At 40.4% G+C, this 144,179-nt stretch overlaps 2 protein-coding genes and 1 pseudogene across 25 annotated transcripts in view; 1 reads left to right on the forward strand and 2 right to left on the reverse strand.

Moving 5' to 3' along the window:
• Window positions 1-12,176: 12,176 nt before the first annotated feature.
• ACSS3 (acyl-CoA synthetase short chain family member 3) lies at window positions 12,177-81,375 on the forward strand. Of its 9 annotated transcripts, none has more exons than XM_077338937.1 (16): window positions 12,177-12,519; window positions 27,904-28,048; window positions 30,628-30,816; window positions 37,366-37,500; window positions 39,132-39,272; window positions 40,891-40,971; window positions 41,052-41,147; window positions 45,233-45,384; window positions 46,247-46,350; window positions 58,960-59,055; window positions 61,359-61,422; window positions 72,289-72,370; window positions 75,036-75,158; window positions 79,108-79,207; window positions 79,368-79,543; window positions 80,712-81,375. In XM_077338937.1, exons 1-16 carry the CDS (start codon window positions 12,467-12,469, stop codon window positions 80,781-80,783), a joined length of 1,809 nt encoding a protein of 602 aa, XP_077195052.1. In that variant the 5' UTR covers window positions 12,177-12,466; the 3' UTR covers window positions 80,784-81,375. The 9 variants fall into 9 exon arrangements, 8 of the variants coding, with proteins under 8 accessions (XP_077195052.1, XP_077195050.1, XP_077195051.1 ...); XM_077338935.1 differs by lacking the exon at window positions 12,177-12,519 and adding an exon at window positions 22,693-23,315; XR_013231229.1 differs by lacking the exons at window positions 12,177-12,519; window positions 79,368-79,543; window positions 80,712-81,375 and adding exons at window positions 22,693-23,315; window positions 71,196-71,379 and having other exon boundaries at window positions 79,108-79,181.
• Window positions 81,376-83,991: 2,616 nt separating this feature from the next.
• PPFIA2 (PPFI scaffold protein A2) overlaps window positions 83,992-144,179 on the reverse strand; it is a 230,818-nt gene continuing 170,630 nt past the window's right edge. For 10 of the 16 annotated variants that reach the window (XM_077338920.1, XM_077338917.1, XM_077338918.1 and 7 more), the window contains 23 exons: window positions 140,553-140,639; window positions 140,021-140,104; window positions 139,012-139,143; window positions 135,632-135,694; window positions 131,842-131,933; window positions 130,462-130,597; window positions 128,348-128,568; window positions 127,448-127,685; window positions 126,065-126,094; window positions 124,808-124,938; window positions 122,409-122,563; window positions 119,493-119,586; window positions 107,559-107,640; window positions 104,264-104,464; window positions 100,993-101,055; window positions 98,027-98,056; window positions 94,597-94,772; window positions 94,098-94,195; window positions 92,463-92,638; window positions 92,308-92,376; window positions 90,138-90,297; window positions 87,752-87,849; window positions 83,992-85,519 (listed from right to left, as the gene is read on the reverse strand). In XM_077338920.1, coding sequence (XP_077195035.1) covers window positions 87,791-87,849; window positions 90,138-90,297; window positions 92,308-92,376; window positions 92,463-92,638; window positions 94,098-94,195; window positions 94,597-94,772; window positions 98,027-98,056; window positions 100,993-101,055; window positions 104,264-104,464; window positions 107,559-107,640; window positions 119,493-119,586; window positions 122,409-122,563; window positions 124,808-124,938; window positions 126,065-126,094; window positions 127,448-127,685; window positions 128,348-128,568; window positions 130,462-130,597; window positions 131,842-131,933; window positions 135,632-135,694; window positions 139,012-139,143; window positions 140,021-140,104; window positions 140,553-140,639 — 2,577 coding nt within the window. In that variant the 3' untranslated portion in view covers window positions 83,992-85,519; window positions 87,752-87,790. Of the gene's footprint in view, window positions 85,520-87,751; window positions 87,850-90,137; window positions 90,298-92,307; window positions 92,377-92,462; window positions 92,639-94,097; window positions 94,196-94,574; window positions 94,773-98,026; window positions 98,057-100,992; window positions 101,056-104,263; window positions 104,465-107,558; window positions 107,641-119,492; window positions 119,587-122,408; window positions 122,564-124,807; window positions 124,939-126,064; window positions 126,095-127,447; window positions 127,686-128,347; window positions 128,569-130,461; window positions 130,598-131,841; window positions 131,934-135,631; window positions 135,695-139,011; window positions 139,144-140,020; window positions 140,105-140,552; window positions 140,640-144,179 lie in introns of those variants that run through there. The other 6 variants (XM_077338923.1, XM_077338921.1, XM_077338927.1 and 3 more) reach the window with 4 other exon arrangements.
• On the reverse strand, window positions 118,196-118,265 carry LOC143839189 (U5 spliceosomal RNA; annotated as a pseudogene).

A 144,179-nucleotide genomic window follows, 5' to 3' on the forward strand; every position in this document is an offset into this window, starting at 1 on the left:
TAGATCAGCCCTATAAATCTGCTTTGGCAGTTGTAGTTTTAACAGTGGTCAGAAGCTAAATGGGAATCTTGTGCTTGACAAGATAGTAAGTCTTCCAAATATGTCTTGCTTTCTGAAAGACACCAGACTGGGAGGAGTAGCAAACACCCCAGAAAACAGAGTTCAATGAGATCTGAATACGCTGGAAAAGTGACAAATGAGAACAAAATGAAATTCAATAAGGATAAGTTCTACATCTGGGTGACAAACCTGAGAAGGGTGCATACTGGATGGTGGTTCAGACGCTTACTGCCCTTGAAGAAGGGTGCCAAAATACTAGTGAATTGAAAGTTGGCTGTGAGGCTTTTGCAAGCTATCTTGTGGATAAAATCTTGTAACTCCGCCACAACCTTACTGCCATGTTTGATGCGGAATGTGAACTGGAAGCTCTGTGGCCGTCTTGTGTTTCTGGTAAGGAAGTTTAAAAAGCTGCTGCGGACCAGCTCTTGGCATTTTTGGAGGAAGCTTCATCCCTGGATCCATACCAGTCTGGTGTCTGTCCTGGCCATGGGGTGGAGACCGTGCTGGTCGTCTTAATGGATGACCTCTGGCACCAACAGGATCGGAGGAAGATTGGCCATTTTGATATTATTAGATCTATTGGCCATAGTTGATGTGGTCAGTCACAATATTTAGGCCCGCTGCCTCACTGACATGGGGATAGGAGGAGCGGCCCTTAAGTGGCTGACCTCCTTTCTTGAGAACAGGTCACAGAGGGTTGCGGTGCGGGATAAGTTTATCTGACTCCTTTGCACTTCCTTGCGGGGTGCCACAGGGAGCAGTACTTTCCCCTACACTTTTTAACGTTTACATGCGCCCTCTTGCTTAGTTGGTCTGGAGTTATGGGCTGGGTTGTCATCGATAGGCAGATGACACCAAGCTCTATCTCCTGATGGATGGATGGATGGATGGATGTTCCCCCAGAGTCATTTGTCAGCTGTTTGTAAACAGTGGCTGGATGGATCAGGAAGAATCACCTGAAACTCAACCCCTCCAAAATGGAGGTCCTGTAGCTGTGTCGAAGAGGACAGGACGGGGTGCAACTAGCTACTGCGCCTCTAGAACATGACTGCTTTTAATATTGGAAAGGTTGTCAGGCAGGGAGTGGTTCCTGGATAGGACCCATAGTAATGGATTTAAAGTATGTGTAGAACAGTACCGGATAGATATCAGGAATTTTTTTTTCACAGAGTAGTTCAGCAGTGGAATCAGCTGCCTAAGGAGGCGGTGAGCTCCCCCCCTCACTGGCAGGCTAAGCAGTGTCTGGACAGATACTTTATGCTGATCCTGCACTGAACACGGGGTTGGGCTAGATGGCCTGTATGGCCCCTTCCAACTCTATAATTCTGTGATTCTAGAACACACTGACATATGAGTAAACAATATAAAGTAGGCTACGCATATCTTATTAGTGAATGGTATTCCTTGGTTTTGGATGATAGCCTTTGTTTCTTGACATTTATTTTCATTTATACCCAACTTTTCTCCTCACTGGGAACCAAAACTGCTTATAGCATTGTCCCAGATCGTAGTCTGAAACTCTAACCAGTATATACACTGACTTAAGAAATGAAGGAAACCTACATTTTCTTCTTTCAACCATGTTTATTTTAACATATTTTCTCTCTCTTTAATCTCATATTAGCTTGTCATTTCCAGGCTCAGTTTTCTAGCCCAGCGTGTATGCAAGCCAAAGTGTTGGACAGAACAAGAGACTACAGTCCCTTCAGTTACTTTTCCCACATAGCTTGTTTTTAAATTGGAACAAACAGTTTTGTTGTTATTAAAGAAATAACATGCCATGCTCTAAAGTCAGCTATTCAAGGTTCCCAAAATGGCACCATCCCAATTAGCTCAAAGTTCATTTGAGAAGTTGTCATATTTGCCTTCCAGCTGACCCACATTCTGTGCTCGAAAATAAAAATTCTAGTGACTGCTGTACTGGCAATGTTGTTACCATCAAAGGCCTTCCTCAGCTGAAGTAAACAGTTATAGGCCTAAAAGGCACTTTTGATGGAAATAAATGAATCTTTTCAACCAGTGCTGGGGAAAATGAGCTAACAGGCTCATAAGTTGCATCAGCTTTAATCAAACACTACAATATCTTGTTTGACTATTTTTGCTGCAGCTTTTATAGAACGGATCATTTAGCATGCTGAAGGACTAAGAGGTTACTGGATATATAAAAATGTCTTTGTCACAAACTATATTAAGATTTCCACAAAACTATGACAGGCTGATTTTGCAGACGAAGGTAACCTAGTCATGATCTTATGTTGCCTCCACTGGCAAAATCAAAAACACTAGAAGACTATAGCTAAAGCATTACCAATAGTATTCCAGGTAACTGTTCCACCCACCATTTAGGATGATGTTTACTGGCAACACTTAATGGATTCATGCACTACAGCATATGAAAAGAACATACATTGGAGCATGCAGGATGTTTTCATTGCAGTTGCTGTCATAAACTATTACAATCTTTGAACAAGCAGTGGGGTGATGGGAATGATAAGATGGCCTGACGTCTAGAGGCCATACCCTAGGGAGAGAGCCCCTAGATAATAATTCTAGCTGTTGATGCCCGTTACCAGTACATGAAAATCACTGCAAATGCCATGATTAAATTAGATGAAACTAAGCAGATGAATTCAGAGAAGGGCATGTGCTTTTTAGTTTCCAAGAGAGACAAATCACCAATCCTGAGCTTGCCACTCTCGAAATGAAACTTGTCAGTCACTGAGAATCATTTATTTATTTGTTGCAAATTTTCCATTCACATTCCCACCCCACCCCCCAAAACAGAGATATAAGGAAGTCCATTTATTTCTCATCAGTCATTCAAGCACAATTCCTTTGCAACTTCCACGGATACCACATAAGTTTTTAAAATTTCACATCTTGCTTTAAAACTCCTATTCAGGTCTCCTTCCAAATATAGAAGAAACCCACCAGGAACAATTTGCATTTTGATCTCAGCTGGTTAAGTTCCTGCCAGTTCTTTTGTTTGGTTTCAGGTTGTGCCACTTGCCTCCATGTTGTGTCTCATCCTCCAGTCATCAGGAGAGTTTGAGAAGACCAGAGAAAAACAAAATTAAAGCCTATCTGGCCTGAAAGCTGGAAATTCTTTGGATTAAAACTTTCATCCTTCCAATACGTAACACTTCACATATATCACTGGAGAGTGTCCTAAAGCTTATAATTAACATCAGTTAAGGAAATATCTTAATGAGGTGAGTAACTATTTTAAACCGCTGAAACCTTGTCTCCATATCTTTGATTTTTAAAAGTTTAGTTTTAAAACTCTGGAAAAAATCTTTTTGAACATTAGTTGTTTCCTTTAGTAATTATTTCCATACATCTTCAAACCAAAGAATCAAAGGGGCTCTCTGCTATCTAGATAGGGGTCCAAAGGCTAGAAGCATCAAGCTTCACAATAAAGCTGGCACCTCTTGAGAGAAAGAAATATCTAAAGAATATCAAAGCGGGTTTGCTGTATTCAGATAGTGAATTAACAGTTTTTTGAACTCATTGGTTGAATTTCCAATATGTGCAACAAACCAGTTCAACACAGTTTTTGTCACAGTGTCTGAATCCTGAATATAATTTGTTTTTATTGTATTTATTTCTCACTGAGACTCAAGGTGGATTACACCACCTCATTGATGGGCAACCAATGAAATTATTCTACATTGGAAGTAATATGCACACCCAGCCTGACTCAGCCAAGCTGTAGCATTCTGCAACAACTGGAGTCTCGGGACTGAATTTGAGGGAAGACTTATGTAGAGTGCATTTTGCAGTAATCTAGCTATGATGTCACCATGGTGTAGATCCAGGTGGGCAGATCAGTTCTAACTATGTCAGTTTCCTGTAGCCCCCTGATGGTGTATATCTGTAGTGTCATCATGAATTTTTTTGTAAATTTATCCTGTATAGTATAAATATAAAATAAAACAAAACCCCAGGGCATTAGAATACATTTATTTTCTCTTTATGCTAAAAACGATCTCTAAAATGTATTAGAAATGTATTAAAGCAACATCTTGAATTTATTTAAATTATGGTCTCAAAAATAGGAATATAAATATTTCTCATCAATGCAATATATTTTGTAGCCATTACTAGGGGGCATTAATTCATGATTCAGTGTGAAACACAAGATGAAAGGTGAAAGGTTTCATTCTAAATGTAAAGGTGATTATTTTACTAATATTATGCTGTATTGTGACAAATGTAGGGAATGGATTTGATTCATTCATACAATTAAATTTTATTGTTTGGGCTGAGCACATACCACAAATATGTAACTGGAGAACAGATGGCATGATATTTTATTTGTAATAAACAGCCTTTTTGATATTACTGGGCCATCCAGGATGTAGGCCAGCTGTATTATTCTTTTTGTCAGCGTTTGTGTGTGTAAAAACTACCGCCATTAACATAAAATAATTTGTTTCTAAAGCTCCTGCGAAAACTTTTCTCCATAGTTGTGTATCCTGAGAACAGTAAAAATGAGTATGAATGGCCAGGGAATCCAAACTCTTCCAAATTATTAATAGCATAAGAGACTATGGCTTTTCTTTGTTGTTCCACTATAACAGCCAAACATTTTGGCAGGCCCCTCCAGTGTAGCTGACTTGGTTGTGGAACCACTGTAAAAACACCAGTGAGGATGGCATTCATCAATGGTGACAAGCTGCTATAAAATACTTGGGAAAGGGAGGAAATGGGATTTCCCCCCCAAATGTTCTTGAAGGTTCCTGCTAGTTTCACTTAAATCAAGTAACATTTGCCAAAGAAATGTCTTTTCTGTGTAATCAGGATGCCACCCAAGCTGACTGCTGCTATTCTTAGTGACTGGCAGGGCAATCTGCAAGGCTGGCTGGGGGCAAAATGACACCAATTATCCCAGCTCTCTTTCTTCAAGCTTCCTTATTCTTTCGTTACTAATTTTTAAATTTAATTCTAGGTCAGATGTTTTTCTTCCTCCTGTTTCTAAAACCAGAAATGTCTAGGTTAGGCATTTATTTTAATCCTTGAGGCAATGTCTCTCCAATTATTGTTTATCAAGTCTCCTTTGGGCAAAGGAAAGTTCCATGATACTGCAATCCTGCCGTGTACGGAAGAGGACCATAGGTGGTGATCAGCTTGTAACCTAAGCAAGGAAGTATATAAGCATTGCACAGAGACATTAGGCAGTCAAGTGCTGTGTACAGAGAATCATCAGTCCTGAGGTGAACTTGCATGCAGCAACAATGCTAAAGACTGGCTTCACATGTCCTAGTAAGCAGACACTGAGCATGAAAGTGCATGGACATGGTTTGTTGCTGGGTCTGCTTGTGTGGCCCACTTCTCCTTCCTAATGGAGAGTTTATAATCCCCCACTTACAAACCAGGGTTCTAAACATATATGTAGGTCATAGGTAATCAGGGCTAGGGTTCAATCTGGATTCTTTCTACATGCTCTGTGAGAAAGGAAGAGAAAGGTACCCATGTGAGCCCAGCAACAATCCCAGTTGGGCACATTCAGGCTTACTGCTGCCTTCACATGGTGTCTGAGGATATGTCAGTGACTTGCCTGAGAAGACTACCTGTGAAGTTTGGAGAATGTGATGTCACTTCTGGGGGATCCTCTAGGACAGGGGTAGTCAAACTGCGGCCCTCCAGATGTCCATGGATTACAATTCCCAGGAGCCCCTGCCAGCATTCGCTGGCAGGGGCTCCTGGGAATTGTAGTCCATGGACATCTGGAAGGCCGCAGTTTGACTACCCCTGCTCTAGGAATTCCTGCAATCTCTATGGCCTTTACCATTAAGATTTGGGACATTTCTAGATTGCCACCCTTGGCACTATTCCCTCCTTTTTTTAACTCCTCCTCAAATAATCAAATATGGGAGATTGGGGTCAAGGACAGGGTTTGCCCACCACAGCAAACATACAGCCTTTGTGTTATTTCAATGCTTCGTACATAATTAGCCCATGTCACTAAGTTATTGTAAATCCATTAATTTGAAGAACCTCAGAAGAGAGAACTGTTACAATACTTTACCATATTTAAAACGATTATTTTGTTTACATCATAAATGCAAAGATTTTAGAAATATGGGAAGGAAATTTCCAAATAAGAAATATTTACTGAATGTAAATGTATTAGTTCTTGGATTCCTGAGATCAATTTGTTTGTCGAGATTTGCCTGTTTTTGGCATCTTAAATAAAATTTATAAACTGGGAATAAATTTTATTTGGGAATCAATTAGTTATAGCAACGTCTGAGTAGCTTATTCTGCTCTGAATTTTAGTGCACGATAACATTTGATAGATTGTAGTTTTTCATCTAACATAATAATGCAGGTGGTACATCTGCCAGATGTCATACGTTTTCTATTATGTGTTGTTTTTAACTCAGCCTATCCGACCAGAAGGATTCAGTTACATTTTACTATTGCATATGCTGTTAGCAGGTCTGCCATGCAGGCAGCCAGTCCCCAAAGACATGTAAATTCACTTGTATGCTCCTGTCGTTTAGGATGTCACCATAATATCTCCCATGCTGTATAGCATCTGAAAGGCACATGAGATACTGTTAAAAAGGCCCTACACAATTAATTGCTGCATTTCATAACCACCCCCTGCTCCAGCTTCTTCTAAGAGACCCAGATTACCTTACCTAAAGTAGATAATTGCACTAAGTTTTCTACAGTCTAGATAATATTCAAAATTGTAAATAAGAAGTATTTGCATTATTTCCAATGCAACATTTTGGACACAGGTGTATTTTATATACCTGTGTTTTCAAATCTTGCCCAATGTAAAGTAGGACTCTTTTATATTACATTAGGGAAGATGAAAATCTCCAGACTGGCATTTGAAGGTTCTGGGAAAAATTATGTGTTACTTCTGGAATAACTGTTTGCCTATTAAAATCTGATATATAATGACAGTTAGCAGCATTCTTAAAGACATTTCACCAGGTGGTTAGATTGCTTATTTTAAAAACCCTATTAAATTTTAGTAGTGTTTGAACACCTGAAATAGCTTGGACTAACTTGAGCTCATCAGAGTTTGGAAGCTAAGTGGGGTCAGCCATAGTCAGTACTTTGATGAGAGACCACCAAGGAAGAGCAGGGTTGCTATGCAGAGAAGAGCAATGGCAAAACACCTTTGCTCATCTCTTGCCTTGAAATCCACATGGCCTGGGGTCTCCATGAGTTAGTTGCATCGTGATGGCACACAATTACTAAAATATACAAAGGGATCATTAGGAAGATAATATTTATTGTACTGATGATGCACTAGGGTTAGGTTATAGGTAATAGAATAGATATGTAGGTAACAAAAGTGTAAAGAATGATTAGAGCAATTCAGAATTATTTCTGAGGGGGTGAATTTCTGAGGAGCTGGGTGTGTCATTTGAATATTAAGGTCCATGTATTAGGAGCTCACACATAGGAGGATACCATTACGTATCTCAGTATTTGAAACTGTATTATTAACTACTGGAATTATAATGAAGTTATTCAACCAATAAAGCACAAAACAATTACAGAAAATATCTACTCCCCACTGTTGAAGGACAAACTACTCGTGTAGTCATATGTAGCTATATCTGTGGAACTTTCCATAAGGTAAATTCATTCCCAAATTCTGTTCCTGTTGTTTAATTTGGAGGGAGGCAGAGTTAGGGAGCAACAGAACAGAAACTGCAGTAAAAAGTATCAATTAATACCAGTTTAAATGTTTTGTTACTTTGGGTCAGTTTCCCAGTTTATGACCTATGCTTTAATTAATGAACAGTGAGTTACATAGGGAGTATTTCACATTTTGTGTTTTTGTGACACCTTCCTTCATAGTTCTGCTTTCTCATCATCTAAGATCATTTCCAGGTAGCGTATTTTGTATGCCCAGGGTGTTTGCACTTGGTGCCATCTGATTACCAACAGCTGTTCCTCATGCTGATGGCTACTACTCAAGAAGAACTGGAAAACTAAGTGCAGATTAGCTAGTACCTCTTTGCTGAGGCACTTTCATCACTTTTGGTTTAGGACCCTCTGCATGCAGGTTAGCTAAACTGCAACAGGAAGAAGATGGGGATTTGCTTATGGGGATTGCTTATCTTCCTTTCAGGAGGTTAATATTAGATTAACTACTTTTAGATGTTTACTTGTCAGATATCACTTAAATTAATCCAATACTTTGTTAATGTAAGGACTACTGTGTTTTTTCTTAGTGTATTTCGGATATGCTGAGAAAACATTAGATTAATGGCTAGAGTTTATCTTGTCAAAAGAAGTGTGACCATTTTTTCCACTTCTGTCCCAGCAGCTCAATGATGCTTGAAATCTCTTTAAGTAATCCCATGAAGGCTATTTTAAGGCTTTGGAAGCTGCAGATATAGGGATGGCTCCATCATACTGTGAGCCATGGTGCGCTCTGAACCACTATACAACGATATAGGCTAGATATCAGGAAGTACAACGATGTAGGCTACATATCAGGAAAAATTTTTTTCACAGTCAGAGTAGTTCAGCAGTGGAATAGGCTGCCTAAGGAGGTGGTGAGCTCCCCCTCACTGGCAGTCTTCAAGCAAAGGTTGGATACACAGTTTTCTTGGATGCTTTAGGATACTCTGGGCTGATCCTGCGTTGAGCAGGGGGTTAGACTAGATGGCCTGTGTGGCCCCTTCCAACTCTATGATTTTTTGATTCTATATGTCTCCACCTTGACTCCATTTTGTGGTATTGACCATCAGTAGGGAACTCAACAATTTGCACTGTTTTGTGATGTCATGGTGGGTGCTAATAAAAAGTATGATGCAACAAGAGGTTCTGGAATTTTTCTCTGGACAATACTACCAGATGACTACAATATCCCGCTGTACTGCAATGCCTCCTAATTTGCTAGGAAAATAGGAGAGTTGGATAAAGCTGTAAACATTTTCAATTGAAATCCTGAGAAGCAAGCATTAGAACTTTAAAAAATAAGCTTTATGGATATTCAATGACTACATGTCAGGGAGAAAAGGCTTGATTTTATAGTTTAAAAATGTGTGGGTGTCATTTCTGGTCAATATCTTTTTCTTGATGTTTAGTTAATACTGCAGTCTATTTCCTTCAGGGGAAATTGTTGAGATATTCTTTGGCAGACATTCTGTTTCGTTTTCTGTTTTAAATAAAAGGATGTGCTTTTTCCATATATGTTATCTCCTTTGCATTCTGTTGGCATAATCTCTTAGTAAAAGATCAAAGCTCTGCTATCAGTACTCTAAGAACGACAAGCTTTTAAATTCTGCATTGATACACCATGAAATTTAAAATAGGCTATGACAAGAACTAACATTTACCAGAAGATACATATAGTGTTGCAGCAGGAAAAGTAGAGAAAAGAAAAGAAAGAAGTTTGAATCATGAGCCATAATTCTGGAACTGCTCTCTGATCTGCAGCCTTATTCAATTGGAGGCAGCTAGATTGTTCAGAAGCTTCTTGTCAGGCTGCTTCCCTGTTGCTCTATAAATACACATGGCATGCCAACTGACACAGCCAAAAAAGACCAAACAAACCCACTACTCAACAAATAAGACTTAAAAATACAACCCACATTAAAAAAAACCCTACTGGCATCTGTTTCTCATGTTTAAAGGATGTGTACATAGTTGTGCAATCACATATATGGCAAACTTTAATCTTCCCATGAACACTATTGACACTGACATAACTTGCCATGATGCCTGTCTTCATTACCATCTGGGACATATTTTAGGATACCCACTCATTCCATATTAGGTATCTGCTTGCTGAGCCTTCCTCCTGCATCCTAGAATGTTGCAGAAAAAGATGCAAAATCATTTTTTCTCTCTCCAAAAAAGCTTATATGCCATTATCAAATGTTTAAATCTGAACCAGGCCACAGATTATCTAATTGTTAAATCTGGAAAATGGAATAAGGGACAGAAGGGAAAAGTCTGAATATGACCAATATAAAGAAAAACATTCATGGATGGATTCTGAATACTGATAGCTCACTGTTATTTCTAATGCTACACTTCAAAGACACTAAATACCACCCTGTGAAAATTTTCTTGTGAGTAAAGCCCACTGAATAGACCTGAATAGTAAGTCACAACAAGGTATGAAAATGCAAGGCAATGTGTCATGAGAATCAGCTGGGAAATTTAAACATACTGTATCATTCTATGTATTAAGCACATAAAACTGGACTGATAAGTTTCTAATATGTTTGTTAATGGACGCTATTTCCAAGCTAGAAACATGTTTTAACAAAACATTTGCATGTATATCCAGCAAGAAGAGTCCTGCAGCAGTTAATGGCAGGACCAGATATAATGGCATAGGTCTTCAGAAGATTGACGTGATATAATGACTCTCTGCGGCTAAACACAAGTTCATCTTTGAGTAGAATTTGAAAAGTCTGGGAGGAAGGCTGGAAGTATCTTTTCTAGTTGAATGAAATCTGAGCTTCTGTTCTTCTCATTTCCATGTATGCAGCCTGGGAATGGCCATTTGCTTTTATTCTGTAAAGAGCCTTGAATACCCATGTGTGTAAAAAATCTGGAGTATAAATGCTTAAATAAGTCATAGACAACTTGCTATTTCTCAATGTGGGTGTTGTGAGGTGCCAGGGGTGCCTGGGGGCTCTTCGGCTTCGCCCTCGCCCTCCTGAGGCAATGGCTCCTGCCAACAGAGCTTAGGGAAGCCAGCCTGTGTCTTTTCTGAGGGGAAGCACCGCCCCACACTCCTTTTAAATGTTTGCTCCAGCCTGTGAAGTTAGGGGAAGTATTGAAAGGGCTTGTGCAGCCACATAAATGCTGAGAATGACAGCCATGCTGCCATTATTAGCAGCTGTTATGTGGCCCTGCTCCCTTTAAATGCTCCCCTACCTCCTCAGGCAGCTTTCCTTGTGATGATGGGGAGAGGGATTTAAAGGGAGCAGGCAGCCGCCTACCAGAGGAGAATGACACCGCACCACCCACTCCCTTTAAATGCCCCCCACCTTCACAAGCAAAGCTGCCTACGAAGGTAAAGGGGAGCATTTTAAGGGAGTGGCTGGCCAACTGTCATTCTTAGTTGGTAGTTGGCTACCCACTCCCTTTAAATTCCTCCTCCCCAAACTCTCATCTCATGCCCATTGCATTCCAGCATGCAATGGGCTTTACTGCTAGTTGTCTGATATTCCATTTCCATAAGAAATGTGCTGGTGTTTTTTTCCTAGCTGAAATTCTTATTGAGTCTCTAAAACAGAAATCCTCTTGCTATGATATCTGCTGTGATCCAAATCTTTGTCAAATAACATGCTTTGTCCAGAGCTGAAGAACCTGGCAAGCATGGACTGAGATGGAGCTGTAACCTTTCAAGGTTTCCTTTAACAAGTTAGCTAAGGTGTGCTGAAAGATTATATTGTGTTCACACTGACTACTAAGTCCCAACCTTCTATGTTCATGTCTGCCCACTCTTTGCATGAAATTCTATGTAAGAACAACATCTTACAGTTGCATACACACGGTTAACAATTTTGACAGCTTTATTGTTTCTTGAAGGAACAATAACCTTTTCCCCTATTAACTCAAGGCATGGAGACTGAAGCTCTCTCAATTCATCTCTTAATGCAGGTTCAGTTTCTCAGATCTAAACTTCATTAAATTTCCAACAAAACAGTCACTTAATACTAAGCTCTGAAACACTGAAGTTAGTTAGCTCCATTGTATTTGTTCATTTAGGCTTACTATGAGTCATTGCACTAGTAGAATTTGAGGATGGAAAAGAAAGCTGCATGTATTATCAAGAGGAAAGGCTTTGGTTTGTGCTTTTATCTAACAGGCTCAGTGGAAAGATGCATTAATCTTTGGTGAGGCAGATTTACAGTGGCTTGTCTGGGAACTCTCATCTATCATGATAACCTCTAGATTCTACTGATAGTTTCCCAGAGCCTATTCTGTCCCCAGAGCCTGCTGGCCATTGTGAACCTATACCAGCAGGATGCTGGTTCAGTGCAGAGGCCACTAGCTGACATCTTATGACCATTGTGCAGAGACATCACAGAGACATCACAAATGATCCTTTGTGAAGTGAGGATACTGGAGTCCCCAGCAACATTGACCATATCCACCGGTCAAGAAGCAGTGAGCAGCAGAGGTCCATGAGTGGTACATATGAGTGCAGCCAACCTCCAACTGACAATCAGGTCATGTCCTCATGATATCACTCAGATTCACCAGCGGAATGCCTGAAGTGAGAAAAGAGCTACCAGCTCTACAACTCCCAACAAAGCTAATGGCACAAGTGACAGGAGCCTGCTGAGAGTGGTCATATGAAGAGAAGTCAGAAAATGTGGGTTCATGTCCTCACCTGCAGCTCAGTTCTCTTTGGACAGGCAAGGAAATGTAGACACTGGACCACAGTAAGGGGAGCATGCAACAGCACCTTCAGCAAAAGCTGACACATCCCCTCTCATGCCTCATTGGGTAAGTACAGCCGCATGGCAAATGGGAAGCATGGGTTTCATTCCCAGGAAGAGAGATGTTGGCCAAAAGGCAAAGTAGCCTACCTTTTTTTCTAGGAATAGGCTGAATGCGAGCAAAAGAAGGTGGAGGCTGGGTTTCCACCTACTCCTCCTGAACAAGGAACTAGATCCCTAATTAGTCAGTCAACACAAATGAGATATGTATAGGGAACAATGCATTCTCTAGGAGCTGTATGATTCTAGGCAGAGAAATGCCGCAAACCTAGGCATGGTCCAGCAGAAGAAGACTTAGATAGTATACCAAAAGCCTTAGGTTCCATTCCCAAATAGAACATGAACCTGGCTGGTTCCATACAGGCACGGCTAAGATTTTGTCCCCTCAAAGTATTGTCATGGGGTGGGGGATGGTGACCATGCTGATTTGCTATCCTACATATCTATCAGTTTGGCACAATCTGCCTGCAGCACTCAGTGGTGGTGTAGTTAAGAGCAGTGGCTAATGATCTGGTGAGCTGGGTTTGATTTCCCACTCCTCCACATGCAACGAGTTGGGTGACTTGGGCTCATCACAGCCCTGTTAGAGCTGTTCTCAGAGAGCAGTTTCTCTCAGAGCTCTCTCAGCCTTATCTACCTCACAGGGTGTCTTTGTAGGCAGAGGAAGGGAAGGCGATTGTAAGCCACTTTGAGACACTTTCGGCAGTGAAAAGTGGGGTATAAAAACCAACTCTTTTTCACAGAGTCCATCACTACTATCAGCTCCTGTTCACCCCAGTAATAGTTCCACTCCAAACATTCCTGCTACCTCCACAGGCAAACTTTATGACTTAGATGACAGCAGGGACGTGAAGGAATGTGTGACTTGGATAGCTTCCCCCTTTTCAAGAGCATAGTGTGCTCCCCCCACAGCTCCTGCCCAGGTCTTTCCCTGTACAACCTGGAACTGCAGACAGATGGTCAGAAATGTCAGGGGGTAGGGATGAAGTCTCATCTGTCAAAACCTGTTGCACAGTGATACAGCTTTAGAGCACCCCTGACATGTATTAAATAGCAGCAGGAAAACTATGATGAAGTCCATGAATGAAGTTGTCTTCATTCTAGTTAAGCTCTCATGCCTTTTCTGAGTTGTACTAGGGAGAGATGGGCAGCAGCACCATCCCAAGCACTGCATGTTAGAAACCTACCTTATATGCCTAATTTTCTGTGTTATTTTGGGTTCCCAAAAAGCAGGCACCATGAACATAAACGTGTAAAATTCACCGACTTGCCCAAAAAGGAATCTTCTTCATAAGTGGCCTGAATACCATGTAACAATAAATTTGTCACAAAAGACCGTGTAATGATAAATTTGTTAATCTTTGAAAAGCCACAAGACTATTCCTTTGTTTTTCTCAGAAAGCATTCCTAAAGCTTCCTGGAAATTATTCCCGCCTAGGGCCCATTCTGCACATATAGGATAATGTACTTTCAGTGTGCACTTCTAAAGTGCACTGAAAGTGCATTATCTATTGTGTGTAGAATAAGGCCAGGAAAGACTAATGGGGAAAGGAGACAGTGCCAGAAATAATGGTTTTAAACGAGTGGACAGATTTGAACTGCATTCAGAAGGCTGTCTCAGGTTCAGTTCAAGGTATTGACATACAGAACCCTTCATGGGCCTTGATCGCTTTTATCTGCAGGACCGCCTCTCTCCCTATGCTCCACCATGACAACTTTGATCATTCCAGCAGGGCATTCTGTAGGTAGTTCCAATTTCCTTGGATCTTCAGCACATTCTCCAATGTATAGGTAGGCTTAGGTATAGGATAGTTTTATTTAACAATTCTGCTGTTGGTAAGCATGACAGGGACTGGGATATGATCAAAGAAGGATTTTTGAGAATTTGTATTATACTGTCTTTATAGTATGGAAATTTGTTTTATGCTTTATAGAAAGTTTGTTTTATGCTGTCTTTATAGGCTTTTGTCTTGTAGCTTATATGGCAGTCAAATATAAAAAAGCAGATGTTAAAACAAATGCTTTGATTGTATTCATGAAAGTTTCTTTTGTATCCCATTTTTAAAAATTTGTAAAACACGTGTGTTAATACTTTATTTTATTTTAAATTTTCCAGATGTAAAAATAATATCACAGAAACAAGAGCAGTATCATATACTAAAAATATAGTATATGAATTTAAAATTTCCAGATTTTACAGTTTTTAATATACAAATAAACCAACATCTCATTACTGGTGAACTGAAATCGAAGTAAGCATATTACATTTGACCCTTTTTGTTTATTGATTTACTTTATTTATAGCCAAACATTCTTACCGAGATTCAAAATGGATTACAAAAAATAGAAACCAAGACAACAAAAAATATCCAATAACAATACAATAAGACTAGGATTCAGAAATCAGTTTGAGTATAATTATTTTTTCCAGTTTACAAAATTATTTTGACGGCACTTCTTAGTTAAGGGCCAAATTAGAAGTGATCTGCCCCATAGATGCCACAATTAAAAAATATATATATTTTAAAGTACTGTGAGAGTCCTGATCATGCCTGCAATGTGGCAGGTTCGGGCATTCCCCCCACTTTTTCAAGTGCTGAAACCGCTGCAGTATATATGGATCACTATAGTGAAATTGTACCATTTAAAGAACAGCCATAGCTTGCATATAAGGTAAAATTGATGAAAAGTATTATATAAGTTTGCAGAGCACCCTTTCTCTGCTATACAACTATTATTTTACTGGCTAAGTCCACAGAAGGCATGTGGGGGGGGGGGAGGGAAACAAGAGTGCCTCAGCCCACTGTGCTGTGGGGATGGCATTAAAAAACTTTTTAAAAACAGTGCCTACATCCATGCGTCGGACCTGTGGGTGCTGTGACATTTAGTTTGACCTAGAGAGTATACTAACAAAATTATATAACCCATATAGCACCCATAAAAAGCAAAATAAACATCCAATAAAACTTTCAGTTAGCCATATGGGAATCAGGTACAGGAGTTTCTAAGACTGACATAGTTTTATTGGTGCAAAGCAAATAGAACCAGTTATCTTATTGCTAATGGCAAATAAAGTGCAGGTTTTCCCATTTATTGATTGCACTACAGATCTGGTGCCCCCAAATGGAGCACTATTTTTTGGATCTTGCTTCCTTAAAATGGAACAATAAATAGAATGGGAAATATAAATATAGTAGTTTCTGAACATAAGAAACATTCTTGTACCAGTTCTCTAGAACTGCAGATAGCATTATATCTAAGCTAAATAATAATAAGATTCGTCTTATCCAACATTTGGCAAATTCTGACAGTACTTCTCAAATGCATGTTTAAATCATTATGAAAGCAAATAAGTAATTTAAAATAAGCCACAAAGTCATACCACGTCGGATGAATAGATCTTTTAATCTGTTTTAAAAGTCTAATTTATCAGTTTTCACATTAGTGGTGGAAAAATAACTTAATGTAAAACATACATTTGAACAAAATTTGAAACCAGTGATACCTTTGAGACCAGCAAAGTCTCAGTCAAGGGGCCCCTGCCCTTTCTACCTCCTCTAGGTCCATCATTAACCATTTAGAGGGGTCAACATATATGGTCATATGACATTATCTTAACACAGCCGTAAGACTAAATAAAGCCGTAAGGGCTTAGAGGGAGGAGTTAGGGCGGGCTCTGTCCGGGATGAGGAAGGGTGCTGATTGGCCACTTCCTCCGGACAGACCATCGGCCAGGCCAATCGGCAGGCGCAAAGCGCCTGCCGATTGGCCCGGCTGATTCCCGCCCTGCCGACAAGGGAGCAATTGCGAGCTGTGTGGAGTGCGACTCGCAGTTGCCCCCTTGCCGTTGGCCTGATGCGGCGAGAGGCGCAAAGCGCCTCTCGCCGCATCAGGCTGCCGGCTAAGGGAGCCCCCGCCAGCCGCGCTGCGCACGACTGCCGGGGGCTCCCTTGCCTAGCGCCCGCTGTATTTTTATTACAGTGGGCTTGATTACTAGTTTATATTGATTACTAGTGTATATATACACACACACACACATACATTAATTAACTCCCACCCATTCAGGAGACCCTTCTAGGGCCGTCAACAAAAAAAACAGGGTTTCATGAAACCCTGGTTGTGAACGCATGCTCTTACTGAAGAGACATATTCTACTTGTGTTTGGAAATTTATTTGGCAACCTTCTTTCCATCACATGATTGTGTCAAGTCATTGGCCCTCTACCCCAGAAATACCTATGCTAACAGACATTTACTATCCAGAGGTATATACAGAGGTATATATAGAGTACTTTCCCAATCATGTTACCTTGTTAAAGGTAAAGGTATCCCCTGTGCAAGCACCGGGTCATGTCTGACCCTTGGGGTGATGCCCTCTAGCGTTTTCATGGCAGACTCAGTACGGGGTGGTTTGCCTGTTCCTTCCCCAGTCATTACCGTTTAATGTGTTTGCCCAACTCTAAATCACATTGCATACCTATTTTGTATTTTATGCACTCACATCAGAGAAAAGAAATTCCCCCAAAGTCCCAATACCAAGGAGTCAAAAGAACAGCAATTGCACTGGAGTCTATAAAAACATTGCTAGCATCCATCAGCTTGGTGCCAGCTTGGTGTAGTAGAGCCAGCTTGGTGTAGTGGTTAGGAGCACGGACTTCTAATCTGGCGAGCCAGGTTTGATTCTGTGCTCCGCCACATGCAACCAGCTGGGTGACCTTGATAAAGCTGTTCTGGCTGAGCAGTAATATCAGGAATCTCCCAGTTTCACCTACCTCACAGGGTGTCTGTTGTGGGGAGAGGAAAGGGAAGGGGATTGTAAGCTGCTTTGAGACTTCTTCTGGTAGGGAAAAGTGGCATATAAGAACCAACTCTTCTTTTTCTTCATCAGTTATTGGACATAATAATGACAATGTCAGCCATTTATGAAATCTTCCAATTAACACACCAACCTACGTGAACTCAGTCTGTCCCCAAACAGAACAGAACAAAGGAAGGAACAAATGCTACCCAGCATCCTTGACTTTATGGAGTACTATGGTGTACTCAGCAAGAACCCTGTGTCAGCCACTCTCCCAGGTCTTCTGCTAGGGAGGTTTTTTGTAGAATGCAATCAGACCACATTAGTTAGCTTAATAAGGACGGGGTGCCACTGTTGCTCGTAGTGCTTAACCATCACTCTCCCCCACCCTGAGAAGCCAAGAAATATGGTATGAGCTAAGAGTACACATGGTACTTTTCTGGGTCCCACTTGAGGGTCCCACAATGTAGGGTTCACTTGTTGGGGAAGTCAGTGTAGTTACTGGAACCTTTTCCACACCAGGAAGCCAGCCCAGCACAGTGCTTATGTGGTTGTGGGGCTAATTTCTGCTTCTGGACGATGTTGATATCAGTCCAAGGCAGTCCCAGGCCTGGCACAACACAGGCCCTCATTTGCCCCATCATGTATTTTAGCACTGATCTATGGATGACATGGCTAGAATTTGTATGCTATTTAGGAGAGAAGTAATTGGCCCAAGATGAGTGTGTGAGTCCCAACACATGCCATACGTAGGCAGAGTAGGGTGATCATCATTTTTATAATTCCTGCTGAATTTAATTGATCATTCATTCTTTAAATAAATACAGGTAAAGCTCTCTAAAGGGCCATCCAATCCAAATGAAGAATTTTTATGCTGACTGATTTCTATTATAATAATTACTAATGCAAATTGTTTACACCGCAAAATCATGATGTAGTATATAACTCATTAATACATAAAAGTGATTCACAATACAGTATTTAATGATAGAGCAATACCTGTATTTTCTGTTTGGGATTATTTAAAATATGTAAGAAATTATGGGCACAATTATCATAATAAGCTGGGAAATGGAGTTTTAGCAAGTAGACTGCAAGAGTGAGTTTGATACTTCTTAATGTTAATATTTTCTCCAATATATCCCCTTGAAACTCATTAAAATTTCTCTCTGCTTCAGAATATTTTCTCAGGCATGAATAATCTAAGCAGAATACTGGTATAAATATGCAACTAGCTATTATGAGGAGCAGTAAATTCAGAGCTAATTAAAAAGAATAAGAATAAATGTTCCTTGAATAATTGTTTCTACTGCTAATGTACAAGCTGCATTCATTCATCTTGTTGGGTGTTTCTTAAAATATAGCACCGAAGGTTTGAATAGAGATGAATACATTTTCAGAGCTGGTAGCAGGCTGGCAACAGCTTCTGTGTGCCTCCCAGCAATGATCAGTTCAGCTACAAGTTACTCAGTTTAAGAATCTGGGGTGCTTAACAGTTATAAAAGCCCAAATAAGACACTATACACACACACACCATGGGTTACCTGATACATGTTAGGCTGAAATTTAGGCACTGCGATTGCAGAATGCTTTGGTGGCACAGGAAGCAAATGGTTGGACCTTGTCTCTCCTCCTTTCCCAACCACTTGTCTCCAATGCCACTGCATCTGCCTGATGGGCTTACACAGTAGCAAGCAGCTGCTCCTGTCTCCAACTAGACATATCAGAATCTCCCATCTGTTTGGGGGGATGTGTAGGCAGTGGGGACATTATCAAAGAGGCTATCCACTGACGGAGCATGATGCAAGGAGGGTGACCACCATGTAGGTAACATTTAGAACCCCACAGCCCCCTCCACTAAGGATAATGGTTATAGTTATTGGGAATCAGTGATTCATACCAGGCTGTTGCTGGCTGACCTCATTTGTCAGGGGGTTCCTATTTTCTGCTTTCACTGCCAAACTGAGTGGTGCCTAATTATCTGAGTTCCAATCATATATAAGGGGCAGACGAAGGAGGTCAAGCTCACATGGGTCAAATTCCTGCCCTTCTCAGTGCTCCTTGGATGTGCCACTCTTTGTTTCCTCTAGGCCCCACACAATCTTATTGCCTCGCCTAGGGATTTAAGTCCTTGGATTTAAGTATTAGCTATATTGATATTGGTTTCTAAAACATAACAAGTAGAGGAGATGAGAATGAGGTAAATAATTTTTGGACCCCTGTTGGTGAGAAAGGCAGGGTATACATTTAATAAATAATAGCTTCCCTGTCTTTAATGGTGCTGTGATTTATCCTCTCACCCTCACCCTCACAAACACCCATGACTTGAAAAAGCTCCTCTCTGATCACATGTAGACATGTGATGCTTGCTTGAAAACAACGGTTTTCCCTCAACTGGTAATAGGCTAATCTGATCTCATCTGATCTCGGAAGCTAAGCAGCATTGGCCCCAGTTGGTATTCAGGTGGGAAACCACTAAGGAGGTCCAGGGTCGCTTCACAGAGATAGGCAACAGCAAACTACCTCTGAGTGTCTCTTGCCTTGAAACTCGGGAAAACTCTCTGCCCTGATTATGCCTTTTATTTCTACCCCAGGGATTAAGGAGACTTGTTGGCAGGTGCAGCCTGGTATGAGAAAGACTTGACATTTAGGTATGAGTGAAGTGTTTGGAATGGCATTAGAAGGCATATGTTAAACAGTGTGATGGTCAGGACTTTAGCTGTGAATGCTGCAATTAAGCAAAGAAAAAACAAGACTAATTTTCAAAACGACATTTTTATGCCCTTGAAAGTAGGATACCTGAGGCAGATGTCTAGAATGCCAGATCTTAACTGCATTTCCTCATGCCAATAATTATTGGAAATATTATACAAATTAGCTTTACATACAGCGCAGACTAAACTGCATAAATGTTCATTTGCATGCTGTTCTACAGCCTTGACTTTTTGAAAGTATTAAATATAGCATACTTGGGAACTGGCTTGCAACTTATAAGGTACATATTTAAATATTGCTCATCTATGACAGGTGGAAGTTTTATAGAGCAATCCTCAGAATCCTACACAGGTCTGCTCAGAGGGGTTTACTCTAAGAAAAGGGTTCTTAAGATTGCACTGTTAATGTACTAAGATCTTTCAATCTATTTTGTGGAGTGATATATATTTATTTTATTTATTTCTTAGAAGATTTATATACCGCCCTCCCCTGCAGCTTAGGTTGAGTTACATAAGACTATAAATAATCAAGCAGAGGGAAATTAAGTCATTTTTCTACAGAGACTGAAAAATACTGAATTAAACTCAATTCATTGTTGAGTCAGCACCTTAAGAGAAGCAATTTTTTTGTTTGTCTTAAGGTGCTAATGGACTCAAGTTTTGTTCTACTACAGAGTAACATCCCTACTGATCTGAAAATTAGTTCATTCTATAATCCAGTGCTGGAATACATAAAAGGACACCAGCTCTAGGTTGGGAAATTCATGGAGATTTGGAGGTGGATCCTGGTGAGTGACGTAAGCAGTGTGCAATGACAGGTCTATGGTATAATGTCACGGAGTCCATCCTCCAACACAGTCCATCTTTGAACGCAATTCAGTGATAAATGACTTCTGGGAGATTTACAGGTCCCACTGGGAAGTTGCCAATCCCAGATACAAAATGTATGGATAAAAGGAAAGAGAAAACACTGATAGGCAGTGATGTGTCCTTACCTCTGTTTAGCAAAGCATGTTCCATATGGCATGTGGGTTGACACATCATGCAACTCTTTGTAGTGACCATTGCTCATGTTATGGCTGCTGTTTAAAATAGTAGTTACCATGTAACAGTTTTTCAAACAGCTTCTCAACCAGAGAAAATATGGCAGCCTGCAGAGAGAAAGCATATTTGAACAGCAGTCTACAATGCAGTGTAAGGATTTCTAGTCAACAGCACAAATTCAAAATAGCTCAATTACTTTTCCTAGTTGATATATCCTTGTTGATACCTACCATACCCTGAATAATTTCAAATTTCTTATTATGATAGAAAAACAGTAGAATCAATTCTAGCATGTCAGGTTTCTCTACTAAACAAAGTAGAGGTGGACTATATTTAATGCATTTACTTTATAATTTAATGCATTTTAAAGTAAATCCAAAATGGCTTATATCCCTCTTCACTCTTCAATTTCTTTATCCCTGTGAGGTGTGATTATGCTGAGAATTAAAGATCTTCTATGGTAGAGTGTGGATTTGAACTTAGGTCTCCTAGTTTGTCATCCAACACTGACCACTACTCCACACTGGCTTCACTGGGTCAGATCTTACCAGTACGGTAGCAAAGTATCAATTCTTATCTGCTTTCTAGCATGTTTACAAATGTCAACATTTAAATTATTGTTAACATACTAATAAAGAACCAGATCTGAAAACCAGGCTATGCACAGATGCCACCGTATTATGTTGCCTATTCACCAGTTATATTAAACTCTTCGCTCCAGTTGATGCAGCAACATGGCTCTGAGGGTTAAGGTCGAACAGTAAGCCTGGCGGTTTTCTCTGAGGTAAGGCTCTTGTGTTCCCATAGTAACTTCTTCCCAGTTTGAAAAGTTTTCCTGACAACTCTCACAGTTGGAGACTTGTTATGAAAGACTTGTGCCTTCCATGAGTAGTCAATATTAGCTATACAGAAATATGATTTGTTCACAGACTGGTTCCACAATTGTTCTGCAAACAACCAATTTAAAGTATTATATAGCCTTGATAATTTCCCCTCTATTCTCTTATGAATTCTCTGTTCTCTGAAGGATGCACCCCTACTATAGGAAATATGGTAATGAAATCTTTCACCCTATAAAGAGATTTCTTTTCCCTCTCATACAACTAGCACATTACTTCCAGTCACTGCACCGTGAAAGCGGTGGCAAATTTAGTAGGAAGGGGCAACAGATGTTTTGCTTGAGAGTCGTCTTGTTTTTTTTTGAGAAGATATACGTTAAGAGTGTTCGCTGCATTCAAAAGCGGTTTAAGATTAGAAGGTGCGCGACCACAAGTGTGGCTTCCAGCACGACTCTTTCAGATCTGCCACTGGTTTACGATGAAAAACATGAGAGGGATGGCAACATTTCGAAAGGCACAGATTTAGTAAAATGCCCTGTACTCCGCGCACTTTTAATATGCTTTTGCCTCTTGAACCAGAAAGTCGGTTTGAGGGGACGTCTGAGGAGAGTGCAAAAGGAGAAAATGCGGAGACTGTTGAAAGAAGTTTAAACTGGAGCAGGTATTTCCAGGCCCTTCCTAAAGAAAGCGTCAAAAGAAAAACTCGGCCTGGGGACATGATTTTGCCTGACAGCAAAGCAGTAGTCGAACTGCACGGACAAAAGTTGCGAGGGCGAGTGAAAGACAGCACTGCCTTTCGCAATGGATGCAGTCCATTCGCAGTCGGCCTCCCACTCAAGAAAGGGGGAGGGTTTGCGCGCCAGGAGCAAAGCCCGGACTGGAGCCACCCTTGACTTAGTCTTTGCAACACAAAAGTGCCCTGGAGCAAGGGGCAGGGCCTATTCGCCACGCAATCCAGTTCGGCTCTTCCTAGTACCTTTGGTAAACCTTGAGGACGCGATTTTTCTCGGAACGAGGAGTCGGGCTGGAGTTCCACGTTCGTGCCCCCTCGTCCCCGCTGGACAGGGCCAGCCCGGGACGAGGTCGGAGAACATGAGCGCCCAGTGCGGGAGAGTTCTGCTGCTGCAGAAAGTTGTCTGCGGCGGAAGGTCAGCCTGCTGGGGCTCGGGGGTCTCACTCCGCCCAGTCGGCCGGCAGAGCAAGGTGCGTTTCGTGGCCCGCTGGGCTGGGGGTCCATCGCCAGCCTCCTTCTCTACTCGGGCAGCAGCTCCTGCGGGCGGCTATGAGGCCGTTTACAGGGCGTCGGTGGAGGAGCCTGGAAAACTGTGGGCAGAGGCGGCTCAGGGCATCGAGTGGCACAAGCCCTGGACCAAAACCATGGAGAGGAGGGATCCCTGTAGCACCTCTTGGTGAGTGGCCGACATAACGCCTGCTGAGCTCGTGCCTGGGCCAAGGCAATACAGCGATAATGATAAGAGATCGGCGCCGTCTAATTCTCTCTCCCGCTCCTGTTTCTGCTGCTGTACACAGTGGTCCCCAACCTTTTTATCACCGGGGACCACTCAACGCCTTTTACTGAGGCCCGGTGGAGGGGGGGGGTAGTTTACTCCTCTACTCTCAACCACTGCTCTAACGCGCTCTGGTCGCTATGGTAATGTTTAAACATTCCTTCAAAATAAGATACAGACACGCCACAACAATGAAGTGTGTTGTAAAGGGCTGGGGGGGATGAAGTAAAGGGCGGGGGGGGGAGAAGGCGTCCTTCGGGGCCCACCTCCAATTAGTCGAAGGACCACACGTGGTCCGCAGCCCACAGGTTGGGGATCGCTACATTAAAGCATGCCTGCCCCTTTCCGAGAGTGTAGTATTTCCTGATCTATGCAGACTCTTTGACCGTTAAGAGCGGGTTGGCAGGCAGATATTCAGCAGGTGGAAACGATTGCATCAATTTACCAGCAATTTGCGATTTCGCTGGTTGAATTTCTGCCTGTTTGGGGCACAGAAGCCTTGTCAGAAAAAAAGGTGGCTCGACTACTAAAGATAAGACAACTATTGGCCAGTAAGATTATTTGAGTGCTCTTGAAGCCTGCTTGCAGGTCAGGCGCACTGTCAAGAAGAGGGTGCCTGGATGACTGACTTCATTTAGTCCCTATTTGGGATTGAGCAAGGTGGCTTCCAGGCCAGCATGAGTCCCCCCCCCCCTAAGGTAATGCAGTTTAACAAAGGACAAGCTTGTGTCATCATGCTTTCAGCTACTTGAGTTCATTAACATGAAATACAATCTCTGCTAGATTCTTAATTAAGCATTGATGGGTTTACAAAATCCACCTTTAAACATTACTCTTCATCATGCTTCTGAGTACAAGCCATGTAACTGAATTTGTTTAGGAAGTAACTATGGTTACTAGTTATGAAGAGAAAGACCCTGTACATAAAAGAACACATGATATATCAACATACAAACTGACAGGGCTTGCTGAATCTTACAGATTTTTAAAAAAATCTTATTTCAGCTGTTTGTGCAGAGATAACATTTTCCATCTCTTGCTGCACAACCGTATTCAAATAAAGGTCACAACAATTTCAGGATAAAAATGTCTTTTTATTTGTTGAAAGATTCAGGCCTTGGTTATGAGTTTTTTACTAACTGCTGCCTTAATTAATTAATTAATTAATTAATAATTATATTTATATACCGCCCTCCCTGAGGGCTCAGGGCAGTTTACAGAAAACAGGAAAAGATACAGATAACAGATACTATTCACAAATAGAGAATACCATTATCTTCTCTTCTTTGTCTCTATCAACCTGGTAGAACTTGAAAACCTGGTTTGCTTCCAGCATGATCTAAACAGATTTAATCTGCAGTTAATCCTGTTTTTTCTTTTAAATTGACAACTATGGACTTTGGGCTGTGCCACTATCCTTAAAACAATTTATATCCCCCCACCGGGTATAGTCTACTGCTGAACAAAATCTAGATAACTGTAAAGCTTGCACTCTGTTTTGTGACTCTCATTATGTTGTGACATGCTGTTTTGTGATATTTGTTCGGTACCATGGGTTGTGGCTCAGTGCTACGAGGGACAGTTTAGCTCATTGGTACAGCCTCTTCTTGGCATACAGAAGGTCCCAGCGTCATTCTTTGGCATCTTCCATTAAGAGAATCAGATTTTAGGTGATGTGAAAAATCTCAAACTTTGATGTGCTACTTCAGACCAACTCTGTTGTCCACCTGAAGCGGTATTCCCAAAGGTGATGCTCTTCCACACAGCATTGGTATGAGTTAAGAATCTCCAATGCTCTCAGGGAAAGGACTGAGAATAGGAAATACAATGGTAGAATCAGATGTAAAAGTAAAATAGTTGAGGGATCTAAATTGATCCCTCTTGAGTCTTCTTCCTTTCAGGACTAGTGCTGAAGTGTTCAGAAACTCTGGATTGATTTTAACTAGGCACTGTGGAGCCTTTTCCTTGTAAAGCTTCATCACTATTTTCTTTAAATAGAGCAGTAGCCAGAGGTGTCTCTTCCCCTTTCGCTTCTACTTCAGCTCATTATAGCTGAAATTCTGGGAAAATGTTGCGAAATAAATGGCACAGGAGAACACTGCACTGACATTATTGCTCCAGTTGTATTGCTTGTTCCTACGGTGTCAGCTGGGTAAATGCTGCTTGCAGGTGGGATCTGTATAGTTTGAATGCAGGCACAAAGTGGGCCCCTAAACCTCATCTGTACAGATATGCCCAAGGTTAGGTCCCTCTATAGAGTAGCTCTTAATAAACAGATGTTTTTGGTAAATTAGTATTGATCTAACTAGCCACGGTCAAGGTTAGGACATTGATTAACTGGAACTAATAATCCAGCCAAATTCATCCTAATTGGGGCAACTTGGGAAGGACAGCTGTGCTTAGTAACTTGCAGGTATTTTGGTCTTGGAGCTAAGATACTGTTTAAAAGGTGCTAGCGAGAATTATGATAGTATCTAATATCACTAAAGTCCTTAGGCAGCCAACAAACCTTTAGAGCAGGGGTGACCAAAAAAGAATTGTCTGTAATTTAAAGAAGCACAATCTAATGACTATAGAACAAAACTTCAAAGTTTAACACGTTCTAAATGCAAGGAATCATGTTTTTTCTCATTTAACTCAATTCACATTTTCATAGCATTTTAAGGCCATTTGAAATGTGCGAGGTTGGGAGCCTCCAAGGTGATTTCAGTGCTGACAGTAAGATATCAGGAGTGGGGAACTTGTTTTTCAAACGCTTGTGCCTCCTGATTCAGCTCAAGACTATGGTGGGGATTTATTTGTTTATCCTATGGGATGTAGAAGAAGAAGAGTTGGTTCTTATATGCCGCTTTTCCCTACCCGAAGGAGGCTCAAAGCGGCTTACAGTCGCCTTCCCATTCCTCTCCCCACAACAGACACCCTGTGGGGTGGGTGAGGCTGAGAGAGCCCTGATATCACTGCCCGGTCAGAGCAGTTTTATCAGTGCCGTGGCGAGCCCAAGGTCACCCAGCTGGTTGCATGTGGGGGAGTGCAGAATCGAACCCGGCATGCCAGATTAGAAGTCGGCACTCCTAACCACTACACCAAACTGGCTCTCAGTGTGTTATCTTGCCAGGAGATCCTAAGATTGTATGGCTGCCAGGCAAGAGACATTTGGAGGTGGTTTCCCATTGCCTGGCCCCTTGGAGGACATCCTTCTAATACTAGCCAGGGCTGACTCTGCTTAGCTTCTGAGATCTTGGGCTTGCCTGGGCTATCCAGGGCTGAATCTGCACTTACTTTGTTTATTGTCAATCCTCTGCCTCTTCAAAATCCTGCCTGTACTTCTGGAAGTTCTCGGTCCACATATTGCTGGAGCCTAGCTTGTAGGATTTTGAGCATAACTTCGCTAGCATGAGAAATGAGTGCAATGGTGTGGTAGTTTGAACATTCTTTGGCATTGCCCTTCTTTGGGATTGGAATGTAAACTTTGGGATTGGAAGTTCTTGAACAGGTATGTTTCATGGATGTGCTCAACAAGCAAGTGCCAAATGAAATTGTAGGACCTTATCTTGTAAAATATATTAGTAAAATTCCAAATATAGGGAATACTTTTTTTCCTATCTGTAAAAGAAGGGTAGGTGAACCAAATCATGAGAAAAGAGAAGTAGATAAGTTAAGCAATATAGGCAACATCAGAGAGCAAAGGCTAAAGCAAGTTCTTGAATTTAAGGTCAGGAGAGAATTATGAATTCAGTTCTTTAGTTGGAAACATTAGCTGTACTGGTAGTTTAATTAGCAAATGATCTCCATGTCAAAGAAATTTTCGAGGCCCTTTTTTCCCCTTGCTGTTCAATGACTCTTACCTGTTTGGTGTGAGGAGGGAAGGCAGCATGGTCAAGAGAATGATGGATGCATTTAATCAGAAAGAGACAGCAATCCTGCTAGGGAGTAAATCCCACTGGGCCAATGGCACTTACTTATTGCAAACCCCATGACTGAGGGGTAGGTCCGTTATAAAGTGGACATACTTAAGATCCTGTGAAAGTAGGCACTGGTAGGTAACGGCCTGAAAAGCAAACATATGCCAGGCAACTATGAAGGGGAAAGAAAGGCAGATCCAGAGAGAAAGGAGGATTGGAGCTATGCAGTAGTGACAGGAAAAAAGTGGTCCGAGAGGGGTGGTAAATTTCCAGCATATGGGTTCATGTGGCTTCTGATGTTATTGACTCTTCATTAACTGGCAAACCTAAGGAGGCTAGAAAGGCCAAAATAGGCAACACTGATGGTAAGATAATAATTTCATCAGTTTCCAGTTCCATTCTAATAAGAGCTATACTCTTCTAAGTCCATTAATTTTAATTCACATAGAAAGGTGTAAAAATGTGATCATAATTTCACTAACCCATGTATTTTGAATCTGATTTAGACTGAGGGATTGCAGAAATTAGAATATAATTTTTTAGCAGTTGTCCAGCAAGAAGGGTCAGTGGCTTTTTTCTTCTTCTAGGTTTGTTGGAGGAGAGCTGAATATTTGCTATAATGCTGTAGATCGCCATGTTCTGAATGGACAAGGAGACCAGATTGCTATTATCCACGACAGTCCTGTGACAAATACTAAAGAGGTTATAACTTACAAAGAAGTTCTTGAACAGGTATGTTTCATGGATGCGCTCAACAAGCAAGTGCCAAATGAAATTATAGACCTTATCTTGTAATATATATTAGTAAAATTCCAGATATAGGGAAGCGAGAGTGCTTCCCAGGCTACAGAGAGAGGAAAGCTGGCGGTGCTGGCGACAGGGCTTTGCGGGACTGCAGGGAGGCTGCAAACTCTCACCCCTCAGCTCTCTCCCAGCAGGAGTATACCTGCAGGCCACAAAGTCCTGTTGCTGCCTCTCTCCTTGTGGGCGACAATGGAGGCCGCAGCCACAAGGCTTCTAGCAGGCAAAGAGGGAGGGTGGGAGCTGGAGGGGGAGGACCAATCAGGGTAGACCTGGATGGACAGGACCCTGGACAGTCTCGTCCCAGGAGGCTGTTTCCCAAATATGTAAGGGATAAGGGAGCAAAATAGTGTTAAGGATTCTTTCAGACATGCTTGCTGATATATTGTAATCTGAATAGTTTGCCACTAAGATCTGTAAGTATTATGGGGGATAGTATGTTGGACTAGATATGCATTGGTCTGATCCAGAAGGTCCCCTTTTGTATACTTTTGTGGTGGGAAGAACAGGTAGTTTCCACTCAAAGTCATTTAGGCTTTGAGGCCTGTTTTTAGCAAAGTGTTGGTGTCTATAGCGTCCCCCATCCTATATCGCAACTGCATGATTGGTTTCAGAAATGTTGCCATCTCATTTTGTTACTCATGTGCTATATCCACTTTTAACTACTCTAGAGGTGGTTTATTTGGGTGGAGAGAGTATGATGCTACTTAAGCCAAGATGTTCATGTGAAAGTGATAGAGTTTGTGCAATGAGCACATTTTTGTGAGATACTATGAATAAGCAGCAGCTTATTTGTATATTATCTGTATAGAGGACAAAGTGAAGAGGGTAAAACGTTCAAATGCACGCTGATAATTAAGGTGACATTTCAGTATCTTTCCTTTGAGGGCTTTATGGGGTATCCTGTTCAGTCCTGTGCAAAATATGTAGTACTACTAAATCACATTTGTGTGTATTGAATCGGTAGTCAAAGAAGAGGAGCAAAACCCACATGTCACTGCAAAATACACTTCTTTGTCTAACAAGCATTTTTTTCTCCAATTACAATAGCTCTCAAAATGTCTTGGCCTTCATCTTGTACTTGCTGCCTCATTCTTAGAATAAAGTTGTGATTATTCAGTAATGAAGAAATTATTGAGCTCTGAAAAGGGAGTACAATCCTCCATTTCTATTTTGTATTGGTTTAGTGTTACCTTATAAGCTTTTGATTTTAATGGCTACCTTGAATTCCAGTTTAATAAGACAATTATCGAAAGACTATTGCGACTTGTGTTGTGAGAAATACAGATTTGTTTTAGTGTGTGTGAATTTAACTCGCAAGGTTTCATTTCCATCAAATCTCTCAAACTGAACCCAACCTAGGTTGCTGCTGCTTATAATAGACTCTGGGTTATGTACAAATGAGCAGGGACCAGAATTAAATTTGCTAGGAAGTGGTATCCCATCCCCCTACCATCACTTTCTTCTCTCTCCTGTCTGACGGTTGATTGTGTGAAGGTTCAAGAGGGTGGCAGGTTATAGTGGATGATGTCATAAACTGCAGTAGATGATGTCATAAACTGCAGTGGATGATGTCATGGACTGCAGTGAGGCCACTGGAAGCTGTGCTAACCGCAGCCTTGTTGTCAGGAGCTGCGCTGACCATGATGAAGATATAGGAGACTGCCTGGTGGCCAGCAGCATTTGACAAGTTGCATAGATAATGTTATAATGGGGGAATTTAAAACCCCAGTGTATTTGCTAGTCAGATTTTACTGCAAATCTGAGGTTCCTCCAAAAGTGCAGAACTATCTGTTTCATTCAGTGTGGCCCTGATTTACAGATTTAAGGAGTTGCAGAGGGGCACACATGAGCACTACATTATATAGTTGAGGTTATTTTAAGTGCTTTTGTGCAGATGGTACTATATACTCCCAGAACTGTAATACAGATTTTGGGTGGTTGGTATAAGGAAGCACCATTCCCTGAAAAGGGGGCTGCAAGGAAGCTAGATACAGGGGGAAATAAAATGCTGGCTTTCTACTTGTTTTCAAATAAAATGGAGTACCTCACAAATTAAACTTTAATAAAGTTAATTGTATATTGTATATACACACATACTAGCAGGGTGAGTTTCCTGTTCATTTGTCCCCAGTCTCAGTAGCTAGTACTTTAGAACAGTTGCAGATCAGCATTCATTATTGGCAGGGGTTTATTTTTACAGAATGAAACACTACCAACTTGTAATATCTTGATTATTCCAAATGCACTGATACCTTTCTTTTTACCTTTTAATGTTAATTTAGCTCTATTAATTACTTGTGGATGGTTTGTATAATAATTTATTTTTATTAATTAAATATTACTGATTCCAGAGCATGTTTTAATTAAATGCCTTTACAGATTATTTTATTTTATTTATTTATAATTCAATTTGTAATCCGCCGCTCCCATGCTCCCCTTCCAATAACAAATGGCAATATCAATCATTAGAACTATTTCTAAGTAACTTTAAAATATTACATACACAGGTGTCCAAGCTGGCTGGAGTCATGGTGAAGCATGGTGTGAAGAAAGGAGATACTGTTGTCATCTACATGCCCATGATTCCACAAACAATGTACACTATGTTAGCATGTGCAAGAATTGGAGCTATACATAGCCTCATTTTTGGTGGGTTTGCTTCAAAAGAGCTCTCTACTCGCATTGATCATGCCAAGGTAAGAAGCATTTTTGTTCAAGTTTCCAAAGGGACAGATTTTATTCTGAAGTGTTATAAATAGCAACTTCAACTCTGTCACATGTGCCGGGATTTTATCTATATAATTTCATCCTGTTGATATGAGTCAAATAGCTATTTAATTCTCTAAAATACTTTCATTGGATATTTTTGTGGGTTAATAGCATGTGTAGACCTACATAAATATATGTTTAATTGCTTATCTGAGGGATTTATCCCTCTCTGAACTAACATTTTTTATGTTGGTTGTCATATAATTTGGGCAGTCCTACAGAGAGGAACAAGTTCTGATACATGCTGTGATGTAGAACAAGTTACACTCAAGCAAGCTTCCTTAGAAAATAAATGTATGGCAGTTCAGACCTCCCTAATTCATAGAGGATGCTTGTGGGAGGCTTCGGGTAGACATACACAGCTTTGCTTCCAAACCACATCCTGCATGATTGTGCCACTTCTGGGGTTTTTCGAAGCTTGAAGAATGTTTCAGGGGATTCTCAATGGTAAAAAAGTGGAGAAAGGCTGAGTAGCAGCTCTCTGAACTGCCACAAGGTAACTTTGAGTACCAGCCCTGTTTCCTGGACTGAGCTTTCGGCCAGCATTAGCATATATTCTGCTATGTCGACGTGAAACTGCCCTGTACCGAATTGGGTCACCGGTCCATCCAAGTCAGTATTGTCAGATCGGAAGCAGCTCTCTGGGATGTCAGGTGGAGGTCTCTCACATCACCTCCTTGAACTGGAGATGCTGGAGATTGACTGTGGGACCTTCTGCATACCAAGCTGATGCTCTGCCACCTCTCAGCATGGTGTCACTCCTGTGGTATTTCCCACAGGCCAGTTTTAATTAACAGCATAATGTCCCACCCATACACAATGGATAATGGAGAGAGAAAAGCTGGACTTCCATTCTGCTGCTGCTGTTGTTTTTAAAATTTATATTCTCATAATGGCGTCTCAAACAAGGAGTATAAACCAGAACGCACAACATCCTCTCATACATGCTACTCTGAAACAGCTCGTTCATGTGCAAGGTGCCTGAGGTTGGACGAGGTGACACATAGGTGCATTATCACAATGAACTTCCTGGCTTTTTAGTTGGTTGTCCCGTCGCCTCAGTATACGTAGAGGACTTGGAAAGCAAACTAGGGATATAAACCGTTTTGTGTAGAGTCATAGCATTCCGTTATTATGTGTTCACTTTGTTTGTGCTGTTGGTAACAGAGTTCCAGTCTTTGCACCAGAGAGATTCTTGTCACTTTTTCCTCTCTTTTCAAGTCTGAAAAGCATTTGTTTTTGAGCACCGCTGGTTGTCTTGGAGCAGAACCTTTTCCCAAATATAAGTTCTTGTTGCTTCTGGCTTCACATCACACAGGTGTGTAGCTACACAGCTGTTGATAAAGACTGCATATTCCTGCTTCTCTTTCCTTTTCAGATTTGTGCTTGGCATGATGTGCTCTGCTTTTGCCTGCCCAGGACAGCCCCTGACTTATGAACTGTGAAATACCTGGAATTCTTTGCTGCCTATGCACTTAGACTGGTGATGGTTCTGCATGGATCAGTAGCTAAGCTCATGTCTGCTTTTTCTTCTGGTTTGCCTTCGCTTCTCTTTAGTAGAATGACTTGCACAGTGTTTTGATGATTTAACTGATGGACATTGTACCATTGATATTTTTGACATTGTTTTGCTGGGCATTATTACTGCTTGAATTTGCTAGTACCCCATTCCAGATATTTGTAATATACTCCTTAGTATACTTCATCCCCCCCAAAAAACTTTATCTAAATTTCAGTGTTCTGTTTAATAGGCACCCTGCTAGTTAGTCAGAGATCCCTGCTGTTCTGTGTGAATCACTGTCTAGATTGGAGGTTGCTCAGTAAGACAGATATAGAGCCTAAGTCAGCAGCTCCTTTAGTCCACAATTGAGAGGCCATAATATGGAGGTAGTTTTAGGCATATATTTGGGGCAGGAATTAGAATGTTCACACTGACTTGTTCCTAGGGTCACATTTTAACAAGTGTAGTTCCCTGTCCGTAGTCTTACAATATGCATAAAAAGTGAGATCCAAGAGAAAAAATACTGTAATAAAATATCAAGAAAGCTTCACCAGAGGAAAATACGATTTTTAAAATAAAGGGCTGGATCCAGCAGTATGCTCATACAACGATGGCGAATCTTCCCCATTTTCCCCTTTCCCCAGCAGCCATTTCTGGCCTTAGGAAAATTGGTTCCTGGAATCATGTGATGAACGGGGTGAAATTGATCTTTCATTTCAATCAGCAGAACACGAATGGAAGAAGTAGGGGGGTTGATTTTGCCCCTTTATCTTTCTGTGCTGTAGTCCACTGACCCTGATGTTATTCTACAAAAAGCACAAAGATCAACTTTCCTGGGGTCAGAAATGGCTGCTGGGGGTGAAGGTAGATCTGCAATTGTTAGCACCTTCCACTGACAGATTATTGGTTCCAATCCAATATCTGTAAGCACCGCAGAGAAGAGGGTGGCTGAATATCTAAATGGAGCAAGTTCCACCCAGATACTTGTTACGGATAGCACAAGAGAGTAGAGGTTAAATAAGAAAATAAATGTATAATGATTGAGTGGAGTTGTGATGAGAAACCTATCAAAGTGTAACATTATTACAGTGTGATGAAAGAAAAATAATGATCAGAAATGCTGAGAACAAATATAATAGGTTTAACATGAGAAACAGGAGTAACGATCGAGCTGAATAACTTCTACATAGCATTTATACATGGTGAGCCTGAAGAAGCCAGATTTCTAAAAGGAATATGAAGAATACCAAAACCTGAGCCTTGAAGGACCTCAGCAGAAGGAGAGAGCAGTATCAGTTTTGCTGAGTAAGCAAACGTGCTATCAACATGGCCCATTATGCACGGAGTGGAAGGTCCGCATTCAGGGTGGAATAGCGGCGGCTAAAATCACCAATTTTGCACACTGCAGGCGGCAACCGGGCGCAGATTCAACGTATGCCGCCGAAAAAGCCGTGTTAGTGAGATGCAGAAGAAAGTGGAGCTTCCCGGGACAAGGCCGCAACCAGAAGCGGCTCCGGAGTAGCCGCGTACATAATCGGATACTCTGGGTTTTGCTGCCGTTGCTTTCCGTACCGTGCGTAAGCGGTTTGCTTCACTTCTTCCTCCTCTGCGTTCTCCATGCGGCCATTTCAGCGGCCGTGTATAATAGGCCCATGCGATGCTTTCTTACTAGTATGTCCACATGCTGTTTTAAGCAATTTTTCTTTAAGCATTCTTCCATCAAATAAATGTCTCCAGAGCAGTGAATACACCTTTTTGTTCTAATTCTCTCTTTATAAATATTCTGGGATTATATTGTTAACTTGAAAGGCCCTGCTTTTCAGTCAATGAAGATATGATTTTACTAACACCGTATCTTCAAGAGCTATCAGTGCAAACAGTTCTGAAAGGAAATTAACACTTTCAGATATTCTGGGAAGATTTTCATGGGTATTAGTTACCAGGTAAAATCTGTGTCAGATTCTTCACTGTTCTTTCTTCCTGCCTCTGTGCATATTGGAAATTCTTCAGATATGAACTTGTTTTAAAAGGTGATCACACTCCTAATCTTACCTAATGAAAAGAATTATTTCCCCATTTTGCTAACAGAATATCACATGCATTGTATCAGTGTGTTGTAGTTTATATCTTGAATTTTAAATAGTTCTGGGCATACTGCCTGCTACTTATAATTGTTAGTCTTGTCAGGTACTGGAAGTCTAAAAGGTGTTATAAAGTGAACAGTGATTAAAGACATAGTGTTGAAGCAAAGGTTTTTTCATTCTATCTGTTGCCTTAATGTGTCTTTAGTTTTTGCATGACTGTAGTTGAAAAATGCATCTCCTGATGCAGTTTTAATAATAGAATTAAAGCCCATTGTAGCTGATAAAACGGGCGCTAGCATGGAGGGGGGAGGAGGGGGAACATAGCAAAGAGAGATGGAGGTATTAAGGAAGATAGTGAATAAGAAACAGATATATATATAGAGAGAAAGGATGGAAAAGAGAAAGTAAGAAAGAGATAAGAAAAGAGCAATAGCAAGAAATGTCGGTAGAAGGAAAGAAAGAGATAGAAAGAAGAACAGAGACAAATATAGAGAGAGAGTGGGAAAGAAAGACAGAGAATTACAGAGAAAGAGATAATGAAAAGATAGAAATTAAGAGAGGGAGAGAAGTAAACCAAGAGGGAGAGGAAAAGAGAGAGATAGAGAGAAAGAAAAAGTGATAGAAAGAGATAAAGGGTGAGAGAGGGATAGAAAGAGAAAGAGAGGGAAAGACAGAGAAATATAAGGAGAGATGTATAAAGAGATTTAAAAAAAGAGAGAGGAGAGAGAGAGAAAATGGGGAAGGGCTGCTGCAGTGTCTTCCAGGCTAATGGTGCCTTTAAGACAAATAAAGTTGTACTCTGCATGAGCTTTCATGTACATGCATACTTTCTTAGATTCTTTATGTATTTGAAGACACCTGTGTGCACAAGACTTGACTGTGTTGTATGTTGATTCGTTTCATGAATCCCCCTATGATGTTGTATGTAAACCGCCCTGAGCCATAGTGAAGGGCGGTATAGAAATCAAATAAATAAATAATAAATTAATGAAGCTTATCCCCAGAATGAAACTTTGCTGGCCTTAGAGGTGCCACTGGACTCAAACATTGTTTTGTTGATTCAGTCCAACATGGCTACTCACCTGAATTTAAAATAGTAATTATTATTAATAATAATAGTAATAATTTTTATTTTTAACTCGCCTTTTGAAATGCTCAGGACAGGTGACAAGAGTAAATTCCTCATACAAGTTTTAAAAATTTTTAAAAATTACAATATACAAATGACCCTCTCTAAAATTTTCAGACAGGGGAGTCCCCTAGCAGGGTGCTGATCTGATGACCTCCTCCTCCTAACAGTGAGGCCAGTGGTTTCAGTGGATTTTATTGCGGGCCTCAAGTGTAAGCCTGGTGGAACATATTCTGATAACAAATTTACATAGCAACTACAAGTATGTTACCTTCCATGCTCTGGATTTAGGTGGCCAGTATTTTTTTTTCTGTTAAACACTTATTGCACCTTATATGGGAATCACCATGTCCTTTAAAATTACATGGAAGCCAGTTTGGTGTAGTGGTTAGGAGTGCAGACTTCTAATCTGGCGAGCTGGTTTCGATTCTGCACTCCCCCACATGCAGCCAGCTGGGTGACCTTGGACTCTCCACAGCATTGATAAAACTGTTCTGACTGAGCAGTAATATCAGGGCTCTCTCAGCCTCACCCACCTCACAGGGTGTCTGCTGTGGGGAGAGGAAAGGGAAGGCGAATGTAAGCCGCTTTGAGACTCCTTCGGGTAGAGAAAAGTAGCACATCATTAGGGGATAATTTGCGTGTTGTGTTTAGAGGTGAGATGGCAGCTGTCCTTATCCAGATCCACCACAATTCCAAAGAAAACAAGGAGGTGAATATAGTGGTTCCCTTCACATGATACAGATAATACATTTGTGGCGAGTGTTAGGTTGCATTCTTAGAAGTGCTGCTGGTTCCATACACAAGGCCATCTCACTAATGCATGGATGAGAAAGTGGTGCCAGGAGGAAGAGTTTAGACTTGGGAACTTTCTGGGGCAATGTAACTGTTGGGATGTAGGTTCAGGAGGGGCAAAAGGAAATACTACCGTACACAGATAATGATTAAAATGCGGAATTCACTGCCAGAGGATGTAGTGATGGCGACAGGTATGATGATGATAGCCATTCAGTCGTGTCCGACACTTGGTGATCCTATGGCTCAGCTGTCTCCATGTCTTCTGATCATAAGTATAAACAACTTTAAGCAGGGATTAGATAAGAGTCATGGAGGATAAGTCTATCAATAGCTACTAGCCATGGTGATTAAGGGGAACCTGCACATGGAGAGACACTAATTCTCTGAATCCCAGAGCCAGGAGGCAACATCAGGGTAAGGCCCCAGCCTCTCCCATGAGCCGCTGCCAGCATGGCTCTTCTTATGTTCTTATTAAGGGCTCTAATGAATTGATCACTGGCAAAAAAGAAGTACTGCTAAGTGTATATTAAGACTGCTAAGTACATACTAAAACAGGTGAGAAATATCTTCCTTCTCTCTACTCTTTATACATGATTTCATACTCCACCCACATAACTATATAAGGTATAATTTTTTAAAATGCTGAGTTGATAAGAAAAATCTGAGTAGAGGGAAAAAGTTATTTCTCACTTATTTTATGAATTCTGCATTATAGAAGGCAGGTGTGATTCCCCAAAATTAATAGGCTTTGTTTTACATGTGTTTATGTATGTGATTAGAAAGTGGGATACATTCATTATCCCAATCCAGAATTAAATTGAGAAACAGGACAGCTATATTGAATCTATGTTCTTGTATAGTATTACTTAAACATTTCACCAACATTGTCAGTTGCATCTTTACTATTCTCCCCCCCCCCCAGAAAATAATGTTTTAATGTATAATCCTTGTTTATGTCTTTCAGCCCAAACTCATTGTAACATCAACTTTTGGAGTAGAACCTGGGCGGAAAGTGGAATATGTACCACTTTTAGAAAAAGCATTGCAGATGATAGAACATCAGCCTGACAGAGTTCTGATTTACAGCCGCCCTAAAATGGTAGATTTACAGTTAATACTTTTCTCTTTGTTTTTGAATTTTAATTGGAATATTTCATTATATGACTTAAAAACATTTAATTTTTTTAGTTTTGGATTTGAATGCCTTTATTGGGGAGAAAGAAATAAGAATATAATTATATTATAATAAAGATATAAAATGGTACAGAAAAGAAAAGGGGGTTGTATAAGACAATATAATTAGTTGAAATGTTCTTTACACTATATAGTATATTAAACAAAGAAAAATGTTCTCCCCAGCATTTTCTTCCTCATAATCTTTGCAGCAATCCTTGCTTCGATTATTGTAAACGATCCATTTTACCACTGTTTTATTGTTAGATTAGATATTAACTATGTCAAAGTCCATAAAAATAAGAAAATCCATTAGATATTAAAGATACAAGTTAAAATCACAGATGTAATTCAGATTTGCTTCTGTATACATCTATGTTCAACTTGTATTCTCATTCTGCTCTAACAAAATATTACATTCACTATATAATAAGGCACTTATCCTTCTGTATTTATCCCCTGCTTTCATTGTAAAGTTTTCATTTCTCCTTAAACTTCAAAAGTGATCTATTTTTCAAGTATATCAGTTTCACCATTACTGTATACTCAGCCAATGTATTATTTCATTTTTCTAAACTTGTACAGACATCAAATTTGCAGTGTAAATAACTCTAGCTGCTGTCACCATGTTTTCAAATATTTCTTTGAAAACATTTGGTAGTTCAGTAGGCAATATATTCCTAATAAAAGATTCTTGGCTTCCTTAGGGAATTTAACTTTTAATATATTCTGCATTTCCCATATATTTCCTTCCAATTTTTTTTTGCTTTTTGCAGGTCCACCACATATGATAAAAAGTTCTGTCTATTTCTTGACATTTCCAACATTTTCCTTTTTAATTTTAATCTGTTTTTTTCAGTGTTCTTTGGGATAATTTTTTCACATTTTATCTTGGCTTCTGGCCAGCTGTGAATTTGATTTCTTCCCCCCATAATTGTTTTCACTGGTAAATGATTATTTATTCATTAAAATTCTGCATCCATTTAATGACAATTTTTAAACTTGTTCTTCTGTTTCAAATTGAAGCAATATCTTATATATCTACCATAATAAAGGATCTTTTGTTGTGTAATTATCTTGAAATATTTTAAAACTTATTTTTGTTTTCTTGCCATTTGATATAATTTTTTAATCTGCCTTTGACAATCTAGTAAAAAATTTCTTTTATATATATGGTTAACATTTGAAATACAAACATTATTTTTGGCAGTACATTCATTTTGATTGCTGAGATTCTTCTCAGACAGGAAATTTAAATTTTTTTCCATGTGGGTAAATCTGCTTGTATCAATTTCCAAGTCTTCTGATCATTATTTTTAAAAAACATTGCAGCAGCTATTGTGCATTGTATTCTTTGTGATATCTTCTAGTTGCAGCAAGATCCTTCTGGTTTGGTTATTTAAAGTATGGCATTTTGTAATGTTCAAAATAGCTGTTAAAACCCTTGTTATGACCCTTGATAGATTTGATGTCTCCATTTGGAAGATTAGTTGAATGTTTTTTTAGCCATTGTTTTCATAAAACTACAGTTGCAGTATCGTATCCTTCATTGCATAGGGAACTGTCCCTCTTACCCAAGGACGAGACATTGACTGGCAAGAAGAAATGGCAAACACAAAGTCATGTGACTGCGTCCCTGTTCTTTCAGATCACCCGCTTTATATTCTTTATACATCTGGAACAACTGGCACACCAAAGGTAGGCACTGTCTTTCAGTGTAAGTCTCTGTGACCAAATTATGTGTTATTCCACATGAGAGAACATTTAATTAAAAGGCTGAAAATGTTTTCCCAAAGCTTATTACTAATAGAAGATTAACATGGTTGGAACTGACATTAATGACATTAGGTCATATTTCATTACTCTTAATTTACTCTGAAATATTTTGTGAGTGAACATTTGAGGCATGAGTATTTCCTGTCTGTAAACTATTTCCAGCCTACAGTTTGATCTTGTATGGAACACCTTGAAGATTCCAGCTAGTCTAGTTTAGTTGTGATATTCAGATTTTATTCATTCCCCTAGACTAGACGACATCATATGACTATATATTGTGCTAGATGTGGGTAACATCAAGGATCTAAATTCCTGTGTGAAAATGGCATATGTATGACATTAAGTGTACTATAAATGGAAAATCTCACAAGTTATATGTATAACAAAAGAATCTCACAAGTTAATGATAAGAAAGATGAATGGTTAGGTTTAATGGTTAGTTCTTCCCCAGCTTGCTAAGAACTTGAGTAGGCTGAATAAGAATGAGAAGGAAAAGAGATAGTAAGCTATTCATGAAGAAAGACTGAGAATTCCTGTAGATGTTAATAGTAAGTGTAAGTTACTTGAAGTGCAATTTACTCATCTGTCTGATGAAGGTTTTTTGTGCTATTTGAAGGAGATCTTATTCAGGGGAGCTGATCAGATTTTAGATATGGAAATTGCTTGTGTGTATCCTTTGTATGAGTTTCATTTTTTGCTATTAGGGTGGTTTCCAAAATTGGCAGTTTATACCAGTTCCCTCTTCCCGCTGCTGCTGATCCTCACAGAAGTTCTCCTATCCCTCAGGGCTGGGGTGGGAAGGGAATAGACAGGCAAGTTCTGTACCCCTGATGGAAATTTAATCTGACTGGACTCAGTCCTTACAAAGAATCTATGTCTGTCAAATATGAAAGTTCCTCATTGATATATTTGGGTGGATATATTTAGGCAGGTCATAGACTACAAAGATTAAGGAATTATCTGAAGGAAAGGAAAGTAGGTTTTTTCCCGTGATGTAGTGATCTTGGCAGACCAGTAGTGTAGACTTCACAGTTCATGCTGCTTCCTTGAATGGATCTGTGGAAACCGAAAGTGTAGAAACAGTATTCCTGTTGCCTGGAATTCTGTCTTTCTGTGCGTATCTTCTGCACCATTTAGGCTGAGAAATACTGTTTTTCATTCAGTTACCTGAAGCATCAAATAGCTCCTGTAAGTATATTTTATGTATACAAAAGGGTCAGTGGCCTCAGTTTACTGCATTACTTTAGTTATGACAAAAAGGAATAAGATTTCATTTCAGCATATTTTCCAGGGCAAGAAATATCAAAACCTGTCAGCTTTTATTTTCATAGCAAAGGATTTTGGTTCTCAGAACTGCAGAAAATAAGCCCCACAGTGGAGTCTCTTATAGGCTCTGAGATTTCTCCCCTAGGTCCTAGGGGGAGAAGTAGTAATTGCCTTTGCAAATTAAATTATAATAACTGTAATTTCCACGATGAGAAGAGGTTTCAATGCATATTTATTCACAATTGATCTTAATTTCAAATTGCTTCTCACTTAGGGTGTTGTTAGACCAACAGGTGGCTATGCAGTTATGTTAAATTGGACCATGTCTGCTGTTTATGGACTTCGACCAAAAGAGGTAATTTGAATTTGTATGCTACTTTATCATAATGGGGATTTGATCTGGATGTTCTATTGCTAATTTTTTTTTAATTATAGGTTTGGTGGGCAGCTTCCGATTTAGGCTGGGTAGTTGGCCATTCTTACATTTGTTATGGACCTCTGCTACATGGGAATACAACTGTTTTATATGAGGTAAGTGCTTGTTTTAATACTTGGTCATCACTTTTTCAAGTTTTAGAGATAAGCTAGTGCTCTTAAAAGTGTGCATCATGTAACTTGCTAAACATATCTCAGTGTATAGTACAGTACTACATAACTGTATGATACTTTAGGAAAGAAGGCAAATAGATATAACGGCAATCATTGTATGGGTACATGTGTATAAACATAAACAGAAGATCAACTCCACTATCCTTGAAGAGGGCTACTTTGATTACTCCAGAAGCAGGGTTGAGGTACTTGTGTTCACTGTCCCCAAGACTCTCTATGAGAATCCAGTTTCATTTGGAATCCCTGGCTAAAAAACATAAGAGATATAAGTACAAGAAGAGAAAGGAGGTGGTACCCAAACTGACATGGAATTATCAAGCCATAACATCATTCTAGTCCTTATGCATACACTCTCACTTGGCCCCAGTTGTGGGTTCCTTTTTGGAGGCAAGCGACGATCCGGCTAATATCCTGGTGGGACAACAGCCACCGGATCCATGGCCTTCTTTGTTATGGCACCCTTAGGAACCACTGCGACATTCATATTATAGGTTCCCATCTTATTTAAATAGATGGACAGAAGATCAGCCACATATGTTAAAAGGCTACTTAGAATTCTATCTGGAGACGGTTCCTTTCTGATTTCCATATTGCGAACCAGAATAAGAGGTTTCTTCAGGTTCTCACTGCAACTCCAAGGCCACTTTGGAACCATCACCTGTCTATATCGTAGGGGATCCAACTCTGTTTTCACCCAGCGAGGACCTAGGGGAGCAGATGCTTCAAATAGCAAAAGCCCTAGTTATAGATGTGTCTGTGTCTGATAATCATCCAAAGGACAAGATCTTAACGCTGAAAGGTCTGTTAGATCTCATGGTTCTGGTCTGGCAAAAATCATCTTTCACTCAAGCAATGCCTCAAAAATTCAAGAACTTTTACAGAGAAAGACAGGACTTCTTATCACCCATCCTCCTCTGTCCTTGTTGATTATTGAGGAAATGCAAGTGTGCCCATGTCCAGACCAACCATCCTCGGTTGACAAAGACATCATTTAGACACCATAGCAGCAAATGTTATTCATCATCTGCTCTTAATTTTCACATAGACCATTATGGGGGTACATCAGCTTTTTCTTTAGGAGAGTCTTTCTCAATATTTAGAGAAACTCCCAGAAGAATCTAAGTCTTTTGACAAAGTTCATCCAATCCAAGGCAATTCAACTGTCAAAGCAAGAGATAAATGCTGGCAAACATTCTAAAGAGGTGGCAGTAAGGGCAATGACTTTTGATGTACTCAGAGGGCACTCTTGGTTGCGCAGTACTGCCCTAGCAAATGAGAAGTGAAGTAGAATGGAATATCTCCCTTTGAGGGGGGGTCTACATTCTCACAGTCTACTGATGAGTTTCTGACTAAGATAAAGAAGAATAGGCAGACATCCAGATCTCTGTCTTCCCCGCCGTTCTGTCTGGGAAACAGCACTTTTCACAAAGGTTTTGTGTCCCTCTTGTATAAGGACCAGAGGCAGTACCATCAACCATCGTTTTCATATCCTCAATATCAGTTCCAATCAGCAACTTTTCAGCAGAAAAAGAGTACACCACAACCAAGAGCCCCTCAACAGTTTCCCAAAAGAATAATTCTTTACAGGTCCCCAGAGCCAGCAACAGATGAAACTCTGATTATCCACCCCTGTTACTGATAAACCCAATGTTCCGATAGGTTAGTCCAATTCTTAGAGGCCTGGTCTTACATTACTTCTGATAGTTGGGTATTATCTATTGTTAAGGATGGTTATAGATTAGAGTTTCTTTTGCAACCCCATTGTTATGCAGCCTCAACTGCTGTGGATAACCTTTATTCTGAACTTAAGTTAGAGGAGCTCCTTAATAAGGGGGCAGTGGAGTAGGTTACTGAAGGACTTCATTCCAAGGGTTTCTTTTATAAGGTTTTGCTTAGTGGCTAAGAGGGATGGTGGGCATCGGCATATTTTTGACCTTAAAGGTAAAGGTATCCCCTGTGCAAGCACCAGGTCATGTCTGACCCTTGGGGTGATGCCCTCCAGCGTTTTAGAAAGTTAAAAGTTTCAAAATTCAGAATCATTTCACTTTCTTCTGTTATTGAATTCCTCCCCCCTGGTGTTTGGTTTGTGGTTCTTGATTTTAAAGACCCTTATTTCCACATTTCTGTCCACCAGACTCACAGGAAGTTCCTACATTTCAGGCAAGGTTCCCAAATGTTCCAGTATACTTCTCTCCTGCTTGGGCTTGCCACAGCACCTACTGCATGGCGGTGGAAGGAAGGGGAGGGAACTTAAGTGCATGGCAGTTGTGGCAGCATATTTATGTACATGTGACTGCTTTATATTCCTATATGGGGGTGTCTTGCCATTGGAGCACATATTGCAGTTGGTCAGAAAAACTGTGTGAGCAATGGTTCCATAGTGGGCAGTAGTGAATAGTGATTGGCCATGCTTTAAACTGATTGGACCATTTAAATGACCCAATAGCAGGATTGATCCTGTGTGCAAACCAATACAGTTACAAGTCCCTGATGTTTGAATCTCAGTTCCTGCTCTGCAGTTCTGCTAGGCCACATACACAACCAGTGGGGTGCTCCTTTTCTGGAGTTTTTAAGCTTGAAAGGAAATATCTACAGCCAGTCTGTGCAAGTGCAGTCCTCATGTGTCTCTGCACAGAAGATGCCAATGAATAGCAGTAACAGGTAAGTGCAATTCTGTTTTATTCTAGTTAAATAAATATTAAGTAAAGGTAAAGGTATCCCCTGTGCAAGCACCGAGTCATGTCTGACCCTTGGGGTGACGCCCTCTAGCGTTTTCATGGCAGACTCAATACGGGGTGGTTTGCCAGTGCCTTCCCCAGTCATGACCGTTTACCCCCCAGCAGCAAGCTGGGTACTCATTTTACCGACCTCGGAAGGATGGAAGGCTGAGTCAACCTTGAGCCGGCTGCTGGGATTGAACTCCCAACCTCATGGGCAAAGCTTTCAGACAGCTGCCTTACCACTCTGCGCCCCAAGAGGCTCATTAAATAAATATTACATCTGGTTAATTCTCTTTGTCATATTTGTGATATGGTTTTGAGGCACAGGAAGCCATAGCTTTTTAAGGAGATGCTGCTGTCTGACAGCCAAGCCCAGCGGTGAGACATTTTAATTCTTTATTCATTCCTCATTGTGTTGCCCTTGTTTGGTAAGAAACTCATAAATAGCCAAGTGGGATTTTTTTAATACTCTCCATGTAATAAACAAGTATTTTATTAGTTGTTCCTGCTCAGAATTCATGACTGAGAGAAGGGAAGCGTGCCCTTGAAGCTGGAGAGCTGAATAAGAGAACCAGTTCTTCTATTCTTTTATTATGTGAGAGGTATAACAAATTTCCCACTGGCTATTTATGCAGTCTGGCAGTGCAGGGTCTCACAATGAGGAAGTACAACAAACTCCAACTTGGATATTGATACAGTAACTTGCATGGAAAATGGTCACTGTGATCCATGTCAAGTATGTGGAGAAACAATAAATCCTTATTCCCTGTGAGATATGTGTCAAAACTCTGACCACCTGATGTTGTTAGAGCTTGGAAGGGTTGAGAATTGGATGGGAGACCACCAAGGAAGATGGGGTTGCCATATAGAGGAAGGCAATGACAAACTGCCTCTTCTGGTCTCTTGCCTTGAAAACCCCATGGTCTTAGGGTCACCACAAGTCAGTTGCAACTTGACAGAACACAATTGTTATTAATTATGGCACTGACTTTGGCATTCCTTGCTGAAGATATTGCCTATTTCTCAACAGCAGTGTCTTAAACCTTTGACACACACATTTGAAATATTGGGTTCTCTGTATATCAATGTGTTTTGCAGTGTACTGTGAGGCAGAGCTGAGGTGTTAAAGGTAGTGCAAAGAAGTAATGTTCTCATATTCATACAGAGGCATTGCTTGAACATGCTGCTCACAAGTCAGTATACCACTGTTACATTCATAGCTTGAAGTATGAGAGAATCGTGGAACATTTTTACCCAGTGACAGTTTTAAAACAAATCTTTCCATAGGGGAAGCCTGTGGGAACTCCGGATGCTGGTGCTTATTTCCGTGTGCTGGCAGAACATGGAGTCGCTGCCCTTTTTACGGCCCCAACTGCGATCAGAGCCATCCGTCAGCAGGACTCCGAGGCAACCTTGGGGAAGCAGTACAATCTGACAAAGTGAGCTTAAGTTGTAGCAGAAGTTTACTTGCTGTTTGAAACAAGGACAAAGATGATTATATAGTGAATTGAGCGAGCTACAAAGGTGCTAAAACACCTGATAACTTTCAGATTGGAGTACATGCATTCATATTAAGTCAGTTCGTTTGTTCATTCATTTGTTTGTTTGTTCATTTGTTCATTCATTCATTCTCTTAGATTTTTATACCGCTCAGGGCTGTTTACATGAAGTGTCTTGTGTACTGGTATTTCTTCAAATTTCTTGCTGGCGCAACTGCTGTTTCCAACTCCAGAATTGTTAAAGCCAACACAATGTAGTGGTCAAGAAGATGACCAAGTAAGATTGGGAAGACCCAGGTCTAATTATCTACTCAGCTGTGAAGCTTGCTATGTGGCCTTGGACCAGATGCTGCCATTTTAATCTCCCTCAAGGAATTTTGAGGATAAAAATGGGGGGGGGGGAGAATGACGAGTGCTGCCCTGAACATCCTGGAGGAAAGAAGGATAAACATTTTAAAATAAAGAGATAAAAAAAATTCTTTTGAAAAATCATGAATTCCAAGAAAACTAGGTGCTCCTAAATTTCCTTACCCTGACCATAGACAAACAACTGAACTGGGGGAACTAGTATTTTATTGATTATGATATATCTCTGACAAGACCAAACCCAATTTGCCACAGTTTCCACTCTACTGGCAGGCTCCATATTTGACAAAAATCTTTTATCAGATTTCTGATCCATTTTTCAGTCGTAATCAGCTCTGCTCTGCATTTATCTCCTTTATCTGAGAAAGATAAACTATAAATGCTATCAGTAAATAAATATTGAAGAATAATTTGAAAATAATCCTGTTTAATGTAGGTTTCGAACATTGTTTGTAGCTGGCGAGCGGTGCGATGTCGATACATTAGAATGGTGCAAAAAAATCTTCAAGGTGCCAGTTTTGGATCACTGGTGGCAAACAGGTAACTGCCATACAATTTCTTTTTTTATAAGATAAAGCAGTTGTTACCTTCTCCTTGATTGAACTTTGTTTCATAAGTAAGTTAACAGTTATGGCTCCTTAGGCTCATGTGAATGTATTCGACCGGTCTATGGCTATAATGAATAAATCATTCATTTTCAATATGTAGTTGGGACAGAGTATGGCGGGCAGGTTCTTGCCTTCCTGTAGTCCCTCCAACTTCATTTGTCTCATCAGCAGGCAGATGCTTTCAAAGAAGTGTTAATTTTTTATGGTTGTCAGGATTTATCATTTAAGGAAGCAATTTTTCTGTAAATAAACCAAAAGACGTTATCTGTCTATACCAGTGGTTCTTAACCTTTAATCCACTTTTACTCATCAAGTACACATTACTTCGAATGCTCCACAAGCTACATGTAAAAAACCAGGCAATTAGAACAGCACTCCAGACAAGGAAACTATATTTATACTAGTAATTAAGCCCGCTATAAAAAAATACAGTGGGTGCTAGCCGTTCCCAACGGCCCTGGCAGCGCTGCCTGGGCTGGCCCCCCCCGAACTCCCCACCTCCACGGAGAAAGCCTCCCCAGGGCCGGGGGAGGGTGATCGCGAGCTCTGCAGCGAGTCCTGGCTCTCCTGCTTGAGCCTTTCCTTGCCCTAGTATCTCAGGCCTGCTTGTCTCGCTCTGCTTGCTGTGGCCCATCATGACTCACCAGTCTCAACAAGATTGTAGTTGGTGGACATCTCTTGCCACTACCCTTCTATTTTGAGTCAGGAAGTGGCTTAACCATGCATGGAGACTCCATTAGGTTTATGGAGCTGGCTTTACCTATAGAACCACTGCTGAAGCTTACTATATCCTGGTGAGAGCTGAAGGGCAACTGAAACAGCAGCTGGTTTCATGACACTAGGACATGCCTGGTTAATAGAGGAAGTTCTTCTGCATCCCCTGTTACTTATCTTTACTCCTTTTTTCACAGAAACAGAGCTACAGTGGTAAATTCTGCAGACTGCTAGATAAACTCCTTAAGTAACTATACACACGTACATAAGTGCCTTTGAGTTGCAACTTACTTATGGCGACCCCAGCAAGGTTTTACAAGACAAGAAGAAGAGCTGGTTTGCCAATGTCTTCTGTAGAGTCTTTATTAGTGGTCTCCCAGTGAAATACCAACCCCATTTAGCTTCCAGTCTGACAAGATCAGGCTATGTCAAGCTGCCTTCCCTCCCTTGGCACTTTGAATAGCCTGATATGTGTTCTTTACGCATGCAGGCTCTGTCCTTCTCTCCAAATGAATTTTGTTGGCCACAAATAACAAGCATTGTCCCCTCAATGTTTCTTTGTAATTGTGTTTCTTCCTTATGCAGAGAAGTGTCCCATAGGAAAATCAGCATGGCTCAGTGAGAGTGAGCACAGAGTCTGTGATGTGAAGAAAATGTTTCAGAATTCTTTGGCTTTTATTTGAAAAGTGGTAGTAAAATTTGGTCCAGGTGTTATTATGTGGACATTGTAGCCACTTGCTCAGAGTGCAAAAAACACTTTGCAGTGCTTGCTTCATATCCTTATTATTGATCTGAAGAGCTCCTCTCACTAACTCCCATTCCTTGTGTTCTGTTTACTTCATGTCTGTTCCACTTTTCTCCCCCGTGGGGACCCAAAGTGGCTTACAGCATCCTCCCCTTTTGATCCTCACAACAACCCTTTGTGGTAGATTAGGCTAAGGGAGAGGGAGAGGGCCAAAGGCCCTCCAGAAAGCTTCCATGGCAAAGTGTGGCTTGAAATCTGGGTTTCCCAGATCCTGGTATCTGACCATTACACAGCTGGGGCATCTGATTTCCTACATCCACTGCATCTGCATCTAGGCAGATGTTTTATGTGTATTAAACATGCATCAGGCATCTTTCTCACTTCCTCTGTTTAATCTTGGAGCTGTGCCTTGACTGTTTCTCTTCATGCAGTTGTTCTGACTGAAGACACAGGAACTGCAAGTTCAGACATGGTGCTGATCACAAAGTTATTTTAGGATATGCTGGAAGAATTAGATGGGAAGGGAGGGGACTAAATTTCATTTATATAAGTGAGAGAAGCTGTGACTGCCTCTGGATTTATATTTCTCTATGAAAAAATGTTACAGGTTGGCTGATGTCATTCGTGTTGCTTAGCAACAGCCTTTTCTAGTTCAGAGACTAGAGCCCTCATTAGGGTAAAGTAGATGGCTTTACTGGTGATTTGAGAATAGGGAACTGAGAGTTAAGCCCCATGAATCTCTTTTATAGAATGAATAATCCTTTACAAGACTTAAGGCAGCCATGATGATGCTTTCGTTGGAGAAAGAGCAAAAACCGTTTATAAAACGCTAATCTCTGCTGTAAATCATTGTTACCTAAATAAAATGGTATCAGACTAATCAGTTGCTTCCATGTTTAAATTATTATGAGTACTAAAGCAAAGATAACATGTTTCTGAAATGTTTGAATTCTAAATGGTTAGCACTGAGATGTGTAATTCTTTTTGGTAACAATTTATGTCTGTTTCCTCAATTCTAAGATCTGGAGTTAAGCAGCAAATAAAATGCTTGGGCTAAATTTAAATAGGATGATGCACTTTTGTAAAGTGCATGTTTGCTTTAAAAAACTTTTTATTGTCTGTGGTTTCAGATGTGTTAGGAGTGATTTCCAAAGTGTTTTTCCCTCCTTAACCTCTGCATAAAGTAAAAGTTTGGCAAGTGTGGTTTCTCTTGCATGTGATGTGGAATAATCTGGCAGATTTTCATACCATGTGATTTGAAGTCTTGTATACTGTGGAACATGGGATGGGTCTGTTTGTGCTAGGAAAGTCAGGTGTCCATTTAGAAATGAAGGAAATAAAATTGCCATTTCAACTTTTTGAATTAATGCAGAATAATTCATGTCAACCTACTTTTGCAGCTTCTGTTTTGTGAAGGTTTGGCAGAATTTAAGATTGGAAGTGGAATGTAAACAGCTTTTTAAGATTTCCCTATAATCACAGATTGTATGCAGCATTTTTAACAGTAAATGATTCCACAAAATTAGACTGTAGTATTTGCTCAGATTAAATTTATTGTAAGGAACCAAAGTGCATCATTCTATTTAAATTTGCTACTGAGATTGGTGCTTAGAATTGAAGCAAAGACATAAATTGTTGTTACCAGAAATAATCACACAGAGGTCCAACTAACAGATATTGCACTGCTTTGCACTTGAAAGCAAGACCTCATTAGATGTAGCTCACTAATGCCCTGACAACTATTGCTTTACTTCTGATATCCCAAGGTGCTTATGTGGATTCTGTTGGGGCACATGGTTCATCTTTTGTTCTCATATGAGGTCACCTGTTCGTGCATGTTAAGATGGAAATTTTTTTTATTGGGGTAATACTTGTGAACATTTCATATTTAAAGACAATGCAGCACATACATCTCTTGCATTGTTTGAATTTTAAAAAAACCTTGGAAACTGTTGGCACACTATTTTTGGCACTCCAAAGAACTGTGCATAATATGCCTTGGATGTGGCTGTCCATTTGCAGGGGCGGGAGACATGGCCTGGGAAGAAGACATGGTTCTCTGGCTCAGACAGGGCTCTGCACGAACTTCTGGGCCGCATGAGGCTGCAGCTGCTTCCCACTGCATGGAGTGGCAGGCGGGGTGGTGGGAGGAGCGGGACCTGCCTCAGAGCCTGATATAAAAGTGAGTGCAGTGGCAAGCGGCCTCTCGCTCTTTGATTATGCTCATTGCATAGCAATAAAGCCGTGGCCTAATTTAATGCCAAGTATTGATGTCTGTGTCTTCAGTGCATGTTCCCCTGCCCTATGCAATATGGTTCCTGATTGGATGGATTGCATTGCGAGATTGCAGCAATCGTCATAGTCGACAATTAGTTCTTTGGTAGTTTCATAAGGTTTGATTAATTGAGCAAAGGATACAATTGGCTATTAATTTATTTTAAACAGAAAAAACCACATGCTTCATTCTATTGCAGACATTTACTTTGAGAAAAATATTTTGAAAATCTCTAATACATACTAAACATAAACACATTGTAAAGCCAGTTCTTTTTCATATTGTCTTGCTGGGGGGCCGGCTTACTTGCAGGGTCACAGTAGGCTCAGCAGCAGTCTGTCCTCAGCCAGGTACAATCACCACACCCAACTCCTGGAGGGTTCTTCTATGTCTGCTTTAATAGAAATTTCATGGCACAGTTGAAGTCAGCTTGTCATGTGAATGACACCTTCTGCCTCCACTGGCCACCTCCAGGCATGTTGAATCACCACCTTTAGGGTTCTGCCTAGTAATTGGCCCCTCCCACAGAGTCTCATTAATTTTCTTCTCCCAGCCCCATTGAGTTCATGGATGTCCAGTGATGCTCACTCGCCACCTAGGGAGACAGAGGCCATGGCCCAGCAGTACACTACAATGCATATCTGGCCGTATCCATCCCACTGACAAACTCTGTGTGGACACCCTGAAACTTGGCCATTCCACTGGGCCACTGCCCCAGCAATGTTCCCTCTAATTTTTCTCCCCTGCTGAGCAGAGCAGTTGACATCCTGGGCAGAATATAACTGATGTCATCTTAAAATGTGGCTCCAGATTGCCGCTGTAGGGCTTCCTGTGTTAATGAGCAGCTGCTCACACTTGCAGTTAGAGGGAAAACTGCACCCAGTGGTCCCTACCCACCCCATTCATGCTTGACCAGCCTGCCTGTCACACATACATAGGCATAAGTATGCAGCAGTACCACAGTATACTTGATGAAATTGGCATACTAGTGTGATTTCTGTGAGGGTTTTATCTGTCAAAACACCTCATCCAAAACATTTATCTCCTGGTACAGCAGGCCTTGACACTAGATTGAAAGTATGTCCCTATTATGAGGAATAACTACAGGGAGTTATTATTCGGTAACAAAATGGCCATCCAGTGAAACACTGCTTATTTAAACTGATTTGTGGGAAATTAGTTTTGGGAACTATGACCCCAGCAAAATTAGTACTTCAATTCAAGTGACTTACTATGAAATAATATCAGCTGTATAAAAGCCAAAGAGCAAAACTGTTTCCTGCATGTGAGACTTCCATTGATTTTCACTGAAGCCAGAACAGCTGTTCACAGAGTAAAAATTGGAGCTCCTGGACATGCTGAATACTAAAGATAGTTCGCTAGATTAGTAATAAAAAATAACCTTTTGTAGAAGTTTTATTTGGATATATTTACTATCTATAGCAGCTTTTCTCAGTTTTTTTTACTGTTGAGAAACTGCTGAAACATTCTTCAGGCTTCGAGAAACCACATAAGTGTCACAGTTGTACAGGATATGGTTGGGAAGCATAGCTGTGTACATGCCCCCCCCAAGTCCCCCCATCCCTTCCAGGTCCATCATTGGCCATTTGGTGGGGGGAGTAGATCAACATGACCATATACAGTCACATCACCTGATAAATGTTTAACAAATTTAAAATACATCTAAAAATTAATTAACTCCTACCTATTCAGGCAGCCCTTTCAGAGGTGTTGAGAAACCCCAGGGTTTAATGAAATCCTGGATGAGAAAGCCCAATCTAGAGAATGGCCTTTTTACTTCCTAGAAAGTTATAAAATAAAATTAGATAAGCACAGAGATTTAGGACTAAACCGGATGAGATGTCAGGTATGATTGGATCTGCATTCTCTTCAACATGTCACCAATATGCCGATGACACCCAGCTCTTCCTCCTGATGGATGGCTGCCCTGATTCTCCCCCAGAAGCATTAACCAGCTGTCTGGAAGCAGTTATGAGATGGCTCAAACAGAGTCATCTAAAGCTCAACCCTTCAAAGACGGAGGTCCTGTGGCTGGCCAGGAAGGGTCCAAGTGAGGAAATTTGCCTACCCAAGCTGGATGGAGTGAAGCTATCAATCAATACCTCGCTCTCAGTGGAGGTTCAGATCATGAGAGTAGTGCAGGTGACATTCTATCACCTTTGCCAAGCCAAACTACTAGCGCCCTGCTTAGTCCCAGAACACCTAGCCACAGTGATCCATGCAATGGTCACCTCTAGACTGGACTTCTGCATCTCGCTCTGCGCAGGCCTGCCCTTAACCTGGAAACTACAGCTGGTCCAGAATGCAGTTGCCAGAGTCCTCACAGCAACACCATGGAGGTCCCACATTCTAAGGGCCCTGCCGGAGTTAACAGCTTTCCGCAGGGCCTGCAAGACGGAGCTCTTCCGCCAGGCATATGGTTGAGGCCAGGGCGGGTGGTCCTGATATCTGATCTGGGCTCCCTGGGTCCATCTGAATGATCTTATTGCCTCACTCCCATATTACAGTAATTTATATTGCAGTGATACTAGAAGATAAGCAACTTGGTGTCCCTCAGCTAACGTGGGGGGGAGGGTTTAGTGGGGTTAGTTAGTGTTTCGCCTGTTGCCTAACAACGTTGATATTGTTGATTGATCAGTTTTAATAGGTTTTAACTATGGGTTTTATTGTAACATTTTTTACTATGTAAACCGCCGTGAACTTAAGGGAACGGCGGTATAAAAGTTAAACAAACAAACAAATAAATCCTGTCCTTTTCATGATCTTGGCAAGATATCTCAGTGGAATGCCTGTTTATTTTCCAGCACAGCAAGTACTTGGGATCACACAGCTATTCCATGTCACTTATAGAACAGATAGGTACCTTTTCCGTCCTTTACAGATGACCCATAAGAATTGCTACAGTCAGTAATTGTTATGGATTGAATTAATACTCCCATAGATGCTGGCTGTAGACAGTGCAGTTATAACAAGTTCAGCAGCCAGCAATATCCTTCTTTTGCACTGAAAAGTATTTTAATCTATATTACATCTCACTGTGTGTTAATTGGGAAAGAAAAAGCCTCCAGTAGTTTAGTTTCCAGGACACTTCCACTTTGGGAAACTGATATGTATCTCTTCAGCAGCTGAAAAACAGAATCTTGCATGTTATTTGCCTCCCTTTGCTCCATAAGAACTGAAATTCACCTGGTAAGGTAGAGTTTTTGTTTTTGTTTGAAGTGTAGCTAGATTAAGCTGCTGATTAAGTGAGTTAAAAATAAATGGAACACTGGATAGTTCTAGAGTACTCCTAATAAGAAACGATCTTCTCCTATGTCACTAGTTCAAGCAGGTACAGAATCCAGTGAAGTCTGCTGCTTTTTCTGAGTCTTATTCTTTATTGAAATTGCTTCTGTCCATTTAGCATCTCTTAGAATGGGATGATGGTTTTGTGGGTCTCCTTTTCACCCCCACTTATTTATTTATTATTACATTTGTATACTGCCCACTCCTGGACCAGCCGGCTCGTGGCGGTTCACAAAAAATAAAAACATAAGATGACAAGATACTCTCCTGCTGATAAATACAATACAAACCCCAATTATCCTAATTTAAAATAACAAGATGGCAGGCATCACAATCTCTAACTAGACCCTTATTTCTCAACTATTTTATTCTTGGCAGTGTTATAGAGCTGGGCAGTGGTAGGTCTGGGGGATCCAGATGCCTCAAGGGCAGGGAAGGACCTGATCTTATTGGCCTGGTGATCACATAGTCCTTGTTTACTTTGTAAATCAACCCTTCTGTCAGATTGTAAGTGGTTGGATAGGAAGGGATGTGCCAGTGTTTGTCTCTTGTGGCCCTTGCATACTCAGGGAATTGCTGATTTCCACTATGGGATGGTAGGTGAATTTCCTCCAGGCCAGGCTGGATTCTGGAGATTTTTGGTGGCAGTAGGGGTCACTTGGGCATGAAATTGGGGTCACTGTGGGTAAGCAGGTAGTTGTGAGTACCTGCATTGGGCAGGGGGTTGGACTAGATGATCCTGGAGGTACCTTCCAGTTCTGTGATTCTATTCTGTGATCTGTATTTGTTCAACATAACTAAAACCATACTACTATTTACCTTAGGACTTACCAAGGTGATGCCAGCAGTTAAAAATTAAATATTGAAAAGCCTTGTTGTATAACCAAACAATGGAACCAAAATTAAAGGGATTTTCTCATGAAAGAGAGCTCTATTAGGATTCTCCTTATCACCTCTTATCCTAGAGTTTTGGCTTGCACAGGAGTATTCCTGACCATTACTTGCTGTGGGTAGGTTCAACAATCCCACTTTCATGTATAGTAATTCATGCTCCAGGCATGCTCCATAATTAAGGCTCTGCTCTTAATTATTATAACAGTGATTGATTCTTTCTAAAAGCTGTCATTCATTCATGATTGCTTCCACAAGGAGGTTCCCTCCCATTTTGACTTCCAAGCTGCAGTACTTTTTGGGGAAGAGAAAACATCTATGGATATTTCCATAGTTGCCATCAAATATCCTCTGGCGGTGCCGTGGGGACAAAATGCAGGGTAAATGGTGGTAGACAGAGGAAAGAAAGTGTGTATAAGCGTCCCGGGTGGAAGCTGTGTTGCCATTGTGCATGCCTCTGCATTCATAGTGACAGCCTGCAGTGTGGGTAGAGCCCATCTTTAAACAGCCCGTGGCGCCACGGGCGCCACGGACTAAATAATTCGTTAAGCCCCCTAGAGGTGGGCTTTGTCCGTGATGAGGAAGGGTCCGGGTTGGACCCTTCCTCACGACAGACAATCGGAGGGACCAATCGGCAGGCGCTTCGCGCCTGCTGATTGGTCGCTCCGATTCGCAGTTGCTCCCGGACTGACGCGGCGAGAGGCGCGAAGCGCTTCTCGCCGCGTCAGACCACTGCCCGAGGGAACCCCCAGCAGTCGCGCGAAGCGCGGCTGCTGGGGGTTCCCTCCCTGCTGGACTCACGCGCCTTCTCCCCTTTCAAAACCCCTTTTTATAAAGGGGCTTTGAAACTAGTGTTAGTATAAATATCATCATCAAAGCAGAGAGACAGGAACAGATTTATGTTGAGGGATTTGTCATGGTGTGGTGAATATATTCATACACTTATAAAACAGCAGTAGTTTTCCCTTTTAAGACTTTTGTCCATTGAATATTTGGATCAAAAAGATATATGTTTGCCTAAACCTCATCACATGGCTTCTGCATATTGGAAAAGCGGTAAAATTGGTGAGCTGTGAGACACATTTTTATTTCTTTAGAAGTTGTTTTAGAAAGCAAATGGTGCATTAAGTCAGTCCATGCTTTTATTCAGTGAGTGCCTCATGCAATTTATATCCCATTTGAAAGAGAGGCTTGTGCTCTGCTGGCGAAACAGTATGCTCGACTGTTATATATTTGTGTCAGTGATTAGGGAAGCTCCACCGGGAACCTTCGTTGCACAAAGCCATAACAATATATGGTCTCATTCAGTTGTTATGTTTGACTGCATGAACAGGACAAACATGTTATATATAATCTTGTGGGTGCGCACAGTTGCCAGCATTCTGGAAGGTGCTGGGCATGTATATTGTAGGTTTGGGGTATGCAAGCCAGATCGCAGATTAATTTTTAATGAACCGTATTGCTTCTTTTCAGAAGAAATGGCAGTTGCGCATATTGGGAGGATTGTGTAGCTTGTTCATTCTGTACGCACGGTCATGGCGCCAGGAGTGTAATGTGTGGAAAGGGCTACTGTCTGTTCTTTTACTGGGTTCCACCGACTGGTTTACAAGCCATGAAAACCAATCCTAGCACTTTGACTTTTTGTTTTGTTTCACAATTCCTGTTGTTCCGTTTCACATTTGTCCTGTTTCTTAATTCACTGCACTTCCATATCCCTGTCTCAGTTCTTCCATTGCTTTATTCTGTATTACTGTTTCATCTCTTGCCACTGCCTCCTTGTTTTTTCATTTCTCCCCACCATTCTTTCATTTTTCTCCTTTGATCATTCATGTCCACAGTTTCCTTAGCATAACTCTTCCCACTTGAGAACTTTGAGTGGTGGCGTTAGCAGCTTCTGATTTTTTCTCCTGTTTAACTCTGTGACTGTATCAGCAGCTCATTGCTATTACCTGCTGCCTGAGGTGGCATTCAGCACAGACTGCCTAAAGGGGGAATTTATTTTTGGATTTCCAGCTCATCCTTGCTTTGTATTCAAGATTTTTAAAATTTCTTACTAAGATATCCTAAAACAGGGAAATTGAGGCGACTGTCAGATATGTGCAAATATGGCCTTGCAACCTAGTAGAGGTGAATTAAAATTTTCCCCAGAATATTTCACATGGCTTGGAAATTTGGAAGGGATATACTTATTGTCTTTGGAAAACTGCTTCCCTCGATAATTTCAGAATGCTGCTACCGAGAACTTTCAGTGTCATCTTGGACCATTCTGCTAGAAATTGCAGTATTTGACTGGCAAGTTTGGTGAACAGGTATATGGGAAAAGATATTTAATTTAAAAACAAAAACATGGAATATCCTGCACCCTCCCCAAAAGACTTATTAGCATACTGAAAAGTAACTAATGCCTGCACCATATACTACTACTACTACTACTACTACTACTACTAATAATAATCAAACATTTGTCATTGTTCAGCTTATATCTTACAAACTGTAAACTCCAATTTTTGACTCTGTATAGTCATTGTAGTTCTAATTACAGCATCTGCAAACAAACATCAAATGCTACATACATTCTGAAGTGATCATTAGGAACTTTAGAGGTTCAGTGAAGTCTTGCATCATATTCCTTCCTCATTTCCACTATGTGTGGTGGTGGTCCTAAGAAAAGTTCTTAATTGAAGGCACTTAAGCTATTTAGTCTCACAGTGATCAAGGAAGCATGTTGCACCTGTGAGCTAAAGCACCCCGATTCCTCTCATGGGTTAATGTGAACAGTGACAGGATTATTCCATCTTGCAGGTGTGGCTAATTCAGTCTCTCTGCCCACATAGCCCTTACCATCTTCAAGGCCAGACCTGGAAATGTGGTAATTAGCTTCTTATGAGAACCTGCTTGGGGTGGGGTGGGGTGGGGTGGAGTGGAGGAGGAATCAATGATAACTTTCTTAAGAGATTCACCAAGAACATGTCCTGATTGGATATCATCATCACCTGACACTGCTTATGCAAAAAAAAACTATAATTGAGCTAAGAGCTTGGAAAAAGGAGGCTAGTTTGAATTCCGACGGAATAAAGGCCTGCAATATGCTCATATTGCAATAGAGAATGCATAAGGTACAACCTTTGAGTCTTGAATTTTAAGTTGCACTGTCTAATGCAGGTCTTAGAAACATGTTAGGTAGTTAAACTAGCTTTTCTTTTTCTTGCTTTATGATTTTAGAGTGTTGTGTTGCCAATAGATTCAACATTTTGTTCTGAAAGATATATTAAATCAAATGTTACATATATTTCTAAAGTATTCGCTACTTCTCAGCCTCAGTCCTGGGAGCCCTTATGGTTCAGCCTTTGACTCCTTGACAGAACTTTTGATAAATTACTTGCACAGTAGCTGTGAAATTGGTACCATCATTACTGTTACCTGATGCCTGAGATATTTGGTTTTTACTGAAAAGAGATTAGTGGGAAGTGGAAGACAGGAAAGTTCTATTCTGCTGATGCAAAATTAAGACTGGATCCAACTCACTGGGAGGTCCGTCCCCCCCAATAATAGAAGAAACACCTGTTCCTTAAAGAAATGAATGCCCACCAACATCTCATGAAACTATGTTAGATCTTTTGTCCCTTTGCAGGGTGGTGGTGGTGGTGGGGAGGCGGTTAGACAGTCATATACAGCCATACATGGTTTGGGCCCTGCATATTTCAGAGTGTTTCTCTGAATACTTTACCCAGAGAGTACTTTGTTCTAGTAATACAAGCCATCTAAGGATCCTTGACTCTAAAGAAATATGCCTGGCCTCATCTAGAGCTATGGCCTTTTGTAGTGCATCTTTTTTGGCCCTGGCTCCTGCCTGGTGGAATGAGCTCCCTGTGGACATCAGGGCCCTGTTGGAACTTGCCCAGTTCTTCAGGGCCTGTAAGATGGAGCTCTTCCTTCAGGTTTATGGTTGAGGCCAATTGAAAAGTCATCTAACACCAACCATTTGGGCATCCCCCTTCCCCCTCCTCTACAACTTCTACCTCCTAGTGACATCTATGCTAGCAAAATTACCATCTAAGTAATGGCTGGTATTGACAGCTGTTTAATTCACTATTTATGGACATTATTTGTTTATGGACATAGTTCCATTGTTTTATTATTTTGCTGTTTACAGTATAAATTTTACTATTTTATGGCTGATGTATATGTGGACTGTTATTCACCGCCCTGAGACAGCCAGTCTGAGAGGGGTGGTATATAAATTTATATAATGAATTAATATGTAAGTAATACAATATTGCTGGGGCTTCCATGATTACTGTTGGTTGAGAGATGAAAAAAGGATTCATGAGAGAGAAGGTGAAACTGAAGGAAGGGGACAGGAAAAGCTAGATAAGGTGGGAGAAGAAAAAGTGAGCGATGCTGCAGGAACAACAAGGGTATGGGAAGAATAGAAAGCTGAAAATGAGGGAGGGACAAATGAATGTGCGTTGGTAGGAAGAGAGAAAAGTGAGAGGCTATGTGGTTAGGGGAAAGATAAAGAGGAAGTAATGTGAGGAATGGGGCGAGGGGGAACATGCTTCTCTTTCATATTGACTACAGCTTTTACAACAATGTTCTCTCTTCTGCAGAAACAGGTTCTGCTATAACTGCCACCTGCGTTGGCTTGGGAAACTCTCTAACACCTCCACCAGGACAGACTGGAAGATTGGTGCCAGGATATAATGGTACAGTTACGACTATATGATACAGTAAGATAGAATATGGGTCAGCCTCTATAAGGACCCTTTTGCTATTTGCAGAGGGAAACCAGAAATCTAGTGTTTGTGCTTAAAGCTGAATTGTGGCTGTATTTAACAACTGAGAACCCAAACACTACCTTTACCTGCCTTCCTGAGCTGCGTCAATATTTAGTTTCATAGTAAAATAGAAAACCTGTAAAAGGGATAATTGTTACATCCAATTTTCCCTGTAGTGTTCCAATTTAGAAAATAGGTCTCAGTAGTTACCCAAAACTGCAATGATTTTTAGTTGCCATTGCTAGAATGCATGCTTATTACAGCATCATAGATGCTGGTCCAATTTATGACTGTAATTCTTATGCAGGGGTGTGATTGGGATTGAGGGGGTTTAAGCCTTTTCCTGTCTCATTTTTCTGACCTGGTATGGCTCCAGAGAACTGCTGCCTGACACATCGGAGAAACTTAGTGTAACTTATCTGTGCACTTACATTTCCCAGATGCAGCAAATAGTGGCTCCTAGGGGTCCTCTCAGGTCAGGTCCAAACATAGAACTCCCAGCACTTCTGGCTAGATGGGTCTCAAGGCGGGCTTGGAAACAGTATGCCACATAGTAAGGCCCTAAGGAATATACCTCTTTCAAAACTGCCCTGTGTTCTATAAAGCCATTACTGTAAACATTGGAATATAGTTTAATATACAGAGTAGAATTAGCATGTTTTTCAAGTGCATAAAGATGCCACTGGATGTAAAGTTGGTTTCCTCTGCAAACATGTTGTTACACATCAACAAAGCTCAATGAACTTGGCAAGTATATAAATGCTTTTAATGAAAACCAGTCTGGGACTGGGTTTTGTCAATGAAACAGGCCTCTACAAGAGTTAATATTTGAAAGGAATGTTATAAACATCATCTCTCATATGCAGCATTTGTCTTTTAGCTGTAGGAAATGTAGGCTTTGAAGCAACATCAGGCATGAGAGGCAGTAGCTGCTGGTATGGATCTAGAAAACAAAATCAGATGAGAACATGTGCAATCATAAGATTTAAATTGGTACAGTGTTTTCATATCTTTGTACTACAGTTTGGTCTGAAATATTTCAGGAATTAAATCTGCTCGTGAAATAAAATTTCAATTAATTTTATGTAACTTATGAGATATGAGAAGTGCTCAGTCTGCCAGAAAATAGTCATCCATGTTTATACAACATACAATAAAAAGGTAGGAAAATGTAAATTTAAAACAATTAGCATTTTTCTTTCCCCTTTGGTTAATAGCCATAGCAGTTATTGAGAGGACAAGCCATGTGGCCTTCAGTTATGGCCAGAAATAAAGCGGAGAATAGTTACAAACCATCATGCATTTGCCTCTGCCCTTTCAGAGCACTCTATCAGGGAAGGCTGTTGGGGCTGCATCCGGAGTGAGAGCGTGACTCCTCAAAGTTGTGCGCTGCTGATCCGCTGCTCCTTTACTCACTCCTTTGTTCTCTCTCCTGTTCTGCTGTGAGTGGCCATAAAAGCACTTTGTACTACAGCAGGTAGAAAAGAAGGCTAGGTGAAGGGACTGGCTTGTAGGATTGCAAACTTTTAAACTAGTCCCTGCAGCTGTTCCATTAATATCAGTTTGATACACAAACATTTACTAGGTGATTCATTAGGTATCCATTTAATACACAGGCATAAATTTCACATTGTGAAAGTCTCAGCAGTCCCATTTCCAGACATCACACCTCTGCTCTCACCACCCCACACCCAGTTGGCAACCTTAGACTGATGGTAAAATAGGACAAAAGTAGTCCTGGCTATATGGTGCTTAATTTTAAAGAGACAGCGCCATCTCTAATAAAGGACTTATTTAGTTATCACCAACTGATGTTTGTGTTTCCTTTCTATCAATGCTAGGGGCTGTTTCATTGTCTTTGTGCATTAAGCAAGATTTTTAAAGAATTCCTTTAATCACTATACAGACTATAATAATTTCTTTATGGTTCTCCCTCTGAATATTTCTCATTCTGTTCTCTTCAGCTTTTTAAATATGCAATTTGCATTCCAGCATCGTGCAACCCTCCTCTTAGTCAGAGTTTTCTGCTTAAAACTAATTTTTCAATCTGTTCTGCCGACAATAGCACTGAGTTAATCTAATGGGACATTACAAATAGTTGTAATTGCTTTGTTCAATTGCATTTGCCATTGCAATTAAACATGAATTACACCTGTGTTCTGAAAAGTATTGCTCAGAGCAAAACAACCCCTTACTTTGGTAACCACTTGTTATGCTGTATCTTGTTGCAGTGGTGATTCTGGATGACAAGAAGCAACCAGTAAAAGCAAATACTTTAGGAAATATTGTGGTGAAGTAAGTAAAACAAAACTTTCCAAGGCATTTTAAACATTTGCTTGTTTAAAGTGTGTGTGCGTTTGTGCGTGTGTGTGTATATATATATACACACATATATATACATATATATATATATACACACACACACACACAACTTGTTCACATGTCTTTTTTTTATATAATGATTTTTTTATTTTCATAAAGATAGAAATATAATCATCATTTGAGAATATACGACTTGTTCACATGTCTTGTCTTGTCTTGTCTTATACATCGGACAAATATGTAATTGATAAACTGAATAATAGGTGTAGGGTGGTGAAGTGTGAGTTGTGTCCAAACATAATTGATAAATGGATGTTCAGTGCAGCTGTTGATGCTGACTACACACGTGACCTTTTTCTACTAATGCTCATGCTTCAGACCTCTTTTTAGAAGGATTAAAATATGAAATATGAGCCATCTTCCTTCTGTCCAGTTTTAATGATGGGATTTGAAATGGTCTGATCAGCCCATTAATAAGATAGAATGGCATCATTTATTACAGAATATTACAAAACCAAAAGGGAATAGAAACCCAACTTGGACGAAGTTATAATTAAGTCAGAGCTACTATCCAAAAGCATTGGCATCTTTTGTCAACTATCCCCAGATGCAGAGCTCCACCTTTATTTTCTTACAGAAGATCTTAAAATATTCGGAACATGTTGATTAAAGGCAAAATTAACAAAAGCAAACAACCACAATAGATAAAAAGGGCGTTCCTCATGGATTTTTCCCTTGCGGTCACTGCTCAGTTTATGCTCTGGCATGCAAGAGAAACATGCCAGAATCAGGTTGGTGATAAAACATACTACATAAGACAATTTATAAACTGTTCAAGCAATTGTACAATCTATGTAATTGAATGCCCGTGTAAAAAATGTACAGCGAGAGCCATCAGAACACAGATTTGTGAACACAGGAGCAATATAAAACGTAAAAGACTAATGGTTCCTCTGACTAAGCACTTTGTGTAAGCTGGACACACAGAGATACTGCTGAGATTCTGGGCCATCGAGCAGGTGTCTGCACCAGAAAACACATTATCCAAACTTCAGAGGAAAAGGGAGCTGTTCTGGATGTACCAGCTGGACTCTTTCAAATATGGCCTGAATGAGGAGATGGACTGGATGTCTGCATTCTAATGTCTGGAGAATTATATTGCAAACTGTATGTCTATAGGCTTTATATAGTGGTTTATCTTTGTTCCTTCTTCCCTCCTCTAGACACACATTCCTTCACTGGACTTCAACACTAGTACACAGAAAAATGCTGATGCAATAACAGCTGTATTGCATCAGTCTAACAGGTTAGCATAAAAAGTCCCCTCCCTTTTCTGACACACATGAAACACACTCTTGATACACAATTAGACTATAGCTGAGGTATGTATGGAGATATTCTGTTTGAAATATGGGCATTTTTACCTTTTAATTTTTGAATTGTAGATTTTTATCTCAGTTTTCTTTACAGAGTGGTGGCCCTAGACAATATATAAGAAGGTGGGCTCCAAAAAGAAATACTTTATAAACATTGGTTGGGGCTACACAAAACAGTAAGTCACCACCATTCTTATGAACAGCGAACACATAAAATAAATTACCCTATATACTTGCATATAAGCCGATGTGCATATAAGCAGAGGCACCTAATTTTACCCCAGAATCTGGGGAAACTTATTGACTCGCATGTAAGCCAAGGGTGGGAAATGCAGCAGCTACTGGTAAATGTACAGAGTGGCCTAAGCACTTAATCCATCACAGGCTCTCCCATCCAGCTTCCCCCCTCCCAACAAATACAGAAAACTCAAGAGGATGAATAGCTGCTGGTTTTTGAACCACTAACCAAAGCGGCTTACAATTACCTTCCCTTCATCTCTTGATGCCAGATACCCTGAGAGAGCACTGACAGAACTGCTCTGCGAGAACAGCTCTGGCAGGAGAACCAAACAGTGCCCCCAGGCCAGCAAACCAGAGCAGAACAACAGTACCCAAAATTGGCAACCTCCTACAGCAAGTACAACAGCTACCAAACTGGGAGAATGGACTACTCTAACTACAGCTACAGTGCCCCACCAGAACAAAACACTGAAAGAAAGAACTGTAAAAATCAACTTTTAAAAGAAACAACCTCAAGAAGAAAAGGCAAACAATGCTGCCCCTCAGATAAAAGAAGAAACACTAGGAGAAAGAAACAGTAAATCCCAAAGCACCCCCAAAACCCACTCCACCCACAGAAACCAAAAGAATAGTTTGGAAGAAGTGATTAGGAAAAGAAGGAAAAAAAGATCAGAATCCCTCAGTCAAACCATTGATGTCCTAACAAGCTGCCAGAGCAAGCTCAGAGCAAGCTCAGCAATGCAATGATTGGCTGGTTGGAGGCAACAAGCTCAGCTTGCCTTTGCAAAAGGTAATGCTATGATTGGCTGGCTGGGAGCAGGCTGTTATTTCAATTACCCGCATATAAGCCGAGGAGGGCCTTTTCAGTGTTAAAAACTGTGCTGAAAAACTCTGCTTATACAAGAGTATATATGGTAGACTTCCTTAAAAAAATAATATATGCTCACTCTAACATGTCTTTAACATTCACTTTTCTAGGATTTCTCTTGACCACCCAGCAAAACTTTAGAATTTGTTTTTAGACAAGAGAGCATTGTATAGTATATATTGACCACTGAGGAAGACCCCTGTGGGTCGAAATGAGTTTGGTCTATTCTTCATGTGCAGTTAGATATGTATTGTTTTCACTTTGTTTTTAATATAATATTGGCGCACTTTAATAAATATTTGTAATAATTCTTAATATTGTTTTAACATGTTTTGCTGCTCAACTTTATAGTTCCTTATTACAGAATATTGCAAATTCTGTTTCATTGATGATCTGTAGTTTGTAACTGTTCCACTGCCAATATCAACCCTCAGACAAGAAAAAATTCCTTCTGGGTTGAAAGGTGTTATTGTGAAGAAGGAACAATTTAGGTAAATAACTTGTACAGGAGATCATTTGCTTGTGAAAAGCCATTTATCATTATATGATATTAAAAATAAAATGCCCTGGCTAGCTCCAACAATGAGTATTAGGCATTCTCCTGTAGTACAAAACAGTGTTATTGTAAGATTTGCTTTTTTCTGAGAAACTTGATTTTTTCTTGGTTGTGTTCTCCATCCACACGTCTAGGAACCTGGAGGCTGCCATCTTGCTACATCCAGTTTTGTTCATTAATGAATTATCTGGTAAAATATTTGTACAAGATAGGATTTCAGATTTAATTCTGAATTAATGTTGTTTTCCTCTTGCTTTTTCAAACATCTAGTGCCAGCAAAAACTAGGGCTGATCCTCCTGATTGCCATATTAAGATGTTACATTCTGGCCATTTGATAGAAACTTTTGAGTCTTTCTCCTTCAGTCGGAAGTCTGCTTAAAGGGTAACATCTCACGTGAACTCCAGTTGTTGCCTATTGTGCTTTTGTGTCTTTTTCAACATCCATTACTTCTACTTAGGAGCTCATCCTGTTTCTGTTGTTAATGGGTGGATCAGACCATTTCAAATCCCATCATTAAAACTGGACAGAAGGAAGGATGGCTCATATTTCATACTAGCTTCAAAGCCCATTTATAAAAATGGGGTTTGAAAGGGGAGAAGGGGGAAGGGTAAGGCAGTGGTCCCCGCGCCGGGCCGCGGCTCCGTCTCCCCGCCCCCCCCCGCAGTAAAAAACTTCCCAGGCCGCAAGCTTGCGGCCCGGGAAGCTTCTTACTGCGGGAGGGCGGGCAGAGGGAATCAGGGCCGGGCCGCGCCCGTGCAGGCCGATCCGCGGGTGCGGCCTGCGGGTGCGGCCCGATCCGCAGGCGCGGCCCGCGGGTGCGGCCCGATCTGCGGGCGCGGCTCGCGGGTGCGGTTCGCGGGCGCGGCCCGATCCGCGGGCGCGGCCCGATGCCCTGCCGGTCCCCAGCCTAATAAAGGTTGGGGACCACTGGGGTAAGGGACACGCTGCCACCCGGCCACCCCGTGTCCCAGAGGCTCCTCTGAAACGCGGCCCCGCGCTCCTCCCCCCGGAGCTGAGACAGAACTGCAGGCCCACTCACCGGATTCGCGCTGTTCCTGTCTGTGAAGGGGCCGGGCGTGGGCAAGGAGGCCGGGTAGCACGGAGGAGAGGCGGCACCGGAGAGCCGGCTGCTGGCCAGCCCCCTCGCCGAGGCTTTTGTCTGTCTGCTGGCTGGCTCGGGGAACGGCGCAGCTGCTGCTGTTGGGGCTCGGGCGGGCGGCTGCAGGAAGGCAGCTCGGACTCCGGCTGTCCTGCAGCTGCCGGCTGGGTTCGCGGACGCCGCTTCTTGAAGGGAGGTCGAGGTCCGGCTGACCCGCGGCTGCTGGCTGGCTTGGGGGACGCGGCTGCTGCCGGCCAGCACGGAGGAAATGCGGCCTCGTAGACGCGGCTGCTGGCCAGGCCCTCCCCCAAGGCTTTGGGGCTGTTTTTCGTCGGCTGTTGGCCGCCTTGGGGGACGCGTTCGCCGGTGCTGCTGGGGCTTGAGGTTCCGGGCGCAGGAAGGTAGGGCGGATTCCGTTGGCGGCGGCTTGACGCGGACGTTTTCCTGCTGGTTTTCTGCGGGCGTTGGCTGGCTTGGGGGCCGCCGCCGGCGCTGCCGCTGGGGCTCGGGGGCGCGGCTGCGGAAAGGCAGCTCGGACTCCGTTGGTGATGGCCTGAGCCCTCGGGAGGCGCTTCGCGCCTCCCGCCGCGTTAGGCCACCGGCAACCGAGCACAGCTTGCAGTTGCTGGGGCTGGGAATCGGAGGGACCAATCGGCAGGCGCTGCGCGCCTGCCGATTGGTCCCTCCAAGTGTCTGTCCAGAGGAAGGGTCGAATCCGGACCCTTCCTCATCACGGACACATCCCGCCCTAGAACCCCTTAGCCTTTTATTTAGTCCGTCGCGCCCGCGGCGCCACGGGCGGTTTAAAGATTTTAATCCTTCTAAAACAGAAACAGTCAGGCACACAGGTAAGAGGTACACAGATAAAACTCTCAGAGTCTAGTTGTTTCCCATTCTGAGAATGGAAGCTCTGATTACATCTCTGGTGTACAGGACCCTTAGCAGACATGGTCTATTTTTTTTAGGTATTCTGATTTAGATTATAAAATATCAACTTCCTACCCTTGAAATATTTCAGTCTTATATTTGGATGCAGCCTCAGCCTTTCAGTTAATCTTCTAATGTGGCAGGAAAGGTTTGCTAGGAAGTATATAATCTTACAAAATGCTTTCATAATCTTTGTCCTGGTAGTCTGTAGCAGTTTGGTAGTTTGCGGAGACAAATTATGACCTTAGAGACCAATAACACAAATATACCAATTAGACTGTGAAGAATCTCAGTACTCAGACCAGCTCCTGGCATTTTTGGAGGAAACTTCGGCCCTAGATCCATATCAGTTGGGCTTCCATTCTGGCCATGGGGTGGAAACCATGCTGATCACCCTGATGGATTATCTCAACAACTGGATCATGGCGGATTGGCCATTCTCATGTTGCTAGCCTGTTGGCTCCATTTGATGTGTTCAACCACAAGCTCTTGGACCATTGCCTGGCAGACACACGAATAGGGGGAACACTCCTAAATGGCTGACCTCCTTCCTTAAGAACAGGTCCGAGAGGGTTGTGGTGGGAAATGAGTTGTCCAACTCCTTTGCATTCCCATGTGGGGTGCCACAAGGGATGGTACACTCTCCCACCTTGTTTAACATCTATATGCGCCCTCTTGCCCAGTTGGTCTGGAGTTATGAGCTGGGTTGTCATCAGTATGCAGATGACATCCAGCTTTATCTCCTGATGGAAGGTCGGCTGGATGCTCCCCCCCAAAAAAAACATTTACCAGCTGTTTGGAAGCAGTGACTGGATGGATCAGGAAGAGCTGCCTGAAATTCAACCCCTCCAAGATGGAGGTCCTGTGGCTGGGTAGGAAGGGGCAAGAACAGGAAGCACAACTTCCCTGCCTGGATGGGGTGCAAATGACATCTGTATCGCAGGCCAGGAATTTGGGAGTGATCTTTGATGCCCTCTTCTCTATGGAGGCTCAGATCACTAAGGTAGCCTGGACAGCAATTTTCCACCTGCGCCAAGCCCTGCTACTAGTGCCCTACTTGTCCCAAGAACACCTGACCCCTTGTTCCGAGAACACCTCATCCATGCAATGGGCACTTCCAGGTTAGACTTCTGTAACTTGCTGTACACAACCCTACCCTACCCTTGTCTGTGACCCGGAAATTAGAATTTGTTCAGAACGCAGCTGCATAGGTACTTACCAGGGCACCCTGGAGGGCTTATGTTCAGCCACTGTTGAAACAACTGCACTGGCTACCAATTTGCTTCTGGATCCGGTTCAAGGTATTGGTTTTGACCTTTCAGGCTTTACGCGGCTTGGGCCCTACTTACCTATGGGACCACCTGCCTCCTTATGCCCCCCCGCAGGGCACTGCGCTTGTGGGTATGAATCTGCTGAGGTTCTCAGGGCTCTGAGAAGCACACCTGGCCACGACCAGGGCCAGGGCCTTTTCAGTCTTGGACCCTGCCTGGTGGAATGAGCTCCCGGACAAGCTGTGGGCCCTGCTGGAGCTCTCTGAGTTTTGCAGGGCCTGCACAATGGAGCTCTTCCACCTTTTGGTTGAGGCCGGGTGGAAAGCCTCAGGGTAGGTGATCAGGTCCACCACAACCACCGCGCTCCTGGATGTTAGACTATATGGGGGGCTGTTTGTGAACTCAGTTGCCAACCTAACTTTATGCCATCTGCACCAGGACTGATGCCCGGAGCATAGGGAGGGATTTGTTTTTGGATCACACAGGAACTACCATCTTGTGTTTTATTAGTTCTGGTTTAAAGTTGTTATTGTGCATATTTAATGGGGAGTATAATACTTTCCTTTAGTAAACTGCCACGAGCTAGCATGCTAGGAGCAGCGGTCTAGAAATCTAATCATAAATAAAAACTCTTGATTTGAGGCACTACAAGACATTTTTGGCAAATGCTCATGTAGGACATGTAAATAGCTTTAGAGAAGATCATGAAGGAAATCCATGAATGTTTCTGCTATTTACTATTACATCAGTTTATTACCTGCAGTATACCAGGTGCTGCCAAGACATTTTAAATATAAAAATTTTGTATGCAACACTTACATTTTCAATTATTCATACCTTACGTTTGTCTGTTTTTGCTACACTTGATATAGCTCCATGATTAAACACTTCATTGAATTACTCATGTCTTTTGTGTTGATCTGCTCTATGTATTTCATCTATTTTAACTTCTAAAGTTCATAGTAGTGAAATTACAAACTGTGCTGTATGATGGATTCTCTTAGTGATTAAACTAAAAGAAGCAGCACACGAAAAAATCTCTAGAAGAACTGCTGATGAATTTCTCAGTGGTAATTGTCCTTCCTCTTTGTCACAAGGACTTTTTAGACAGTTAATAAATCAAAGGGGCACCTGCATTGATAACTTCTATCGTGATGGTACCTTGAAAGCATACAAAGTAACTTTCTGTTCATGAACATTTTGTTGAATACAGGTGTGTACTGAGAATTGTATGCAAAATAATATTCCTCTTCTTCACTAAACATGTTTTTAGAGAAGAATTACGAGTGAGGGTTTAACAATCTGCTTTTTTTTTAAAAAAAAGTTTCTACAAACATTTCTTATCATGAATAGCTTGAAGCACTAGAAATATCTTCATGCTACAACTATGTACAGAAATTTCATCTTTAAATGCTGGAATTCAAAGCAAAATGTTGAGTTCACTGAAATATGCTAAATGATTTGTATTGGTGAAGTCTGTCTACAATTGTATAAGTTGATGTCATGTCAATGAATATTTACAAATACTCTACCTAGTCATGAAATCCACCAGGCTTTTGTAAAGACTAATAAAAATAATTTAAAATAAGACTGCTTGCTTGTCTATAAAGAGAAGGCTAAGGAAGCTGTGAGGCAGATTGAGGGTTAAAGCTTAATAGCTTAGAGCAGCTATTCTCTATGTTTTACCATTGAGGAACCCCTGAAACATTCTTTAGGCTTCAAGAAACCCCAGAAGTGGTATGATCATGCAGAATATGGCTGGGAACATAGCTGTATACACACCCACATGGGATCCCCACTTCCCCCCTCCAGGCCCATCATTGGCTGTTTTGGGAGGGGTGGGTGTGTTGACATGACTATAGTCATAAAGGTAAAAGGTAAAGGTAACCCCTGTGCAAGCACTGGGTCATGCCTGACCCTTGGGGTGACGCCCTCTAGCGTTTTCATGGCAGACTCAGTACGGGGTGGTTTGCCAGTGCCTTCCCCAGTCATTACCGTTTACCCCTCAGCAAGCTGGGTACTCATTTTACCGACCTCGGAAGGATGGAGGCTGAGTCAACCTTGAGCCGGCTGCTGGGATTGAACTCCCAGCCTCATGGGCAGACAGCTTCAAACAGCATTTCTACTGCCTTACCACCCTGCGCCACAAGAGGCTCTGACTATGGTCATAACATCATCCAATAAATATTAAACAAATTAAAAGTAGATATTAAAAATTAAGTTATCTTACCTTAAGATCTTAAGCCACCATAGAAGTTAACATTTTTAAAAAAGTTTTTGCAAGCACACAAAAGAAATATATATGCTTAGTTAAGAAACTGTCATTTGGCGGTATCTGTCTTCATTTTGCAGGCATCTAGTATATTATGCAAACAAAAAAGGAAAAAATGATTCTTCTAGGTATACCATTTATATGACCAGCCATTTTTTAACCTGCGCTATTACTTGCAACTAGGACAGTTGGCATTAAAGGACTAATGAGAGCTTTCTGAACATGTATACAAGAAGATATCGATTCTGGTTAGATTTTGATAGGAACACAAAGATTTTTCCAATCAGAGCTTACAATCAGGAACACAGATGATTTTTGAAAAGTAAATAAACCTTGATATAATTATGCTAGTATCAAATTTCATGTGAATTATAAAAATACATTATAACTGGGAAGAGCTGATTATTTTTGTAGAAGAGACCAACACAGAGGGAGGCAATAGGAAGAGGCACAAATATGTCAGGCTCAGGAAAGTTCCATGAAGACCTCTCTTCTTCTTGTGCCTCTCCTGTTAAGGTAGCCTTTTCACAGGGATTTTGGTGGAGGGTATTTCCAGCCCCATTGCCTACCTGCATAGTAGTATATTTGCCATCCCCTACAATAGTCAAGTCATCTTAGGTATCTTTTTGAAGTTGCATGCCTGGCTCCTTACCCTCAAAAGAAATTCTTTCGCTCGACAGGGGTGCGTGCTGGTTCAGAGGCTGTCATCCCTATTGTATTATGAATGTATCTCCATTACATGGATGGATGATGATCTGGCCAAAAATGTATTAATGGTTCCTCTATATATAATGACATCCCCTCCCTCCCTTCAAATCCTTCCTAATATGGAGTCTAACTCTGGGAGATTGGAGTGCAATATACCATTTGTTGATGCTGATACTGCTGTGTTTTGATATGGTTTGTTTTATATTAATTAAGCGATTAATTTTAATATTTGATTTTTTATTTTAATTGGTTGGTCTAAATTGAATTGTTTTATATTTAAATACTATATACTGCCTTGAGCTGGCTTGATGGGAGGGTGGGCATTAAGATTTTAGTCACTCAATTCTTGTCAGTGGAGTACTGCATCGGTACTCCTAGTAGCCACCAGCTGTTCTTTATACATTAACCTGTGCTTCTGCTTTCCCAGCTCTGCAACAGGTAGAAAGCTGCAGAACTGCCTAGCAAAAGAGCCAAGCACAGCAACACAGGAACCTCTTCAGTCCATCTTATGTGCTCCATCTTACTGCCCATTGTATACATGGCTGCCTCGGTTGCTGATAGTGCTTGTTGTTTGCTTTGTCCTTACAGGAATGCACCATTCCACTCCCCATGTAAGAAGCAGCACCAATTCTCTTAGAAGGGGCATTAGTATGGGCCTGCTGGTAGACCCCCTATAACAGGTGGCTCCTGGGTAATTGAATAAACTTGTCCATGAGTGTCTACACAAAGCTATCAAAAAAGAAAAAACCTTTTGGCCATATTGCCAACAAGTCAATCTCATAATAACTATAGTCCGTCCTTCCCATAGGGCCCAGAGCAGTAACTACATTTAAATAAAACAATATTATACTTTATAATGAATCCCTTAAAATAGTTCTAATAATTTCTGTTCTTATAGTGGGAGGGTTGATATAAATCAAATAATTCAGGCTAGGATATAATTTGACTGCTGTTTTGAAAAGGGAGGCCAAGTTTCAGCACTCTTCTTAGGCCTCAACCCTAGGCTTGGTGGAAAAGCTCAGTCTTATGGGCCCGGTGGAACTGTCCAAGGTTCTGAAGGGCCCTGATCTAGTTAGGGAGAGTGTTCTACCTAGTCAGGGCTAAAAAGGCCCTGGCTCTGTTTGAGGCCAATTTAATATTTTGGGTGCCAGGAATCTTGAGTAAGTTTTGTTCTCTAGATCTTAAATTCTTTTGGGGAATATATGGGAAGAGACGATCCTGCAGATACAAGGGTCCCACACTGTTTAGAGCCTTTACATGCATATTTTTTAAACTTTGCAGACTTTAACATCACTGACTTATAATGTTGAATTTTTCTTTTTAACATTTAACACATCTAGGATATGAACCAACTTGTTTACAGTTGCCCTTTAATAGTGAAACATTTATGTTTGCACCTAAATAAACTTTCCATGCTAACCTGAATGTTTACCATGTACTACTTAGATTTTTTTTTCTATTATGATTCTGTTATCCTTGTTTATTTTGTTCCAATCATTGCCTTTCTTGTTTGATACCAGGCTGCCTTTGGCTCCTGGAGCCTTTTTGGGTCTTTGGAGAAATGAAGCCCTATACAAGGAGCTATATTTCCAAAAATTTCCAGTAAGTACAATTGTAATACATTCTCGATGGATTTGTTACAAGAAGTAACACCGGATTTTTTGATTACATTGATATTTTTTCAGGCTGAATATTGATCTCTGTGATTGCCTCACCTTTTTCTTTAGTATAAACATAGCCTGTTCAGTTTCCTAGCCCTAAATCTTTCCTGGATGTGTGCAGATTTTATAGTTTTTACTCCTTAAATGTTCTAATTAAATATTTGTTTTGCATCATAGATCACTATGAGCCTACTTTGAAACAGAATACTACATGTATTTCTTAGTGCTTTTTAAAAAAAAGTTCTGTTCATTCCACTGTACATTAATAACTTTGGCCTAAGTGCATCACTACCCCAAATCTACCTCTCTTATTCCAGTCTTCCCAATAAGCCCTCAGTAGACAGAATCTTAATGAACTGTGTAATAATATAAATGCCGGACCACTGAGAGGGGGGAACTGGGGGTACAAAATTCCTTTTCGACAAGTCAGCTTGATGGTCCAGTGAAACAAGAATCACCAACTTATTTCAGAGTTTTTGTTTTGTTTTTATACAGTTCTGCACTACAGCCATTAGATGAGCAGGCAAGGGAGAGCAAACAGGAAGGCACTTTGACATCCTGATGCTGTTTTCCTTGTTTTTTTACGAACTATTTTTATTTAATAATAATATTAAATAAATAATATTTAATAATATTTGCAGCTCTCCATGGCTTCAAACATTTAAAGCTAAAGTACTGAGGAACTCATTTTCCCATCATGAGTTGTTCCTAAGCTCATCAACAAGCCTGGTATGCCTTCATTTCTCTTTCCCCCTGCAATCTGTTTGCTCCCTCCACCATCCATTTTTAGTCTTTCTTTTCTCCCCTACCCTGGCTGAAGAGTAAAAGCATACATAATAGACAGATTCATTGAAATGGCCCTTGAGCGGCTTTTAAAATGTTTATTTATTTATAGTTTGATATATACTACTCCCTCTCAGACTTGCCATCTTGGGGTGGTGAACAGATATGATGACCAAATAAAACTCTATGTTCAAAGGCAGTATTATTCTTCAATGCCAGTGGGAGATGTTACCTTTGTTCCCTAATGATGGGATTCCCAGAAGCATGTGGTTGGCTAGCTAGTGTGGGAAATGGGACATCAGAGAAACCTGTGGTGTGATCCAACAAGCTTCTTACTTTATTCTTATGGAAGGCAAAGGGCATGTAGTAATCCTATCATTTTTACAGAGGGCTTTAAAAATATTATTCAGTGAATCCACTGCTTTCTCTGCATCTTTAAGTATGCCACTGAATTATTAAAGTGTAGGGGAAGAAAGGGGAATACAGTTTTGTTTTTTTTAAGTTTACAGAAAAGTTTTCTGTGTATGCCCAGAGGTATTTTTCTTTCACAACTTAGGCCATACTGAAAACTCTTATGCTAAGTGCTAGTGAGCTCTTTGTGCAAATTGTATAACTAGAAAAGATAAATTCTAGAGGGTTAGCCATCAGGAGAGGAGGGAACGGAATGGAATAGGAAGAGAGAGCTGGGATTAGTTGGATTTTAGCATATGGGAAATAAAAACACTTTATAAAGTTAGATTCAAGTGGGTAGCCATGTTGGTCTGAAGCATAGAATATAATTCAAGTCCAGTGGTACCTTTAAGACCAACGAACTTTCATTCTGGGTGTAAGCTTTTGTGTGCATACATACTTCATCAGATGTACTGGAATAGTTTTCCTCAAGTCTTACAACATCATCTGGAGACTTGGCTCATCTGTCTTCTCTTGAAGAAACTGACTTCTCACATCTCCCCCCTTCCCCCTTCCCCCCTTCTACATCTGCTATTGTTGGTTTCAGGTTAGTAGCAGTATCTTTTGGCAGTTTAGTACTGATTAAGAAAGAGAGCTGAGGGCCCTGATGCCGCTGTCAAAGTTCCACAGGGCCTGTAAAACAGAGATCTTCTACCAGGTCTTTGGTTGAGGTTGGGTTTGTTAAGATCAACGAGGCCTCACAGGCTATACTATTCCATCTGACTAAATCATTTGTGGGTGGTTGTGGGAAGGCTGGAGGTTTTTTTCTTTTCTATCTTGTGATTGTGGCTTTCAAAGTTTTTGGGGGGTTTAACAGGTTTTTAATGAGGTACTATTATGTAATCCACCTTGAGTCCAAAGAGGAAGGCAGACTATAAAATGAACAAACAAACGGACAAATAAAATGTTTCACTCAGTACAATGGGGCTTATTCCCAGGTAATGATTATTCCCAGTTAACAATTATGCTGCTGTTCACAGTAACAAAAGCCAAGTGATTTGTTATGATATTTGTATTAAATTAGGGTCACAGCAGGAGGGGCAGGCAGAATTTTTGTTCAGGGGCCCATGTGGGCTTTCAACAGCCCTGTATAAATGGATATTAAATGATGCAAAGAATACATGTAGTAAGCAGCTTCACATGTTATAGTTGCATTATGGAATAGCACCTCTGGCTTTGTTGATAATGTTTGCAGCAGCATCAAGATAGAAGGTTATAATGGTCTAGACCAAGCTTTAGGATTTTTTTTGGATAAGGGTATGATCACAGCACAAGTGTCCTTGTTTGATAACGATATTGGTGTCATCTAAAATAAAAGAACAAAATACATATTGATAATGCATTTAAGATGTTTTTCCTTCCTTTATTTTAAGGGATATTATGATACTATGGATGCAGGTTACATGGATGAAGATGGCTATTTGTATGTCATGTCACGAGTGGATGATGTGATCAATGTTGCTGGTCACAGAATTTCAGCAGGTGCACTTGAGGAGGTAAATATAAATTGCTTACAAAAGTAGTAATGAGGGAAAGCCTGTCTGAGAAGGAAATCTTGGGGGATACTTAGGGGCTTTCCGCACTCCTTCAAAATCGCACAATGGTTGCCAGTTGAAATCACTACAGTTTTGCCATTATGCACAACGCCGTTGACAATCTGCCACACACCTGAAACCGATCCGCAAAAAACGCTTCCTTGTAGCGCTTTCAGGGAAATCCCCAAAAGTGGATTCACCCTCTGGAAAGCGCTACACTCCTGCAACCAATCTGCAACACTAGCAGGAAAGTTCTGTGCGTTACCATTGTTGTGGTTTCTACAAAGTCCCTCCCCCTGGCTCTCGCCTCTGATCTTCCGGCGAAGCGATCGCCATTTTTTTTTCTCCGAGCAAGTGGAGATCAAATCACCGGCAAGCCTTCGTTTACCCAGTGAGGCTTCCCCGGCTGCAGTCCCTCCCCAAAGCTCTTTACAGTCTCTTTACAGTCACTAAGCACAAACAACAGAGAAGCCCGTTTGCTGATGTATTTCCCCTTTATTTTTTACACTGTTTTCGGCCGAAAATCGGGCCTGTGAGGGGGGGGGGGATTTTTTTTTTTAACTTGGGGGGAGCGTGGCAACGATGAAACGACAGCTCAAACACAGCTGCCAGCTGGATGGGTCTCTCAGTTGCAACGAATCAACACATATTCGTTGCAATGGGTGTTTTTTTTTTAAAAAAACAAACCTTTCTTAAAGGGAAAGGGGCTATTTGGGAGCATGCTAACGGCTGCCCATTGGCTGCTTGACGGCCAGGGGCGGGACGAGCTCGGCAATAGCGCTTCCTTTCTAGCGATTTTTGCTGAGACCGGAAGCTTGTGGGAAACGATGGAAACGCAACTGGATTCCACTACAAAGTCAGGTATGCATAATGACGAATTCCACTATTTTAAATGGCGATTTTTCGTTCAGCAAACAATTTGCTACAAGGATCCCAGTGCGGAAGCCCCTTAGAATTTTTTTTTAAAGGGATGGTGTCAAGAAGATGCTTTGTAATCTACTGTCTCCTTTGACATAAATAGCTATTTTTGGCATTCAGTAATGCCTATAAACAGTTTTAATTTCAGAGGTTATTCGGTGAAAGGTAAAATGGCTTGACAAATCTAGCTGAAGTCTTATGTTGTGTGTTACTATCTTCCTCTTAGATTATTATATTGTTTTTATGTTTGCAACTTGTTAGCTGCCTTAAGTTTAAGGAGGATATAAGAGAGCAGAATAAGCAATCTGCTCTAGAAAAAGAAAAGATAAAATGTTAAGACATTAAGGGAATTGACTTAAAGGAGATAGAAAGATAAAATAATCCAGGGGAATCTGAAGGAAAAGCAGTGTGATCGAGTTAGTTAGCAAAAAAACAAAAACAAAACAAAAAACAAGAATACCGATCAGAAGAAATTTCTGGATGAAATTGCTTTATAAAAAAATTATAAAGAAAGAAAATTAAGATTAAACAACAAAGGAACAGCAATAAAAACTAGGACACAGAAAAAGTGAAAGGCATTGGAAAAAATAGCAGGTTAACAATAGAGGAGGTAGGTAAAAAGAGTAAACATGGTGAACAAAATAATCAAAATTTACAGCCACTTTGCAGAGTGAACCCATGAGTGCTGGAGGCATGACTAAGGACTAAGCAAAGAAAAGAGCAGTAAGAAGGGGAAATAAGAGCATGAAAATTAAGATCAGATGATAAAATTATTTGCAGTAAAGACACAGGTGCATCAAGAGTGAGTAATGAAAGAACAGCATAAACAAGAGAAATCATAGAAAAATGGCAGACTGAAATTGGAACAGTAAAGTAACAAAATCAAAAGAATGAATGAAATGAAATGGTAGATGGAAGACAGAAAGCAATAGAAAAACCAATAGAAAAGGATAATTAAAAATATGATCAGCTTCATCAAAGGCAGCGATTAAAAAGGCAAATAAATGAAGGAGAGCAAACCGCTGAAGTGCTTCATGCTCACGGGTTTTATCAATATGTAAATGCAGATAACCAACATTGCTAGAGGAAGCCAAAAGAGACAAGTACTAAACCTCAGAATCAACATTGCCTTTGTCTTTGCATGCTGGAACATTCAGAGTCATCCACTATTCCTTTACAATCTCAAAAATGGCCTCATGTTGAAGGCAATATTTTTTGCCTTGCAGGGGGATATTGACCGCCTAATGAGGACACTGACAACCATAATTTGGCGTAAAATATTTGGCCACAGCCTTTATTCAACATTGAGCATGGCAAGCATGGGAAGAGAAATTTGCCCTCTTGTGGCGAGCCAGCCACAAGACATCCCATCACAGCCTGCCCCTAAATGGGTTGCATTGGCTATCCAGCCCAAAATCTTGGACATTATGCAGGCTGAAAAAGGGGGGAGGCAACAGCCTCTGTTGAGTTCTCCTGCTTCCCAGAAATACAAGCCTTCAATCAGGCTCTGCATCCACACAGCCCCTTAAGCCCCCCCCCCCCAAATCTAGGGGAGGACAGCGCCCAACCTTGGCCGCCCCAAAATTGATCCTTACCATGCTACACTTCCAATGGCTGTGACAATTAAACAATAATACAATCCAACATCTAACAATTAGACCAACAATTCATAAGCAGGGAGGAAGGGTTGGTTTCGTGTCTTCGGGTGCACTTATGGGGAAAAAGAGGCTGAGCAATGTCAGGCCATCCATCTAACTGACACCTAGCTCACCCATACCCCGTTGCCATGCCAACACACATCCTGCCCAGAGAATGCCAGTGCTGGGAGTTCTCTCCCACCAGCCAGGTCCCTGTCAGTGTTCCTCTCCCACAGCGGCAATGGCCCCCTTTAGATGAGTCTTGGGGGCTTTTTGGTTTAATAGAAACCCAATTTTTATTTATAAGTGTAGCTGATAAGTTGCCAAACCACTGAAATTTAAATAAATGGCCTTTTAAAAAAAGTGTTAGGAAACTTGTTCAACTCTTCTCTTTTTGTGGAAAGGTAAAAAAGCCCCTCACATTTATTTTTCTACCATAATTGCCTTTTTCATGTTGACAAACAGGTCTGATGCTGTGAAATCTTGAGGCTTTATGACTTCTGCATCTGACTTTTAGAAAAGAAAATGTTAGCTACATTGTTTTATGTATTGTTTGTATCCTGTTGCAGAAAGCAATATACTGTCCTTTATGCTACTCGATTTCCATTGTTTGTGGGTAGTGATTGATGACTTTGATGAATACATCATAATAGTGCTGATGTCATATTCAAACAATGTACCCAGTGTATCTGTGACAGTTTTAACTGATTTATAGTTAAGATTATTCCAAATGCAGACCAACAAAACACTGACATTTAACCTAGGTTAACTAGTATTATTAGCATGAAAATATGTCTCTACATATGACATTGTGGTTTATGCTTATTGTTGGTTGGACAGCTAACATGCAGTTTTACAGTTTTCAGTATTTCAGTCCCAAAGGGCTTATTAATTAAGCCAACCATTTTCATAGTTCTTTAGTATTTTGCTGTTGTATACCGGATTATATAGGTTTTCCATCCATCTAAATTTTGAAAATGGTTCCAGTGAGAAGAATATATATGTAAAACTGCACGGAGAATGCACATACCAAGAAAGCAGCATTGTATACATTTGCAGGTGAGCTCTAAGCAAACTAATAGCATATGCTCAATGTAAACCACCAGTGGCTGAAATGACGGTGGTTGCCAAAGAGTCCATAATGAACACTTCAACCAATCCATGGTATAATGTTCCCAAGATAGAATCTTTGAAAGAGTTACTTTGACCATATGTTTCTACTGTATGCCTGAATGCTCAATGTGACATTCATAGAAGACAGATAATGGCTTCTGGATTTAGTAATACTCTGCATCTAAATTACCAGTCCACGTTCAAGTTGGTTTACTGAAGTTTGTTTTCTTTCTGTATACCAGGCGGTTCTCTCTCATAAGGCTGTGGCAGATTGTGCAGTTGTTGGTCATGAGGATTCCTTGAAGGGCCATGTGCCATTAGCATTATGTGTTCTAAGAAATGGTAAGAAATTCTGTTTCCTTAGGCTGATTTGAACCCTGGGTCCATGGGGATGTGATTTATTTTCACACATATCCTACCTCATATCATATATGTATCTTAGAACAGGTAACAACATTGTAACAATGAAATAAAATGATAATTACACTCACTTTTTTATCAGATGTGAATACGGAAGAGGAAAGACTTAAGGAAGAAATTGTTCAGAGAGTTAGAGAAAATATTGGTCCAGTAGCAGCATTCCGGAAAGTGGTATTTGTGAAACTGATCCCAAAGACACGTTCAGGCAAGATACCACGGTCAGCTCTTTCTTCCCTTGTGAACCGCAAACCATACCAGGTGAACAGCAGCTCTTCTTTTACTATGGTGATATGTATGATACAAACCGAATGTATATGCAAACCGAAAGGCTTAATATATACATGTACTATTTGACTTTTCTAATCTTATGTCCTACTCATAAACTTACAGAAAACTTCTGTAGAATGTGGAATGGCATTGACATGGCCTTACTCTGTGGAGCAGGCCAATCCTATTCTACTGTGCCTTCCATCTACAATCTGTATATTTAATGCAATGTGTGGCACCCATGGGTGGGTATCTAAATCCTTGTATTGGGGCCACAATGACACTAAATAGGTCTTCCTTGAAAATTGTGGGACTACAGAAAAATCTGAAGTAATAAATATATAAGGGTTTAAATCCACCCCTCCCCAAATATAGTTATGTTGTCTGTGTATGTGCAGACAACGCACATACCTTGGCAGAGATGATGTTGGCAGATGCCAGGAACCACACTAGCTGAAGGGGGAGAAGAAAATAGAGGAAAGAGAAAGGGGCAGATTAAGAAGGGATGGGGGAAAGGGCATTGTCGGAGAAGGGCAGGGGGGTAGGAGAGTGGGAAGAGAGGCATACAAGGAGTGAGGAGAGTATGAGGGTAAGAGGATTGCAAGAGAAGGGGTTGGGGGAGAAAGAGGGGTAGCACTGAGGGGAGAGAAGGGATGAAGGGAGAAGGGGGTGAGGAGTATTGATAAGGGGTGAAGGGAAAACAATGAGGGGGACTGGTAGAGAAGGGGGAGAGGGAAGGAAGCAAAGGGCAGGAAGTGCCCTTTCCCCAGAAGGCTGCCATTTGTAGCACTGTAATAACTGAAGTCCCAAGGGCCTTTAGAGTGCTAATACTGAGCCTTCTGGGAGGGCGGTAGAGAAATATGAATAAATAAATAAAATATCCTCACTCTACCTCTCCTATATTCTGTCTTTGTCACATTATCTCTCCACCCATTTCTGTGCTAAGGAACTGTTTAGCAACATCTAATAGCGGATGTTTCCAAAAAGGTGTCAGGCCGCATCTATTAATCTTTCTCTTAACCAAGTACCATAACACAGTAGATACGAAGTTCCTACCTTCTGTGGGCAAGTAGTAAAGTTGTAAATGATTTTAACAAAAACTAGGCAAAAAAATCTAATGGAAATATAGCATTTTGATTCATTGGTCTTATTGCTTCAGATAAGTCCAACCATTGAGGACCCTGCTGCATTTCAACATGTGGAAGATGCACTGAAGATCAAGCTAAAGTGACTTTTTAATTCAATTAAGATATATGTAATACCTGGAGTACATTTCATTTAGTTATGCTGGGAACAAAATATAAACATTTTGGACTTATATTTTTCTGTGTAAGTGTTGCTCAGTCCTGCACTACAGTGGGCAATCAAGTAAACAATAAAATACTAGCTTGGTGATGTAATTTTTATGGATGAATGTTCAGATTTGCCAATAAAGTTACATCAGGGAATTCATATAGCTATTAAAATAACAATGTGAATTGTGAAGTGTTTGAAATGCACTTGTCGCTACTAATCTATAACGATTTGAAACCAAAGATAATGAAAGATTATGATGTGTTCGCCAGGATGAAAATGAGTGTTCTGTGCAAAGTAAAGCCTTAACTCTGTGCTATGACATGAAGTAGAAGGAAAACCAAAAATGGATGCCACTATCTTATAACTATATCAGAATTAAGGTTTAAAAAATTAAAACCATTAGTAGAAAATGCTATAGAAACTAAAGAAAACAAACACTCTGTATAAACTGTCTTCAATAACCCTTACAATATTTTGTTTTCCCTTTACTTTGTTTCTTATATTGATAAAAATTAACTTGTCAAGGATCAGTTGATGTGTGTCCCCCTTCCTAAGACTCTGAATTTGTCATTGTTGAGTAGCATCCACTGCTGATTACTATCTCTCATATGATGGCCAGGCCAGATGAGGCCCTCTCATAGCCCACCCCAGCCTTGTGTTTCCAATAGCAACAGACTTCATTGTTAGACGGACACAGCACTAAGTGCCCCTGCATTGAACTGCCACTGATACCCACATTGGTCTAGACAAGGGGAAGCCAGACCATCAACACAAAGCATTCTGAGCACCGGGAGCCATGCTTGGACCAACTGACCTTGCTCCTGAACTATGCCTTTCAACACAGAGACACACACATAGAATCATAGAATTGGAAGGTACCTCGTGGGTCATCTAGTCCAACCCCCTGCACTATGCAGGACACTCACATCCCAATCGCTCATCTATTGTAACCTGCCACCCCTTTGCCTTCACAGAATCAGCCTCTCTGTCAGATGGCTATCTAGCCTCTGTTTAAACATTTCCAAAGATGGAGAACCCACCACCTCCCGAGGAAGCCTGTTCCACTGAGAAACCGCTGTAACTGTCAGGAACTTCTTCCGGATGTTTAGATGGAATTTTTAAATTAATTAACAAGTATCCTCTGAGTATGATTTGTCAACCAATTATTCATCCACCTGACAGAATTAGGATCCATACCTCATTTTACCAACTTGTCAACAAGAATATATTGTGGAACCTTATCAAAAGCTTCACTGAAATCCAGATAAACTGTCCATGGCATTCCGTGGACATAGTTCATCTTTTTCCAGTGCACCCCATGTCCACGACATATTTGATCAAGACAAAGAGCATCCGTCACTTGTGATCTTCTTCCCCTCCTGGCTATTGTATTGCGAAGCAGTGGCCAACAGACTTTTCTTAAAGTCTCATACTGAAGAAAATCCTTTGTTTACCCCCCAAACCCCTTCCTGTTCCAAGCATTAAGCCAGCCTGCCAGAGTTTAATTAGTGTCATCACTACGTTAGATGTTAGCTCTTTTCCAAAATCTTCCAGAAACTTCCAAGTTTTCTTTAAGTATCCCCTTCTGTTAATCCGATCACTTCAATCAGAAGGCAATCACGCCTTTTATCTAAAGCCCATCTAGTCTATCTGCTATTTTACCACATACATGACTGGGAAAAAGGTATAAAATACCTTCGCTTGGGCTACCAAATTGCTCTGGTGACCATAGATCCCACCAGATGCAAACCTCAATTGCAGGTTCAGTCACATTGCTCTGCTTTTTCCAGTGCACTCCAAGTCCAGATTTGGTGACTATAACTCTTGCTGACCCTTATTTTCCAAAAATCTTGTCATTTCCTTCTCTCCCCCCCCCCCCGCATAATGTGTAATTGCATTTCTGTTAGTCTTGTCTATTATTTGTTATTTACAATAACAAATTTCCTTTAATACCCTTTGCCTGCCTCAGATTCCTAAAAGGGGAATATTACCTGATAAACATTGGCAAACATTGGTCTTGCCCAAAATTAAGAGCATTTCAGATAATATTTAGTTGCACATAGGACTGATAGCAGCATCTACTCACCTCCTGAATATGCTGCCATGCTTTCCTTCTCAGGGAGGGGGCAGGTTGCTTCCCCTAATTCCTTGTTTGGTTGCCTGGATGGAGTAGGTGAATGTTCTTTCTCTTCCTTAAGGAAGTTGGGGTGAAGAATAAACGGGCAGCACTACTGTTATCCATGGTTCCTCCAAACTTGGAAGTGACCCCTATTTATCTCTTTTCAATAAGTAAATTATCTCAAAACACTTCAACACCGTGCTACACAATATTGTCCCTGGGTGGAAATCAGGACATTATTTTTAAACAAATGAAATGTAGCTATGATGGGAACTGTGGCATGAATTGATAAGTTTCACTTTACATTTTTGTCACCCCTACCTTAATACATTTTTTTGTTATTACTCCCCCCCCCAAAGATTTTGATAACTGTAACACAGGTTTATTCTGTGGTCAAGTCCTCCAGGTAAGGTATGAATGCTACTAAATTTGAAATATTATCCATTGATTTTCTTTTCCCTTCTGTATATGCTCTTTTAGACTTATCAAAAAGCTCTCCTGGGAATCATACAGTCTTTTCTGTTTATGCCCAGCTCAACATTCACAGCCTCTTTCCTTTTTAATTTTTGTTTAAAGAGAACTCTAATATCTTAAAACACATATGCTACTGGTTGATGGTGGGAGGATGCCATAAAATTCAAACATACTAATCACACAAAAGCATTGCTATATCCGACTGTATACTTGTTCAAAATGTATTAATTTCCCCCCCAAAGACAGTCTAGAATAGTGGTTTCCATATTGTGTACTAGGTCAGGCTTCAGCCCAGTGACTTAGTAATCAAAACAATGTCTTGGTGGCAGTCACAAATGTCCCTGGGATCTTCATTTTGGAAAGTGCACTAGAAGACTTTGGTTATATAAAGCAGAAAGTTCAGTGCACCATCTTGTGGAAGACTGCATCATTGTTTTCAGATCTCATTCTGGATAACTGTCAATAGAAAATGTTCTATTTATAATTATCCCTGAAGCCTGACGTCAATTCCTAACTAAAGCTATGACACATGCAGCCTGATCACACAGTGAACATGTAAACAGCACTGAGTTTCTTTTATTGACAGCAGGGGAGCAAAATCTGTCACCGTTTGGTTAAGTGAAGTCTGGTAAATAAAAGTACGCAATAAAACAAATGTACGTGCAAGATGTTGGCAGATCAACCTGCTGAAAGAAATAACCAAAAGGCAGGTCGTAAGCTATGATCAGGCAGCAGGAGATTAGCAAATAGCAGGTAAATGACAGTATTAAATAGGTCTTACTTTGAAACTTCCCATATAAACAAAGAATAAACACCAATAACACCACCAAATGAAGCCACAGCAGGTAATAGTTTCTCCTCTAAACTTTTGTACACTGGATATTTCTTTGCTGTCTTTCAGTTAGTTCCTCTGATAAAGTGACTTCAGTGAAGTCTCAACAAGGCCATCTTGGATAAAAGCGTAACATTAGACAGACAGCTGTCTAATACCTTATGATAGTGACAAAATGGGAGGACATTTTTATACAACTGAAAGCTTGAAGATCAGAATTTTTTCCCTTATTTTTTTGGCTGGTTGTTTGACTCTGATGTTGGCTGGCATATGTAGAAATTGGAAGGAAAAAGATTCTTAGAAAAGAAAGCTTCTTCTTGGTCCATGAATAGCCATGAGGAGAATGTCTTTGTTAATTTCCTGTAATTGCTTTTGACTCTTGCAACAGTTTTTTTGTTCATGTTGATTTTAAAAAGGAGAGCCATCACAGTGCTGTGCTACAAGATTATATATAACAATTCCGGTTTGCCTTAGTAGGTCCATGTTTTTTTGGCTCCAGTTCCACATTTAAATAATTCTATTGTAAATAATCAGAGGCAGGTGTTGAGCTTTAAGTATTGACAGAATTTTTTTTAAAAGTTGGAACATGTTGAAGCATCTAACAGCTCTGCTAAACATATCCAATTGACAGCTACAATTCAAAACTGTAAAAATGGTGGAATGGAAAGATACAAACAGTAAGTAGAATTGACACTGTAATTGTCAAGTGTTTGCACTAAGACCCCATGTACCATAGATTTAATTTGTTTAGAAAATCATATTTATATTAATTTACATGAGACTTACACATATTAAAGAAATACATACACGGCAAATATGTAAATTCTATTATATTACAATAAAACAGATGAAAACAGGTTTAAAAATGAGTGTCTTCATTTCATTTTGGCCAGATTCCTGATGAAAGTTATGTTGGGGTTTAATTTAAAAATTATTTAGTAACTATTTTATTGAAATATCTAGAAGATTCGGTCTGTCCAATACTAATGCTGCACATTCCCCATTCATTTCAGTGGGACTGGTACCCATATCCTACATAAACTTCATTGAAATAAATGGGAGTTGCATGGCAATAGTTCTTGACAGGCTGCACCTTAACAACTGAAATGTGTAAAAAGGTTGCCACACGTTTTTATCTGATAAACATTTATTTATGATTTCTTCACTGTTTACCCTGTTCTTGATTAAAAAGGTTCTTGAGATGGCGGTAGTGCACTTCAGGTAAAGGAGAAGAAAGAGGTGACTTCTATAATTGGGAAAAACAGTAAAATCAGTAACAAGCTTATTTGCAATATTCCTTCATGTAAGCTCATTTTTCTAAACAGTATCAGTGGCAGATAATGAACATACAGTGGGATAGCTTGCTGGACATAATAATGGGTAATGGCATTAGTGGGAAAACAGGAGAAATGATACAATAGTAGCCTTCTAGCTTCATATCTTAGACCCTTTAACAGTATAGGCTCAAGCCACCAATTTTGCAGCCTACCATACAAATGCCATTTACTTTGCAAAGTTGATATTATTTGTTGGAAAACTGCAACCTTTGCTGACATTAACTATCATAATAATTGTTCGCTTAAAGAATCTAAGAAGAGGTGTTGATACATTAACAGAGTAACACTAACAAAGTCACAGCCTTGTAATCCCATTGATTTGAATAGAAAGGTGAGTTCTGCTTAGGACTGCCATGATAAATATCCCACTTGGGGAAAACAAATTACAGATAAGCAATTGGAAGTAATGTCAAAGAAGACATTTCTTAGGAGAACGCTGCCTTTTTTGCTTTTGGTAGAACAATAGACACATAATATGCAATAGATCCTTTAGTGGTTTTCCTTATAGTGGAAAACTTAAGATCTGAAAGCTAGTGATGAATTGGTCAGTAAGTTGAACACTATAGTAAGAAATATGGTTGCTTTATTCACTGCAATGCTATTAACCCACTCATTTTTTCCAGTTAGTATAGCATTCATTTTTACAAACAAGCCTTACTTTAGGAGCCCTCTTAAGCAAGCCTACACAGAAGTAAGTCACATGATCTTTGACAAGGCTTACTTCAAGGAAAGTGTACTTAAAATTGCAGTGAGCAGTGTGTTTTTGTTGTTTTGGACTGTTCCACAGTTCATTCATTCTGTAGTTTATTGTTTCTATTTTTAAGTTTTGGATGTTTAAGCAAATTGCAACAATATAAAAATTAGATTAATAAGGCTGAAGTTTGTAAAAGCATTGCCTTTTTTGGTGGGAGAACTGGCAGTGTTATTTGAAATTATTTGATAGCATATGGCCTTGCACTCTTGGGGCATGCTAATTTTGCTCTAGTTTCATACCATTCCAACTCCACATTTCCCTTCTTGATCTTTGTTTTAATACTTTTGCTTTAGAAGAAAGGTAAACCATTGATTTCAATTAGCTTACATTAGGCTAAAAAATAGCATGACAGGTAACAACCAGCCATGCTTGTGGAATATGAGGAATATTATATATTATCTAAAAGAGAAGTTAGGTGCTTAGAACAGAGGGCAAGAAGCTGAGGCTGGAGGGGAAAAAATCTCTCAAAGTAAGTTATAGTTCAACCTACATAGATTTTATAGAATCCTGGTTCTATAATCTCATTTCTACAGAAGCCAAAGGGAGAAATGCTGTGTACAAAAACTGGTAATCTGAAGATCAATGGACAAATCATTATGTCTTTTGTTCCTACATTCTGTTTTATTTGTGTTTTTAAAACAAACCCTCAGGAATCTCCTTGAGGCAACTATTCTCTTGAGGTTAGGATGGAGATGAGGACAGGGAGGTTAGGTGTTGGGAATGAATTGCAAGAGGTACCTTTCCTATTGTCATAGCCACTGGTTTTGCAAGAACAATCACAGTGGTGGATAGAGTGTTCAGAAAGGACATAGGGGGATTCAGTTGGGAGGAGGGGAAGAGTATGATTTCAAAGGCCAATTTTTCCACAGATTTTTCCTTGGTCTTTTAAATAGCTTGAGAAATTCCACCACAAATTTAAATACTATTAAGTCATGATTTGTCTATAATTCCTCTAAGATATACAATGTTGGTTTGCTTTTTGCCTGTTGGGTTTATTGACATGCGCATATAAGTCAGAGCTTAGCATAGGCTCTGATGTTCTGAAAACAAAAGCATTAACAGTTCAGATAAAGGAGTTGTTCTACACCCAGTGATGGAAGGAATTATGCCTTAGTCCTGCTGCTTCAGGACTTCTTGGCATAGCCTTTGCCACCTTGACCTCTCCTCCTGTCTGCCTAATCAAGGATTTTTTAAAATGGAAAACTATTAAATCATGTGAGTCCCATCTGCAATAGTACACCCCAGATACCAGTTTACCACTTTGGTGAGAACAGGACTTCCTCATGAGGTTTTCATGAGAAGCCTCACCTACTATGATGGTTCCCTAAACATTCTTTTTCTTTTCATAAGTAATACAGTCTCTTAGTTTTTATCTTTGAATACTCACATCAGCTCAAATGCTGCTCTTGTTTCTTAGCTAGTCTTGTCAGCATGAATACGTTCGAACTGTAGAACTGTCTAACCTCTGCAACCGTGCTGAAGCAACTGTAAATTGGGAGCAGTAAAACAATATGTTTGAATCAAAATAGAAAACAAAGGGAAATATCTTCTAACTCTTTTCTAATTCAATATGTGGGTCATTTAATTGGTCGTTCTATTTTACCCAGTTCTTTCATCTGTATTGCTAATGACTCAGTACCTATGCCTTAACTCTGTATTTTTTAAAAAACTGTTTGTATGATTAAATAATTCATACTAATATACAAAATTGGCCCTGTTCTGTTAGCTTTACCAGTAGAGAACATGGTATTGTTAGACTAATAGAAGAACTTGTACCTTAATCATCATCAAATTAATATAATTAAGGTATTCTGGGTACTGTAGTGATGCAAAATTCTTCAGTTCTTAGAGCTTCCAGAAGCCCCAAGAAAGTGTGTTTCATAGGGAACTTAGTACTTGCAAGGTTGCTGCTGCTTAAAGAAGGAAATAGATGAAATAATGGGAAGGGCTGGTGTTGAGGCTGCTCTAACATACTGGAATGGATTGGCCCAGACTGATATCTATAGAGAGATCATCCTGTCCTGGATAGTCAGAGCTACTTAGGTCTTCAGTTGCTGGGGATATTATGCAAAACGGTTAGTTAAAACATGTATTGAGAGCCAGTTTGGTGTAGTGGTTAGGAGTGCGGACTTGTAATCTGGCATGCCAGGTTCGATTCTGCGCTCCCCCACATGCAACCAGCTGGGTGACCTTGGGCTCGCCACGGCACTGATAAAACTGTTCTGACCGGGCAGTGATATCAGTGCTCTCTCAGCCTCACCCACCCCACAGGGTGTCTGTTGTGGGGGGAGGAATGGGAAGGCGACTGTAAGCCGCTTTGAGCCTCCTTCGGGTAGGGAAAAGCGGCATATAAGAACCAACTCTTCTTCTTCTTCTTCTTCTATATGTTTTACTAGCTGCCTTGGCTGTGAGCTGGCGTGTTGGGAAGGACGGGGTACAAACTGAAAGATAACAAACTAAAGTTCTAGAGGCCTGTAGGGTGCTATGTAAGAGGACTAGATGGGCTCCACCAAGAAATGAACTGATTCAATACTGCCTTATAATAGATGATACCCTGAAGCTAAGTACAAGACTCTCTGTGAGGTTTTCAGTAATGTTTCGATATCAAGACTCCGCACCCTAGTCCAGAAAGCTGTTTATGATAACTACTGATTAAACATTTTAGAATTGGATATTAGGGAAACCCATTTTTCCAACCTAAATCTAGACAAAATCCACTAAAATACCATTGACAAATCATCAGTTGATATCTCAGTAGTTTAAATATTTTCCCCATGATATCTGTAAACAGCCCGTGGCGCCACGGGCGCCACGGACTGTATAAAGGAGTAAGGGGTAGTGGGGAGGAGTTAGGGCGGGACCGGTCCAGGATAAAAACTTGGAGGGGCCAATCAGGAGCCGCGCGGCTCCCCATTCCCTGCTTCACTTGCAAGGGAGCACCTGCCAGCCGCGCTTAGCGCGGCTGGCGGGTGCTCCCTGCCCGGCGGCCTGACGGCTCGGGAGGCGCGAAGGCCATTTTCGGCGGCGGCTGGCTGTCGGCGGCAGCGGCGGCTGGCTGTCGGCGGCGGCCATTTTGAGAGGTCCGTTGCTGGCGGGTGCTCCCTTGCCGGCGGCCTGACGGCTCGGGAGGCGCGAGGCTTCCCCCCAGCCCCGGCCCCACTGTACCCTTATGCCGGCCGGAGGGGGGAGGAGGATAAAGACTTCTGCGGCCCCACAGCTGCGGAAGCCTTTGGGAGTCGGGGGCAGGAGGCCGTGCCCATCTAGCGCCCATTTTATTCCAGATTAAAATGGGCTTGATTTCTAGTCATCAATAATGTAATAAAAAGGTGAATATTTTCAGGCAACAGTTGAAAGTCAGAGGAGATGAAGGTCTGGTAAATAAAGGTCAGTATTTGGCAAGAATGTCTTGTGAAATCAAAGGCATAAGTGCCCAGATTTTTGAGTTAGCTGAACTCCCAATCAAATACAAAAGCTTTATAGGGAATTGGACAGTAGGAGCGTGGGGGAGGGGGGACTAGGTTTTCCAATATTATTAGGCAAAGACTTGGTCTTGCAGACAAGAACAGTAACTGCAGCTGCCAGCAGTAGGCTTCAGAGGGGCAGACATCACTAGCCAAACAGCTTTCTGCTTGAGTGAATTTTCTCAGTCTTAGATGCCAGTTGCCTATTCAATATTTTATATTGGAAAAATAGTTAAGTCTGGTTTGGGATGCTCTTTTCCTTAACAAAATAAACTCAATCATATTCAGCTTTGAGAAAGCATGAGCACGTACCATCAGTTGCCATTTTTCGTGACTGCCCTGATGTTGTAGTTAACCTGAACCCAGCTGGCAAAGTTTCTGAAGAGCCAGGCATCATGCTGATTCCATGGACTTCTCGTGGAGGAAACTGCCTTCTCCAGGAAGAGCCACGCCTGAAATTCTTGTCATCAGGCTGTTTACACACAAATGTTACATTTTACATGCTATATCAAGTTCTGTGATCTTTTCAAAAGACTTCAAAATGCAAGGTGAAACAGTGGTATGTTAAACTAGACCTAGGGAGATCTTGCTGCCAATCTTCACTCACCATACCATTCACTGGATAATCTTGAGCAATCTTCTCTTAGCTTAAAAGGTTGTATTGATATAATGGAGGAGGAGAGGGTTTGTTGTTGTTGTTATGTGCGAAGTCGTGTCCGACCCATCGCGACCCCATGGACAATGATCCTCCAGGCCTTCCTGTCCTCTACCATTCCCCGGAGTCCATTTAAGTTTGCACCTACTGCTTCAGTGACTCCATCCAGCCACCTCATTCTCTGTCGTCCCCTTCTTCTTTTGCCCTCGATCGCTCCCAGCATTAGGCTCTTCTCCAGGGAGTCCTTCCTTCTCATGAGGTGGCCAAAGTATTTGAGTTTCATCTTCAGGATCTGGCCTTCTAAAGAGCAGTCAGGGCTGATCTCCTCTAGGACTGACCGGTTTGTTCGTCTTGCAGTCCAAGGGACTCGCAAGAGTCTTCTCCAGCACCAGAGTTCAAAAGCCTCAATTCTTTGACGCTCGGCCTTCCTTATGGTCCAACTCTCGCAGCCATACATTGCAACTGGGAATACCATAGCCTTGACTAAACGCACTTTTGTTGGCAGGGTGATGTCTCTGCTTTTTAGGATGCTGTCTAGATTTGCCATAGCTTTCCTCCCCAGGAGCAAGCGTCTTTTAATTTCTTTGCTGCAGTCCCCATCTGCAGTGATCTTGGAGCCCAGGAAAATAAAATCTGTCACTATCTCCATTTCTTCCCCATCTATTTGCCAGGAATTGAGAGGGCCGGATGCCATGATCTTTGTTTTCTTGATGTTGAGTTTCAAGCCAACTTTTGCACTCTCCTCCTTCACCCGCATCAACAGGCTCTTTAGTTCCTCTTCACTTTCTGCCATTAGAGTGGTATCATCTGCATATCTGAGGTTGTTGATATTTCTCCCTGCAATCTTGATCCCAATTTGTGACTCCTCTAATCCCGCATTTCTCATGATGTGCTCTGCATACAAGTTAAATAGGCAAGGTGACAGTATACAGCCTTGCCGAACTCCTTTCTCAATTTTGAACCAGTCAGTGATTCCATGTTCAGTTCTCACTGTTGCTTCTTGACCTGCATATAAATTTCTCAAGAGACCAATAAGATGCTCTGGTATTCCCATCTCTTTAAGAACTTGCCACAATTTGTTGTGCTCCACACAATCAAAGGCTTTAGCATAGTCAATGAAGCAGAAGTAGACGTTCTTCTGGTACTCCCTAGCTTTCTCGATGATCCAGCGTATGTTGGCAATTTGATCTCTAGTTCCTCTGCCTCTTCGAAATCCTGCCTGTACTTCTGGAAGTTCTCGGTCCACATATTGCTGGAGCCTAGCTTGTAGGATTTTGAGCATAACTTTGCTAGCATGAGAAATTAGTGCAATGGTGCGGTAGTTTGAACATTCTTTGGCATTGCCCTTCTTTGGGATTGAGGAGAGGGTTACATATCACTATTCTCACAGTAGTAACAGTGAGATCCAGCATTTCTCAACCTTTTTACCATTGAGAAACCCCTGAAATGGGCACAATCGTGCACAATATAGTTGGGAAGCATAGCTGTGTACATGCCTACCAGAGCTCCTCCCCTTCCTACCCCCCTCCAGGCCCATCTGGCCATTTGGGAAGGGGGGGAGATCAACACAACCATATAGAGTCAAGTAACTTGATAAATATTTAACAAATTTAAAATATATATAAAAAATAATTAACCCCAAGGTTTCATGAAACTCTGGTTGAAAAACCCTGCCTTAATCGCTTCACTGTTGGGGGGGGGGGGGATGTAAAAATGTTGTTTGTTGGCTTTTAAGACATTGTCTAGTTCATGGGTTCTTATAATTGCCAACAATCAAACATCTATTATGCTATTGTTCATAATAACTTTTAAAATAAGATTACTTACCTCATCAAGTCGTCTGTCAGTTCCTAGAGCCAACAGGTTGTTGTATTCTCTCTCCAGGATTTGCCGTGCCTATATTTAACCAAACCAAAACTGTTGTAATAAAATAATAGTTCAAAACCATATGAAAAATTACAAAGCATAGTTTATTTACTTGCCTGTGTATTCTGTGTCGGAATCTGCAATAATAAAGCTAAACTGCCATAATCAAAGTTATCATCCAGGGCTATAAGTGATCCATGCACACCACTTTCTAAAACGTTGTTTGCATAGTCTCGTAATCCAATTGCTTGTATCCAGCGTATGACTCTGTCATTACTCCAAACCAACACATCTATAAAAATAGGGAGAGAAGTATTTTCCTACTGACTAAACAATCAAGTGAACCAAGATGTACAGACAGAAATTAACCATTTATATGGAATTTATGCTCCATTATATGGCATTTATAGTCTATAGTCCTACTGAATTTACCTGATGAAGTCAAGAAACAGATTAACAAAGCCAGAATGATACCTAGAGAAAACTTGTTACAAGAACAAGTTCTCCAATAACAGAACACTACTAGTAGTTACATATAGCTCTCAACTAAAAACAGTTCAATGCATAATCAATGACTTAGAATCTCTACTGGATAAGTGCTAGGGAACAGAATCTTACTTGCTCACAGACAGCCCCCCCCCCATCTTAATTCCTAACCACAAAAATGCAAACATTTAACTTGAACATAGACACTGGTACCAGAGCTTGGAATAATTCCAGGTGCCAACTTTGATGCCACATGCACCCAGACAACATGATCACAGGACCTAACAACATCAAATATGCCATCTCAGACTTATTCATCTAACATTATATATCCCATTAAATGCCAACTACCCTTCAGTTCTCTATATTGGGCAAACAGGTCAAACTCTATGCCAAAGGATAAATGGATACAAATCTGACATCAAGAATCACAAGACCCGAGAATCCTGAAGGATCACATATCAAACTTCCAGGACATTCAACAGATAACCTCAAAGTAGCTGTTTTTTTGTAAAAGAACTTCAGGAACAGATTGGAAAGAAAAATTGTTAAATTACAAGTTATTACAACATTCAGAACTTTAGAACCCACAGGACTTAACAGGAATATTGGTTTCTTATCTCACTGCATAAGTTAACATCATGTACTCCTCACATCTGTATTCTCATCAATCCCCCCAAAGAATAATACATCCTCTTTATTTCTTATTTGGAATAGTAGATTGTAATGTAACATAATGAATAGCAGAATCTAATGTAATTTGGAATGGTAGATTGAAATGTATTTCTCTGGTCTGGGGACAGAGGAGATACCCTGGTGTAAGGTTGCTTGAGAGGAGACAGACGGAGCATCATGGCAGTTAATTATCCTCAGCATTCCACAATTAAGAAGATACACCTGTACATCAATCTCTGATTTTGATACATTTAGTTCCTTCATTAAGTTTTCCCTTAGAATTAAACCCAAACAAATGGTAACTATATAAACTAAGCTTGTTAATCTTGCTTGGTCCTTCCATCTGTTAAACATCTTTATGTTGTATGCTAATTTGCTGTTTACCCTCTACTTATATGTACTGATAACTTCCATTTCAATGTATCTGAAAAAGTGTGCATTAATGTGAAAGCTTATACCTTGAATAACACTTTGTTGGTCTTAAAGTGCCAGAGGACTTGGATTTAGTTCCCCATCAGGTATATTAAGAGATCAGTAGATTGAATGTTCAGAAGGCAAGCACTGGAGTAAATCTTTGTACTAAATATTACCTTTTATTTCATGCTGACTTGTTTCTCTTCTCCTTTCTAGTTCTTTTCTGTCATAATTCAATTTCTTTAAACACATGATTCCATACTGTAGACTTGTACTGTCAGTTAAGGGAAAAAACAACAATTGCCTATCATAAAGCAGTTAGAAATTCCTGAATGTTAAAGGTTCTGTGGTGTAGGTGTGTGCATGTTTTTTTAAGAGAACAATTGTATATATTCAGATGTGCAGACCGGGAGTGAACGCAGCTGTAAGATCTTAATAAATACATTTTGGAATTTGAGATATTCTTGAACATACAGAACAGGTTTTTCCTAACATGTTTGATAAACACTGAACACATTTTAAAGGTTACTATAGATTAAAAATTAGAAGCAAGGGTATACATTTTGGAAATAAGATACATTTGGAAATACATTTGGCAGTTCTATGTCTTGTACTGTGAAAAAAGCCTCTGATTCTTATGCAGCTATGCTTACTTTGTTATTTGTCTGAGCTTACCGATGAAAACTATCCACCATTTTTAAGTGTACACGGAGATCTTTCTTTGTGAGGTGGTCTAACATCCTTGCATCTACCAAGCATTCCATAAAGTAACTGCGATACTGGGGTAAACCCAAACTGGGAAGCCACTCATTACCAATCCATTCATGATTCATGTCACCGTAAGCCAGAGTCTGGAGCGAGAAAAAATTAGATGTTACTATTACCCATTTTCAAGAAAGAAGACAATTGGTAATGTTTCAATATCATTCTGAGTTTCAAGTAATACAGCCAAATAAGACAGTAATGTGAACCACATTTCTAGTCAGCAGAAAAGAAGGAAGAAATAAATAGAAAAATTGAACTTACCAGTAGTGATTTTTTTCTCTGGTAAGGGAAATATGGCATCCTGAACTCCTATCTACTTCAGGAGGCAAGACTTCCAAACGTTTCTAGACCCTCCATTAGGAGGAAGACCCCTCTCAATTTCTGAAATTCCCACAATTCAACTAAGGAAAACAACCTGAGCTTGGTAACACTATATTATAATGCTACAGTCTTCCCAGTTGCAATGTATGCCTGCGAAAGTTGGACCATAAGGAAGGCCGAGCGTCAAAGAATTGAGGCTTTTGAACTCTGGTGCTGGAGAAGTCTCTTGCGAGTCCCTTGGACTGCAAGGCGAACAAACCGGCCAGACCTAGAGGAGATCAGCCCTGCCTGCTCCTTAGAAGGCCAGATCCTGAAGATGAAATTCAAATACTTTGGCCACCTCATGAGAAGGAAGGACTCCCTGGAGAAGAGCCTAATGCTGGGAGTGATCGAGGGCAAAAGAAGAAGGGGACGACAGAGAATGAGGTGGCTGGATGGAGTCACTGAAGCAGTAGGTGCAAACTTAAATGGAGTCCGGGGAATGGTAGAGGACAGGAAGGCCTGGAGGATTATGGTCCATAGGGTCGTGATGGGTCAGACACGACTTTGCACCTAACAACAACAATTGAACAAAGAAGAAAGAACTGAAGAGAAAGTGTCCCCCTATATTTAATATTTTGACTATGGAGAATAACCCATTCCTTGGTCTATTTAGCTGTTCCAGGTCTGCCAACAGATGGGTAATGCTGACAATCAGAGAAAATTCCTGGGGACTATTGAATAGTTCACCTGTCTTGACTTTTTAAAGGCCATGCATTATTTTCCTTCCAAGAAAAAAATAGAAAGGCAACATTAGTAAATGGCCTTCAATGATGTCTAATTACTCATTCTTAACTAAATCTGAGGTCGGTAAAATGAGTACCCAGCTTGCTGGGGGGTAAACGGTAATGACTGGGGAAGGCACAGGCAAACCACCATATTGAGTCTGCCATGAAAACGCTAGAGGGCGTCACCCGAAGGGTCAGACATGACTCGGTGCTTGCACAGGGGATACCTTTACCTTTTTAACTAAATCATAACTATCAGGAAAGGGAGGAAGAAACCTCACAGAACATCTGCACCTCAAGAAAAGCAGGAGGATTTTCATGAAGGCAGAGCCCTTTTCCTTCCAATGGAGGTTTCAGGAGCATCTGGAAGTTTCATCTCTTAAAGTGAGTTAGAAGGCTGTTCCTTAGAACAGGAAGTCATCTGGCCATGATCAAAAATATAGATGACAAACCATCTTTGGGAAGTCAATGAACAAAAAAAAAGGAAGTGCATCTTTCCAATTTTTCTGCAATTACACCTCTTTCGTGAGCAATGTCTAGAGCCCTTTTGAGGATTGAATGGCAAACACACCCTTCCTTATTGTCTAGAATCTGGGTAACTCCCCCAAAGACAGTGTAAACAATGCAATGATTTGTGGAAAAAACAGAAATGTATACACAGAAATCCTTATTGGCACAATCCTGTTTGGGGTGAATATTTGCTGACTTTTCTGATTGGCAAATACCTGTGTATCTGTTAGAAGACCTGCTGAATTGCTCACATCATTGTCCCTCCCATTGCCTTGTCCAATGCTAAAGTGAAAAGTAGATGGAGGAGTACTAAAGTAATTTTACTGCCTTGTCTATGTTTTATATATATTCAAGGACAGAGTGATATTTGGTTGTGCTTTGGTTATTTTGATAAAGCAGTGCCACAGAGGACTCCTAGAATACTAAATGGATTTAAGATCCACACAATTTACAAGATATCACAGACAGCAGAGTAAGTTTTAAATTAACAGCTTTATGAAAATAAGCAGATTTAATGAGGGCTTCCCTTTAGTTACCATACCCAAAGATTTATGCTATTCTGGCTAGTATTTGAACTTGGATTTACTAAAATGCAGACATTAACCAGGCATGAATTCCTCTATACTGCCTAATTCTATTGCTGAAATCATCTTTTCCCCAGACATATGCCCTCTTCTATTAGGGTTGCCAAGTCTATCTGCATTGCCAGTGGGGGTGGGGGGTAGAGACGCTTTCAGGGAGCTCCCCGATGTGCTGACATCACCCTGAAATGATGTCGGCATGTTGGTGATGTCAGGATGCAATGCTTCGGCTTCTGGGAAAAACTCAATGATAGAATTTGCTTCAAACCATAGAGTTTTGCCCCCAAACCAGAGAGTCACCCTTACCTCACTTCCCCATGACCCCAGCATGCCGAAGTCATTTTCAGATGACTTCAGCATGTTGCGATGGTCTTCCGAGTTTCCTTCAAAACTTTCCCTTTTGTTTCTAATTTCTGTCACGTTTCAGATTCCCCACTTTCTACCATATTCAGCAATTTTTATGATTTATGTGGGTGGTTGTGGAAAGAGGATTTATGTGCTAAAACATAAGAGTCCCTGTATCTGATGGCTATTCATCTTGCTTCAGAAGGTGTAGGATACTGGACAGGGTTTCCATAAATTATGCTGATAGGCTTATAGGGAAGGAGATCTTAAAGGAAATCTGGTGTTAAGCTTTGTAGGTGTTTTACAGTAGTAACTAACACTTTGAATCATGGCCAAATGCAAATCAGCCAGTGGGGGCATGGTATTTTCACTATAATTTATGCCACCCAACAATATTACTGCCAAATTCTGAGACTTCTGAAAAAAGCGAGTATTACAGAGTATATTACAGCTATCAAATTCAGAAGGTTCATCTCAAGAAAAGATCTGGCACATCAATCAACATTGGGCTAAGGGCACTAAGTGCTGCAGAAGGAGACCTAAGCCTCTGTAAACACAGATCTAGTAGCACCCCCAACTGCAACCCTGATATGTCAGAGATAATGCAACACTCTATTAACCCTCGAAGCTTCTTTATTGAGTTAATAATAATCAGTATAACAGCAACTTTTATACAGAAAAAAGGAAGCCACTGAAATATTTCTTTCTAGATAATAAGAGCTTTCTCATTTGCAGAAACACTGGCAACTCTCAGAACCTCATGTTAGCTTATTGTTAGCTGTACTAGGAAATTGTTAAAGTGGGAAAATGTCATACCTGAGCCCAACTTCCCTCCTCATTCTCTTTCTGGAGTGTCAGAAGATGGTCAGTAGAGTTAGAAAACAAAATAAATACAAAATGAGTAAATAAAGCAAAATGGAATTATAAAACCAAATGTTAATTGTCAATTTCCAACCGAAAGGCAAAAACAATTATTTTCATGAAATATTTATAATTAGGTTAATTGCTAAGGTAAAGGTTCCCAGCCTTCTGGGGCACCTTTGGAATTCAGACACAGGGTGGTGGATTCAACCAGAAAATATCAGGGAGTGAGGCTATGCATAACTTCAGCTTTACATATATTCTGCTTAACAGGACGACTTTAAATAAACATATTGTTTCAAGATATTTTGTTGCTGATAAACAAAATACGTTCAGGCATTCCATGAAGATCCTTGTGCTATGATGGCAGCTGCTGCTGGAGAATTTTTAAAAATCTGCACAGCCAATCAGAAGCCCTGCTAAGTAGAAGTTCCACTTGGCCGTGCCCACTTTCTAAAAGTACTTGGCAGGTGTTAGGAAGGGTGTTGCTGGGCACCACCTCTGACCTAAGTTCAACATTTTAAAAATGTAAGTCAGGCAAAAGAAACTGACTGAGGCCAGGTGTACTTCCTGTGGTCCAGGGATCACCAATCTGTTTGAACCCACAGAGTGGAGTGCCCTGCGAAGGGCATAGGGAGATAGATGGTACCTCAAGTATGCAGGACCCAGACCACAAATGGCCCATAACTTGAACTTGATCCAGTATACAACTGGCAACCAATGCAGCTGCCATAAAATCGGTTGCATGTAGCTCTCAATGATGTTCCTGTGAGAACCCTCACTGCTGCATTCTGTACCAACTGCAACTTTTGGGTTAAGGACAAGGGAGGCATGCAGACAGCAAATTACAGAAATCTAGCCTAGAGGTGACTGCTGCATGTATCACTGTGGCTAGGTGGTTTGAGGCCAGGTAGCCTTGCTTGGTGAACATGGAAAACTGCCAATTGGGCTATTTTAGTGACCTATACCTCCACTGTTAAGGAGGTGTCAAAGGTCACTCTCAGATTCCTGGCTGAGGGCGAAAGCTCTAACCCGTCCAGGCAGGAAAGTTGCATTTCCTGTCCTGGCTCTTTCTTACGCAGCCACAGGACCTCCATCTTGGAAGGCTGTTTCAGGTGACTCTGTTTGAGCAAGACTGTCACTGCTTCCAAACACCTGGAAAATGTTTTGGGGGGTGGGGGAGCTGAGGCAGCTATCCATAAGGAGATAGAGCTGGGTGTCATCAGTACACTGCTTCATGCCAGTTGGGCCAGAGGGTGCATACAGATATTGAACAATGTGAGGGATAGTACTGTACTTTGCAGCACTCTGCATGGAAGTCGGTAATAGTGCAATTGGTATTCCTCCACAGTGACCCTCTGTTTATTGTTCCAAAGGAAATAGATCAGCTACTGTAAGACAGTCCCCCAACTCCAGCTCAGGCAAAGTGGTGGGCGAGCAACTCATGGTCAACAATGTCAAACACTGCTGACAGATCTAGCAACCCAAGGAGTGCCAACCCCCCCATCCAACTGGTGCAGGAGGTCATCCATCATCGTGTTTACCCTGTGGCCAGTTCAGAAGCCAAACTGGAATGGGTCATGGACCACAGTTTCATCCAAGAAAGCTAGGAGCTGGTCTGCAGTAGCCCGTTCAATCACCTTCCCCAGAAATGCGAGGTGTGAGACAGGGTGGCAATTGGCCGGGTCCTGCAGGCTCAGCGATGACTTCTTCAGGAAGGGATGAATGATCACTGCAACTAATTTTGAAATTCAGGCATTCAAAACTTAATTGGTTGCAAATATTTTCTTGTAAGAGGAAGTGCACATTAAGCAATGTGGGAAGATCTATTTATAGCTTCGGGAAAATGTAAATCCCTGGTCAAACAGATGCAAGTTAAGAGCAGAAAACTGATTGTGGCATGTGACCCCGAGAAGAGCTAGCTTCTCAATCATACTTATTGGGGGGAAATGTACAGGCTAGAACTGAAGGTGAAGATATCTGACAGCAATAGTGTGATTATTGTAATCCAGTTACTTCATGAGAGAAGAAATAATTTGCCTGTTTAAAATATTTTCAGTTTCCTGCTGATATAACCATTTTAAAATATTGGTACTTTAGGATCTTGAATTGCATCCTTTGTTTATGCCAGGTTCAGGTAATCTGAAGTTTATTATTGTTTCATTGTTTGGTTGATTGAAGTTTATTATTTATTTATTATTACTATTGCTATGAAAGCCTACCCCTAAACATATAGATTCTCATGATCATGTAACTTTAGAAGGCCATCACTAAATCCCAGGGATTAGAGGCAGATTTTTTAGTTAAAGCATTCATTTTACATGCAGGTTTCAACACTATGACCGTTTATGCACTGGAGGTTTCATGCCAGGCTGCAGGCTGGAATTTTAGTCATGGCCGGTTGCCCCACCTCTTTCTGCACCCACATGGGGGGGCATTTGGCCTAGTGCACCTCGTCCGCCCCCGATTTGTCCTCCTGCATGGGAGCTGGGGCAGTGAAGTTCCCAGTGCGTAAATGGTCCATGTTCTCATCCTAATTACTGCACTAGCAACACAGAGCTATTATAGTTTATGGTGATTTTGTAGACTGATACTAATGCACTGATACTAATGCAGACTGATACTAATATTTATTACATTCTAGTATGCTTAACTATTATTTTTAAACAATGGTTGTACTAAGAAAAAAATTAAATAGGTATTTAAAATGGCAGAGACAAAATATGATCAAAACCAGAATTTCAGTAAATTAAAAAAATATTTTAGCAATATTTATCAGAAATTTCCTTATATGAAATTTATTGGACCTTAAACTCTGTTTTTATACCAAATATGAAACTGAATATTTGAAAATCAGTTCCAGAGAGCAACAATATACAGAATAGTATACATACAAGTTGTTATTAATTGGAAAGACTGACCGTTTTGGCTGGGGCTGCAAGATTTTCCATTTCTTCGTGGGTCACCCAAACATTGCCTGAGGGCTATTGACAAAACCCACAGGGAAGCAGGCAGAATCCGCATTAGGTAAGCAGTGTTAAAGAAGAAAGGCAGCAACACTGTAAGTTAACAGCATACAGCATCACAATCAGCACAACCATGTCCTTGCCTCAGTTGAATTGTAGCTAGAGACAACTTTAGACAACCACTTTTCATCTTCCTCTGTCTGAAATGATGACATTTTGCTTATTCTTATCTGGAACTAATTCCAGAGAGATAGCTATACAAGTCTATTGAAGGAATAAATAATCAGGAGACTTGTAGCCCTTTAAGGACTAGCAAAAATTTATTCCAGCAAACGCTTTTATGGACTAGGACCCACTTCTTCAAATACCATGGTGGATCTTTTCTTTGTAGTCACTTTAAGTAGGGGTATGGAAACGAAACAGGCAGCAGGGACAAGGGGACATGAAACATAGGAAGCCCCAGTTGAAATGTAATCAAGCATAATTTAGATGCAATCAAGAAAAATACTCAGACCCATCACCGTAATACTAAGCTAGTTAACACCTGTAGAGAAAGGGGGGCTGAGGTTTCTGATCTGAAAGAGATTATCTGAATATTATTAACTAAGCATCAAGAAGTCAGAAAGAAATATCACAATTTTCAGATTCATCAATTACTTTGGTCAGATGGATCCGGTTTCAGTAATTAGGTAAACTCTGTGCTTCTGAGCCCCATAGTCTAAATGTGTGGGGCATTATAGCTATTGCAATTATCTCCTGGTGCTACTCATAGGTAAGAGGAGCCAGCATAGCAGCAATGTGAGATGTGCAATGTAAATCTCCTTAATTATGCACAGCAAGCAGTCATCTGCATGTGGCCCTTTCAGGGAAAGTACACAATCTGTCTCTTTTCCAGTATTCTCTCAATTCAATTTCACCCTTTCTGCTTCTATTTGGTGTTCTTCATAGAACACAGAGCTGGTTGCAGCTCCACTTGACAATAAGCATGAACAGTACTCTTTTTTTTAAAAAGAGGAAATGTATTGATTTTGGAATGCCATTTGCTAGGAGTAGCTGCGGTTAATACGACCTTATAATCTGTCTAAGAGACATGTATTTATTTATATGAAGTTTGCCTGAAACACTAATAATTTAATGTCCCTTGACAAAGCCAGTGGGTGAAACGCGTTGGGACTTGTATGAAATAAGAATTAAAGAATAACTGAAACTGATGAGAGACGACTTTATATAAGTCCAATTTGGATATTTTTTATGGCCATATTGGTTTCCCAGTGCGTCTGTACTATTCTATATTTGTCTCTACACTGGGACCCATCCCTCCCAGTTCATTCATTTTTGCTTCTACATCCTAGATGGAGCAAATTCAGGCATGCCAGAGGAATAGTCATTAATAAGTCAGAACTTGCCCTATTTTTATATCTATTTGGGGAGGAAACTTTAGAATGGAAGATCATTCAAGAACATGAAAATAATTCTCTAGGACAGGGGTCGCCAACCCCCGGTCCGTGGCCCTGTACTGGGCTGTGAAGGCCTCAGTACCGGGCCGTCAGCAACCACGCCTACCTCTTCCCCCCCGCCCGCTGCAAGAAGTTTGCCAGGCCCCGAGCGAAGCGGCCGCCAAAGCTAGCTTCCTGCTGTGATAGTGGGGGGAAGAGGCAGGCGCGGCCTCCGGCATGCCAGCAGACACAAGCCACCATGCATGCGAGTTAGTGCCCCCTGCTGCCGAAAATGTGCATGCGTGGCTACACTGCGCATGTGCATTAGTGCCACCTGCTGGCAAAAATGTGCATGTGCGTGGCCGGCTGGCAGCTCTCCCTCAACCCCGGAGGCGGTCCTAAACTGGAAAAAGGTTGGGGACCGCTACTCTAGGAGATACATAGAGGGAAAAAGAAATCATACAGTTCTTGATTGGAAAAGGTTTGTAAGGAAAAGTGGGTTTACCTAATCTGGAGAAAAATTTCCTATTGTAAAAAAAGGATAAGGATTGATTTCTTCTCCCATGGACTCCACTATACAACATTGCTTTTCAGAGTGAACACTGACATGTTTCTTAAAGAGAATTTGGAGATTTTTTGAGTTGGGGGGGGGGAGACATTTTGGGAATTTACTGGAAGGAAAAGGAGTTTCAATCAAATTAGTAAAATTAGTTTGGTTTCCCATTGCATTTATTTAGGAAACTAACTCCAGTTGATAACTGAATTTTTAAACAGTTTAATATACAATATTTACTTTCCAAAAAATATATTGATACTTCTGCAAATCTTCTAGTTTGAAATAAATGGGCACTTAGTCAATATAATATATTTCAGTCTTTAATTGTCTTATGCAGAAACTTCATACATGGATATTTCCACAAGATAAAAAATCTTGTGAGAAGCAGGTTTCATTTTCATGCCAGAGACCTCTTGCATTCCATTCATAATCAGAACCTTAAAAAATGAGATATAGTGCCACCAGAAAAGTAAGAATTTAAGGAAAGTTAAGGCAATTTCTACAATCAATTTAGAAGTTTATAAACCCTTTGCTCAAGCATCTGTTTTGTTTAATCAGGGTTAGTTGTTATGAAAGGAGGACTGGCTACAAACCAGATCTAAAGTAATGGTCTGAAGGGAATTTGAATAACTAAAATTAAAGCGTCACCTTGTCTCTTTAAACCAACCTTTCTCAACTTTTTTTGCTGTTGAGAAACCCCTGAAACATTCTTCAGGCTTCGGGAGACCCCAGAAGAGGTGCAATCATGCAAAATATGATTGGGAAGCATAGCTGTGTACACAACCACTTGGGGCCCCTCCCTTTCCCACCCCCTCTGGGCCCATCACTGTCCAACTGGGGAGGAGAGGTGGGACAATATGACCATATAGAGTCCTATCACCCAATAAATGTGTAACAAATTTAGCAAAGCCCTGGTTTGAGAAAGCCTGCTTTAGACCCTCAGCTTTCAAAGTAATAAATAGATCTCACACAAATTACTAACACAAATCTTCTGAGGACAGGGCTGAACTTGACAAACTAAATTATGTTCTCAATGTAATGTTCACCATATGTTCTCAATGTAACCAAAGTTAAAGCATTAACTATATTTATAGCTGCACTGGGCTATAAACACAATAGATTAATTAACAGGTTTTGAGAGGTATACTATTGAAGAGGTATTCTCACATCACAATTGTTGCTGTTTTCTTAATTGATATCAAATAGTACAGAGAGGAAGATGGACATGACTCACTGTCCTAGATGTTGGGGGAGCTGAGGGACTTGTGAGAGAGACCATCTCCTGGATTGCCAGACGGAGCTTTAGACGATGGAGAGGGTTGCTGATTCCAATTTCTCTCTGAATTTCTGTATCAGACAAGGCAGACATAATGGCACCACTTTTCACGTTTGCACGGCAAGCAGCGACATACCAGGCAGGCATTCCTAGCCACAACTGTTGAGTGAAAAAAATAAAATTGAGTTAAATTGATATTGCCAACCCACCTGAAACTTTATTAGACATGATACTGGAGGTGAGACAAAAGAGGCATTTTGTGAAAATCTGGAGCAGCTCCAGACCATGTTTTACTTATGGCTCTGGGTAAACTGGCTAGGCAAGTTGCTAGGAATGGCTTTGGTAAACCTTTTGTTCCTTTATTTATTCTCTGAATAAAATTGCACTTCGTTTGTTCAAGAGGACCTTTAGTATACTCCTGAGGGATTGTGGTACCTTATAGCCAGGCAACATGAAGATAAGATCACGATACAACTGTTCAACATGGAAGACTTCGGACTGCAAGTGGTAGGTTTATATGACTAAATGTGTCTTTCAGTCAAGTTTGAGGCTATTCACAGATCTAACAATTTAGTCTTTTCATCTTAGTCCAGTTACAGAAAAGGAATAAAAAGGAGCTTTGGGTTCCATGTTTAGTTTTTACAAAGCTAGAAATTATGCACAATTAAATGTGACACCTTTGTTTTTATGCATTACATGATTCATTGTCCCTTCTCATTTGAAAGCTCTTCAAAAATTCCTAAAGGCTCAAGTCTCTCTCTCTTATACAGACCTTGAAGTCCATTCATTTGAATACTAAAGCTTTTTAGATGCTTCATCAAGCATCCTGTGGTCCTCTAGCAGAGAAAGATGGACATGAATGGCATCATAGACAAAGTAATTGTGTAGATTTGGGGCTGAGTATTTTGAAGCGTCAAAACAGCTATCCCAATTCTTCTATGTGAGGCAACCCCCAAAAAACTTTCCTCACAAGTGCTTGTGCATGAAATCAGAGTTTGTTAGGGCCATTTCCTCAAGGGAACCTGTTAACTTTACAGGACAGCACTCTTTTTACTGGTGAGTTCCATGCACTCAGACTTCAAATACTCCCCCTTCCTAGATTCAGCCAGGATAGCCCTGATTTTGTATCCTATCCTGAATATAATCAGGATCCAGAATATAATCAGGATCCAATAAGCATGATACAAAATTTAAACCAATAGCTTTCTCTGGATATTTTTGTTTACACTATATAAGTGCTAATGACTTCATGTGCTAAAGCATAGTGTAGTTACCATAAAAAAAATTCTTCCAAAGTGATGTACATATCTAATCTAGATCACGGTAACACTGCTAAAGCACTGTTGATCATATTTTAGGCATGCTAAAGATTGGCATATGTTTGAATTTGGTGAATAAATAATGAATTTGGTGAATATTTTCCCTTTGCACTTTCCTCAGAGAAGCTTCAACTTGAAATGCAAACTGTCCAGAAATGAGCTATTAGATCATTAATTGAGATCTTTCAATGTGCCTTTAGCCGTAAATGGAGCCTGTCATTTTGGTGTTCTTACAAGATGGTTAGACTGTTCCAAAAAGTAATGAAGATTATTATTGTACATGAATTGTCCAATCTGTTCCACATAATATATTTCTGGTGAGAGCTTGGAGGAGGAGCGTGTCTCCTTTCTTAACTGCCACTTGTCGCTTAACACCCACTCAGGGCGGCTGTCCCACCCCAAGGGCCTCATCCTCCAACCAGCTTGCCTGTCTGTCTAGTGGCCAACCAATCACCTTCCGTCCCCCACCCCTGACCACCCCCTCGTCCTTCCACTGCCCTCTAAGACTTGGAGGCTGCAGATCCCTGCTGTGTGAGAGCTGCTGGTGAGTTCCATAACAGCTGCCTGCAGCCTTTCCAGGTCTTGGAGGGAGCAAGAGGCTGTCCACAGAGTTCTTCCACTCTACCCCTCCTAATCTAGCAGCCATTGTATTCATGAATGCAATGGGCTTGGCCCCTAGTAAAACTATATGATACTAAAAGTGCCCCATGTTGACATTTGGAGACCTCCCCTTTATTTTCTGATTTAGACTTATTCTCAAGTCCCTGCTGCCTTGGGTTACCATCCTCCTGTTGGGGGCAGGAAATATCCTGCCCCCATTGATCCCTTCCTGCCACCACTCGGATGGTGGGATAAGTATGGTGCTGAAATGGGAGGGCTATTTTCATCATCCTGCCATGACATCACTTTCAGCACAACCAGGGCATTTTCTGCATAAAGTTTTGGCTGAATGCTAGAGCATCACAGGTAACCAAGAACCAATGGACCCGCCAGTGGCATGAGCCAATTTGGGTCAGATATACCAGATATGGGGTCGCAATGGGTTGGACATGACTTCGCATCTAACAACAACAACAATACCAGAAGATGAAGCAGATTAGAGAATCTGTCTTTGTCTTAGAAATACCCAAAAATATTAGTAAGGGAGGGTTTTTTTTGGTATTTTTTTGTTTGGGTGAACCAAATGCACATGCCCTTTGCAACCCTTTGTTTCAGGTATAATGCATTCTGGTTTATGGTTCTTTCTCTACTACCTAGTGTGTCCTCTGCTGGCTTAAAACTGAACTATACTGTACTTATTTTCATATTGTAATTGTAATTATGTCCATGTTATGGAAAAACTAAGTTCCATGTATTGATTTTTATGTACTATGTAAACAGCCCTGAGCATCAGGGGACGGTATCATATAAACAAACAAATATGATTATGCACTACCTGTTTTTGTATCCCATATTACTGTATTGTAACTATACATCTCTCTAGTGAAATTACATCCATGCAATTCATAGAATCATAGAATAATAGAGTTGTAAGGGACCTTATGGGTCATCTAGTCCAACCCCCTGCGCTATGCAGGACACTCATAACCCTATCGCTCATCCCATGTAACCTGCCACCCCCTTAAGCCAGAATCAGCCTCTCTGTCAGATGGCTCTCCATCAGATTCCTTCATGTAACATGTATTCTTCATATATCTTGCATTTCATGCAGTTAGTTCTTGTAGTGCATGGTGCAACAGTACTTTTCAATAAACCATTTAATTTGTATCATTAAAATTTTGGAGTTTGTGTTTTTTGCTGGCCATTATGTTCTCATCAGGTTATATAGAATCATGGTGATAGAGCCTGAATTACCACCTTACTCTTAAAAATGCTTTAAATACATGATAACATCAGATAAATGCACATTTTCAAAGGATTTTCCCAGAGCTTACCTCTAGCCATGCAACCACTGTAGGCCCATCCCACTGTGCAAAAGGTAATCCCTTCCTCCGAGCTTCTTCCAGAAGTTCATGTCTAGAAGTGAATCACAAACTATTAACCATGCTAGAAACAAATACCATAGATTCAATGATATTGTTGTACGTCAAGGTATTAGTTGTCTTCATTTTTCTATTCAACTGTTAAGGTCTTGGGAGGAGGAGCTATTACTTGCTAAAAGTATTTTGGTGAAACAGTTTTTCATTCTGCAAATATGCCCTGTACCCTGAACATCCATTTGCAAAGTATGTCTAACATACAAACAGTTCCCATACATCTAAATCCTCAACAGGATGGAACAAGAAATATGTTACATAATTTAATTTAAAATATTTGCTTAACATTTCATTTTCCCTGATCACGGCATAATAGAGCAATTTATCCTTTAATAAAATATTTGAGCAGGAATAAGATGAAAGAATACTTCTATACAAGTAAAGATTTTATAGAATGGGTTGAAAGAGAATTAGCAGATTTCTGAAACAGATTTCCTTGCTCTCCCTGCAGGATAGGCTTAATGGGTTCTGATAGGTGGTCTGGTCTAAACTGGGCTGCCTGGCAGAGCCCAAGCTGAGCTTCCTGTACTATTTCTTCCCACAGGATTGGTTGCTTGACAATTTGTTTTCCAGTTTGGTTTAAAGCCCCCCCCCCACAAATAAGAGCCCCAGCTGAGCTGCCTCTCCACTGTTTTTAACAGGTTTCCTGCTCCCCCCCCCCCCCCAATTTTTTTCAGGTCTATTGAGTCCTTGATCTGAATAATTTACCAGTATTGGCATCCAGGTCCAATCAACCCAAACAAAAAAACTGAGGAAAAAATGCACAGTTCTAAATAGAATACAAAGTTCCAGTATGTACCTGCTAAATGTATAAAGCAGACTTAAAAGACAGGGTTGTTACACTACAGGAATTGCTCTGGGGGATGCCTAACTATCTGTATATCATCTCAGCTGTGGTTTTCTCTCCTTCCTGTAAAAGGCATTTATATGGCCTCGGCCTGGCCAGAGGTACAAGCCCTTGAGTGCAAGTTAAAATCAAGAGCCAAAGGCTGTGACTTTCAGCTTTTGCCTTTGGGGAGATCCAGCTACAAAATCTTGGACCAGTCCAAGAAATAGTTTGTTGGATTATCACAGAGAAATGTTTATATCACATTCATGCTTCTGTGAGCCCCTTTTGGTCTCACTGAAGAGAAACGATACAAAAAATAATATAAGGACATTTATATCATACCACATAAAATGTGCAGCCCTCTGATTGGTCTTTGAGGGGAGGAGAGCCCTCCCCACTGAGGGTAACTCAGAGGGGCTGGCATGCCATCAGGAAGCACCAGGGGCCTCTGACTGCCCCTCACTGGGAGGTCCCTCCTCTACTGAGGGCCAGAGGCTCTTCTCCACCCCCTCCTCCTCCCACTTCCCCCACCACAGAGAGCAAGCAGGAGGTAAGCTGGATGGCTTGCCATGACCAGCCAGTGTACATCCTCACCACTGGTGGGGGTGTTTCATGAACTGGCTTCCTCCTCTGTGGAGCCTTCACCATGGCCTATTATGCATGGCCACTGAAATGGCGGTTGGCGGTCGCATGGAAAACGCAGAGCAGGAAGAAGCGAATCAAACCGCAAATGCATGGGATGAACGTAACGGCGTCAAAACCCAGAACAGCCGATGAGGCAGCGATGCAGAGCAAACAGGAAGGAAGGCGAGCACGGTGCTGACTGAGGCTGGCCTGCCAAGCAGGGTGGCCATGGCACACGCAGGCGCAGGCCCTGCCAGCAGAACCAACGGGCACGGAAGGGGAGAGAGCAAGCACACCCAGAAGCCCTATATACCACGGACCTCCCCGATTATGCACGCCGCCACTCCGGAGCCACTTCTGGTTGCGCCCTGGTCACCCGGGAAGCTCCACTTTCTTCCGCATCTCACTAATGCAGCTTTTTTGGTGGCATACATTGACTCTACACCTGGCTGCCACTTGCGGCGTGCATTATTGGTGATTTTAGCTGCCGCCATCCCACCTCAAATGTGGACCTTCCCCTACGTGCATAATAGGCCCATGTGTCTGCCACCTCTTCACTGCTGGTGGGGCTAGGAAGGAGGGGGTGCCTCCTTTGCGGAGGCCTGGCCAGCCTTCTCAGCCCCCCCCCCGAGTGGTGATGAGGCATTAAAGGCCTGCACAGCCTCCATGGAGAAGGTTGCTGCCCTTCCTGGCAGTGGTGAGGCGGTGGCAAGGATGGCACTGCATATCTTGTCTGCTGGAAGCACTGGTACAACTGATCTGCGCTCTCCACCCCCACCCCTTTGCTCTCCATGCCATCCTTGCTGGAGGGAGGCAGGGAGGCCCCGACATCCCCTCTGAGGCCACCTTGCAGCTACAGAGCAACAGTGAAGACTGCTTGTGCTCCCCACCACCACCCCACCCCTCTCCATGGTGTCCTCACCATGCAGGGGGCACTGAAAAGGCTCACTGCATCCTCTCCCCAGAGGGGTGGGAGGCTGCCCTGTCTTCTGCCTATTTTCCAAACAGGCTTTTCCACTAGTTATATAAATAAGAGAAAAATGTAATTTAATATGTATTGGACCCAAATAAATAGAATGCAAAGTATAGAGAACGTGTTTCAGCTAGGTAAAAATATAAAGCTGCCATATGCTGAATCAAACTGGCCTAAATGTCAAGAATTCTCATAGGTCTCAGAGACACCCAATCCTGGTTCCCTATGTCAGAGGAGTGACCCTGCAACCACTGGCATGCAAAAAGTCTGTAGACAGTCACTATCAAGAGTGACAGTTCTTTATTTTCAATGTCTTCTCAAGAGCTATATATGAAATAAATAAGAGTTATTGCTAAGGAGAGTCACCACTATAACTTTAAATGATTTGCACCATTTCACAGTATATCAGGGCTAATCAATGGTAGGTCTAGAAGTAATCACACCACTTATAATTCAGTTCTGCACAATAATGAAAAACACTGGCTAATTCCTTTTAAGAAATATGCAAATGAGGAAGAAGTAAGGTTAGCATTAACACAGAGGGAGTTTTATTTGGGAACACTGGTATTTCGAGAAGATACTGATTTTTGTTCCCATGAAATAGATTATCAGTCACATTCTCTACCAAATAACAGGTAAAGTGGGGAGATTCCAATACAAATTAAACTTACAAGACCCACTAGACAAGGACTCTGTAACAGTTATATTATGAATAGTCTTAGTTAATAGGAACAAATTGTAGAACAGTGGACTTAAATTATATGGTGCAGCTTTACTTAAGAAATCACAAGAAGTTCCATTAAGAAAGGGTCTCGCTCAGTAAAAAACTTTTTTTAGCATAAGGAGATATACTTTTGCATGACTCCTTTTGTTTCTGTAGGGGCTATGCAGAAAATGCTCACAATGAACTGGGCTCCAGTTGACCTAACCTGCCCAGATAATGCACTTTCAATGCACTGCCGAACCACACAGAAAGTGCACTGTTGAATGTGTGTGGCAGGTCAATAAACTTGGGTATTTGTTTCTGTATCTTTATGAAACAGTCATAAGTTGATCATTTTCATGTAGGACTTTATATATAAAAAGTATAACTGTATTTCTAACTAACATGATCAGATTTTAACATTGGTAAAGCAGGACACCATTGACTGGGGAGGTTCTTGATTTAAACATTTGGTCTATATGGAGCAACAAAAATTTTCATAGAATGCATAGAACAGATAGAATGCAAAAATAGTATTGTAATATATATATTTTAATTTCAACATAAGTACAATTTGCCAGGTGCCCCCAGATGTCCCTCCAAAAGTGGGTCAATCTGGTCACATTATTTCTAACACAATTTGATAGCATTATAAAAATCCTCTAAAACTCTGTCTAATAGAATAAATTGGATCTAAACCTCTATTTCATGAAAGAAAGCTTTTCTATTTTAGCAAGGGAGGGGTAATTTCCACTGGTTCCCCTTTATTTCTGCAGCCCTCCATTTCACATTGTTTATAAAAACGCAGGTGCTATGACATGAACCAGTCTATAACAATGATCTATACTACAAGCAGAATACTGTTCTTAGCTGTTTGTTTTTTTTAAACCCAACCCACTCTATTTCTTGGATATGCTTCATGCCAGGGCCAATGTGTTAGAGTGTCACGGTTTGCACCCTTTTAAACCCACTAATTTCAATGGACTTAGAAGGGTGAAATGCTGTTTTAGGAATGCCCTGCCAGTGACCCCAAGCCAATCACTCTTAACCAGCTTCTTACTCTTATGTCACCCAGAGAAAGGGTGGGATACAATGTGATGGGCGGGTTAATTTACCACTTATTTGTTTAATGTAGAGTCCACATTTCTCAAAGAGACTGGAGGGGGAAATACTTGCCTGTACTTAATCCCAGTTAATTAACATAAATAAACATCCATATGCCCAATTAACAAATCTTCTTTTAAAAGTTTTGCTTAAATAGCAATTTGCTCATGTTTGCTTAAATAATGCTGTAACCATGGGATAAAAATACATATGCGTACACCACAAGGTAGTGAGTATGGTTCCTTTTCTTAAAAGAATATGTTCAGTAAATATAAAGAAAGAATAACTGCAGCTTGGATTTATTATAAGAATGAGTTACCCCATCTCCTTCTCACCAAACTAAAGGCTTTTATAAGCAGGCTCACTGAGGTGATACAGTTCATGTAATTCTTTATATGTTGCATGGGAAAATTATATAAGGCCTGATGAATTTTAAACTTTAGCCAAATTAAGAATAGTAATAAAATATATTTTCAACTTGCAAATGATTTGAATTGGCAAGAACTGAAAGCAAGAGTGGAAAAGTTGACACAAAAATCCTGTTGTTTCGTATACAGCTCATATAAAACAATGGAAAGAACAAAAACTGAGTAAACTATTAGACCTACAGCACAAAGGTGCCATGATGCCTTTATTTCAGGTATCTAGGATTTCACCCAGTTCATTTCATATGTAATTACTGGGTAAAAAGAAACATGAGTATACCCTGAAAAGGCTTCAAATGCTGCCCAGCTTAAAATATTTAAAAATAGAGTTTAACTTTCCACATAGATCTGCAACGTAAAGTGGTTATATAAAAATAAAACAAAAAGAATAATAAAAGAAGGAAGCAAAATAAGAAATTCAAACATGGTGCTGAAAATGGTCATGATCAGCAACCATTGTGGCTTGACTTACCCAGAAGTGCTTTTCATGAGATGAAGAGAGATGGATGGAAAAGAAAAGCACACAATCATTAATGAATATATGGCAATCCATAACGGAAATTATATGATAGACTAAGAAATAAAAGAAGAAGCATAGTAAGAATGGCATTTTTTTAAAAAAAGAAGCATTGTTTCTTTTAAAACTAAATACATATCCCCATAAAGAGTAAATGCATTTAGCTAGCAGCTAATTATAAAAAGATTAGAATTTTCATCGGTCAGTGTAGCTTCCACAACTTTTGACATGTGTTCTTCATGCCAAGATCATGTTCAACCGACAGCACTTCAATTTAGAATATACAAAACTGGTACAATTGCCAAAAGAAAAATAGCCTTACTCAATGTATAACCTTACTAAATGTATAAGGCTAAATAAATGTATAATGTGCATTCTTGGACTAAGTGGCCAGGACATTATGAAATAGCTGATAAGGACTAGGATTTCTCTTGTGCATCTTTCAGGGCACTCAAGAAAGCCCAACCCTGCATTTGCCTGAGGGAAAAACAGCATATATAACTAGACTCTAAGGGCTGTAAATTCATCTGTTTTGACTGACACTGCTGAATCTTGTATTTTACTTTGTTCTCGGGGAGGAAGGAGCAGGTTATGGCCATTGCACAGAATAAATACTCCAGTGGTGGATGTTAGCACTAATAACATATAATGGCTTCTTATGATTTCTTCCACAAGAGAAACAGTTAGAATTTCCATGGCACAATAGGCTAGAGTGAATAATGGACAATTAAGAGTAGTTAAGAGGCATGAAATAATAAACGTTTTTAAGGGCTCAACAAAACCATGCACCCTTAGGGGCTAGACTAATTTCAATAATAAGAAAAAATAGGTGGATAGTAGTGTTAGCTTTATGCAATTAATATAATTTTGATTTTTTTTGCAAAATTGCACTTAATTATGAGACTCATTTAAAGTGTACTTGACAAACAAGCCAAACAAGTCTGGTTCAAAAGTCAACAAAAATTTAAAGGACCAAATAGAACATGAGAGTGGTATGAAGTGAGGATATCTATACAAAGTTTGAAACATTCTATACCAAAAAGGCTCTTGTAGCGCTTAAAATGCCCCCTCCAAAAGCAGCCTTATCTGCAGCAACTGCTATTCATAAAAACAAGAACATCAGAACAGCCATAACACAAACTGTACAGAACAAACTAAATATCAGAGCATATATCAATTCAATGGATAACTGAACATAAACTGAGTTCTTATATATTTTATTGTATTCTTATCTCAGATTGTAAATCACTGCAAGCTGGCCTTGCTGAGAGTGTCAACCAACCAACCCACCCAGCCCAACCACCCAACCCAACCCACCAACCAATCAGCCAGCCAGCCATCTAGCCTAGTTGATTTGGGAACCCCTGAGGATTTGCATGGCTTCTGGAAGGACAGATGGTGAGCCCATCTTGCTAACATTAAAGTGGAACTCTCTCTGTGTTCTAGGAATGGGAGCAAGGACTTTCAGCCTTTGAGCCTGCCTGTTGGAAAATTCAGGAATTCAATTATCTAGCATCCATATCTCTTCACAGGGCAGAGAGAAAGCCTGTTTTTATTGGCTTCTGAACACCAGTTGCCCAGCCCTGGAAAACGTAAGTGGGTGAGTAGCACCTAGGTTTGCCAACATCCAGGAGGGTCTGACACTCTCTTGGTATTATAGTTGATCACAAGAATATAGAGATAAGTTCCTTTGGAGAAAATGGCTGCTTTGGAGGGTGGAGTCTATGGTGTTATACCATGCTGAGTTCCCTTGCCTCTCCAAACCCCACCTTATGTCCAAATCTCCACAAATTTTGCAACCCAGAATTTTAGGAGCACCAAGTATAGTCCTAACACAGTCATCCTAGTTACTCATGCTACTTAGTCTGTTTTCCGATCACCTCTCTGCCTACACCCCTCAGAGAGCCTTATGCTCTGCTACTACCCACTGCCTAGTGATCCCTGGGCCCAGGGAAGCTCACGACCTCAAACCAGGGCCAGAGCTTTCTCCATTCTGGCAACCACCTGGTGGAATGAGTTCCTGGCAGAGATCAGAGCCCTAGTGGAGCTTAAACAGTTCCATAGGGCCTGCAAAAATGTGCTCTTCCACCAGGCTTTTGGTTGAGGTTGACCTGAATTCAATCACTTCCCATTAACCCCTGAGCCCTCCTCCCATGAGAACCACCATATGTCCATTCTATGGGGCCATCAGTATGTTACAGTTAAAATGGGATGTTCTCATCATGTTTGTTCAATTATGTTACTGTTCTCCTCTTATGACTGTTTTACTATTGTTCAGTTTATCATGTTATCTGTACTATTTTTCCCTCTCCAGTTCCATGTAAACCACCCTGAGCCTCAGGGGAGGGCAGTATATAAATATAATAATGAATGAATGAATGAATGAATGAATGAATGAATGAATGAATGAATGAAACAAAGTGAGAAAGGGTATCTCTAGTTCCCAGCGATTCCTAGAGCTAACCTATGTCACATCCTGGTTTTTCCTTAGAAGTAACACAGTGGCATTGCCAGTGTTGCTTTTTCAATTTTATTTTTCTTCCACTGCCACTCAGATCAGCAGCAGGAAAGAGGGTTGCTGGTGGGAGATCTCTTATCTTGGCCTAGTCACTAAAGACCTGACCTTGAAGTCTATGTATATATATGAAAACTTTTTTTTTCATATACTGACTTTTAAAGTTTAGCTGATAAAGGTCTCATTGTATTCTTCCAAACAAAAGCCTCATAGGACATATAGGCTTGCTGTGTGTACTTTGAAAAAGGGCTGTCCAGGGAAAAGTGAGGAAGGAGCAGAGGGCATTGGGGATGCATGAAAAAGTTTTAATCAACATCTGAGAACCTCTTATCTAGCCAATTCAATAGACTGAAAAACTCCCAAGTTATATGCGAAGACTTTATGTTCAGGATGGTATGTAGCTCAAGAACTAATGCTGCATAATAAATGAAAAAATGTAGTGATACAGTTTTTAAAAAGGATTATTTCTGAAAACAGATTCAAGAATTAATTTTAAAAGGCTATAAACCTTAAACAAGCTCTCTCTCCAAAGAAGTTAATTACAACCATCATAACTTTTGATTTCTGCTTCCATTCCATGAAGGCAAACTTTATAGTCAATCAATGCAACTATTTTTGAGTCTGCAAGGTCTATATCAGGTGTTTAACCTTTTTGAGCATGCATGCACCTTTGGAATTCTGACACAGCAATAGTAGTGTAGCCACAAAATGGCTGCTCTAGGAGGTGGAGCTAGCTACAAACTGGCTGCCACAGATTATGTTCAGCAAAACTGTGAAGATCCTTGATCTCAGGCAAAAGGCTGAGGAGTCATACACTGTGAAGATCCTTGTGCTCTAATGGCAGCTGCTACCAAAGCAAAACCAAAAAGGGAAATCAAAACCCAACCTAATCAGAAAATTTAGGAACCAAAAGGTTGAGCTGCAAAAACAATTTTTCGGCATCGAAATGCATTTGGTCCATTCTCTGTTGGTCTATTCCATCTGCAGTTAGAAATGTGATGCTTTAAAATTATGATGACTAATACATTAAATTAGTGTCCTTTATGTAATAAATATTTGAATTTTTTTAAACATTATTTTTGCAGCTCAACCTTTTGGTTCCTAACTAAGCTGCTTTCAAAACAACATCTTTTAAAATCTGCACAGCCAATCAAATCTGTAATAGCCAATTAGAAGCCTTTCTGAACAAAAGTTCCATCTGTCCCCACCTACTTTCTAAAATCACTTGACGGGTACCAGGAGAGGTTATAATATATAATATAATTAATATAGTATACTATTAAGCATGGGTTCCCAGTGGGTGCCATGGTGCCCACTACTGACACATTTCCTAGGGTCCACCAAGTGTTTTTAAAAGTGGGTGAGGCAAGACGATGCTTATATTTTATTATTTGGAAGCATTTTTGTACCATATTAATGCTAACAAACAAAAAACTCTTTAAACTGTACCATGCAGTTTCTCTTGAAAAGCACAGGAGATAATTAGCAGCAGCACAGAATCCTGAAAAAACCTTAAGCATAACAGTTCTCTAGGCCAGTAATACAGCAAATATATTCAAGACAGTATTTCCCTATTGAATTATTGCACAGCCTTAGGAGAGTGCCTGAGATGTTTCTTAATGACCAATTATACATGGGATGGAATGCCCGGGTTGGTTGAGACAGTGCTGTGGGGCTAATCCCCAATTATGCTTGATGTCACTGCCATCCCAGGCGCTGCCCAGCTCTGGCCCAACTCAGGTCCTCAGACGGCTCGTGGGTACCATCTGGGGCTAGGTTGGGCCAGCTATGTTCATAATTGCAAGAGCCAGGCTTTTGGGCCTGGCTCATACCCCGACCTCTTCTGTCCCTGCAGGGACACCACATGTCCCACTCAGCTCCGCACCCCTGCCTTGGTGGGAGAGTGGCATGCCACTCCCTGACATTATGCAGTGGTGCCCCATGCCCTCCACTCCTTCCCCACTGTCACCGGGCAGCGCACTGAGCTTTCCAGCCCTGGTGTTGTGTGCATGCACATGCTATACCAAAGCAGTCCACATATGCTGGGGGAATCCCTCCCCCCATGTGTACACAGAAAGCGGCAGAGCATTCCACCCCAGTGTAAGGATCTGGCAGCAGCCTGGCATGGTTCCTGCTGTGCATAATGGGTCCATGTGGTACACTAGGGATAGACATGAACCAGCTCACAGTCCCTGATGGATTTTGGCCAGTTCATGGTTTATGAAGAGCAATCAATGGCAGGTCAACCAGCACAAATTGGTTGTGGAATTTGTGCTGTTTGTGGAAATTTGTAGTGGTTTGTGAGCAGGTACATTTCCAGACAGTCTCTACACAATCTAAATGTTTACCAAACTTCAAATCAATTGGAAGGGGGGCAGGATTTGGAGGGCATGTAGAGGAGGCATCTGAGGGAGATCCCCTGTGACGTTGATGTCTCTAACTTGCACAGGATCCATTTTATGCACTCTTGAACATGCATCTGTCAATCGCTCAGAAAGCATTTTTCTGGGGGCATTGACTTGAGGGGGGCATAAATTCAATCCTTGGAGTGCAAATATGGAGAGCAGGTAGAAGAAGAAGAAGAAGAGTTGGTTCTTATATGCCGCTTTCCTCTACCCGAAGGAGGCTCAAAGCAGCTTACAGTCGCCTTCCCATTCCTCTCCCCACAACAGACACCCTGTGGGGTGGGTGAGGCTGAGATCACTGCCCGGTCAGAACAGTTTTATCAGTGTCATGGCGAGCCCAAGGTCACCCAGCTGGTTGCATGTGGGGGAGCGCAGAATCGAATCTGGCATGCCAGATTAGAAGTCCGCACTCCTAACCACTACACCAAACTGGCTCTCATCATAAATGTTCCTCTCCACGGAAATCTTTAGTAAAAGGCGAAAGATTTATGCGATCTGAAGAGAAACCTGGTTCATGCCCAACCAGGTAGAGATTTAGCTGGAGTTCCCCTGCAGTTTTGGTGTCTCTAGCTTCCACAGGATCTATTCTATATCCTCCTGAACCTACCCTGTCATTTCCCAGTAAGCACTTTCCTGGAACACCTTCCTTGGGGGGCCATCACATGGAATCCATAAATAAAATTTACACCAGTCTTGCAAGGCAGGGAGAGGAGAATCAGCTGGAGATTTCCCACAAATTTGGTGCCTCTAGCATGTTGGGGGTGGGTGGGTCTTCTACCATATCACAACCCTCACAAACTGAACTGGTTCATTTGGCAGCTAAAAGTTCATGAAGAATCATGATTCCTAAATTAGGCACAGAACTGAACTCATTTTCCTGGTTCATGCCCATTTCTATGGTATACTATACATCTATTTTATTTATAAAACCAATGCTCATTTTCCTTTTTCAGTCAAAAAACTGTCATCTAGAGACCTTTCAATGTGTACAAGAAAGATATGTTGATTAATGAAAGAGGGCAAGAGAAAAAGGTTACTGAGACAAAAATCAATTTTAAATTATTAAGGATGTAATTATGACTTTAATGACTTTTGAACTCTGTAGATAATGGGGTATATGCATAATCATCACAAGGTCTAACTCTGATTTCTTCTATACATGAGAAGGCTATGAGGAAAATTTCAATTTGAACCAATATGATCCAAATGTTAACACTTTAAAAACACTAAATGCTGTTTTTACAGCTTTTAAACTCTATTTCTTTACATAGCATAGACCCATTGAAAAACAGAAATAATTATATTTTGTCATAGTCTTTTTGGGTGTCTTGAATTATAGTATCTGCTGGAATATATTAGTGTTACGTGTACAAGACAAGGAAACATAATTACGCCATAATTTGTGTATGCCTTGTAACTTTTATGGCATATTTTTTTTACTATCATTAATGAAGAACATTTGCATGTTATAATGGTTTACTCACTGATAAATAAAAACAGTTTCTTTTCCTCATTTTCCACCTTAAGGAACGGAAACTAACTTTTCTGGTTAGTTGTTTGGCACAAGTATCACAATTTGTTTTGCTGACATGCATCTTTAAAATTCTAAATACCATTTTTTTCAGTTACAATAAATTATTATAAAATGTATTACCTACCGGGTTTAACTAAGAGATGCAACTGATACCAACTCAACAATACGGGGATATATTAACATATGATGACCAAGGAACTTACTTTTTCTTAAGTCTTCGATCTTTCTCTGCCTGTGTCCCAAGTTTACCCAATCCCAGAGAATCCTGCACAGCAGCTTCGGTTTCCATGTAGCCTCCTGTGTTAAAATAGGAAAGACATTTCTCCTTTATAATTCTTTTCAACAGTTTTATTAGGTTCACATTTTGTTTGTGAGATTTAAATTTGATGGATGGAGTCCCTAGGACTATAAATTCTATAGCCACTTACTGGTCTGCAATCTACCCTGGGATGAATATGACTATTTACAAGGAAACCATGTTGTAGATTTTAAAGCATTTTTGAAACAATCAAAGATGGATAAATTCAGTTCACAACAAATGTATGTTATTTTAATATGGCAAACATTCAGAGGAAAGTGTTATTATCCAGATGTGTTCTGGAATTTTGTTTTTGTAAATATGTTGAAAAAAAACTCTGCTATGCTAGATGTTAATGCCTACATTAATCATTGGATGTATGTTTGACTTTAAGGATCAATTCCTATGAGGAAAGGCTGTGGGACTTGGGAATATTCAGCCTGGAGAAGAGGAGGCTGAGAGAGGACATGATTACTGTCTTCAAGTATGTGAAAGGTTGTCACTTAGAGGAGGGCAGGGAGAGGTTCCTGTTGGGAGTAGAGGATAGGACCCATAGTAATGGGTTGAAACTACGTGGAAAACTAAATCAGCTAGATATCAAGAAAATTTTGTGCACAGTCAGCGTAGTTCAGCAGTGTAATCTTCCCGCCTAGGGAAGGGGTAAGTTCCCCTTCGATGACAATCTTCAAGCAGTGGCTGAACAGATATTTATTCTGGATGCTTTAGACTGATCCTACATTGAACAGGGGGTTGGATGAGATGGCCTGTATGGCCCCTTCCAACTCAATGACTCTATGCTTCTATGACACACACAATAGAAGATGAAGAAACAAAAGGAAATTATTAAAGTAAGCTTTAAACAAGAAATTAAAAAAATACTTTTAAGCAAGGAAAAAGAGAATGTATTACCCTGCAGCACTAAGCCAGATATAAATCACTGGTGCTTTTTTGAAATTTCTTGGTGAATTCTCATGGGGGTGAGGAAAAGACAAGCCTGTGAAGCAGGACCAGCCTTTTTATCTTGCTAGGACTCAGTTGTCTGGTAAAATAACCACTGGCTCTTTACCAACATTTTCTTTTAATGTTTGCAGGCATGAAGGAAAATATAGAATGGCAAGAAGTTCCTCAGCTAGTGACCCAGGAGTGCAGGGACCATCCCGATTTAAACTGCCATTTCCTCTGGAGTAATTGATGACTCACAAAAGGTAAGTGCTCCCCTGGGTGTGAGTTGGATTCTGATGGCTGAGCTTTTCATAACTCCTACCCAGTGTCTTGCTTGGATATCTCCATTGTGTTTCTGAATTCTAGCTGATCAAGGCAGCCTCTGTTCATCTGGCATTTGCCTGCCCTTTCTGGTCTGCCAGTATTTATATCAGGCTGAGAAAGGCATGAGGCCAATGTCCAGACACTGTGGGGGCTTCTGGTATCACAATTATCAACAGTGGTGCATTTAGGAAATGTCAGACTCTGATTTATATTCTTATGGCCCCTGTTAGATGTCAGTGTACATCTTTGAATGCAAAACTAGAGCCTGCTTCAGGGGTTACTCTGTTGAACCTGTGAGCTAGGATAGAACTTCTGCCCCAAAATCTTGGCACTATTACATTCTGAAGTTTTAAGCTGAAAACTGGAGCTAATAAAACATGTAAAGTTTTCCAGAGGGTTAGACATGATATTTTAAGTATTTGCAATCGGTGCAGGTGGAAAGCTGTGACTATTTTCTAAATAAACAGAAGCTTTTATAAATATCAAACTTCATCTGGGTGTTCTGCTACATCTTGTCTGTAAAATTATAGAAAGTAAAGTACAAGTATCTGCTTTAAATTTAAAGGAAATGCTGTAGAGCTACCTAAAATATTACAAGTATAATGTCAACTGACAACAATAAAATTATGAAGTACAAGTTATTATAGATTAATATAAGTTGCATTGTAACAGGCTTCATCGAGACATCAAGGTCAACAGCATCTGTTTTATGTTTCCTAAATGATGTTGGAGCATTGTGACTATATGCAATAATTTTATTAACAAAAAGGAAACTGTTCTAAAATAATCTCCTCAAAGAAAGCATTTTTTAAAACTCTTGAATAATTTTTGAAGCTGTTCCAGAGATGTGTGAGAGAATAGGCGAGGAGGGGGGGGGAGCTGTTATGGCCTGATCTTTTTCTTTGATACAGAACTTTGATTACAATGAGTGACAAAAGATGACAAAATAAGCAGGAGAGGGATATTGTCAGTTACTTGACAGGTTATGCCCATTTAGACTTAATAATAAAAGAATAGGGGGTCAACATTACTGGCACATTTGACAAAAGTATGGGTAATTGTTTATTAGCAGAACAATGAAAAGGGATAACAAACCTTGGGACCAAGCCCTCCCCACACAACAGGATGGAAGAACTTCTCAGTTTCACAGTGCTCCAAGTTCTTGCTAACTATGTTTTCAATCCGATGGATGTTAAAAATCACAAGTGATTATGATGGGGTATGTGTTTGTTGTCCAAGGACTTTATCTACATGGTGTTTCATGGCTAATCATTTCAAAACAAAGGAATGATTATAAAAAAAACATGACCTACATAAACAAACAAACAAACAAACGCACAAAAGAAACTTCTCTCAGGCCATTTGTTCGTATAGAAAAAATGGATTTCATGACAGACACTACTCGTTACAATGATAGGAATATGTGGGAAAGATTTCACCACTTTAAAAGGGGGGAATGAGTGCTTGGAAAACAGAAACAAAAAAGAAACCACGCCATAAGTCAAAAACAACTGGGAACCCCAGAGGCCTGAGCCTGTTGCAACTAATTCCTTACTGAGCTGTCCAAGCCGAGCCTTCTCTTTTTTACCAAACAAACGTCCTATTGAAGACTTGATTCCTTTCTTCTTGGGAGCTTTGTGCAGGGAATCCTGGCTGCTACTGACACTGCCAAGACCAATGCTGTCTGGCTCCAAGGAAGCAGGCAAACTGCTAAAAAATGTACAAAAGAAGAGATTAGATGTTAGTCTCCTTAGGGGGCCCAATCTCCTCCTAAGCAGCAAGTGTTAAACAAATCATCTGGATTCTAATAAGAGTGTTCATAATTGGAAACATTAATTAAGTTATTGATGGTTCCTTTCCTATATCACATTTAATATTTAGAACAGCACAATGGCTAATTTTCATGCCTCTCTAATGCCCTTAAAGGTGATTGAATCAAACAAAGTGATAGACTGGAGACATCATTTATCAAACTTTTATTAAAATCATTTCAACCAGAACAGTTTTAAATGTTTTGATACGATCCAAACTGATATCAGTTGTGAAGAAGACTGGTAAGACCTTTTTTTTTGGTGCACTCCCCACTTTGAAAAAGGAAAACACAAGACTGCTGGGTGGGCAGGACAGCATGATGCTGCCCAACCAATCAGTAGGAAACTTGGCACTATCTATTGAAAGTCAGTACTCTCTCACCTTCCCTCCTTTTACTCAAAGAGCTGCCAAACCCTTCCTCCCTTTAAGTACTGTATGGGAATAGCTGATTGCTGCTGGGAAAAGCAGGAATTGGGTCTGACTCCAATTGGCTTTGAGAGCGTCCTTTTTCACCTGCTTCATACCATATGCTGGGGAAGGGTTTGGGATTAAATAAGCCTGGTCGGAGAACACTAGAAAGGCCCTAACTAAGAGCCAAACTGTAATTGATGGAAGGCACAGATTGGACACACAATTATGGTGGCTTCAGAAATTCTTGTCCCCCCCCCTTTTCAAAATAGCCAAACGTAGTCCAATTCAAGTTCCTCTTCAGTTTAAGTGTTTGAATAGGGAATTCACAATCCTGAAGCATCATGCTGACTGGTGCAGGGAATGGCATTGATTGGTGGCATCTCTATGTACAATTTTAGCATGCAAAGAGCAGCTGTCTAATGCTTTTGATTTGGAGCCAGGGTGGGATTGCACAAATACTAGCAAAATCATCAGGTAGCCTCTTAGGGAAAATATCCACTGCAGTTCAGCCTTTTATATGATGAATAAGCACTCAGTTTAATCCAATTTTAGTCGTCGTGCTTTCTTTTTTGGGGTGTGGGATCAAACATTGTTTCCACCACCCTCAGGGGGGATTTTTGTCTTACCTGATATTCCTCTACATTGATCAGGAGGAAAGTTATATAATGAAAGGTAATTTCTTCCTAATAGATTTTGAGAGGCTCTTCACATTTTCCCAAAGCAACCAACAATAATCCCAATTCCATAGTGTATAGAAGAATGATGTGTGAGTGACTGCACATTAGTGGCATGCTGTATCTGACATAGCAGTGGTCTGAAGCAATCCTGGTTCTATGTGACAGTATGTAACCAAGTCCTACCAAATGCCACAACATATTCTAAATTATGTTCACAGATCATATATCTGAAACTTTCAAAAGTTCAGAGGTATAGAATTCACACAGGTTGCCACTACTGTTAAAAATCACTGCCCTATCTTGGCCCGCTATCATATCTATATAACCCAACAAACATCCAAGTTATACTTCTTGCTAAATTTAGTACATGAACACTTATTGCTGTCATTACCCCCTCCTTGGAATTGCTAAATCCATAGTGTATTGATAGAGGATTGCAGTATACCTGGATTAATGAGGCCCTGATCTCAGAGAAAGCATTCTTCCTTGGGAATGAAGCCTTAGGATCCTCAGATTTTGGACTGAGAGGAGATGAGTTCTCCTTTATGGAGACACAAGGAGGATGGACACATAGGAGTTGCCCACATACAAGGAAGGGTCATGGTAGATGGCTATTTTGATATCCTGTGTTGGACCATAAAAAGTTTGGAGGCATGTACTTCGGTAAGAGTGGAAAAGTGAGGAAAGACAATATATGTGGGGACTCAAACCCAGTCTTGGGATAGGACAAACTGAAACCCTGTCTGCTGAGAGAAGAAGAGTAATAAAGTCTGACAAGCAACTTCCACAAAACCCAATGCTACACCACCTTACCAATTTCACTTCCATTTTTTCCTTTTAATAAGCTAGTCCTTATGGATCCTATTGAATTTTTTAAAGTCACAATGGGGGGGGGAATCTAGCTTTGGTTTGGATAAGTTATATTAACATGGCTATCTTACAAGGCATCTTTGCAAGAAGCATTGATCAAGGACACAATAAAAATTAACGTAAAGTAAAATAAATACATCTTATTTAAGTTGTTAATTAATTCCTTAAGGAATGAACTTCTTACCTTCTAGCATCATTGTGGTATGAAGAAGGTAGAGTATGAGTCATTCTGATGGCTCGGGGTGTTGGAGGAGGGGAGGTTTCACATTTTATTGTAGCTTTGTCTTCATGCCCATCTTCATCAACTACTGCAATCTACAAATAAATAATTAGCAGAAAATTCAACTTAGAAACCAATTTTCTAAGCTGTGTGCAACTTAATGTGGTGCAAACCTACAACAAATCTGCAATATTTTCTGGGACCTGCTTATAGATGTTAAGAATGTGTTGCAGTGTTTTTATATTTTGCTGCTGAAACAGCAAAATGAAGTTGGAGTCCAGTGACATCTTTAAGAGCAACAAAATTTTATTAAACGTATAAGCATTCATGTTCCTGAAGAAGTGTATAAACTTTGGTAAATAAAACTTTGTTGGCCTTAAAGGTGTCACTGGGTTCAAAATTTTGTATACGTTGATACTGAATTATGTTAACTTTATAAATAGTATATTTGAAGTAATTGGGTTCCCCAATGTGGTGCTGCTAGTAATTCAATTGGTGCTTGGCAAACATTTAAGAAAATGGGTAAGGTCATTGTAAGGAAGGGATTGTCATTGGCTGTCCTCATTCCAAAGACAGGATCTTCCATGCTGAAATAGCAGCTGTTAGCATAGTGAGCAGTCTATAAAGGATGGGTAAGCCATTGGGCTTGTGATCCATTCCTCTTCAGCCTTTCCCCATTTTCATTAGAATTTGTCTTTCCCCCCCACCCTCAATCTTCCTTGGTTTCTTTTAATTCCCAAATATCCTTATATCTCCTTTCCCCAGTTGGGCATTTTTTGTTTGACTCTGCTTCTTTTGGCAGCTATCTTGGGGTACTTGCATGCTATAAAGGTTTTTATTCATTATTCTTCATTAGTTAGTACATCTGAAACCTCAAGAACCTTAACAAAGAACTAGGGTTCTTGGTTTGACTTTCAAATGTTCTGAAGCCTTCTTCCCCCTCGAAACACTCTCCCCTGTAATATCAGAATCTGACAATATCTGGCAATCAGCATGGGAAAGTAATGTGGGAGAGGCTTGGAAGCAAGAGATGCTGATGTTGTTTTAGATATTTTAATAGGTTGATTTTGACTTATGTCATTTTATATTGATGTACACTGGCCCAAGATGGCTGGGCCAAGAGGGGCAGTCTTATACATCTAATTATAAATAAATTATAAATAAATAACATGAAAATAAGGTAAAAGTCATAACACCACATTAAAATAAATGCAAGTATACCTTTCTTCGATGCTTCCTGAGATCACTTGGCTGGAGTTGGTGTCAAAGAAAAACAAAGGAGAAATTTCAAACGAGTATTGATGGCATGATCTTTTTTTCCCCATTTTTCCAACAGAAAATAGCACTTGACATAATTGTAATAAACCCCAAAACATGGTAATTTAAAGATAAACTTTCAGTGTAAATATTCATGGACTAGAGACCTCTTGTTTCTAGAATACCACAAGCCTTGTGCTATCTCTCTATAACAGATTAACACTACTATTGCCCTGGAATGCCCCTAAATAAATGCCAGTCTTGCAATTAGCTATCTCTTCAATTCATTCCATTTATTTTTCTCCCCAATGAATGATGGGATTTGGTATTCTAGATTTAAGTCAGAGCTTTGGAACTAGGAGCTAGCATTAAATTGTATTTCATTAATCTGTTTAAATGATAAACATTTATTTTTAAATAAGACAGCCGTATCCTAATGTGTCAAAATGCACATTTCATATGCATTGTATAATCTCTACTATTTTGACTCCCTTCTGCTAAATGAAGTTTGTTTGTTTGATGGAACTGTCTTCATCCAGTGAGAGGGGCCTGCTTTATAACTGGATTTCACCCATAGAGTCCTCTGTGAAATTCACAATATTAAGACCTCATTGTGATTTTACTGCTTGTATTATATCATTCAAATTTACTGTACTAGAACCTTCAAAATCATCATTTTGGTCTCTTTACACAAATATAAGTTGGTAGGCTAATCTGTCAAGGTTTTCCAAACCAGCAGACAGGGAGCAGTCCTTCACAAAATGTTCTTGCCTGAGAATTTTTATTCTGTGGCCACTATGTAAACTGCAGACCCCTTTTATCTAGGACATTTTCAATCCTGCCATTTCTTCAAGAAACTAAGGGTACTGTACATGATCTCTCCTCCTCCATTTTATCTTCACAACAACCCTGTAATGTAGGTTACTAGGAAAGAATATGTTAGGCCATGGTTACCCAGAGAGCTGGATGGATGAGAAGGCATTAGCACCAGGATTTTCCAGTAGTGATCTGGCACTCAAACAACACTGGCTTTCAATAGACGGAATACAAAGAAATTCTTATAACAATTATTGCTTTGTTGGTGAAATTAAAACTCTGGAAGAATCCTTATCGCAGCAGCTTAACTGTTATTATAATACTGTTTTCATTTCTTACTTAATCTTGCATAACACAGACTGGGGTTTTACTGTGTTTTTTACTAAAATTGACCAAGATTTTACTATACATAAAATTTTATAAAAAGCATATATAAAAATTAATATAGAAAGAAACAAGTAAGAAAAACCAGAGTCATTCTTATTTTATTAGAATAAATCAAGCATTCAGTGAAACGCTGCATGTCCTTACCAGTGTCATAACACCCATTCTATCCATTTCCCTGGCTGGGCTACGGGGAGTGAGTTTTGGGGTTGAGTGCCCACTGGGAGGAGAAGAGCTTGCAAGTGAGGAAGCTGTAATTGAAGCTGTAATGGATGTGCCAGGATGCACCCTGGCCAGATTTAAGCCTTCTAGACTCACACTGGCAACTCTGTTTTCTATTTCTTCAGCACGCAATTCTGTTGACTCTTTTTCTTCTTGGATTAACCTATGCAATATAATTTGGAAGGAAGAAAAGTAAGCAGCCAAAGTCATATCAACAACATTATTTATTGCTTCATTCATTCATGCCTTTTTCACAGAAACTCCTGTGAGTTTCATGGCAGTGTAGGGGTTGGAACCTAGTTTCCCCAGTCCTACTCAGATAATCTTGCTCCCGAGTTCACTGTTGCGAACTTTCAAGTAAGGGTCTTAGGCAGACCCTCTTTCTCTCAGCCAGCCAGAAAACATGGGGATGCTAATACATATCTAACTTGCTTAGTTACAACCTGAGTTTTTTTGATGACTTTATATAATAATTGCAGATTTCAACAAGACAGTGGGTTGAATCCAGACTAAATTGATGCAATATACTTCTGTCAGTGGATCAGAATGTTCTTGCCTGTCTCCCTCCAGCTGAAGCCCACTAAGCTTTTTGAAATGCTGCTCCTGGAGCACAGGGAAATCTCAAGAACCTCATGAGAGGAAAATTGGGGGGTCTGCAAAAGGAAGGGAAAATACTGGATATTATCTTACCCCTTCTGTTAGTGGATTTTATCTGGTACCAACCAATGAATATAAAATGCTTTGAATACTCAGAAAACACCATGATTATATCATCATCTGTTTTTGCAGATGATCACAAAGACCCACACTTTTTCATTAATATACCTGATTTCTTTGTTGATTGCATCAAGTTGCTCCTGAAGCATCATGGCCAGGGTTTGAGCATCAGAATGCCCACTTGGCGACAGAAGATCCATTGAACTAAAAATAGTATCTCTATCATCATCATCAATATCAGACATTTCAGTGTCACTCTCAAATGGATGGCTACTCAGAACCGCAATTGGCTGACTTCTGTTCCACTCATGATCTCCAAGGGATTTGACCTATTCAGAATTGTAAAAACACATGCTGATCAATCTAAAGCAAAATGCTAATTTTCACAGAAGTTCAAAAATGGAGAGCTAGCACTTTCAAAAACTGTTGTAGTGATTAACACCTTTTGGATTTCTCAAGTCACTTTTACAAGAGACACTTAAATCAGTTTGTTAATTTTCTATGGCTGCTTCATGACATCACACTGACCTGCATTTCATGCAGACATGATAATTAGCTACAGTACTTCATAAGTCTATTTCCAATCATAGGAAGAATATGTATCCTATTAAAATTTAGTAGCACCATTCCTGGACATGATCACTTGGATTTAAAAAATGACATTTAAAAATTATATATCAGTTTAGTTTAGTTTTATTTCAACATAAAATCAGCTTAAAACCTTCCCACATACAACAGTAAGATCAATCAATCAGTATAATGGTATCATTATAGTCTGGTTTTGTTTAAGGATTTAGCAACTTGCTGATGTATACTGCATGTCCTCATACAAAATTTTGTGATGTTGCACATTATTTCTGAAGATAGATTAGAGAGAAGTAGAGAGGTTTAGGACTGCTCTGATCTTCCTGATGAGTTTACTATGACTGGTGTGATATTTTGTGAGCAAATGTCATAGTAGGGACAGTGCAACAGTACATGCTCTATGGTCTCAGTCTTTCCCATGTGGCAGGGACAAATCTGTTGTGAATAAGGAATATGAAGGTATCTGCCTTACTAAAATGCTGAAGCATGTTTAGAGACTTCTAGTGCTGCTAAGTAATCTGATGGCAAGAAAAGGGTTGGATTTTTGTGAGGTACATTACAGTGGGATGCTGCTGACTGAAGGAACAGATTGCAAATCCATTGTTTAGGCTTTTTTTTTTTTGCTTTCTAAAACCCTAGATATAATAGGGCTCAAGGGAAGAGACTGTATTATTGTAATTTTCCTTCAACAGTTTTCAGCCAATTTGAATGATAGTTATCTTGAAGAATAAATGGAATAAGTCCTTGGGGGTTAAAGTTCGATTTAACCAGTAAGTGGTTATTTGAACCCATATGCATGCCTCAAATTGAGACCAACCCTGGCTCAGACTGAGGAAATATCAAGGGACTTTCAATATCAATTACAGAAACCTGGATTGCACTGCTTCCAGGAGTTGAAGATATTTGTAAAGACAGAGCTGAGAGCCATACATTCGATGGGCAATCACCTTCCCCTGGAAAACTTTAATTGCTGCAGGGATATAGGAAGCCCCTTTTCTAAAGAAGAAAATCAAAATGACAGGTTATTCTGTTGGCATTCTCAGTCACATGCGTTGCTTGGGTTCTCCACAATTCTGTCAACTGGAAGACTACATCTAAATATTTAAAGGATTTAATCTGTTCAATATCATATCCCTCAATCTGCCACCAGTGTCTCGCATGCCATTTTGTAAAGGTGAAAATTTAGGATTGCAAGAGTCACAAGCCCATTGTTCTGTTATGACTAAACCAAAGGTTTCCATATTTTGAAAAGTAAAAAAGGCCATATTTCCCAACTGATGACTTCAAAGTGATCATTATGACAAATATCATTTTAAATAATCCTAGAATTTAAGCTGTGATAACCTGACAATGCCAAAAGAGGACATGTTAATAATTTGTTAAATAAAAAGAGGACACCTGATAACTCTACTAAAATATACCATATATATAGTCACTATATATATATAGACACACACACACACACACACACAAACACATATATATATATGTGTGTGTGTGTGACTATATATATATAGTGAATATATATATATATATAGTGACTATATATACTATATACTATATATATATAGTATAATGTGACTATTATACCAAAAAGCTTACTGCTTTTAGCAAACAGATTTTAAAAAAACTTTCACCTTTGGTTCATCTCTTCTAATTCCCATTCGGCCTCTTCTAGGTCTTCTTATCACTTTTGTAGATCTATAATCTGGTTGACTATCAACTATTGAGCCCACAGAGTACCTCAGTTCTGCTGATGAATCAAGATGTGGCCTGAAAAATAGGGGCACATGCAAACATATGAACAATAAAAACAAAACAAGAAAAATTAATAATTCCTCAAGTATTTACAACACAGAGAAACGTTCTTCCTATAATCTAATTCCAGTAATAAAGGAAGTAGAATAGATGACTTTCTAATATACTTTGAGGGTAATCAAAGTCTGTGATATTTTTCCAGGAAAGTGCAAATAGCCAGTAAAACTTAATGAGAAATATTGTCTTGAAAGTGAGTGTGGTACAATGGACAGAGTGTTGGGACTGGAACTGGGAAGCCCAGGTTGAAATCTCTGTTCAGTTCACTGCATAGCTTTAGGTAAGTCATTATCTCTCATACTGATCTATTTCACAGAGATACTGTAAGGAATAGGGAAGCATATATACATAACTTTCCCTGAATTTATAGGAGTCGAAAGAATAAACTTTGATTCTTTATTAGACCCGATTCACAGCATGCCAGATAATATTGATGTAAAGATATAGATTTGATTATCTAAAAGGAAGAGTTAGTAAATATTAGTCAAGACGAATACTGTCTGATATACAGCAATAGTTCTCTGAGGTACCAGAGAAAAACATTTCTTAACATCTGGTGCTTGAGATACTTTGAATGGAAATGGCGGGGAGTGAGCCCAAGACTTTTTTCATGCAAAGTTCACATGAACATATGAAGCTACTTTATACTCATTCATACCCTTGATCCATCAAATTCACTGTTATCTACTTGGGCTGGTAGTGGTTCTCCAGAGTCTCAGCCTGAGGTCTTATACATCACCTACCACCAGATCCTTTTAATGAAAATGATGGGGATAGAACTTGGAAAAATATCTAAGATTACAAAGACCCTAATTTGGATGACCCAGGGTAGGTTCTCATCAGATCCTGGAAGTTAAGCAGGGTCAGCCCTTGTTAGTACTTGAATGGGAGACCACCAAGAAAGTTCATGGTTGCTCTGCAGAGGCAGATAATAGCTTTGTTCAGCTATTGCCTAGAAAATCCTATGGTGCCAGCATAAATCGGCTCTGACTTCATGGCATTTTCTGCTACCAAACACTCTCAAGCAAAAGTTTCCCATTTTCAGCTACTAGAGGAAACATACTACAATCAGAATTCTGAATCATGCCCACAATGGTTATGATCAAAGCAATGATATTTTCAAAGATTACACCTTTTGAATGGTATGCAATGAGCAATATTTTAAATGTCACTTTTAAACTATTAGTGTTTTCTCATTCTACCTTGACAATGTGGGATCAATCAAAGACCCTGCTCTTATTTTCAGTTGGTCAAGTTCAGCTCTCAGCTTGTCTATTTCTTCTGCCAATCTCTCCTAAAAATTAAAAAAATATATCAGTGGGAAATATTTTGTATTATATAACATTTTATATGGATAAAATTGACTGGGATCTCTAATCTCTGTGAAAGAAAGGACAAATTTATCCCACTGAAATGTTACAGTTTGGGTTAATAACTGATCATATTTACTTTTTATGGCACACATTGCAATTTGGAAAATAATAATTTTAATCAGTTTGACAAAACATGCTGTGACGGAGTTGTAATAAAAGAAAGTATCCCCCCTAAACATTCATCTGTGTTTGCCTGTAGAAACCCTCATGTGTAGAGTTAATCCTTCAGAGAAACAAAAGGGATTTGACTGGCTGATGCAAGAGGGAGAAGTTACAGAAGCTAGACGGGAAAAGCTGCTGTAAGAGAGAGTTCTGGTCAGACTTCAGAGCTGTTTAGTCAGGGAAGTCTAGGACTAAAACCAGAGTGTGAGGGAGATGAGCTTTCACAGGATACTCGAGGGAATAACAGAGAGAGGAACCTGGGAAATTATCCCAAACCTAGGTGTAAACTGCATGGAGCTTTTATTCCAACCCCAGATCAATTCAGTCCCTGCCCTCTACACAGAATGTGATTTCTGTTTGGATTTTGGGCAATTTAAATTTTCCTTCTGCAGCAAGAAGGATTGATCCGGAGTGACCCTACCTTTATTGTGCGATATCTCAGAGTGCTGTTAATCCTCAATATCCATTTGGGAAAGAAAGCTCTGTGGTAGAGAACCTCTGATAGGCTACACCTGGTCATGTTACATGCTTGCCTTAAAGGAGAAGCCCCTAATTTCTCTTAACTTCTGCCGGTCCTGATCTTCATGGTTATTCTCTTCTGATGTTCATGGAATATTTAGTTGTCACCATTAACATCCTTTTCTATCACTTTAAAGTTTAAACAAGAGCTCCAAATGAAAAAAACAAAGGCTAAATCAGTTCCAGTAGGACTTAATCCTGAAACTGTGGAAGGAAAGTACGATCATACTAATAGTTCATGCATTTCCCTGACCTTCATGTACTGATTACCATTATGTGCACTCAAAGCTAGGGTGCAAATAGTGGGCGTGATGTTCTTTCCACTCTTGCATTAATAGCTTGTATATGATGCAGTATAGACATAGCTGTGATGGACAAATGTTAATTTTCTAAGCCTCCCCAAATAACTGGGTCACTAAACCCCCTCAAACATTATCTGACTTGAATTGGGGTGGGATGGCAGATTGTATAACTGTTTCTAGCATTAATTATAGAAAGTTGGGACAAGTATAACTTGAAGAGCCTATGCCATTTCAGGCACCTTTCTTTTAAAAAATATGGTTCTTAAATTACAAAAGGGAACAAAAGGAACGAACCCCATGAGTCACTGTGAGCATATAACCTCACCCACTCCTTCCAAACATTTTAGGAACAAAATGGCAGCTAAAGTCAAATGGAAGGAAGCATGCATCTTCATGCACCATTACTCTTAAGAAATGGGGCTGAGAAATTACTAAAATGACTAAAAATAACAAGAAATCCATGAGTCATTGTAAGCTAACCTCATCCATTCCTTCCAAAACAGTTTCTTTCTGGTAACCAAAATGTCAGCTACATTGAAATATATATATTTGTTTTGCAATTTCCTCTATACTTGTCACATTTGGACATCATGGATAGTCATTTTGCCTCTAGACTCAAATACAACCATGTTTCTTTCCCTTATTTCAATTTAATTTGATCCCCCAACTCATTATTTTAGAACAACATGGCTTTTTTTTACATGCTGTAAGGAGGCGATCCCCAACCTGTGGGCTGCGGACCACATGTGGTCCGTCGACTAATTGGAGGTGGGCCGCGAAGGACGCCTTCTCCCCCCCCCCCCGGCCCTTTACAACACACTTCGGGTGTCATTGTCTCCCATCACTCCCAGATGGGACTATCTCATTGCAGAGAAACAAGCTCAGGGTTCCCATTGATTTGTCATTGTCATGAGTTAAAATTTCCATGAAAATAAAATGTTCCTTATGTTCAGTTTCGTGTAGTAGACTTCTAATCTGGCATGCCAGGTTCGATTCTGCGCTCCCCCACATGCAACCAGCTGGGTGACCTTGGGCTCGCCACGGCACTGATAAAACTGTTCTAACCGGGCAGTGATATCAGCGCTCTCTCAGCCTCACCCACCCCACAGGGTGTCTGTTGTGGGGAGAGGAATGGGAAGGCGACTGTAAGCCGCTTTGAGCCTCCTTCGGGTAGGGAAAAGCGGCATATAAGAACCAACTCTTCTTCTTCTTCATTTTTGTGGCGTGTCTGTATCTTATTTTGAAGGGATGTTTAAACATTACCATAGCGATCAGAGAGCGTTAGGGCAGTGGTTGAGAGTAGAGGAGTAAACTACCCCCCCTCCACCGGGCCTCGGTAAAATTGTCAAGCGTTGAGTGGTCCCCGGTGATAAAAAGGTTGGGGACCACTGCTGTAAGGCAAAGACGCATGAGCTGATGGTAGCATGGCAGTGGGGCTAATCCCTGCTTATGTATGACATTGCCGCGAGCCCAGCCCTCTCCAGGCCCTTACCCATTTTAGGCCTCCAATGGCAAGCAGCAAGTGAATGCTGATTTTTCAGTGTTCCCGTTTTTGCTGCAGCTGCCATTGGTGGCCAGGCTGGACCAGGCCTGTGCACACAGTGCGAGGGAAAGGACCAAAAGTGACCTATGCTATGGTGGCTGGGAGGGGACCAAAAATGCTCCACTCAGCTCTGCGCCATTTCATGGCACCAGAGGGTCGAATGGGGTTTTGTTTTGCTCTTTTACATGACAGTGGGATTGTGTTCTCATGCAATCCCACTTTTCTGTAAAATAAACCTCACTGCGGCCCCCCTGCACAGCGGAACCTTTCCTCTTCGGCTGCAGGGAGAGGCATTTTGGCATAGAGCTGGTCCATCATCAACATGTCCTGCACGGGGACACCGAAAGCAGTGCACCAGCTTGCACTGTTGAACTGTGTCCCCCGTGGGGATATAATAAATGGCTGAGTATGCTTCTCTGCTGCAGCACTCCAGCAGCATCCCAGTGCAACTGTTGCCATGCGTAATAGTTCAAAGAGGAAAATGACATTTAGTAGAAATGTCAATAATTAATTTGACTGCTCTAAGCCAATGGGAAATGACAGAAAATATATTGCGCAGCATGACTGTGACTCTGGACCATATGGGGTGGAAAGCCATGAAATAAACAAGCATGGTGCCTCTCTATCCTTCACCCCAAAGCTTGTGTGAGAAAATGTCAATCTAGTCAATCTATAGAGCAATCTTAAGCAGGTCAACTGAGGACTGTACTCAATTCAGTGGGGCCTACTCCCAAAAAAGTATTATTGACATTGCTAAACCTATGAAGAATAGAGAATGCAATAGTTATATAAGGACAAATCAAGTCAGGGGTAGCCTTGTGTAATGACAGCACTCATGTTTGCTCTAGTGTCACTCAACATTTCTGTATCCACTCCCTGAAGGATGAATTTTCATTAGAGTTTTGGGCAAGCTGTGCACAAACAACAGTGTGAAGTTTAAGACCACTGTACTAAAAATACTTGGTCTAATGATATTTAGGAACATTATGAGTGGATGAATTTCCAAAGCAATATTTAGTTCAATTAATAAAAACATCCAACAGTTTTCTTTAAATAAATAAAATTATAATTTGAGAAAAAATACATAAAATACCTTGTCATGTAAAGATTCTTCCAAGTTCTTCCTAAAGCTTTCAGATTCCTGTATTAAAACATTCTAGGAGAGAAAAGAAATTTAAAACTGAAATAAGATACAGCAAAAATCAAGGTAAACAGATCATATTTATTTTTCTAACCCACTGCTCCTTTGAAGCTCATCAGTTTCTAAAAAAGTCATAAATAGCATTAAAGTTCTAGAACAGTTAAAACATTTTAGTGTTATATGTAGATCCATGCATTAACTCAATGACAGGGGAGGGTTTCAATTCTTTGGATGGTATCTTTTCTTCTGATGATTCCTCTCAATGTTTAAGCTGATGTAATGGGTATATATCCTCGGCCTCATCATAGGCCTGGTAGAATAACTCTGTTTTACAGGTCCGGAAGAACTCCACCAAGCTGGGACCAGGGCCGAAAAAACCCTGGCCCTGGTTGAGGCCAGTTTTGCCACTTTGGTGCCAGGGACCCTGAAAAAGTTTTGGACTGCCAACCATAATGTTTTGGGGGATGCATAAATGGAGAGGCAGTCCCACAGATATGCTGGTTCCAGATCACTTGGGGCTTTAAAGGTCAATACCAAAACCTTGAATCTGATCCAGTTTCCAATTTGGAGCCAATGCAGTTAAGTAAGCACTGATGTCACCTTCCCATAAGAAACTATATTGCTGCATTTTGAATCAGTTGGAGTCTCTAAGTCAGTTAGAGAATCCAAGTCAAGAAAAGCCTGACATCGAGCGATTAACAGAAGTCTAACCTGGAGGTGACTGTTGCATGGATCACCTTGGCTAGGTTGGATGTCAAGAGGTAAGGTGCTAGTTATCCTGCCGGGCATAGATGGACAAATGCCAGGTGAGCGGCATTTGCATTCTGGACCTCCATCAATAAGGATGAGTCCAAAATCATGCCCAGGTTCTTGGCGAAAGTTACAGATGTCAGTTGGATCCTACCCAGAGCCAGGACCCTCACCAGCTGCCTCTCAGGATATTTTCCCAGGCAGAGGACCTCTGTCTTTACTGGATTCAGCTTCAGCCAGCTCTGCTTGAGCCACTCCACCATGGCTGCCAAGCAACTCGCCAGATTGTCTGGGGGTGTTGATGGATGGCTGCCCATTAACAGAAACAGCTGGGTATCATCTGCATACTGGTGAAACTAGCCTGCAACTCCAGATCAGACTAGCCTGAAATTCTAGATACTAGCCAGAAACTCCAGATCAGTTGGGCAAGAGGGCACATGTAGACGTTAAGGTCAAGAAAAGTATTGCCCCACAGTTTAGGGCCTGATGCTAGGAAATGGTCCCCCTAACACTAACTTCTGTCCCTAACTGCAGCCATTGTAGGGCCATGCTTCATGTGGGGATCCACATTGGCTAGGTGGTGAGCCAGAGATCTGTTACTGATTGTGGCAAATGCTGCCATCAAATCTAATAAAAACAGCAGCACTGACCCACCTAGATCCAGCTTTCTCTGGAGATCATCTGTCAGGGTGACCAGAGCCATCTCTACCCCATGGCCAGGCCGGAAGCCAAAGTGGAATGGGTCAAGTGTCGATGTATCTTCCAAGAAACATTGTGGCTGTCCTATGACTGCCCATTCATCTGCCGTACCTAGGAACACTAAATGCAAAACTGGGCAATAATTGGCCAGGTTGGAAGGATCCAACTCCCCCTCCTTTTAAGCAGACCTAGGAGTCTTTTTATCATAATTAATGCAATGGCAATGATATATATATATTACCTCAAATACATAATTCCTTTGGCAATACTGTTTTATTATTGAGCACATTCCTGATTTTATTGCATCAAAAGTTATTAATGTTAATACTATTTTCCCATCACATTTTTATCCTGTTGTTCTCAGAGGAATTCAGGGTGACATACCAATTTTCTCCCTCTCACATTGTATGACCTTTTAAAGTAAGTTAAGAAGAATTAATTATTGTCCCCAAGTTATCTAGTGAGGTTCATGAGCAGGTATGGCAGTCCAGATCTTTCCTATCAAACAAGTTAACCACTATATTGTAGTGGTTATAGATTCAGTGTATAGTAGATGTGCTTTTACTTCATTATTTACAATGATAACAAAATGGAACATTTTGAAATTACTGTAATTAGTATAAAAATGAAACAAATTACCTACGTAAACATCCTATACTGAAAAAAGCAACAAAATGTGTGTCATAGACCCTGTTTTCAATATATTTATAAATGATTTAGATGAAAGAATATTAAATTTGCAGATGATACTATACTGGAAGGGGTAGCAAATACAGCAGAAGACAGAGTCAGGATACAGGATGATCTCAAAAGCTGGAAAACTGGGATGAAATGAATTAAATAAATTTCAATAGTGATACATGTAAAGTTCTGTATTTAGGCAGGAAAAATAAAATGCATCATTATAGGATGGGGGAGACCAAACCTAAGTCAGCAGTGTTACTCAGTGGCTAAAAACACAAATGGGATTTTGGGCTGTATCAAAAGAAGTATTGTGTTCAGATTGCATGGGGTGATGGGACCACTTTACTCTACTCTGGTCAGACTTCACTTAGAGTGTATTCTGTTTTGGGCATCACAACTGAAGAAGGATTAGACAAACTGAAGCATGTCCAGAGAAGGGCAATGAAGATGGTGAGGAGTTTGGAGACCAAGTTGTATGACTTATCAATGCAAGTACAGACCCAAGAACAGAGCCTCCCCATGTGTGTCTTCCACTGAAACCAATAAAAATAATTACAAAATAGATTTATGAAAAAATAAAATGACGCAATAACAAAACAAAACTATATGAAACAGTACAACGATGAAATAGTCAATTTTGGAATAAATAACAAAAATGAAAGAAATGAAATCAACTCCCATGCATGTCTATAATATAAGAGCACATTGAGAGCATACCTATTATTCTCATTGACATGAAAATATAATTGAATTTTTAAAAATCAAAAATCAACACTATTGGCCATGCACTGTTATTACACGTGTGGAAAAAAGCCCACTGAATGCATGAAGTTATCTCAGACTGAGAAAGAACCTTGGTCCTTCTGGCTTAGCCTACTTTAATTGACATTAATTCTCTATGCTCTCAGGCAGAAAAATGTCTTCCCCATTGTTAGCTACCTAATATTCTTTAGCAGGAGATACCAAAGTCTTAATACGTACTCTTCTATTGGGCCATAGCCCCTAATAATAGGGGACTGGTTGTCAAAGGGCATGAGAGGAGAGGATTTTGTGGGATCTTGAATTATGCCGTAAATATTCAACAGTTTTTATTTCACAAGACAGGAATACATTTCAATGTGGTAAAAGAAATCATGAATACGTGTAAGACAAACATTGCATTCATTTTCCCATTACTTTTTTTGCTCATTTTATTTTACCTTTTCCTCCAAGGCTGCCATTCTCTCTTTTAAATGTAGCTGTAGGCGTTCATTAGATTCTGTCAAAAGCCTGTCCACAGTATCTGATAACCGCTTGTTGTGCTCTTCATTCATTTTTTCTCTTTGTCTAGCCTTCAGTTATGTACCAAGGAAACAAAATTGGCAGTACCAAGGTTAACTGGCAGTACCAAGGTGCTGCTCTTATTGAAAAATAAGTATTGGTATAGTGCAACTAAAAATCACAATAATCCGCAGCAAAGCAAATACTGCTGAAAAAAATATTTTATCAATACTAAAAGCAAAGCTTAACACTGTACAACTTTGTTAGGTAACTGTCTTGTATTAACAGGATCATCACACTCAAGCCTGAATATTAGCAAATGGATGAAATTCTAGATTTCAGTAATAAATCTTTCAATAATAAATCCCTGAATTCACAAATTCATTTGTGTTGCATAATTTCCATTTTTTAAATATTTACATTTGCAAACTGTTACAGACAGTACATATTTTTATTAAAATAAAACGATGGCTTGCTCATAAACTATTTGAAATCAGTTGACCGGGCTAATAAAGCAGTCTCTGCAGTTAACTTCACAAATGTGTATATAGTGAGTTTGTTATTTGTGTCAAAAACTGGCAACCCCTCAGGGTGATCACTTCAGTGGAGATTATTATGCACATGGCTGCTGTGATTTGTGCAACTGTGGCACCTTAAGAGTGCCTCTGGCTATAGCAGATGTGTTGTTGTTTAAAACAACTGGTGCTCCATAATCTGCTGGTTGCAGATCTCTATATGTACCCAGATGCCTTTGTGATCCATCTATTTAAAACATTTAGTAGCTGCCTTTCTACCTCATAGGAACTCAAAGTGGTTTACAATATAAAGAAATAAAACATTGTTGAATGCCTGAACCAGCCTTTATAGCATGACTGAAACAGAATGAAGAAACTGACTTTGCCCAATCCAGTTACACATCATACAATAAACTATCTGTAATGCACATACTCTCTGAAGCTCCTGATTTTTTTCTTCCAGCTGAGCTTCCAGGTGTCTCATGCGTTCTTCGATGTTGCCATGTCTCTCTTCAGCCTGTGGAAAAAAAATGGAAGATTTTCTGAAACTTAAAAAAGTATTGTGAGCCATAATCTCAATTAGTTTTAAAGAAAACATAAAGCAAGCTACTACTAACTGCAAAATTAGTTTTCAAAAATAAATTTTTATCCGAACAGGCAGCTGAACAGCATTGCTTGAAATGTGTCAGCTACAGAGGCCTGTTAACATCCAAGCATTCAGCAAAACATTGGAGTTATTTTATGAGCAATGAAATCAGCCAAATGTAACATGCAAACTGTGCATGGTTTGAACACAAACCTGCCATCATAAAATTGTAAGCTCTTTAAGCACTGAATGGCACAATGGTTGATTATCAATAAAATAAATACGTAAATTAAAAAAAAACCAGAGTTCTTAAAAGAATATGAAAACAAAATCAGATGGATTCTATTTAGCAATAGAAAGTAAAGTCCAGTAGGACTACCTTCCTACGTATGGAGATCATTTCTTGTAGTTTAGCTTCCATAACATATTGATAATCATCAGATGAGGTAGAAGAGGTTGGATCAGACTGACAAGTCAAGGAAAAGGAGAGGGACAAAATTGAAAAATCAGAACTAAAGACACCAACACTGAACAGAACACAGCACAGAATGCTTAAAAGAAAAGCATGATTGCAAATTTAATACTTTAACTTGACATAATTTTATGTAGAATAAACCACATTTACAATAGGGTGACATGAGGCAGTTGATGTGGATGAACTTAAAACAACGGAATGCTAAAAAAGCTAACAACCCAAGTATGGAAATTCCAGGTTAGTGATGGCTGGCTGATGAGAAATTACTCCTCCTTAATAATTTTAAGCAATTCTGGCAAAGAGGTCTGATTGGAATTTGGTGAATTCAGCACCGGAATGAGACTTTGGGAGTCCAACACCAGAATAAGTTTTGAGGTTTTTAAAAAAACCCTATGACTATCATAATGAAAACAATGTATAATGTTACAGAATACACCTATTCAAATGAGTTAGTCATTTGTTATGTCATGACAGGTTCCCTTACAAGTATAAAGGCAATTTGTAATGGTCATTGAAAACAACTCTTCCAGCTTCTCATGATAAGGATTACTGAGCTTGTGGTGAATGAAAAGCACTTGTCTCACAGATAGTGGCTGGCAATGGCTCAGATTTCCTGTGGCAGAGTGGCTGCATCTGGGCATATGTTCACCATGGATTCCATGCTCATTGTGAACAACATTGAACAACATTGGAAAATGTGAAAAGGCTCACACAAATGAACCTTTACCTAATAACATGAAATAAAAATGTAAGAATTCAAATTTTAATCAGCTAGTTAATATCTTTCACCCCAAGAAAGGTACAAATACTGTTTGAAAATATTTGAAAGTGCAATTTTTAAACGGAACAGTCCAACACCAGTTCTCTAGCCATATGCTTGATGGCTTCCATTTTTTCATTCCCAGGAAGGGAGCATTTTGCATTAAGTAGACTGTATTTTGCACAGTGACTCACCAATGTTCCCACAATTAAGAAATGGCACAAATAATATCAATTGTTGGTACGCAATTCTGAAAATGTATTCAAATGTGGATATTGAATATAAAGGTCCTCTAATGATTCACTACCTTTCTGACAGAGAAGGTAAATTAATTATTTGTTAGAAATCTAATTTTTGTCCTTACCTGTAAAACTGCAATTATTTCAAGTGGCACGGGGAAAGCAGTCTTTGAGTACTACATCATGGATAGTGTTTCCTCTTTGCTATAGGCAGGATCAGACTGCCAGGGTACTAAGGAGAGGGGTTACCCATCTTTCCAGACCAACCTCCCCAACCTAATACCCATTAATGTTTTCCCTTATATAATATGAGAAATACCTAAAACAATACAGTTCAGATCAATTCTAAGGACATCATAAAAAGACATGCACAGGAATTGAAAACTGCATGGATCGGAGTTGATTCAGCATGTAGGATTGTGGTAATACCTCCTCTTGTCAACTCAGATGTAAGAAAGGTTCCCTTTTATCTGAGGTGCCAAAGGGAGATAGTCACATCTGGAATATACAAAAACAGCAGATTCTTAGGATGGGACCAATCAGCAGCAGTTCATAGATAACTTTGTGTACCACCTTATACCACATGGCAATTCAGCAGAAGGAATCTTTTAGGAAGCCTTAAAGGTATTTCTGGATCTATAGCTATCTACATGTGTCTTTCAATGGGATAATTTCCCAGTTCTCAAACTAGAAAAGAAATTGAGCTAATTAGCTGCTTGATTCACAAGCTCCTTCCACATTCATTTTGAATTGAGGTCAAGCAGTGGTGAAGAAAGTCACTTGGGTATTCATGGTTGTTTTTCAGGAACATGTCTTTTCCAACCATAAGAAGGAAGGGGCAAGAAAAATAGACTGTGAAAGATATTCTACTTCTCTGTGAGGAATTTGTCCTCATCAAGTCCCTTGAAAAAAAAGGAAGGACAACAGAATCCAAAATGTTTTATGTTTAGTGAGTTCAACTTGAGTTTTGATGAGCCTACATAGTTGCCAGACTAGGCTTGCCTAGGAAGCTGAGTAGCCTGTTGTATCCTCATACAGCCCTGAATATAGCCAAGAGGAGTTGCTGTCTCAGATGTGATGACTGCTTTTCCATCGATCCTTGGGAAAATATGGGCTTCCAAATTCTTGTTAAGGCAATCAAAACTCAATAATACTTTATTATTGGTATATGGTTGCAACAGTATGCAGAAACAGCATTTCCTGGACCATTTATGCACTGGAGGTTTCATGCCAGGCTGCAGGCTGGAGTTTTAGTCATGGCAGGTTGCCCCACTTCTTTCTGCACCCACACGGGGGAGCATTTGGCCCGGTACACCTCATCCGCCCCCGATTTGTACTTCTGCATGAGAGCTGGGGCAGTGAAGTTCCCAGTGCATAAACGGTCCTGGTCAAGGACAGGCAAGATACCTTCTCAAGGACATGTGCAGGAGGTTATTAGCTTACATATTTTAATCTTTCTACTTGTACTTTGAAGTGGTACTGCCAAGGACAAACTGTTTCATTCACTATGCACATTTAAATCAGCTCATACAAATACCCAACATGAATTAAGAATATATAGGTAATTTCTGTGCAATTTTTGTTGCATCAAATGGACACTGAAGGTGGATACTTATCCTTGATTCTACTTTTCCCTTAAGAGGTTGAGCACAACAAACTTCTCTGTGTGCCAAAAAACTTCCAAAACTTGTACAGGCAATGCACAATGCATTGTGCAATATCACAGTCTCCAAATTATGGCACTAAACTGTCAATAGGATACAATGAAACCACCTAAATTATATCTTTATCCCGAAGATGAAACTCAAATACTTTGTCCACCTCATGAGAAGGAAGGACTCCCTGGAGAAGAGCCCAATGCTGGGAGCGACTGAGGGCAAAAGAAGAAGGGGATGATAGAGAATGAGGTGGCTGGGTGGAGTCACTGAAGCAGTAGGTGCAAACTTAAATGGACTCCGGGGAATGGTAGAGGACAGGAAGGCCTGGAGGATCATTGTCGGACATGACTTCACACCTAACAGCAACAACAAATTATATCTATTTAAAATCGTTCTCCATTGTTGACTTTATGCAAATGTTCTTATTTGAATTGTAAAAGCTTACAGAGAATCATGATAAATGATTTTTCTATATATTAAACTGCTATTTCCACTGGGCTTCTATGGCACACTAGAGTTATTGGTCATATGTTATGATCATTGCTTGTATGAAGGGAACAGGTAACTTACTGCCTATTTGTTCCAATCCAAAATATGGGTCTTTTTGGTCCATGCTAATTATTCCTGGGATTAAAAGGCCCTTGCTTAGTCTGAGAAAAAGAAGGAAGCTTGCAAGGTTATATACTGAAGAAATGTTTGTGGAGCAAGTATAATTATACCATGTGCATTTGTGTTATCTCAAAAATATCCTGATATCATTTGTTTCTGATTTGAACTGCAGAAACCCTGAATAAATACATGAATAGCAAGACCCACCCTGAAAAGACTTCAGGGCTGGAATTGCACAAAAAAGTATTGTGAGTTAAAATGTAGG

The sequence above is a fragment of the Paroedura picta genome, chromosome 5 (genome assembly GCF_049243985.1).
Source record: "Paroedura picta isolate Pp20150507F chromosome 5, Ppicta_v3.0, whole genome shotgun sequence".
Taxonomy (NCBI): Eukaryota; Metazoa; Chordata; class Lepidosauria; order Squamata; family Gekkonidae; genus Paroedura; species Paroedura picta.

What these genes read in the sequence shown, in the direction of transcription:
- ACSS3 (XM_077338935.1), top strand. Translation starts at nt 22,708, where the DNA reads ATGGATGCAGTCCATTCGCAGTCGGCCTCCCACTCAAGAAAGGGGGAG. An exon ending in ACAAAGAAGTTCTTGAACAG is followed by an intron (nt 28,049 to 30,627) that starts GTATGTTTCATG and finishes TTACATACACAG; the next exon opens with GTGTCCAAGCTGGCTGGAGT. An exon ending in ATACAACTGTTTTATATGAG is followed by an intron (nt 41,148 to 45,232) that starts GTAAGTGCTTGT and finishes ATCTTTCCATAG; the next exon opens with GGGAAGCCTGTGGGAACTCC.